This window comes from Leucoraja erinacea, chromosome 13 (genome assembly GCF_028641065.1).
Source record: "Leucoraja erinacea ecotype New England chromosome 13, Leri_hhj_1, whole genome shotgun sequence".
Classification (NCBI taxonomy): Eukaryota; Metazoa; Chordata; class Chondrichthyes; order Rajiformes; family Rajidae; genus Leucoraja; species Leucoraja erinaceus.
The window spans coordinates 38,813,509-38,957,687 of record NC_073389.1 but is presented as its reverse complement, the minus strand read 5'-3'; the positions used below and the strand labels follow the sequence as shown (position 1 = coordinate 38,957,687).

Genomic DNA, 144,179 nt, shown 5'->3' with positions numbered 1-144,179 from the left:
CCCTGGTTCTGGACTCCCCCAACATCGGGAACATGTTTCCTGCCTCTAGCGTGTCCAAGCCCTTAACAATCTTATATGTTTCAATGAGATCCCCTCCCATCCTTCTAAACTCCAGAGTGTACAAGCCCAGCTGCGCCATTCTCTCAGACTCCAGGTGTGGTCTCACTAGAGCTCTGTACAACTGCAGAAGGACCTCTTTGCTCATATATTCGATTCCTCTTGTTATAAAAACCAACATGCCATTCGCTTTCTTCACTGCCTGCTGTACCTGCATTCTTACTTTAAGATGTTTCCACTGGTCATAAACAAGTGGACAGCTACAAAATAAGAGCGGGTCATTTAAAACCAAGGTGTGTGTGGATGTTTCTACTTTTAGTTTAGTTGAGAGATACAGCACGGAAACAGACCCTTTGGTTCACCGAGACCATGCCGACCAACGATCACCGCACACACGAGCACTATCCTGCACACTAGGGACAATTTTCAATTTTCAGCCATTTAACCTACAAACCTGTACATCTTTGGAATGTGGGAGGAAACCGGCTCACCCGGAGAAAGTTCATGCGGTTACAGGGAGAAGGTACAAACTGTACAGACAGCACAATCAAGATTGAACCCTGGTCTCTAGCATTGTAAGGCAGCAACTCTACCACTGCGCCACAGTGCTGTGCCGACTTTCAGGGGGTAACAAATCTCTGGAATTCTCCACATCAAGTCAAGTCAAGTTTATTTGTCACATACACATACGAGATGTGCAGTGAAATGAAAGTGGCAATGCTCGCGGACTTTTGTACAAAAGACAACCAACAAAACAACCAAACAAATTATAAACACAATCATAACACACATATTCTTTTACATAATAAATAATGGAAGGAAAAACGTTCAGTAGAGTTAGTCCCTGGTGAGATAGGCGTTTACAGTCCGAATTGCCTCTGGGAAGAAACTCCTTCTCAACCTCTCCGTTCTCACCGCATGGCAACGGAGGCGTTTGCCTGACCGTAGCAGCTGGAACAGTCCGTTGCAGGGGTGGAAGGGGTCTCCCATGATTTTATTTGCTCTGGAGTTGCACCTCCTGTTGTATAGTTCCTGCAGGGGGGGCGAGTGAAGTTCCCATAGTGCGTTCGGACGAACGCACTACTCTCTGCAGAGCTGCAGAGCCTTCTTGTCCTTGGCAGAGCAATTCCCAAACCAGATGGTAATGTTCCCGGACAAGATGCTTTCCACCGCTGCTGCGTAGAAGCACTGGAGGATCCTCGGAGACACTCTGAATTTCCTCAATTGCCTGAGGTGGTAAAGGCGCTGCCTTGCCTTACTCACGAGTGCTGAGGCGTGTGAAGCCCATGTCATATCCTCGGAGATGTGGACTCCCAGATATTTAAAACAGTTCACCCTATCCACAGGATCCCCATTTATCCTCAATGGAGTGTACGTCCTCGGATTATGTGCCCTCCTAAAGTCCATGATCAGCTCCTTCGTTTTTTTGATGTTCAAGAGGAGGCTGTTATCCTGGCACCAGAGTGCTAGATCAGACATCTCCTCCCGGTAGGCCTTCTCATCGTTGTCTGAGATCAGGCCCACCAACACAGTGTCATCAGCAAACTTAATTATTGAATTGGAGCTGAACCTAGCCACACAGTCATGTGTGTACAGGGAGTACAATAGGGGGCTGAGGACGCAACCCTGGGGCGATCCTGTGCTCAGGGTGAGGGACTCCGATGTATTCCCTCCCATCTTGACTACCTGGGGCCTGGCGGTGAGAAAGTCCAGGACCCAGGCACACAGGGAGGTGTTGAACCCCAATTCCATTAGCTTCCCGGCCAGTCTGGTGGGAACTATTGTGTTGAAGGCTGAACTGTAGTCTATGAACAGCATCCTCACGTAGCCCCCCTTCTGGCTGTCCAAATGGGAGAGAGCGGTGTGCAAGACCTGGGAGACCGCATCGTCCGTGGACCTGTTCGGACGATATGCGAACTGCAACGGGTCCATGTTCCGAGGGAGGAAGGCGCAGATGTGATTCTTCACCAGCCTCTCAAAGCATTTCATGACTACCGAGGTAAGGGCCACCGGACGGTAGTCATTCAGGCAGGCTGGGGAGGCATTTTTTGGTACCGGTACAATGATGGATTTTTTGAAGCGGGCAGGGACCACAGACTTGTCCAGGTGTCATCAGAGCGTGTTTGAGACCAGGTCATGAGATATATTTAGTTATATCTTAGTTTTACAGAAATAGCATGGAAACCAGTCCTTCCACCCACCGAGTCCACACCGACTAGCGCATTAGTTCTGTTATCTTACTTTCACATCCATTCCATGCACACTAGGGACAATTTACAGAGGCCAATTAACCTACTTAGCTGTACATGTTTGGGATGTAGGAAGAAGATGGAGCTAGAGGAAACACCACATGAAGAACGTGCAAACTCCACACTGACAGCACCCGCAATCAGGATCAAATCTGGGTCTCTGGTGCTATAGGTGGCAGCTAATATATTTGTCTAATATATCTGGGCCCATAGAGTGACAGTCTTCCGTGTGTATTTTCACATAGTCAGATTTGAAGATATCTAAAAAAAATACTAATTTTCAAATGATATTTCACCTGTAATTCTTGAAACGAGAGGAAAATCCCCTTCTCATAAAGATCTTCTAGCGTTTTATTTCCTAGATTTTCCCATTGTGCAAACGCCTTATCTAAACGAGGGATTGTTGGGGATTGGTAAGAGGAGAGAGAAATTTCTCAATTTAAGGGTTGATTTCAACTGTTTCCAAATTCGTAGGGTGCTATGAATTATCGGATTTTTCTCATACATTGATTTATTCAGATGTATTGGAGAAAGAAGAATTGCACCTATATTGAAAGGCAAAAAACTTCCCTCTCCATTTTTAACCAGTTTACTTGTTGACGTGTATCATCCTTCCAGTAGATTAAATTTTTAATATTAGTTGCCCAGTAATCGAAAAGAAAATTGGGGAGAGCCAGTCCACTGATTTCTTTAGGTTTACATAAATGTTGTTTATGAATTCTATGAGTTTTATAATCCCAGATAAAGTTTGTAATCACAGTCAAGTTTTTTTTAAAAGCTTTTAGGGAGGTAAATTGGTGTTGATTGAAATAGGTAAAGGAGATGTGGAAGGAAAATCATCTTTATAGCATTTACTCTACCTATAAGGGAGATCGGAAGTGATTGCAGTACCTCTTGCTTTAGAAAGAAAAGTAGAGTGGTATAATTGACCAACCCAGTTAGCCTTCAGCATGTTATGAGCTCCATCTTTAAGATGCATCTCTTGTAAAAATATTATATCAGTATTAATAGATTTTAGATGGGCTAAAACCTTACCCCTTTTAATTGGCTCATTAATGCCTCTGACATTCCACCTACAAAAAGTAATTCCTCCAGTTTTCCTAGAGGGATCGTCTTGCATTAAAGCTTACATGGTTTCCCTTGTTTCAAATGGAGTAACACAATATTTAAAATAAAACTTTTAATTGCTGGGTGGGTGAGCCCTATTACAATCTCTTGCAGGTATCTCCCAGCAAAAATTACCTTAAGAAAGGTAGATGGAGAATCCAGTAAAAAAGCTAAAAAGTGAAAAAGAAAAACACCAGAAATTACAGCATATAGACATGGTGGAATGGTTCTTGTAAACTTCCGTAGATGTTGATATCAATTAGCTCCGTTCCTTAAAGAATAAAAAAAAAGACTGAACAGAACAGAATAAATAAAAAAGGGCAGTATATAAATTCGTCTGGAAAGTCAGATTTCCAAAAGATTAGGTATCATTTTATACAGTGAATAACTAGGTGAATATTTGGTATTTAGATTAATGTATTATTAAATAGCTTACTGAAATTGATGTCAAATAAATAGCTGATTCAAAGTCGGTAAACTTAAAGCGATTTGTTACTACCACCAGCAGTTGCGTAGACAGAGCGAGTACTCTCTCTCCTTCCCTCTCAAACACCCTTAAGCTCCCCGGCAGCTTCCCCACATGTTCCAATACAATCTCTAGACTGCCCCACATCTTGCCACAACTTACTCAATACCTGTCGACACTTACTCAACCCCTCTCTCTCTATTAACCTCTGCCCTCTCCCTGGGCCTCTCACCTTCTCCCATCACTGCTTAACTCCCCTAACTTTCCGAGACTTCCCTACCTAATTCTCACTAATTCTCATTTTCAATGACACTCTATAACTCTCCCCGGCTCACTCTTCATGCCTCTACTGCTAACTCTTCTACACTGGCCCTACCCCACACTTTCTCTACCATATTCCCTCTCGCTCTGTCATGCAATCTTTCAGGAGATCTAAGCGGCTTTATATCGGGCGGTTTATAATCGCCTTCTGAATATGAGCAGACTATATGAACATGACATGAATTTGGTAACTCTCATAATTAAATGTTAGATGTTCAGTTAAAATACGCAACTTAATGCTCGACTTGTTTCTATTAGTATGTTAGTATTTTAGATAGGCTTTTAAAAACTTCAGATTGTTGATAGAGCTGCGGTGTACAGAGAGAGAGTAATCTCTCTCTCTCCCTCCCTCCCCCTCAGATGTGATGAGAATGGGTTCTAACTTGCTGCTGGTATCCGTTTCGATCCTTTTGATTTCCTCCTTCAGGGAGGAATTCACCTCCTCTATGTGAACTTGTACCGTGCCAATCTTATCACAATCTGATCACCGTTGGTTCCCATGTTCACAAGGGAGGGCTGGTCCCCCGACGCAATATTCCACCTCTCCACCAATTCCAATATTGGTGGCTAGTGGGGGGGCTTTCTGGAGTGCTGGTATGGGTTCTTGGGGTGGCAGCTCAGTCCCTCAAGCCTGATGTGCTTGCAGCTCACTCACGGCTGATAGGCTGGCAGTTGACATGGCTATTCCTTGAAATTTCATTTAAAGCGGGGTGCAAGGCCACCGAATTCAAGTGCAGTTTCTTACCACTTCGAGCAGGGTGCAAGGCCACCGAATTCAAGTGCAGTTTCCAACCACTTCAAGCAGGGTGCAAGGCCACCGAATTCAAGTACAGTTTTAAACCACTTCAAGCTGGATCCAAGGCAACAAAATTCAAGTGCAGTTTCATACCACTTTCAGCAGGGTGCAAGGCCACCAAATTCAAATGCAGCTTCACACCATTTCATGCAGGGTGCAATGCCACCACATTCGAATGCAGTTTCATACCATTTCAAGTAGGGTGAAACCACCATAAAACCACACAAAACACCAAACTCACAGTTCAGTAGACATTCAGTGTGTTCAGTTGATTCACAGTTCAGGCAGAGCCGTGACCTCTCCCTCCTCCATCATGCAGAGACTGAGCCACACCCACACTTCTGGGTTTTTATAACCCCTCCCCCTCCCACCGGAAAAGGTGTGGCCTTCATGGCGTGATTGACAGGAGAGAGATTCTCAACATTTTTTAAACACTAATAACACTTTTTTTTTCATTGATGGGAAGAATTCTCTGCACCTGCTGAGCGGAGGGGGACTGAGTAAGATGGTCAAAAATCACAGCCATAAGCCATTTGCAGGAGTGCCTTTTAACTTCAAGCCAAAGCACCCAAAGCACCATTTGCAGGAGTGACTTTTAACTTCAAGCCAAAGCACCCAAACGACCATTTGCAGGAGTGCCTTTTTACTTCAAACCAACCATATTTTCATTTTCAAACCACATTAAGGGGACTCACAGTTGAGTAGACATGTATTCAGTGTTATTCAGAGCACAGAGAGACGTGACCCTCTGGCTTCCTCAATCTTGCAGAGACTGAGTGAGGCACACCACTTCCTGGTTTTATAGTCCCTCCCCCTCCCTCCAGCAGGGGCAGCAGAGAGAATGGTGAATTTCTTAAAAACATTAACATCTCTCTGATTTTTAATCGATGGGAAAAATCCTCTGGTCCAGGAAGGTGGACTGGGCTCTGAGCAAGGTGGCCAAAAATGACAGCTGTAGGTGGCGCCGTTCTCTTGGAAATCGCTCCACAGTGGGCCAAAAGCTGTAAAAATCAGACTTTTAGTAACATTGATTTCTGATCTACCAGCAGCAATGTTCAGCTTTACAGCAGTAAGTTGCTCACCCAGTTTCGTGTCCAGCTTTTCGAGCTTTTCAGCCAGTAAATCTTTGATATCTTGCACCAAAGCGTGTCTTAATGTTTGCTGTTGTTCTTGTTCCATAGTCAGAGTAGAGACTTCTTCCTCAGAGACTTGAGAAACTTCCTCACCTTCCCCTTATAGTATTATCCCTCGTGTGGTTTTGGGTCTTCTCGGAGGTGGCATGGGAAGATTCCTTTTTGGCTACCATCTACTCATTTAAAATACCGGAGTCGAGCCGATTTCTGCTGACGTCACTTACGCGAAAGCGGGTATCTGCCGGTAAACGTTTTCTTCAGTCCGTTTTATATTTTCGGCCTTTTTTGAAAGTTTTGCGGAGCAGAGCTAGGCGCACATTTCAGCTCGCCATAGCGCCACCGGATATTCACCCATTCCTTTTCTACAGAGATGCTGCCTGTCCTGCTGAGTTACTCCAACTTTTTGTGGCTATCTTCTGTGTATGGTATGGCGTCATTACCTAAAAAAAATGATAAGGGTTTGCATAGCAGGCTGCCCAGATACAGAAATGGCATCATGGAAAGAAGCATAGCGTGTGGTGGAAGGTTTTTTTTTCGGCCTGGATGCCTGTGATTAGTGGTGTGCCTCAGGGATCAGTGCTGCGCCCATTGCTGTTTTGTGATTCATATCAACGATTTAGGTGTGATTACTAAGATTGTAGATGACCCTAAAGAAGGTGGTATCGTAGATGAGTTACACGTGTACCAATTAAGATACAGAGATATGCGAATTACCGTACAGCCATACTAAAAAAAGACACACTTTTACCACCTCAGGCAATTGAGGAAATTCAGAGTGTCTCCAAGGATCCTCCAGTGCTTCTACTCAGCGGCTGTGGAAAGCATTTTGTCCGGAAATATTACAATCTGGTTTGGGAATTGCTCTGTCCAGGACATGAAGGCTCGGCAGAGAGTAGTGCGTTCGGCTGAACGCACTATGGGAACTTCACTCGCCCCCCTGCAGGAACTATACATCAGGAGGTGCAACTCCAGAGCCAATAAAATCATGGGAGACCCCTTCCACCCCTGCATGGTCTGTTCCAGCTGCTATGGTCAGGCAAACGCCTCCGTTGCCATGCTGTGAGAATGGAGAGGTTGAGAAGGAGTTTCTTCCCAGAGGCCATTAGGACTGTAAACTCCTATCTCACCAGGGACTAACTTTTACTGTACCACTCTACTGATTTTTTTTAAATTGCTGTTTTTTTCTCTTTTTCCTTCTGCCCACAACATTTAATATTTAAAATAATATGCGATTCTGTTCCATTCTGTTTGTAGTTTGTTTGGTTGTTTGTTTGTTTGTCTTTTTGCACATTCCTCACTGTGATGGAAGGCAATAAAGTCCAATCTTCTTCCTCTATTCTCCGACGGTCGGGGCAGTTGAACCATCCATCAGGGTGATCGAAGCTCCTGCAACCGATGGTCGAAACCCCAGTCAGGGCGAAGCTGCCATGTCAGGGCGGTCAAAACTCGTGCGTTGGGGTGATCGAAGCTCCGACGTCGTGGCGGTCGAAGCTCCTGTGGCTTGGAGCTCCTGAAGTCGGCCTCTAACCAGAGACCGTGAGCTCCATGATGTTAAGTCCGCAGGTTCCCGTGGTTGGAGCTCAGAGGTCGATCCCTGGCAAAAGGATCGCGAGCTCCGCGATGATAAGTTCGCAGGCTCCCGTGGTTGGAGCTCCTGACGTTGGTCTCCAGCAAAGGCCGCCATCTCCTCGATGTTAGGCCACAGTGCGGATGGAGATGGGATAATCACATCTCTGTCGAGGAAGAGACTGACAGACTGTTGGCGAGGCAGCCATTGCTTGTGCCACCTGGTGATTTCTAGGGAAAATGGTTGTCAAAAATTATAGCAGGGTGTGTGAGCTAAAAAAATGGCTAATGGAGTTTAATGCAGATAAGTGTGAGGTGTTGCATTTAGGGAAGTCAAAACAGGGCAGAACCTTCACAGTGAATGGTAGAACACTGTGGAGTGTTGTAGAGTCCCTGAAAGTGGCATCACAGATGGATAATGTGCTAAAGAAGGCTTTTGGTATATTGGCCTTCATGCTTCAGGGAATTGAGCACAGTAGTTTGAACGTCATGTTACAGTTGTAGAAGATGTTGATGAGGCCGCATTTCAAGTACTTTGATCACTTTTGGTCATCATGCTATAGGAAGGATGTCATTAAGTTGGAAAAGGGTGCAGTGAAGATTTTGATTATATTGCCAGGAATTGAGGGCCTGAGCAAAAGGGAGTGATTGGGCAAGCTAGGACTTTATTGCATGGAGCAGAGGAATCTAAGGGGTGTTTTTATTGAGGTGTACAAAAAATCTTTGACCCAGGGTAGAGGAATCAAAAACCAGAAGACATAGGTTTAAGGCTAAAGGGGAAAGATTTAATAGGAAACGGTGGGGCACTCTCACTGAGAGGGCGATGGGCATTTGGAATGAGTTGTGAGAGGAAGTATGTGTTGGAGGGAACTGCAGATGCTGGTTTAACCTGAAGATAGGAACAAAATGCTCAGCATCCAGACAGCATCTCTGGAGAGAAGGAATGGGTGATCTTTAGGGTTGAGATCCTTCTTCAGATGGAAAGTCACAGGAAAGGGGAACGAGAGATATAGATGATGCAGCCAGAGAACAAACGAATGAAAGATATGCAAAAAATTAACAATGATAAATAGAAAGATTAAACGAGAACTTACCAGTTTGAAGTTTGATCTTTATTTTATGAGAAGTTGTGATGAGGGATTACGTAAAGGAGCCCGCCAGCCCGCATTTGCGTCAACCTTCAAAGCAGCGGTGTGAAATCACAGAAACAAATGCTGAACTGATTATAGGAAGATTCGAGAACTAGAACTACCACATGATCTTTTTGAGAAGAGGGTTGGGAGTGGAGGGCACGTAATCCCTCATTGCAACTTCTCATAAAATAAAGATCAAACTTCAAACTGATAAGTTCTTGTTTAATCTCACTATTTTACTTCGAAGTCACGTGAGTGACTACGTGAAGACTTTAAAGCTCTGTAATTTCATGCCGCGAACTCGAGTCCATGCAACACATAGAAACATAGAAACATAGAAACATAGAAATTAGGTGCAGGAGTAGGCCATTCGGCCCTTCGAGCCTGCACCGCCATTCAATATGATCATGGCTGATCATCCAACTCAGTATCCCGTACCTGCCTTCTCTCCATACCCCCTGATCCCCTTAGCCACAAGGGCCACATCTAACTCACTCTTAAATATAGCCAATGAACTGGCCTCAACTACCCTCTGTGGCAGAGAGTTCCAGAGATTCACCACTCTCTGTGTGAAAAAAGTTCTTCTCATCTCAGTTTTAAAGGATTTCCCCTTTATCCTTAAGCTGTGACCCCTCATTGCAACACACTGCATTAGTTGACCAGAAATGATTGAAAGGACAATGCATTCAGACATGACATAGATTTAAAGCATGCTGATGGTTTTAATAAACAAATGATAATAATAATAATAGTGATCCCTTACATCCGGGAAAGCAAATTATTGAACAGAACTTAAAATTGAGTTGGCAAACGAACCCACCTGGCAATTTTATAAAAGGTTTGGAAAGTCCGCTCATTCGACCATCCTGCTGTCGCTAGGATGTGGCCCAGCGGAACCTCCATGAACCTCGCTGCTGATGTTGTTGCAGCCCTGGTGGAGTGAGATTTAAATGCATCAGTGTCCACTCCTGCACAAGCCAATACATGTCTTAACCATCTGGAGATGGTCTGCACTTATACCCTCTTGTGTGTTTTTTTGTGGCTAACGAACATTGCCAGCTCAGTGCATCTAAGGTTCTTTGTAGCTTTAAAATATTGTTGAATATGTGTGACAACACACAATCTATGGTCCATAGGATATGCCAAAAATTCCAGCTTTAGACCTAACAGTCTGCTTTGTTTAATTAGCTCATTTACATAGAACGTTATTTTGTTGGTAGATATAACCATTCTGTCCAGCCGTAGCTTATGCAATGACTGGACGCGTTGCGCTGAAACTAGCGCCATGAGCAAAACTACCTTATATGTGAGCCAGACCAAAGATAAGGATGTAGCTGGAGCCCACCGGTGAAGCAGTGTTAACACAATGTTAACGTCCCATACCTCCGTGTACCTTGGCCTGGGAGGATTTGTGTTAAAGATACCCTTCATAAATTTGGATATCAGAGGGTGAGACCCGACAGAGTGGTGTCCCAATCCCAGCAGCAAGTATGATGACAAGGCAATTATGGCACAGTTAATGGCACTACAACTTAATCTTCCGTCAAAGAACAATTTTGAAAGAAACTCTAAGACATCAGTTATCTGGGCAGTATTATACGTTATATTAGAATTTAAACAAAACACTTCCCATCTCTTGATGTAGGAAATGTACAGCTTCCTGGTGCTATCCCTCCAAGCTGCAATGATCACGTCCACGGTTCGGTCTGACAATCCGAGCCGCAGAAAAGGTCTTCTTAAACTCTGCAAATCAATAAATTGATTCTATCATGCAGAGGGTGGGATTCCCGAGTCACGGGATGAATCAGCAAATCTTTGTGTTTAGAAATAACCATATAAGGTTCTATTATCATTCCCAACATCAGCGGGAACCATGGCTGCGTAGGCCAGTCAGGCACTACCAAAATGCCTAAAGTGGAATCTTGCTGGATTTTTTGCAAGCACTGACTGATGAGGCAAAATGGAGGAAAGGCATAAAAGAACATTCCTCCCCAGTGTAGCGAGAATGCATCTGTCGCCGCTGCCCCTGGGTCTGGCTCCCATACAACATATTTTGGCAACTGGTGATTGAGCCTAGGTGAAAACAAATCGATATCCAGTGTTCCATACCGAGCAACAATGTCGTCAAATATTTTGTGATCCAACATCCATTCTGTGTTGTCATTAAATCTACGTGACCTAGTGCCCGCCACCATGTTAAACCTACCTGGCAAATAGGTAGCTGAAATCCAAATGCTTTTTTTGATACACCAGTGCAAAATGAGGTTAGCTAAACTATCACAGGATACTGACTTGATTCCACCCATGTGATTAATATATGCCACCGCTGTAGTGTTGTCAATTTGTAGTTAAACATGCAGATTATGCATATTCCCACAATAAGCCTTTAACCCATAGAATGCCCCCAGCATCTCCAGGTAGTTGATCCCATATAACTGAAGAATTGGTAACTCATGCACATCCCATCTGCCACCACAACTAGAGATGGCAATAATAGGACCCCATCCTTGAGCACTCGCATCAGTTTGTAATATAACTGAAGGTTTACTGACCAAAATGTTATTGGAGCAATGCTGAATATTGGTCATCCACCATTGTAATTCTGATATAGCTTCAGCTGGTAATAGCATAGGTCTGTTAAAATGACCTAAATGGTACTTGAGTGTTTGTTCCTTTGCACGCTGTAAATTCTGATAATGCAAAGGCCCAAATTGTGCAGCTGGAAAAACAGCCACTATTTTGCCAATTACACTAGCCACCTGGTGAATAGATGGCTGCTCCAGAACAACAAGGTTGTTACAGGCTTCTATTAATTCTAATCTCTTGCCCCAGGGCAGAGTCACAGACATATTAATAGAGTTAATGGTAAATCCCAAATAATTAATAACTCTAGTTGGTATCAACCTGGATGGATGAGAAACCCCAATTTCTCAAATATGAGTTTCATGGCTGAAACAGCTAATTTAGTCAAATACAGCGTTTCCCTATAATTAGAATATCATCCAGATAGGCCAGAACAATGTGTTTTTTAGCTATGAGCAGACCAAACACCGGCTTTAGTAATTTGGTAAATAACCTGGGAGCTGGTTAACTCATTAGGCAACGCTTTAAATTGCCATAGTTGCCCCATCCAGCTAAATTTCAAATATCTCCGGTGATCCCTGTGAATGGGAACTGAGTAGTATGCTTCTTTGAGATCGAACATGCCATAAAGCATCCTTTGGTAATCAGTTGTTTGGCAGTAACAAAGTTTTCCATTTTTAAAGGTCTATACTGCACATGTGAGTTAAGTTGTAGATGATCCGACATCCTCCATCTTTCTTTTGCCTAGAGAATATATTGGAAACGAATTGATGATGTTCATGACTTGACCTTGATTACCCCTTCTGTGTGTAATGTATGAATTTCTGCTTGTATATCCAAACCTTCTTGTTTGGAATGAATAAATACATGACTTGATGTATGTTGTGTGGGTGGCAATGAGTTAGGAAGAAATTCAATTTTGAACCCTTGTATACCGTGCAGTATAAACGGATCTGATGTTATCCACTGCCATTCGTGCAAAAACAAGTGCAATCTACCACCAACTTGTAACTGGTCCACACACCCCATGTTCCGGAAAGAACCAGACCCCACCTACCTCCATGGTTACCGGTGGTCTAATAGTAGGCCTAACGTCCCCTAATATGGGTTCTATTTCTGTCCTCAAGGTTTGGAGGGTAGGACTGCTAGGGTGCGAGGAATGCGCATTTTCCATGCCAGCCGGCCTGGGCCTTGGCCTAAAAAAGACCTCTGCCCAGAAAAATCAACTTTCAAGCTGCCACCAGCTTCAGCTAACCGCTTATTGCTGATGGAGGCGTAGGGGTGTTGTAGTCGAAACAGTGAAGCTTTGCTTGTCATGGGTGCTTTGATTAACCCAACAGCTTTGGCTTCCTCATCCAGGTCTTTTACTTGTTTGGGTAGGTCTTCCACGAACAGAAGATTAGGCGGCTGGACATTGCTGGACTTACTTACCTAGGCCTGCAAATATTGGATTTAAGGCAGGTTTGATGGCGTTCTTTCGGACGCAGTTCATTTCAAAGTGTGCATTACACATTAATGCCAGGGCATCCTGCTGGACATCCAATAATGGCCTGCCATCCACAGATCTGGCAAACGCCGTGATGCCTAAAGCCAGTAATTTTTAAATTCGCTAGAGCTTCATTTCCTGGGCCTTGATGCCCCCTCCAATGTATCCCCAGATAGAACTATTGACTGCCGGCACTTTTAGGGATGCACAATTTACAAGAGTGTGGTATTTTGCAGCCGTTTCAACCATAACCTGGTCTTGTAACTGATGTGATGTGAGGTAGTTGATGCTGGAAGCCTGCTCTTCTTGAAGCGGCTCCCCTGTTTGCGAGGGTATCACAAATCTCGACGTCATGACAGGCGCCTCCCGCATCTCATGCATCCCAGTATGTTCCACCGACATACCTCCGAATTCAGAGTCTGTCATATATTGACCCCTGACACTCCTCTCCTCAGAGTGGGAGGCATTAAGCAGCCCTGGACCAGGCGCTGCCGCAGGCACGCAAGGAGACCTGCGCTGATATGTCTCCGTGTCACGGAGCATATTATGATGGAGCATCCTCTCCATGAGGTGCTCCATCTGGGATAAACGCCTGAAGACGTTATCCATGCTTGTAGGAGGGGAATCCTCCTGGCTTGACTCGTCAGAGTACACAGGCCTCTCAGACTTGCGTTTGGCTTTGCCCCCTTTCGGGGTTGCCAAAGTGCTTTGGGCAAGCACCAAGTCTGAACTCACTGTCAGCGACTCTGATGGCGAAACAGACAGCCGCCGGCTACCCGCACTCCCATGGTCCTCCGTAGCCGGTTTCCCCGTGGCCTGTCTGGATTTCGCCCTGGACTTATCCATCCTACGTCAGCAAACACTGTAAAGCCAAGATTTCCAACAGAAAACACGACCTCAGAATAAGTTTGAAACTTACCTGTAAGGTTTTTAACTTACTGCTTCCCAGCCAGTCATGCGCCATGCGTTAGACGTATTGATGCGCATGCAGGCTGGCTTTATCCTTGGAAACCTTGCTATTGCTATTGATGTAGTGAGGAAGCAGCCACGATCCCAGCGTCCTCGCTGCCTGGCGATCATAAAACAAAGCGCGGGATTGGCCAATTTGTGTCTGACCTCAATGTCAAACCTGCATTGATTGGGCAATTACTACTCAGAAAATTTGAGGTTTTTCTCATATATCTAAAAATGTGCAGGTTTTGGTCTTGACGAGTTTCAGGTATGATTTTTTTTTTTTTTTTTTAATATTTTATTTTATTAGAAGTAAGTACAGTCATATGGCACCAAAGTGCCTAATATATATTTTCATAATACATTTTATTTACAACTTCTTTTTTTTTTTTTGTTACATTGAAAAAAGATGAGAATAAGAAAAAGAAGTTAGGTAGTAAAGGATAGAAAGATGTGAAATATATAGTGTGTGAAGAAAGAGAACGAGTAAATGAAGAAAGTTGAGAGAGAAAATAGTGAAAATAAAATAAAATAAAAAGAAAAGGAGATCATTATTTATAATCTTGACCAACCCTCGTCCAGTCCTGAAACAGTTATTTTTTACAATTGTGTTGCACCATATGATTCCAAAAAAACGACAAATGGAGACCAACTCGTTATGAATTGGTCTGATTTATCCATTAGGAGGAATCGCATTTCCTCAAGATGAGCGGTGTCCAACATACTTGCAATCCACATTTTAAGCGTTGGTATTGATGTACCCTTCCAAAATTTAAGTATTCATTTTTTTGCTATTATTAAACCATAGTTAAGGAATAGATTTTGAGATGTGTTCAATTTATTCCCATCTTCCATTACACCAAATATAATCATTTCAGTATTAGGTTCCATTCTTGTCTTGAATAATTTTGTAAGTATTTCAAAAATATCATTCCAAAATCTATAAAGTTTTATGCAGGAAACTAAGGAGTGTGTTATAGTTGCCTTTTGGGCTAGACATTTATCATAAGTGGCGGATATATTTGGATAAAATTTGTTCAATCTTGTTTTTGAATAATATAATCTATTTACAATTTTAAATTGAATTAGATTATGTCTTACATTAATTGAACATTTGTGAATATATATCAGGTATTTTTCCCATTTAACCTTCGTAATTTTTATCATTAGTTCCCGTTCCCACTCTTCTCTAAGTACCTCTGTCGATGGTAGGTCTATATTTAGAATACTATTATATAAATATGATATTAATTTTTGTGAGTCAGATTCAATATTCATTGCTTCTTCCAATAAGTCAGGAGTTACTTTTTGATATCCTTGTATATATTTTTTCACAAAGTCGCAAATCTGAAGATATTTAAAATATTGGTTGTTTTTCCATTTAAATTTTAATTGTAGTTGTTGGAATGATAGCAGGTTTTCCATTTCGTACATATCCCTGATCCTTCTAATTCCGAGACTTTCCCATTGGTTATATGTCTTATCAATAAGAGATGGTTTAAATAAAGTGTTGTTCGCGATTGGCATTAACAGTGATAGATTTCTTAATTTTAAAGATAATTTTATTTGTTTCCAAATTCTTATTGTACCATATATAATTGGGTTCTTCTTATATATTGTGTTATTCAGTTTTTTGGGGGAAAAGAGGATCGTTCCTATATTACAAGGATGGCAATCCTCCTTCTCCATTTTTATCCATTCTGTCTGTTGGGTTGAACTGCCTTCTCTCCATACCCTCTGATCCCCTTGGCCACAAGGGCCACATCTAACTCCCTCTTAAATATAGCCAATGAACTGGCCTCAACTACCCTCTGTGGCAGAGAGTTCCAGAGATTCACCACTCTCTGTGTGAAAAAAGTTCTCCTCATCTCGGTTCTAAAGGATTTCCCCCTTATCCTTAAGCTGTGACCCCTTGTCCTGGACTTCCCCAACATTGGGAACAATCTTCCTGCATCTAGCCTGTCCAACCCCTTAAGAATTTTGTAAGTTTCTATAAGATCCCCTCTCAATCTCCTAAATTCTAGAGAGTATAAACCAAGTCTATCCAGTCTTTCTTCATAAGACAGTCCTGACATCCCAGGAATCAGTCTGGTGAACCGTCTCTGCACTCCCTCTATGGCAATAATGTCCTTCCTCAGATTTGGAGACCAAAACTGCATGCAATACTCCAGGTGTGGTCTCACCAAGACCCTGTACAACTGCAGTAGAACCTCCCTGCTCCTATACTCAAATCCTCTTGCTATGAAAGCCAACATACCATTTGCTTTCTTTACTGCCTGCTGCACCTGCATGCCTACCTTCAATGACTGGTGTACCATGACACCCAGGTCTCGCTGTATCTCCCCCTTTCCCAATCGGCCACCATTTAGATAATAATCTGCTTTCCCGTTTTTGCCACCAAAATGGATAACCTCACATTTATCCACATTATACTGCATCTGCCAAACATTTGCCCACTCACCCAGCCTATCCAAGTCACCTTGCAGTCTCCTAGCATCCTCCTCACACCTAACACTGCCCCCCAGCTTAGTGTCATCCGCAAACTTGGAGATATTGCCTTCAATTCCCTCATCCAGATCATTAATATATATTGTAAATAGCTGGGGTCCCAGTACTGAGCCTTGCGGTCCAAATCATTAATATATAAAGCAAGGACTACAAAGCAAGGCTACAAAGTTATAGAAGTCAAAGTTCATACCGCCTGGGTATGAATCAGAGAGCATCTGTGGAGGGATTGGAACATTTCGGGTCGGGACCCTTCTTTAGATTCATGTCATATTCAGAGTGGGGCTGGGGAATCCTTGTGGCCCAGGATCATATATTTAAACCACTGCCAACATCCCACAGAAATCCAGATTATTTGAACTATAAACCCATTTGGCTGGATCGACTTTCCACTTAACCTGGCTGCCTGCAGTGTTCCTCCTCTGTTGCAGAGGACAAAAACAAACTAGGTCCCTCTACCCGGTGTGCTTCTGGCCAGATAGAGCAGATTCTGTGGTACGACTGGGCTTCAGGTAGCTGGTCCAGCACCCGTGATCCCAGAACTCACTGACACAAAGTCCTGGAGTAACTCAGCGGGTCAGGCAGCATCCCTGGAGAACATGGATTGGTGAAATTTTGGATCAAGATCCTCCATTAGACATTAGCGGGGGAGGGGGGGAGGTAGATAGGATAAAGACCGGCATGTGATCACAGATGAGGGGGGTTTTGAAAGTGTGAGAATAAAAGATTGAAGTGTTCCTAATTGTGACGATTAGGAAGGAATATGGATGGAGGGGAGAAATAGGTACAAGTCCAAGGAAAGACATGTGTGGGGGAGAAAGGGGAGGGGGTACGGGATCAATAAAGTTTTAAATATTTCTTAACAGATTTTAAATCTTGTGAAATTCGAAAGAATTTGAAACAATTTTTTTTAAAAATATATTTGAAAAACTAAAAGCAAGAAAATAATACATTTAACCAAAAACAATAATATACTAACAATGCATTGAAGCCTCTGCCACTGGGCTTGTTGGATGGTCAGTCTAATGGATGCTTAGCGCCAGCCCCATTTGGTGTGAAACAAAGAGCTCAGTGCAAAGGGCACCAAGATCTTCCCTGTGGTGAGTCACTGCTTCGTTGCTGGGTTTCAGGGTGAAAGTTTTAAACGGGCTCTAATTTTCTACGCAATTCAGATTTCTGCATTGTCTGCATTGTCTGCATTTTGTAAGACTTCCTGAGGCATTGTCAGTGATTACAGATCTACTCTGTTAAGGTTTGCTTGGTTCCTTGCGTATAGATCAGTTCCCCAAACATCTTACGTCAACAAGTACAAAAGAGAAGGATTCCTGGGGCAACTTGCGTATCCCATTTTGCACAAAAAAGTGTCCCTAGTCCAATTCATGCCAATGAACAACTGAAAATCTACCATTTGCAACATCCTCACCCCTTCCCTCTCACATATTCCATCAGAAACCCAGCCTTCTCTGGATGAAAAACATCACAGAAATCTAATCTATAACCGTGGACTTGGTGGGCTGAAGGACCTGTTTCCATTGTCTGCTGTAGGACCTTTAGTGGCCCACACCCTGGTCACCTCAACCCGTGACGTGCTCTCCCTTGTCTCCCACTGCCACTCACTGCACCCGGCCGTCCCCCCCATAGTTGATCTCAAAACCCATGGACCGCTTCCGAGGCGAGCCCAGGGTCTCTCACATGCATCCATCTTCTCTCCTGTCCAGCGCTGCCGCCATCTTGATCTAGACAATGAAGAATTTGAAGACTTAAACAAACTTCTCAATGCCACATTGTCAAAAACAATACCTGCTACAGTGCCCTAAGGCCATATCTTTAACAAATCGAATGAAAGATACTGCATGGAAACAGGCCCTCAGCCCATCGGATCTATGCTAATCATCCATTATCTGGTCCCACTAGTCCAATGGTCTGAAGAAGGGACTCGGCCCGAAATGTTGCCTATTTCCTTCGCTCCATAGATGGTGCTGCACCCGCTGAGTTTCTCCAGCACTTTTGCCTAGTCCAATGTTATCCCACTTTCGTATCCGTTCCTTACACACTAGGGGCAATTTACAGAAGCCAATTAACCTACAAGCTCACATGTCTTTGGGACATGGTAGGAAACCAGAGCACTCTGAGGAAATCCACATGATCTCAGGGAGAATGTGCAAACCCATTGCAGCCACCACCCAAGGTCAGGATTGAACCCAAGTCTCCGGCACTGAGAGGCAGCATCTATTAATGATTGAAAGATGCGGCAAAAACAGGCCCTTTGATCCACCAAGTCCACTTCGACCGTTGACCACCCATTCACATTAGATCTATGTTATCCCACATTCCCATCCACACCCTACACACTAGGGGCAATTTAGGCAAATTAATCTACAAATCTGCACATCTAAATTCTATTGGCTTTGATCCTCCAGTTCCACCTTTGCTGATATTTGCTGGTGTCCCTATGCAATTTTCTCAAATTGCTTTTGGCTGTAGACCAGTAGTTTATCATAAACAGAAATAAAATTGTTTGATGTAATATTAACTGACTACATTACTTTCATGAGATCTGTAAAATATGGTCAGAGATTTCTCTTTGACACGTTTGAATGGAACTCTCAGGTTCCAGTGACTTGGCGATTTAAATTTTTGAAGCTTTTTAATTTCAGATTTATTGAGCTGAAGTGGGAGCGCGGGGGCCCTTCCAGTATGGACGACCAAAATACAAAAAAAACTGTTCTTCACTTCCGCGTTCAACGCCTTTTTGTCATGTTTCTGGTATTGCTGCCAATACTGATGCTGATCCTAAACTTACATCTCGTCAAGGTGTGTTGAACGGTAAAACCAAAGCTCTAAGAAAAAATTATGAAGTAAACTAGGGTTGAAAAGCGGGACAGTTTATTTCTTATGGAGCACCTGTTTCTGAAGGAAAGGATCAGACCCATTGCTGCCTTTTAACCAAGAGCTGGGTTTCTCCCTGTTTGGCTCGTCTGGGTTGTGTACACTCCACATGTGGCCCACAGCTCTACATATTTGACCATTAGCTGGGAGATGCACAACACATGTCTAGCGAGGTTATCTTGTCCTTTTCCCCTATCCAATTCCTTATTATCCTTCTACAAGTAGTCTTGATTATTGATACCACCACCACAAAGTCACTTTGGGATTTGGGCAGAGCAGACTCATTTTTATTTATGGTCCCTGTGTCCTTAAAAGCATGTAAGATAATTTTAATGTATTAAGATTATACAATTTAAGAAAGTTTTAAATGTACATTTTTTTTCCTGACATCTTTGTCTACCATTGCCTCCAGCAATACCTATCAAAGAACTGAGGTGATGGTAACATTTCAGCACACAGATCATCAGTTGGTTGGTCTATCTTCTATTCTCATGCACAATTGTGCTATTACTAATCAGTGACAGACTAGGTTTTGGTGCTCTTGGACATTTCAGACTGAAAATATCTTGGTGTTGATACAACACGAAGCAGCACAATGGTGCAGCGGTAGAGATGCTGCCTTACAGCGCCAGAGACCCAGGTTCGAACCTGACTACGGGTGCTGTTTGTTTGGAGTTTGTATTTCCTCACTGTGTATAATTTAGTTTAGAGATACAGCGCGGAAACAGGCCCTTCGGCCCACCGAGTCCGCACTGACTAGCGATCCCTGCACATTAACACTATCCTAGTACTAGGGACAATTTACGCATACACCAAGCCAATTTACCTACATTACTGTGGAGTGTGAGAGGAAACCGAAGATTTCAGAGAAAACCCATGTGGTCACAGGGAGAACGTACAAACTCCATACAGACGGCACCCGGGATCGAACCTGGGTCTCCGGCGCTGCAAGTGCTATAAGGCAGCAACTCTACCGCTGTGCCACCATGCCTGCCCCGTGACCATGTGGGTTTTCTCCACATGTTCTGGTTTCCTCCCACATTCCAAACACCGGCAGGTTTGTAGGTTAATTGACTTCTGTATACCACCCCCTAGTATGTAGGATGGGAAACTGGGATAACATAGAACTAGTGTACAGGCGATCGTTGATCGGCAGGGGCTCAGTGGGTCGAAAGGCCTGTTTCCACACTGTATCGCTAAACGTGGAATATTCAAGATTATGAATGAAGTAAGAAAACTAATTTTGACAGAGGACAGCTCTGTAGCTGCCCCGTGGTTTCTGGCATATTGACTAGATTATTTTCCACAGTTTAACCTTGGCCATGATTGTAAACAAAACACCTGACCCTGTATTAGAACATTATGGTGAAGCTTCATCTCTTTCATTCCTTTCACTGCCCAACAGGATACATTGGACCATGATCAGGTGGGCCAACCAGGCAACTGTTAGGCAACTGACTTGGCAACTGCTTTTCCCCTCATCAACTTGGGAATACTGGGTTTGCCTTTATGCAGACTGGAATTCCCCTCTTGGGGACTTCCTTGGGCTGGAAAGCTTCAGGCTCCCTTTTTTCTCAATTGCCAGAGTGAATATTGAATTGAGATGGGTGCTTCTTACCGATGCTAAAAACACTCAAAGGAAGGCTCACTAACACTTCATTAACCCTTCTCTGCTCAAATCTCAACGGTGCTTCACAAAAGAGGCAGCAGAAATCAAATATCTGGATAAATTCCGTGCTGTCAGGATGTTAACAGTTAGAATTTCAAGGAACATACTTTTCTTGTCTAGGATACCTCCATAAAATATATAATGTTGAATTTCTTTCCACAGTTCAATACGTATTCAATTTCTGAATCGGGCTCCCAAAGGAGCAGATATCCACCTCCGAAGAATCATTCCACAATAGGACAAGACATGCAAATGTTGAAAAATGATTGGGCACATAAGCTGGTGGGGTATGGCTACCAGAATCACTGCTTCACCCCTCAAGAAAGGTCAGAGGGCACAGTCCTGATCAAAATGCTTAAATGGCCAACACCTCCCAAATCTGCCGTGCCTTATCAGAAGAGCAGCGACCCATCGCGTGTTCGCTTTGTTATTTTGGATTCCGGGAAGACTTTCTATGTCGGCGATCAATTGCAAGTGATGCTGCGTATGTTTGATTTTGAAGGAAATCCGAAACAATATGGGGGCGATTATCTCCAAGCGCGGATCCACACCCCAGAGTTAAACGCCGGCTCAGCAGGAACAGTCATAGATAACCAAAATGGATTGTATTACATAAATTTTATTTTACTCTGGCCGGGGAAAGTCCAAGTGTCTGTCACCTTGGTTCATTCTATTGAAGGGGTCCAGGTGCTTCAGAGAATGCGAGAAGAACAGCCATTTAGAGTGTTTTTGAAAAGTACCTTCAAATACGGGGCCATTGCAGATGCCACGGTGTGCAATCTCTTTTTACCTCAGACTAAACCACTTTGTAATTTTACTGATCTTAAGACTGGGGAGCCCTGGTTCTGTTACAAACCTAAAAAGCTTCCTTGCTCTGCTCGTGTGAATTATGACAGAGGAGGATATATGAAGCCCCTATTAATTCATGATGAACTCAAGTTTTTCCAAAGGTATGTTGCTAGATTGAACAATGAAAAATTATGGTTAGAAATGAATGAATATTCATTTCTAACCATAATTTTTCATTGTTCAATCTAGCAGGGCTGTTGTATGTATACGAGGTATGGAAGAGTATAGTGTTGCAGGTTTTGCATGTTGTAGTTTACAATCATTTCATGTTTTAGTGCCCAAATATTTTTCGGCATTTGCATGCCTTGCTCTATTATGGAAATATTGTTTGGAGATAGATATCTGCTCCATTGGGAGTCTACTGCAGAAATTAAAGATGTATTTGCCAAAAGGAGAAAATAAAAGCAATGTTTAATACTGTATATTTGATGGTGGTATCTCAGACTGTAAGAATACTGTAAGTACGTTCCTGTAAATTTCATCTGTTAATTCCCACAGAGCTCAGGAAATTATCCAACACTGGAATGTCAATTGCGAAGTACAATATGAAAAACCTTCAGTTTTTGGCACATTGACGAAGTCAATATTGGTGCAATAGTTTTCTGTTGCTTCAAAATACAGGATGGGAATTAGTGCTTGCATGCACCTCGATAATTTGTCTCATGTCGTTTGTTTGGTTTGGTTTCTCATTCCAGGCTGGTGTGTGCTATAAGGAGAGTTTTTTTTTTTTCCTTTTTATTTTATTAGAAGTAAGTACACTCATATGGCACCAAAGTGCCTAATATATATTTTCATAATACATTTTATGTACAACTTCTTTTTTTTTTTTTGTTACATTGAAAAAAGATTAGAATAAGAAAAAGAAGTTAGATAGTAAAGGATAGAAAGATGTGAAATATATAGTGTGTGAAGAAAGAAAACGAGTAAATGAAGAAAGTTGAGAGAGAAAATAGAGAAAAGAAAATAAAATAAAAAAGAAAAGGAGATCATTATTTATAATCTTGACCAACCCTCGTCCAGTCCTGAAACAGTTCTTTTACAATTGTGTTGCACCATATGATTCCAAAAAAACGACGAATGGAGACCAACTCGTTATGAATTGGTCTGATTGATCCATTAGGAGGAATCGCATTTCCTCAAGATGAGCTGTGTCCAACATACTTGCAATCCACATTTTAAGCGTTGGTATTGATGTACCCTTATAAAATTTAAGTATTAATTTTTTTGCTATTATTAAACCATAGTTAAGGAATAGATTTTGAGATGTGTTCAATTTATTCCCATCTTCCATTACACCAAATATAATCATTTCAGTATTAGGTTCCATTAGAAGGAAATCCGAAACAATATGGGGGCGATTATCTCCAAGCGCGGATCCACACCCCAGAGTTAAACGCCGGCTCAGCAGGAACAGTCATAGATAACCAAAATGGATTGTATTACATAAATTTTATTTTACTCTGGCCGGGGAAAGTCCAAGTGTCTGTCACCTTGGTTCATTCTAGTGAAGGGGTCCAGGTGCTTCAGAGAATGCGAGAAGAACAGCCATTTAGAGTGTTTTTGAAAAGTACCTTCAAATACGGGGCCATTGCAGATGCCACGGTGTGCAATCTCTTTTTACCTCAGACTAAACCACTTTGTAATTTTACTGATCTTAAGACTGGGGAGCCCTGGTTCTGTTACAAACCTAAAAAGCTTCCTTGCTCTGCTCGTGTGAATTATGACAGAGGAGGATATATGAAGCCCCTATTAATTGATGATGAACTCAAGTTTTTCCAAAGGTATGTTGCTTACATTCATTCATTTCTAACCATAATTTTTCATTGTTCAATCTAGCAGGGCTGTTGTATGTATACGAGGTATGGAAGAGTATAGTGTTGCAGGTTTTGCATGTTGTAGTTTACAATCATTTCATGTTTTAGTGCCCAAATATTTTTCGGCATTTGCATGCCTTGCTCTATTATGGAAATATTGTTTAGAGATAGATATCTGCTCCATTGGGAGTCTACTGCAGAAATTAAAGATGTATTTGCCAAAAGGAGAAAATAAAAGCAATGTTTAATACTGTATATTTGATGGTGGTATCTCAGACTGTAAGAATACTGTAAGTACGTTCCTGTAAATTTCATCTGTTAATTCCCACAGAGCTCAGGAAATTATCCAACACTGGAATGTCAATTGCGAAGTACAATATGAAAAACCTTCAGTTTTTGGCACATTGACTTGAAGTCAATATTGGTGCAATAGTTTTCTGTTGCTTCAAAATACAGGATGGGAATTAGTGCTTGCATGCACCTCGATAATTTGTCTCCTGTCGTTTGTTTGGTTTGGTTTCTCATTCCAGGCTGGTGTGTGCTATAAGGAGAGTTTTTTTTTTTTTCTTTTTATTTTATTAGAAGTAAGTACACTCATATGGCACCAAAGTGCCTAATATATATTTTCATAATACATTTTATGTACAACTTCTTTTTTTTTTGTTACATTGAAAAAAGATTAGAATAAGAAAAAGAAGTTAGATAGTAAAGGATAGAAAGATGTGAAATATATAGTGTGTGAAGAAAGAAAACGAGTAAATGAAGAAAGTTGAGAGAGAAAATAGAGAAAAGAAAATAAAATAAAAAAGGAAAGGAGATCATTATTTATAATCTTGACCAACCCTCGTCCAGTCCTGAAACAGTTCTTTTACAATTGTGTTGCACCATATGATTCCAAAAAAACGACGAATGGAGACCAACTCGTTATGAATTGGTCTGATTGATCCATTAGGAGGAATCGCATTTCCTCAAGATGAGCTGTCAACTCTGTCTATCGCTCTCATCATTTTAAAAACCTCTATCAAGTCCCCCCTTAACCTTCTGCGCTCCAAAGAATAAAGCCCTAACTTGTTCAACCTTTCTCTGTAACTTAGTTGCTGAAACCCAGGCAACATTCTAGTAAATCTCCTCTGTACTCTCTCTATTTTGTTGACATCCTTCCTATAATTAGGCGACCAAAATTGTACACCATACTCCAGAATTGGCCTCACCAATGCCTTGTACAATTTTAACATTACATCCCAACTTCTATACTTAATGCTCTGATTTATAAAGGCCAGCACACCAAAAGCTTTCTTTACCACCCTATCTACATGAGATTCCACTTTCAGGGAACTGTGCACAGTTATTCCCAGATCCCTCTGTTCACCTACATTCTTCAATTCCCTACCATTTACCATGTACGTCCTATTTTGATTTGTCCTGCCAAGATGTAGCACCTCACACTTATCAGCATTAAACTCCATCTGCCATCTTTCAGCCCACTCTTCCAACTGGCATAAATCTCTCTGTAGACTTTGAAACTCTACTTCATTACCCGCAACCCCACCTATCTTAGTATCATCTGCATACTTACTAATCCAATTTACCACACCATCATCCAGATCATAAGGGTATTGATGTACCCTTATAAAATTTAAGTATTAATTTTTTTGCTATTAATAAACCATAGTTAAGGAATAGAGTTTGAGATGTGTTCAATTTATTCCCATCTTCCATTACACCAAATATAATCATTTCAGTATTACGTTCCATTCTTGTCTTGAATAATTTTGTAAATATTTCAAAAATATCATTCCAAAATCTATAAAGTTTTATGCAGGAAACTAAGGAGTGTGTTATAGTTGCCTTTTGGGCTAGACATTTATCACAAGTGGCGGATATATTTGGATAAAATTTGTTCAATCTTGTTTTTGAATAATATAATCTATGTACAATTTTAAATTGAATTAGATTATATCTTACATTAATTGAACATTTGTGAATATACATCAGGTATTTTTCCCATTTAACCTTCGTAATTTTTATCATTAGTTCCCGTTCCCACTCTTCTCTAAGTACCTCTGTCGATGGTAGGTCTATATTTAGAATACTATTATATAAATATGATATTCATTTTTGTGTCAGCTTAAGTATTCATTGCTTCTTCGAATAAGTCAGGAGTTACTTTTTGATATCCTTGTATATATTTTTTCATGAAATCACAAATCTGAAGATATTTAAAATATTGGTTGTTTTTCCATTTAAATTTTAATTGTAATTGTTGGAATGATAGTAGGTTTTCCATTTCGTATATATCCCCGGTCCTTCTAATTCCGAGACTTTCCCATTGGTTATATGTCTTATCAATAAGAGATGGTTTAAATAAAGGGTTATTCGCTATTGGCATTAACAGTGATAGATTTCGTAATTTTAAAGATAATTTTATTTGTTTCCAAATTCTTATTGTACCATATATAATTGGGTTCTTCTTATATATTGTGTTATTCAGTTTTTTTGGGGAGAAGAGGATCGTTCCTATATTACAAGGATGGCAATCCTCCTTCTCCATTTTTATCCATTCTGTCTGTTGGGTTGAACTATCCAACCAATAAATCATATTCTTAATATGCACTGCCCAGTAATAATACATAAAATTCGAAAGTGAAAGTCCCCCGACCTCTTTTGGTTTACATAAGTGTTTTTTTGTGATTCTATGTGGTCTATAGTCCCAAATATAATTAGTAATATTAGAGTCTAATTTTCTTTTAAAATATTTTGGTATATATTCCGAAATATATTTTATTTATTTATTTATTTTATTTATTTATTCCGAACTAGTAAAGAAATTAAAGACATTAATAGTAACAAAATCGAAATTATCAAACAATTGGACATTACAATCAATATTTACAAGCAATGAAAAGAACAAAAAGCAAATTTCCAATGTCCAACTCTGTGTCTGTGTCTGTACAAGCTCGAAAAGGAGTGAGAAGAAGAATAACTTATTAAATCTCACACCTTTTCCCCAACTTCTACCATATTTAAAAATCAATTAATTAATAATAATAATACTACCCCAGGCAATTTCCCAAAATAAATAAGGGGTCGTTATCTCCTGAATTTTTTAATAAAATTCATTATTAAAACCATCTGGTCCCGGTGTCTTACCATTTTTCAGCGATTTTATTGTTTCACCTATTTCTTTGATTGTAATTTGAGCTCCTAGTTCCTCTTGTTCCAAAAGGTCCAGTATTGGAAGATTACAGTTATCTAGAATTTTTTTTATTTTACTATCTTCTATTTTAATTTTAGATGTATATAAGCTTTGGTAAAATTGGGCAAATCTATTGTTAATATCTTTAGGTAGTATTAGTAATTCGCCTTTCTCTGATTTAATTTTGGTTATAGTATTTTCCCTTTCTTGTTTTTTCAATTGGCGAGCTAAACGTTTATGTGGTTTGTCACCAAACTCAAAATGTTCCTGTTTTGTAATTTGGAATAGTCTTATTATTCTTGCCGATAAAATTCGATTAAGTTTAAATTTCAGTAATACTATCTTATTGTGTTTATCTGTCGTGGAATCTTTGGCATTATCGAACTCTAACTGTCTGATTTCTTGTTCTAACAACAATTGTTCTGTCTTATTCTTTTTATTTTGAAAACTTTGATATGAAATTATAATTCCTCTCATAAATGCCTTAAAAGTTTCCCATAATAAAGAAGGCGAAGTACCTGGTATATCATTTGTATCGAAAAAAAGTTTCATTTGTTGTTTTAAATATTGATAGCCTTGCACGTCATTTAAAATATGTGTATTAAACCTCCCAAAAATTTTTTTACCCGGCATTCCCTCAAATTTTACTGAGAATGTCAATGGAGAGTGATCTGAGATACTACTAATGTGGTATGTTGGGTTGTTTGTATAAGGCATTAATTTCATGTCCACTAAAAAATAATCAATTCTTGAATAAGTTTTATGCACCGGAGAGTAAAACGAGTATTCCCTTCCAACTGGATTAGCAGATCTCCATACATCTATTATATTAGTATTTTTTATATATGTATTTAGAAGTTCGCTAGTTTTAGATTTTAAATTACTCTTCTTTTGTTTTGATGATTTATCTAGATATGAATCTAAAGCACAATTAAAGTCCCCCCCTATTATCACATTTTGGTAATTAAACTCTGATATTATGTCAATAATTTTATCAAAAAATTGGGGGTTATCAAAATTCGGAGCATAAATATTTATCAAAGTTAGTGGGGTTGAATAAATTTCACCCGAGACTATAATATACCTTCCCTCTTTATCTGATATAGTATTCTTTAATTTAAAAGGAATACCTTTCCTAATAAGAATAGCTGTACCCCTAGATTTAGAAGTAAATGAGGAGTAGTATGTTTGGCCTATCCAATTCGCCTTTAATCTTATTTGTGTTTGTTGTTTCATGTGTGTCTCTTGCAAAAACATTATGTCGCTTTTCAACGATTTTAGTTGGGCAAAAATTTTACCCCTCTTAATTGGTTCGTTGGCACCCCTTATATTCCAACTACAAAATGTAATTCCTCCATTCTTTATTTGTCTATCGTCTTGCATTGTAATCAGGGTAATATTCCTGAATCATATGGTGCAACCAAATACCTCAGAATTTTAGGACTTGGGTGGTCATCCCGGTTTATTAGATTTATATTGCATCTCCTTCTTGTAAAGTGCCTTAGAAAAAGAAAAAAAGAATGTGATATACAATTACTTTCAAAAAAATTAAACAGATAAAAATCTTGATTGTGCTTTAAAAAAAAAAGGTGCTATTAAGGTATCTAAGGGAAGATACCTTAAGGACGAATAGCCATCAATGATGGCAAAAAATGTATCGACCTCCGTGATGTTGTTATACATTGAGCTCCTCCCCCTTGGTGAATCCTCATAAAAAGTTACATACCGTTTCATATTTTGTCTTTTCTTATATGAGTTTATCAAACCAGTGCGTGACAGCCGAGAGAAAAAATAAAAAATAAAAAAAATAAAAATTATCAGGAAGAGACATAAGGAGTAAAAAAAAAACCCAAAACAAATATAGAACACAACATATACACGATTATATAAGTATATATGTCCTTCCAATTATCCAATCTTAATCTAATCTAAACTTTCCAATATATATCCCCCCAGGATTCTTACATAATATCCCATTCTATAACTACCATACATCATACAGGCCGGTACCAAAGGGTTAACTACCGTACAAGCAGGTGCCAAGGGGTTAAACTTTGAGCTTTTCATCCAAGGTTGAATATAACCAAGCTCTCTGAATAACACATTCCAACGAGATAAGCTTTTTAATTGTCTGGTTAGCTCGGCCATTTTAATCAGTTCAAAGCTCTGTAAAAAGTTCAATCTTCTTCTTTGTCGGCAGCTTGCCCCGATGTTTTCTTAACGATGTCCTCTGCATACTTTAAAGCTTTTCCGGGCTCTGCAAATGAGCGTTCAACGCCGTTATAAGATACCTTCATTTTTCCGGGAAAGTAAATTCCATATCTTACTCCCGGGACATCCCTCAAAGTGTGTCTTGCCGGTGTAAACAATCTCATTTTCTGGACTACCTCAGGAGAGTAATCGCGAAATATTCGCACATTATCCCCACGGTATGTTAGCTTCTTGCCATGAGTGATCTTTTTCAATATAAATTCCACTGAAGAGATGTCACGGAATTTCACGATTATCTGTCTTGAATAATTTTTTCCTCTTGCAACATACCCAACTCGGTTAGCGACGTCTATTCTTGGTTCTTCTGACAGTTCAAAGACATCTTTGAGCAAATCAGTAACGAAAGTACATGCTTGAGATTCATGTCCTTCTCGTCCTTCCTTTACTCCGAGAATCCTCAGGTTATATCTCCGAGTTCTTGATTCCAGGTCCAGACATTTATCAGTCATTCTTCCAAGTTTTTCCTCTGCAGTTTTCTGTGATTGTTTCAAACTATGATTTATATATTTTTACACAATATGTTAAAAATTCAAGTAGTTCTGTGAGTTGGCCCACACCTAAAAGGAAACATGCCCTGCTAGAGGAGGTAGTTGGGGCAGGAACAACAACAACATTTAAAAGACACTTGGACAGATAGATAGGAAAGATTTAGAGGGCTTTGGGCCCAATGCAGACAAATTAATCTAGCTTAGATGGGACATTTTGGTCTGTCAACTACCCACTCTGTCAAGACTCTCAGGATCCTGTATTGGGGGGTTGCACGTTAGGTCATCGGGTCAAAGGGCATGAAGCACAGAGCAGCTCAATCCTTCTGGAGGACGTGGCAGCCTCCGGCATAAACTGCTAACACACGAAACGCGTACTTTCTTACCTGTTAAAAACGGCCAAAATGTTCAATTTTTGCGGTGTAAATAATTGTGGAGGGTGACTGAGCACTCTGAACAAATGCTCTAGTATCTTTGCTCTGAACCTAAGCACCCAGGTGTAAGCGGCCGATGGAGCGCATCCATTCTCCATCTGGGGTAATCGCTGTCTGACCACGGTCTCCCCCTGTGCGGCTGCACTGTCACAAGCTGTAGGTTGGCGGGGAGCCGAGTAGAGCTGGGCCGTTGTTCTGGGCAGTGGACACATGAGGACGAAAACCTGGCAACGTCCCTGTGAGCTGCAGCAGATTTGGGGACAGTCTGGTCCCTCCGCCCACCCAGAGTCACTGACCGCGTTGCACCGGCACAGTTGAGACATGGACAGAAGATCGGCCCGCTGTGCTGGAAGCCATGGTAAGTGTTTACCTGCAGTTCACCACGTGTACTCCAGAAGGCGTTGCGTGGTACCAATACGTAGGTATGTTACAAAACTTACCTTCAGCGGCGCTGCAATTCTGCCACTGGCTGTGTGCGCGATTTTGGCGCGTTTGGGGGGGTGCGGGGTTATAACAGGGTTTTTTCCCGACCTGGTCCTGAATTATATTTGTTGGTGTGTAAGTTTTTGCTAAAGAATCATTCCTACGGCCGTTCTGTGTTTTTTTTTAAATCACCCGACAAGTTAATCACTGGAATGATTTTAAAATCACCTTCTAAAGCCGCTAATGCCGACAACAGGGACGGATTTTATGGAGGACCAGGTAAAATAAAGTAGTTTCTTTTCATTTATAAAAGTGTTTCTTAAGATGTATTTAATTCACATTTTAAGTTGCGAAACGGTGATTTTTTCCCCCGAAGAACCGGCAGTGTGTTTGCTGCAGATATGGGGACTAAAAACACGGCAACCTCAACGTTCTAAATGGTCCCGTTCCAGGGAGGGGCGCCTCCTGCAGGCACTGGAGATGTTTCCCCATTCCCTCTCCTCTCGGTTCACCGGGAGCTTCCCTTCACACAGTAATAAGCAAAGATCTTATAGCGGAGCAAGATAGGCTACTCCTGCTAAATACAATTGGCTGACGTGTAGTACGTTACGGAGGGGGATCCTGGGCATTTTTCCCTGCCCATTTTAGTAACCGGAGCCTACCTGACCCGACCCGACTCGCAGTGTAATCAATGAACAGTTTGTGTGTGTGATATAGGGTTAGATTCATCATTCATCACCTGCCCCGGGCCCCACACTCCCTCTCCCTCTCCCAGGGCCGCGCACTCCTTCCCCCCGGGCCGCGCACTCCTTCACCCCGGGCCGCGCACTACCTCCCCCTCTCCCCACAACTTCACACACACTAGGCCTTATCCCCGGGCCCCACACTCCCTCCCCCTCTCCCCAGTACGGAAACAAAGATCCGATCTTTGACCAGAAGCAAGATGGCGGAACAAGATGGCGGGGGCTGGTTGCTAAAATGGGTCATATAATCACCCATGAATCCGCCCATGAGCTTACTACACGTTTGCGTGAGAGTAATAAGCTGCCGTTCGACTTTTCCGAGCCAACATCAAGGAAGATGCACCCTTCCTCTGCTGATTCGCATACTCCTATTTAAATGTGAATGTCTTAATAATAAATCAGATGATAACGCGTCGCTATATTATTTCTCCACACTTGCAAAATTGAATACTGGTTGCATGCATTTGTTCTTGCCTTGTATCTACGCTTTTTAGTACACGCTGCCCTCTAGAAGGTCGCTACCATTATTTCCATTTCCTATCTGCCTGGTTTAAATACACCACACTCTTCAATATGCTTGAGAGGTAGAGACGAAAGAAGGAGATGTCAGGCAAGCTGATTCAGTGCGATGCTTGCAGTATGTGGGAGGTCAAGGACACTGCTGGTGCCTCTGGCTGCTATAAATGCGAGAAGTGCATCCAGGTAGAGCTCCTGAAGGGCCATGTTAGGGAACTGGAGAAGCAAGTGGATGACCTCTGGTTTGTCCGAGAAACGGAGTCGTTCCTCGACAAGTCCTACAGTACGATTGTTACACCTAAGGTACTGGAAGAGAGAAGGTGGGAGACAGTGAGAAAGGGAGGGAAGCATGGAATGCCAACGTCCCCGGGTGGTGTACCTCTTGTGAACAGGTTCACCTGCTTGGAAGCTGTTGGGACAGAAGACGTGTTTACACTGAGCGGCTGACTGGCTTTGCGATGCAAATAGGTCTGTTGAGCCAAAACCAAAAAGGCCTAAGGCAGGCAACGCCATTGTAGTGGGAGACTCCATTGTGAGAGGTATGGACAGGGGTTTCTGCGGCAACAGACGGGATGCGAGGATGGTGTGCTGCCTTCCCGGTGCCAGGATCCAGGATGTCATGGACAGAGTGCAGATAAACATTGAGTGTTGTTTTACTAACAATTTCCATAGAACAATAACAAATTGGATTTCCAGACACCATCCCTCAAGTTAATAATGACGTTAGTTCAAAAGGAATGTGTATTATCTTGACCAAAACAATCCTAGGTCGGACATCTGGATTTCTCCAGGCAAAATGGAAAAGCACTTCATTGACTCTCTTCCAAGCCAGCAGAACTAGCTTCATTTAACCTTACAGAAGCCGTTCAATATTCCAGCTTCAATTCAAAAGGAATAAGTCAATTTCTTTTTTTTTTTTCACTTTGGTCTTTATTGCTTTTTTACATACACAAATAAAACACAAATATAACAACGAAACATACAACAATGCAATGAAATGTACAACAGTGCAGCGGAGGGTTCAGTTCACAATTAATGATGCAGTATTCAGAACTATTTTCTTATTAAAACATTTTCCAATAACTTACATTATTGTCAATAAAATTATAGTGTTGATGTCTTTATTTCTATACTTAATCCATTATTCCCATTTTCTGTTAAACGCGTCTTCTTTCACACTTAGAGAATGTCATTTTCTCCATGACAAATATTTCCTGTACTATGTCTAACCATTGTCTAAGCATGGGTGTGTCCGCTGCAAGCCAGTCTCCTGTAATGGCCTTTCTGCCAGCTGTGAGTAGGATTTTAACCAAGTAATGATCTTCCTTCAGCACCACTGTATTTACGTTACCCAGATATTAAATGGAACATTTTTTGGAGACTATATATACTAATACCTCCTTTAATTCTGAATTCACTCTGTCCCAAAATGGTTCTATTTTTGGGCAACTCCAGAAGATATGTGCATGATTTGCATCTGTTTGGCCACATTGCCTCCAGCATGTTTGCTGCCTTAGAATTTGCTTGCTTATTATGTTAGGCGTAATAAAGAAGCTATTCAAAATTTTCCAATTAAATTCTCTCCATTTTTGTGAATTAGTGGATGTCTGCAGTGTTACACACATATGATGTCATTCTTCTTCTGAGATTGTGATGTTCAATTCCTTTTCCCACTTAAATGTTCGATAAAATGTAGTTTCAGCTTGACATTCCATTCAACTACGATAAAGTTTAGAAATAATCCTTAATGTTTTTTGATGATACACATTAACTATCACTTCTATCACTGGATTATTTTCTTCTAGTGCCTCCCTTTTTACTTTTTTATTGTAATAATCTCTCAGTCGGAGGTAACGTCTTGGTTCCGAAGTGCAAATCTATCCTTCAAATCTTGAAAACTTCTTAGGTCTCCATTTTCAGTAATAGTACAAAATGCAGTCATTCCTTTCTTCATCCACTCTTTAAATGTTGAGTCATACATCCCTGGTTTAAATTCATTATCCAAAGCTATCCATCTTAAAACTTTGTGTTGTTTATTCAGTTTAAGTTGTCTGGTAAGAGTGAACCAGGTTTCTAAAGTAAATATCGTTATTGGATCGATTATACTCCTGATATGTCCAGGAAGCGCTTTTTCTCCCAAGAGTGTTTTGATGTGGAAGTCAGGTATATATATGTCTCAATCTCTCTCCAACTAGCTATATAGCTGTCCTCACACCAATTAATTAGTGGTTGAAATTGGGCTGCATAGAAATATATCCACAAATTTGGAAGTGCCATCCCACCTTTGTCATTTGGCAACTGGAGTGTGGTGTATCGAATTCTGGCAATTTCTACTCATGGTATCGTGATAATGTCTTCAATCTTCAGATCTCCGCTGCCCTTCCCTGGGACAATCCGACCACCTCTCACTGTTTCTACTGCCAGTATACAAACCCCTCATCCGCAAGACCAAACCTGCAATAAGGACGGTCAAAATATGGCCCGAGGACGCCACCCTACAACTCCAGGACTGCTTTGATCGCACCGACTGGGACCTGTTTGCACAACAGGCTACCAGTGGTACAGAGGTAGACTTGGAGGAGTACACATCCACTGTGCTCTCCTACATCAACTGCTGTGTGGAGACTGTCACAGTGGACAAGCAAATAAAGATGTTCCCAAACCGGAAACCCTGGATGAACAAAGAGGTTCAGAATCTGCTAAGGGCACGCAACAATGCCTTTAAATCCAGGGACACTTCTGCCTACAGTGCTGCCAGGTCGAAACTGAACAAAGGTATAAAAAAGGCCAAAGACATCCACAGGCAAAGGGTAGAAGAACACTTCAATGCCGCGGACACCAGAAGCATGTGGCAGGGTGTCGGGTACATCACTGACTACAAGAGCAGCCCAGCCTGCCCCCACAGTGATATCACACTGGCCAACACACTAAACACCTTCTTTGCCCGCTTCGAAACTGGCAACACCACCAGGAGTGGAATAACCCCGGCCATTTGGAATATTTTGGAGGACCAAGAAACCAAGAACCAAGAACGGTCCCCAAGTGCCTGAAGACAGCTACCATAGTGCCGGTGCCGAAAAAGTCTAAAGTCGCCAACCTGAATGACTACCGCCCAGATGCCCTTACTCCAATACCAATGAAATGCTTCAAAAGGCTGGTCCTCTCCCACATCAAATCCAGCATCCCTGCCTCACTGGACTCTCATCAATTTGCATACAGGGCAAATAGATCAACAGAGGATGCCATCTCTCTGGCTCTTCACACTGTCCTGACTCACCTGGATAGACAGGGCACATACGTGAGGATGCTCTTCATAGACTATAGCTCTGCATTCAATACGGTAATCCCAACCAAGCTCACCATCAAACTCCACCAGCTAGGCCTCCGCTCACCGATATGCGATTGGATCCTGAATTTTCTGACGAAGCAACCGCAGGCAGTGAGACTGGGCCCGCACCTGTCCTCCACTATCATCCTGAGCACCGGCACACCACAGGGTTGTGTACTGAGCCCCATGCTCTACTCCCTCTTCAGTCACGACTGTGTTCCTGCATTCGACGCCAACACCATCGTAAAGTTTGCAGACGACACAACAGCGATTGGGCTGATCACCAACGGTGATGAAACAAAATACAGAGCGGAGGTGCAGAACCTGGTGGACTGGTGCACACATAACAACTTGTCACTAAACACCTCCAAGACCAAGGAGCTGATTATTGACTTCATGAGGTCCCATAATGGAGAATACGCCCCAATCTCCATCTACGGGGAAAGTGTGGAGAGAGTGTCCAGCTTTAAGTTTCTGGGCACTCACATTTCAGAGGACCTCACATGGTCCACCAACACCGCTACGCTGGTCAAGAAGGCACAGAAACGGTTGTTCTTCCTGATGACATTAAAAAAGACTGGTCTGCCCCAACAGTTGCTGACAACCTTGTACCGCTTCACCACTAAGAGCATATTAACGTATGGCATCTCTGTGTGGTATCTCAGCTGCACGGAGGCGGAGAGGAGAACTCTTCAGCTCGTCGTCCACAGAGCGCAGAGGATTATTGGGACACAGTAACAGCCTTGGAGGGCATCTACCACACACGGTGCCTCAGGAAGGCCGTCAGCATCCATAAAGACTGCTCACACCCTTGTAATGGACTGTTCGAACTACTTCCCTCCGGCAGACGTTACAAGGCCTTCTACGCCCGAACCTCCAGACTCAGGAACAGCTTAATTCCCAGAGCTATAGTGGCTCTGAACCGGCCCTGCTGAGTGCCCCCCACCCCCCCTGGACTGTCTCCCTCGGATTGTCACGTCGCACAGACACATCTGCACTTTAGTCTGTTGAACTGTTTTGTCTGTTTCACTGTTCTTTTTACAAACCATGTTCTCGGGGTATCTAAATCCAAATTTTATTAGTTATTTATGTTATGACATCGATTGGAAGCTGCATACCAAATCTCATTGCACTTATGTGCAATGACAATGAAATATATTATTATTATTATTATAAGTCATGTAGATAAACCTCTAGACCATCTCTGGCCGAGATCTATTGTCTTCAGTTCCTCGTCTGGAACCGGTCTTCTGGACAAAACTTCTGTCCCTCAGGACGCAGCTCTCACCTCTTGTCAGACGTAACCTTCGACTTTATGTAGCGGCATATTTTTATATTGTTCAAGGGATTACTCCCTCTAGCCACTTAAGAGACTACATGGCTTTAGGAGAATGTCGTAATATACATGTGAGCCCTCCGTGAGACCATCAGAGCTTCTCAACAGATAAATCTTCATAACACAGTCTTTTGATTAATATTTTATTTATTGTTAAAGAAAAACAATAAGATATTCATCTGAAATTCTTCTCTGGCTCGTGAACTTCTTCTCTGGCTCATCAAACTCCAGCATATCACTTTTAAACGTTAGAAAACTCCTTGTGTCTCGGCAAAACTCCACATGGTCGATGAGTGTTCCTTCACCTTGTAGCTCAGAGCTAAACTAAAACTAAGCTTCTGCGCAAGAAACAGAGTAGCAAACATGCCCCTTACTACGTAATAAATCCCACCCACAAATTTACGGGCAGTCTAAAATTTAAAGACAAATGCCATAATTAATGACACACAAAATAAGCCAAATGGCCACTACACCAGGAATGAATAAAAACACACTTGCTTCCACCATCTCTCTTAATGGGTGACATCTCAGAAATTATATGGCAGCCACAATTGGCTACTATAAATTGTCCCTATTGGTGGGTGATTGGTGAAATAGGTCAAGATGTGGGGCGAATAAAAGGAAAATGGGATTAATGCAGGATTAGTGTAAATGGATGCTTGATGGACATTGTGGACTTTGTGGGCTGAACGGCCTTTTATCAAGCTGTATCTCTGTCTGACTCAGTAATACACAGCACCAGCCCTGTGAAACTTCACATCATGATCTCACTGCCCTTCCCCCTGCTTTTAAACGTCAACTCTGCCTACAAGCGATGGAGCAGAGTGCGATGAACCTGGGATCGTGGCGTGTGTATACAGCTTGATACACCTACAGCTGTTGCTTCTTCCCACATTAAGCTGTCGTCCATGCCATAACTCCTGCTCTAGAAGTGTTTTCATACTTTTGTACAATGGCTTCTAGCTCTGGTTGATTTAATGGTCAACTCCTAGTTAAAATCCGGTGTCATTTCATTCAACACTGTCAGTTTCCACAGGATCACAATATACATTGAATTAAAACCACTCAACGCGCGCTGACAGAGACACATAAAAGATCTATAGTTCAAATGCAAATACACTCTTTCAGAAAATACACATTGTACCATTGGGAAACAAGTGCAGGTCCCTATGAAGTATCGCTTCAGTACAGAGTTTTATGGGCTAATCCGTTTTCAACTATAGCCTCTGAGTGTGTTTTATTGGTTTATCCCATTTTAGATACCCCTTATAAGGGTACAGTTTCACTTTATACAACAGATTCTTATTTGTACTATTATATACTTCTGTGGTGTATTTTAAATTTGTTTGTCATGAATTAACATTTCCCTGGGAATATCCTGGTCAGATCATCAGTTCTGTTATAAAACTGATGTGGCATCTCAAATGTAAGCAGCATGATGTCATTAATATGTGGGTAGATTTAAATGACCTTGGATTCCTCTCACATACACTGGTGAGGGCATTTGGCGGTTCTAGGGTTAAATGTTATATCTTTGGTAATTGCCCAGGAAAAACAAAATGCGCCTCAAATAATCATTCCAGTTGAAGCAGCGATTCTCTTGCACTTCATTCAATCAGGTGCGGTGCATCCGGTGTTCACAATGTGGTGTTCTTTGCTTTGGACAAATGAAACGTAGATTGAGTGATCTCTTTGCTGGGCTCCTGTGCTCAGTGGGCAAGAGTGACCTGAGTTTCCTGTAACCTGCCATATCAATTCTCAATTTCACTCCCACCACCACTTGCCTGTCTGCACATCCTCCACTCCCTCGCCCAACAATGAACTAAAATAACAACATCTAGGTAACCTCAGGCACTTTGTAACCCTCTGGAATGAAGACTGAATCCCCAACTTCAGCTAAACATCCCGGTTATTTCCATTGCCATGCTTGTGTCCCTTATTCAACACTGTCTTATATTATATTTCTTATGATATGTACCCATGCTCCTTATCATCTGATCATCGGAATATCGTTTTGTCTTACAGATCATTTTTTGCTCTACTTTAAAACTGTAAACACTCTGCACACCCCCAACCTGCAGCATAGAAAAGATTAGCTGACCAAAACTGTTGACACAAATCTCCCCACCAAACCTGCTGGACTGGATGACTTCTGGCATTCCTGTTTTGCAAAAACACCCTCTCTTAGTCTGTGACCGGGAACGTTTCATCCTCATGTAAAACGTGAAAATTGTGCTTTACTATGTATGACTGTAATTAATGTTTCAAAGGTACTTTATTGTCACATGTACCGAGGTACAGTGAAATTTCTTCTTTGCGTACAGTTCAGTAAAAATATTATTATACATAAGAAAAATCATAGTAAAATACATGTGTATAGGAATAGTACACTGAGACAGCAAACAAGAAGTACATGGAGACAGTATACCCGTTTGTTTTGATGAATGATATTGTTATTCTGTGTCCACCTAATGAACTTTATCCATGTAAAAATGCTGTGTTTGTTTCTCAAAATCACAAATGTAAAATAACGTATGATGTATGATTGTGTTTATAATTTGTTTGGTTGTTTTGTTGTTTGTCTTTTGCACAAAAGTCCACGAGCATTGCCACTTTCATTTCACTGCACATCTCGTATGTGTATGTGACAAATAAACTTGACTTGACTTGACTTGACATAAATTGACACAAAAACATAAGTCTATGTGTGGCTCGTGCATCAGGTTCATGAGCCACACTCGATCCCACAAGACATGACATTGTGCAACTATGCTATCGTCCCACCGTTCGCTGGTTGGTGTGGACTTGGTGGGCCGAAGTTTCCACGCTGTTTCTCTAAACTAAATTAAACTATTTCTGGTCAATGTAATTTTAATATTAGTTTAAGAACAAACAAAATAAGAACAGAAGTACACCACTCGATCCTCAAATTCACTGTACCACTTAACAAGTTCCCACCTGATCTAATTGTAAACTTCATTCCTGTCCAAGTAATCACTCAGAGCTTGGCTTCTCAACATCTGTAATATCTTTTCATTCCTCAATATTGAAAGATTCAGCTACCTCTCCTCTCGCAGGAAGGGAGTTCCAAAGACGGATCATGTTCAATGCATTCTCGATCTGAACTGACGACAAATGTGTGATCTCAGCAGCTGCTTTCTGACATTTCTTTATCTGTGGGTTGCTAAGGGAGAATATTTTAAATGTGGTTGCTTTGTTATGCAAGCATTCTAAGTTGTAAAACAGATGATGAATAGACAGGGTGCAGCAGACAGCAATTCACTGACGTCTGTCACTGACGTGGCTTTTTCAGCTTGATGTTAAGATACTCAGTGGGTGCAGCAGCATCTATGGAGCGAAGGAAATAGGCAATGTTTCGGACCGAAACCCTTCTTCAGGCCAGGACAAATGTTAGACAAGTATTTTAATAGCATCATGATGGACTCTATTTTAAAAAGTCCTCACCTGAACATTTATCTTGCTTTACTGGGCGTTTTGCCATTCTCTCTGTGGTAGCTAGCCGCATACAGCAGTTTCCAACTTCTGCCACAATGCAGCAGGTCCAGAAATTCACTACCGCGGGGAAAAGGGAACGATCAAAAAGTATTGACCTTGTCAAAATGCTCAACATCCATCCCCATGAACGATTAAAGAGAACCTCACTTCCACCAGATTCCTCCCACATTTCCAAGAAATCTTCTTCTTCTTCTTCTTGCACAGCCTAAAGTTGTAGATCAAGGGTAGACATGCATGCCACGACAGCATCAGTTACTGGGTGAATGGCTTTGATGCCGCCAGGGAAAAGCCTCTGTGTGCAGTCATTCACGATGTGTGGGATTGTCTGGGCTGGATGTCTGCAGTCGCAAGTTGGGCTGTCTGTCATCCCCCACATGCAGGTGATGATGGGCTGTTCTTGCATGGAGGGTGTGGATTCTGTTCAGGGTTAGCCATTGCTTGTGATGGAAGTCAAAACCCGATGGTTTCACTGTGGGGTCTGTGGTGACCTCTCCGTTGTTGGTGTTGGCATCTTTCCAGGCTCTGCACAACTCAGTCTTGGAGTCAAAGTCTTCCAGGGTTTTAACAGAATACCAGAAGGGTTTGCGAGACTTCAAGCGCATGTTGGGCAGATTGTTCAAGTCAACGTGGATGGGAAGGTCAAGGTTAGCCTCGAAGGTGCACCAATCTTTCAACATGCTCACCCTTCTGCCTATGCTAGGAGGGGCAATATGAGACATGACAGGGAGCCACTGCAAAGGTGTTGACTTAAGTGTCTCTGCGATGACACGCATTGCATAGTTAAGGACAGTGTCAACTCGTTTGGTGTGGCAGCTATTAGCCCACGCTGTTGAGCAAAACTCAGTTGTTGAGTAGACTAGGGTTAAGCTTGTGGTACGGACGGTGTGTGCATTGGATCCCCAGCTGTTGCCTGCAAGTTTCCCGATGATGATGACCCTTGCTTTCAGTTTATCAGCCACCCTCTTCAGGTGTTCACGATAGGTGAAGGTGCGATCCAGGGTGACTCCGAGGAACTTGGGGAATTATTCACTGGCTTACCACAAAAGGACACTTGGAGCTTTGCATTGGCGCACCGATTACTGAGGTGAAAGGCAGTGACAGTTGTCTTAGATGGGTTAGGGCAAAATCGGCAGAAGGTGTAGTACTCCTCCATCCCCTTCAAGCCTTGGGTTAGCAGTCAGCAGCCACGTAAATCCAAGAAATGCAAGTTCGTGATTTACGTGCCTCTAGTGGGTAGGTGAGTGGTGACATAGATCAGAATGTGGGGTGATTAGTGTAGATGGATGCTTGCTTCACATTGTCGACTTGATTGGCTGAGGGTCTGTTTTCGTGCTGCATCTCTCTGTGAGCTAGGAGTACATGGCACCTGGCCTGTGACATCACACACCACATTGCTCTGAAGAAGGGTCTCGACCCAAAGCATTATCTATTCCTTCTCTCCAGAGATGCTGCCTGGCTTGCTAAGTTACTCCAGCATTTTGTGTCTACCACATTGATCTCTTCCCAACCAAGAGACAAGAGTTTAATCGTCATATGTACCAAAAACAGAACAATGAAATTCTTACTTGTAGCTGCATAATAGGTCTATAAACACAGAACTCATAGATAACATGCAGAACAAAACAAAAAGTTCATCAATTTATTAAAAAATTGTATTTGTACAAAACAAATGCTCATAGTCCATAATGCAATGAAGGGAGTTTGAGGTTCATAGTTTTGTTGTCGTTTGTAGTATTCAGAAGCCTATTGGTTATTGGGAAGAAACGGTTCGTGAACATGAAGATCACGATTTTCAGACTCCAATGCCTTCTTCCTGATGGCAGAAGTGAAATGAGATTGTGGCCACAATGGTGTGGGTACTTGATGATGCTGGCTGCTATTTTGAGCCAGCTCCTCCTCTAGATCCATTTGATGGTGGGGAGGTCAGTAACCATGATGGACTGAGCAGTGTCCACCACTTCTTGTAATTTTCCTCATTCCTGGGTTTTGGAGATGCTGAACCAGGCTATCATGCAACCAGTCAATATGCTCTCTACCATACACCCGTTGGAAATCAGGAGAGTATTCTTTCACATACTGAATATCCTCAATCTTCTATGGAAGTAGAGGCATCGATGGACTTTCTTTATGACTGCATCAACGAGCTGAGTCCAGGACAGATCTTCAGAGATATACATGCCCAGAACATGACATTGTGCACACTCTCCACCACCAACCCCTTGATGAAGAAAAGTTTGTGAATCCTCGGCCTATCTCTTCTAAAGATAACAATCGGCTCTTAGTCTTACTGACTATGGGAGCTAAGTTGTTCTGGCACCCTCCTGCATTCTGTCATTGTTACCTATGATTCGTCCAACAACAGCAGTGTCTTTACGAATTTAAAGATGAAGTTGGAACTGTGTCCAGCCGCACAGCATGGGTAAAAAGTGAGTGGAACAGTGGACTGAGCATTAATTGTTATTGAGGAGGAAGTGTTGTTGCCAATTCGTACCCATTGTGTTGTGAGAAATTCGAGGATCCACTTGCAAAACGATGCGCAGAGACCTGGTTCCTTGAACCTAGTACCATGCTTGGAGGAAATGATGGTGTTGATCACTGAGTTGATGGATAACAGCCTGACGTAAGTGTTCTTATTGATGCGTAGTTTAGAGCAGGGTGGAGAACCAATCAGTGAAGAACAGCCTCATCCCCAGTGTTATTAGACTCCTACAGCAATTACCTCTTTCACACTCTTTTCCTGAGGTGCTGTGATGTATATTTATTCTCAACATGGTCTCATATGGTTATTTCATTATTACATTTCCAGAATATATTTTGCTCCACCAAAGGTTGTACAGAAATCTTTGCACTATTCTGCTGTTTTACATGTCTTGTATATATTGATGTACTAATCATTGCTAAATACTGTTCACTTTGTGAGCTTCATGTGAACAAGGAACTTAATTGCACCCTGGTATATAAACAATAAACTAATCTGAATTTGACCAACTGACATTTGCTCCATAAAATTACACAACCTCTGTACCCTTAAAGCATTACACAACTTTAACTCCTAATGCAAACTATATCGTAAAGCCTGAATCTGATCCCAGCAATCAGTTGAAAGAGGTTGTGGCCATCTTTAAGGATGATCAATCCAATCTGCAGCCCCTTTCAAGATGCCCTGAGCTTAGTTCCAAGCAGAACTTTTAATAGAAAAATTCCTACCTCTGACAATTGTTGCAGCTACCTCTCTCTCAATGGTATCATTTATGTTTACATAAACTCATACACTCACATAAATTATTTTATTTATTTGGTTTTCATCAATTTTCACAAGGTTTCTTTAATGGGGATGAACTGAATTCCTAACAGGTTCTTAATCTGTTGAATACTTATCTGTTGATGTGCAGTTATGAGAATGAAGGTGAGTGTGAATTTGTTTACATTTATTTGGGAAAATATTCTGGTTGATAAACAATATTAAAAGTCTCTTCGGAGAACCTCCTACTGTTGCTTGTGGCGTGCTGGGGCAGAAGGACAACTTTTGGTCAATGTTGTTTAAATATTGGTTTAAGAACAGGAGTATACCACTCGATCCTCCAATTCACTGTGTACTTAGTAAGATCATGGCTGATCTAATTGCAACCTAAAGACTGCATTCCTGTCTAGGTTGTCTTTCACCACTTGACTTCTCAAAGATGTATCTCTCAGGAAAAAGGGTATCATCAATAAATACTGACCTTGTTGAAATGTCCAACAACCATCCCCGGGGAATGAACAAAGAGAAACTAATTTCCACTGAGTGACACCAATCTGATATTGCCACCTCTCCTGTTGGTAATCATGTCAGAAATAATCTTCACGACAACCAAGCTAGTCAGCATGTACTACATCCAAACAAGACTGTGACAATAACTTCAGTGACCATATTTAGAAAGGCATGACCATATGATTATAATCATGGGAGAAGTCTAGTAAGGAGCTGTTTGGTCTCTCTATGTCCTGTTACAAGCAAATGCTAATGGTATAAGAGGAGAAGGTACAAGAGGTATGATGTGACGAATAGGATTGGAGTCACATTATCACTTCAATCTTCTCTGATCCACAAGTAGTTTTTGGTTCCATGGTAGGCAAGTCTACAATTGTCAACATCATCTTCTCCAATCAACCAAGATGAAGATGGGTCAGCTCAATTTTACTGTTACAAGCAGGTGTTCCAAGCAACCTTCTTCTCTGAGACTATTATTAATGGCTTTCAAATTGTAAATAAAACAGCTCTAGATGTTAAATAATGCAGATGTCGGTAAGACTTAGGATCAATTCCTGAGTGCATGATCAGTGTTAAGAGTGCCATTTTGGTTGTGAATCTGTATAGGTGGGATATTATCAGGATGGCATAGTGACACAGCTAGTGTTCGGTGTGGAGTTTCCGCACAAAAGTGGGATAACATTGGGATCTGGTGTTCGGCAATCAATGGTCGGTGTTGACACAATGGGCTGAAGGGCCTGTTTATATGCTGTATCTTCCCTGATATAAAATTATTTATAGTGCAAATGCACACACACACTTTTTCACAAAGTACACAATGAACCATCGGGTAACAAGTGCAGCTTCCTATGAACTTTCACTTCAGTACAGAGTTTTATGTGGTATTCCTTTTCCAACTCTGCACCTCTGAGTGTGCTGTATTGAAGGTGAAATCCCATTTTAGTTAGCCGTTACTATAAGAGTACAGTTTCACTTTATACAACAGATTTGTAATTGGACTATTACTTCTGCGGTGTATTTTAAATTTGTTTGTAATTAATTAATATTTCTCAGGGAATATACTGGTAGATAAACATATGTTAATATATAGGTTAACATGTGATGAGCATTTGTCGACACATCGCCTGTACTTGCTGGAGTTTAGACGAATGATGGGGAACCTTAATGAAACGTCTGGAATAGTGAAAGGCTTGGATAGAATGGATGCAGAGAGGATATTTCCTATAGTTGGAGAGTCTAGGACTAGAGGTCATAGCCTCAGAATTAAAGGACGTTCTGATAAGGAGATAAGGAGAAATGTATTTAGTCAGCGGGTAGTGAAACTATGGAATTCTTTGCCACAGAAGTCTGTGGAGGCCAAGTCAGTGGATATTTTAAAGTCAGAGATAGATAGATTCTTGATTAGTACGGGTGTCAGATGTTATGGGGAGATGGCAGGAGAATGGGATTTGGAGCGACAGATGGATCAGCCATGACTGAATGGCTAAGTAGACTTGATGGGCCGAATGGCCTAATTCCGCTATCACTTATGACCTTATAATCAGATCATCAGTTCTGTTATAAAACTGATGTGGCATCTCAACATGACGTATTTAATATGTGGGTAGATTTAAATGAACTTGGATTCCTCTCACATACACTGACGAGCACATTTGGCGGTTCTGGGGTTAAATGTTACATTTTTGGTAGTCGCCCAGGAAAAACAAAACATGCCTCAAATAATCATTCCAGATGAAGCTGCGATTGACTTAAGGGCCGGTCCTACTTACGAGTCCTCGGCACGCAAATTACGCGACCTCGTCGTCACATTGAGGCGCACGGGCATCGTATGGCCGTGCGGGGCCGGTCCCACTGAGAATCGTAGAGGGGTATGGAGTTGTGCGCGACATCGCACGGCGCTCCAAAATTTTTGTAGCGAACGAAATCTTTGCGCGGCAACGGCCTGTCGCATAACTGGCGGCCAAAGTGGGACAGGCCCAAGACCCTGGCGCGACGCAACGTCTCAACTCCAATAGCAGCAGAAGCAGGCAAACGATCGCCGAACTCGGCCTGGGGCTCACGGCCGTTGGGGTCTGGATCCGCCTCCACTTCTACTCCCAGAGCGGGGCCAAGTCTCCGACTCAGGGCCCTGCGGAGGTACGTCTACTCGGACTACCCTCCTAAATGGCACATGCTGGCGACGTACTTTTTCTGCCAGGAGGGCTCACGGCTCCCGGTAGCTGGCATGAGTCGACGCGCTAGGCGGGATAGGCGGGAGTTGCCTGGCTTTTACCGTGACCTCCTGAAGGCCAGGAATTTGGTGGAGGGGGGTGTCGTAGCTGTGACGGTGGGTGTTAAGGAGAGGCGTGTGCATGGAGCGATTCCGGACGAGCTTACCCCCGCTCAGTCGGAATTGTTCATAGGGCCCACGGCCCGGGTCCCTCCCCGAGAGCCGGCCCCATGCAACATGAGTCGCATTTCCGAGATGCCCAGTGTGCCGTTCTGTGACGCGGAGAGGCGTGTACTGTACAGGCTGCTCTTGCACACTCTTCACTTCCTCGCCCTCATCTTCCGTCCAGACACACCCTGGCGGTCCGTGCTACCACCTGATGAGGGGAGCGGTCCTCAGTGGAGATCTCTCTACAAGGGAGTCCTCCCCCTTTACATCGGGGACCTGGGGTATAAAGCCGTGGCCCGTAATAGGTATTTGAGCCGGTTCACGGACTCTTCCCCTGCTTGTCATTTCTGCGGTGAGGAAGAGACCATGTTCCATGTGTACATAGAGTGTGAGAGGTTGCAACCCCTGTTCGAGTATCTGAAGGGGCTGCTCCTCAAGTTTTGGCTACATTTTAATCCAACGCTATTGATTTATGGGCATCCGGTACAGAGGGGGGAGGGTCGGGAGGGAGGCGGGGGTCTCCCTGTCGGTCTGCTCCTGGGCCTGGCCAAGATGGCCATTCGCGGGTCCAGGCAGCGGGCAGTCGATGGCCGCACAGCGGTTAACTGCCTACCCCTTTTCCGGGGTTACGTCCGTGCCCACGTGTCCCTAGAACGGGAACACGCGGTGTCCATGGGGACTGTGGAGGCCTTCTGTAAACGCTGGTCACCACAGGAGGTTCAATATATTATAGATAAAAATGTTAATATTTTAATTTGATAATTTTGTTGAAGTGTTTTTTAAATTGTTTGAACTTTCTACCTTCCCTTGTAAATTGTACATTTGTTTGAAAATCTAATAAAAAACATTTACGGAAAAAGAGCGGGGCCAAGAAAATTGAAGATAGACACAAAATGCTGGAGTAACTCAGCGGGACCGGCAGCATCTCTGGAGAGAAGCAATGGGTGACGTTTCAGGTCAAGACCCTTCTTTCAGACTGAAGAAGAGTCTCGACACGAAACGTCATCCATTCCTTCCCTCCAGAGACGTCATTCATTCCTTCCCTCCAGAGACCTTCAAGGAACCATGCAACCATCAACCATTCCTCTGCCCACCTGGCTAATTGATCGAGATCCTGCTGCAATCTTTCAAAACCATCTTCACTATCTGCAAAACTACTCACTTCTGTATCATCAGCAAATTTGCTAATCTTGCCCTGTTCTGTGACGTTTCACAGAGTGCTGGAGTAACTCAGCGGGTCAGGCTGAGTATAGAGGTTGGGAGATCATGTTGCAGTTGCATAAGAAGTTGGTGAGGCCGCATTCAGAGTATTATATTCAGTTCTGGGCACCATGTTATAGGAAAGATGTCATCAACCTGGAAAGGGTACAGTGAAGATTTATGAGGATGTTGCCAGGACTAGAGGGCCAGAGCTATAGGGAGAGGTTGAGTAGGCTGGGACTCTATTTCATGGAGCACAGGAGGATGAGGGATGATCTAATAGTGGTGTATAAAATCATGGTTTGAATAGATATGGTTGAGTCTTTTGCCCAGAGTAGGTGAATCGAGGAGCAGAGGACATAAGTTTAAGGTGAAGGGCAAAAGATTTAATAGGAATCTGAGGGGTATGTTTTTTACACAAAGGGTGGTAGGTGTATGGAACAAGCTGCCAGAGGAGGTAGTTGTGGCAGGGACTATTGCAACATTTAAGAAACAGTTAGACAAATACATGGATAGGACAGGTTCGGAGGGATATGGATCAAACGTGGGCAGGTGGGACTAGTGCAGATGGGACATGCTGGGCCGAAGGGCCTGTTTCCACACTGTATCACTCTATGACTATCTCTCTTTCCCTCTCAAACCCATTCTCCTGCCTTCTCCCCATTTCCTCTGACACCCCTATCAATCAAGAATCTATCAATCTCCTCCTGAAAAATGTCCATTTACTTGACCTCCACAGCTGTCTGTGGCAATGAATTCCACAGTTCACCACCCTCTGACTTAAGAAATTCCTGCTCATCTCCTTCCTAAAGGAATGTATTTTAATTCCGAGGCTGTGGCCACTGGGCCTTGACTCTCCCACTAGTGGAAACATCCTCTCCACATCCACTCCATCCAGGTTTTTACCAGGCTGGGACAGACGGCAACAGCTTCACACTGTGTCCCAAAGCTTGTGTCCTGTCCTGCATCACCCAAGGCAGCAGAGACGTTATAGGAGAGGGCAAGCACTGTAACAAAGTAGCTCACGATGGTTTGGGTAACATTCAGGAATGTCTATGCATGTCACATCATGAATATTACTGAAGAACGGTCTTGACCCGAAATATAATCTATACCTTTTTTCCAGAGATGCTGCCTGACTCACTGAGTTACTCCAGCACTCTGTGACATGTCACCTATCCATGTTCTCCAGAGATGCTGCATGACCCGCTGAGTTACTTCAACATTTTGTGAAACGTTGCCTATTAATATTCTCCACAGATGCTGCCTGACCCACTGAGTTACTCCAGCACTTTGTGTCTATTTTCATAGAAACACAGAAAATAGGTGCAGGAATGGGCCATTCGGCTCTTCGAGCCAGCACCGCCATTCATTGTGATTATGGCTGATCGTCCCCAATCAATAACCCGTGCCTGCCTTCTCCCCATATCCCTTGACTCCACTAACCCCTAGAGCTCTATCTAATTCTCTCTTAAATCCATCCAGTGATTTGGCCTCCACTGCCCTCTGTGGCAGGGAATTCCATAAATTCACAACTCTCTGGGAGAAAAAGTTTTTTCTCACCTCAGTCTTAAATGACCTCCCCTTTATTTTAAGACTGTGGCCCCTGGTTCTGGACTCGCCCAACATAGGGAACATTTTTCCTGCATCTAGCTTGTCCAGTCCATTTATAATTTTATATGTTTCTATAAGAATCTCCCTCATTCTTCTAAACTCCAGTGAATACAAGCCTAGTCTTTTCAATCTTTCCTCATATGACAGTCCCAGGGATCAATCTCGTGAACCTACGCTGCACTGCCTCAATCACAAGGATGTCCTTCCTCAAATTAGGACCAAAACTGTACACAATACTCCAGATGTGGTCTCACCAGAGCCCTATACAACTGCAGAAGAACCTCTCTACTCCTACACTGAAATCCTCTTGTTATGAAGGCCAACATTCCATTAGCTTTCTTCACTGCCTGCTGTTTTTCCCTTCACCCATCTGCCCAAGCCGACTCTCCCCCCTCCTTTTCTATGTTCCTTTCCACCCATAAACCTCTCTCTGCCTTTACATTTAACTCCTCTTTCAAATCTGCTCTACTTATCTACATGCATTTTTATCCTTAACTTTTTAGTCATAGAATGATGCAGTGTGGAAACAGGCCCTTCAGCCCAACTTGCCCACACCGCCCAACATGCCCCATCTAAACTAGTCCCACTCACACGCGTTTGGCCCATATCCATCTAAACGTGTCCAAATGTCTCTTAAACATTAGGATAGTCCCAGCCTTAACTACCTCCTCTGGCAGCTCGTTCCATACACCCAGCACCCTTTGTGTGAAAAAGCTACCTCTCAGATTCCTGTTAATTACTGAAATATTGGTCATAAATTTGGTGCAAAAATGCTCCATAATAAGGCTTGGAACGCATCAGAGAGCATCTAAACCCTGGCATCGTGGGACTTCACGCTTCGCGCTCGTGATGTGCGCAGCGCGCACATTATTTCACATTAAATATTCTGTAATCCTGTCATGCTACCCCCCTTTTTGGAAGCTTCGTTCAGGCCTGGACAAAGCCCCATCATTTATTTATTTGCCTCTGTTCTCCACAATATGAGGTTTGTAATAGAAAAAAGCATTTTCCCTGCAGCCCTTCTTGAAAAGAGGTACAACATTTGCCACCCTCCAGTCTCCCGGCACCTCTCCTGTATTTAAGGACGACTCGTAAATTTCAACCAGGGCTCCTGCAATCTCCTCTCTAGTTTCCCACAATGTCCTCGGATATAGCAGATCAGGCCCTGGAGATTTGTCTATCTTCAAACACAACAGTACCATCAGTACTTCTTTGACAGTAATCCAGACTGCTCTCACAACACTTCCAATGACTGATCCAATTTCCTCTGTCCTGTCTTTCTCCTTGGTAAATACCAAGGAGAAATACTCATTTAGGACCTTGCCCATTTCCTGCGGCTCCACACAGAGGTGACCGATTTGATTCCTGAGTGGTCCCACTCTCCCTCTAGTTATCCTTTTCCCCTTATGTATTTATAAAATCATTTGGGATTGTCCTTAATGCTACCTGCCAGAGCTATCTCATGGCCCATTTTTGCCCTTCTGATTTCCTTTTTTAGTTTACTCCTTAGCTCCCAAAACGCCTTCAAGGATGCACTTGATCTCAACTGCCTAAACCGGTCCCGTGCATCCTTCTTGTTTTTGACTAATGTCTAATTTTCACGTCAGCTAAGCTTTCTTACGTTTGCCTGCTTTGCCTTCACTCTAACGGGGACGTACACATCCAGAGCTTTCTTCAGTACACTTTTATAAACATCCCACTTGGCCGATGGTCCTTTACCATTTAATGACCTGCTCCAATCAACTTGAGCAAGACCCTCTCTCATACCCTCAAAGTTAGCCTTACTCCAGTTGTGCATTTTAACACATAGACCCTCTCCGTTCCGATCCATAACTATCTTAACTAATCAAACTGTGGTCATTGGTCCCAAAGGGCTCCTCCACACACATTTCATTAACTTGCCCTTTCCAATTTCCCAATACTAGATCCAGCGTTGCCCTCTCACATGTGGGGGCCTCCACATACTGCTTAAAAAAACTCTCCTGATCACTTTTGAGGAATTGCACCCCATCTGAACCCTTCACACTATGATTTTCCCAGTCTATATAGGGAAAGTTAAAATCCCCTACTACAATAACCTTATTTGAGCTGTCTACAATCTCCCGGCACATTTGTTTTTCTAATTCCCATTGACTATTCCGGGCTCCGACCTAAAACGAGAACAGGGCCTTGCAAGAAGAGAGTCCAATTCCACCTATAAAGGCAGGACAAGTGTGTAGAAAGGAACTGCAGATGCTGGTTTACACTGAAAAGTCACAAAAAGCTGGAATAACTCAGCGGGTCAGGCAACATGTATAGAAAAGGGAATAGGTGACATTTTGGATTGAGACCCATCTTCAGACCGAGAGTCAGGGGAAAGGGAAATGGGAGATATAAAGGTTATGCACTGTAGCAGCGAGAGAGGAGAACTTCTTTAATGTAGGCATACCTTGAGGAGATTTCTCAGTGAAGCAGACAAAATATGTAGGAAGGAACAGCGTGGGTTTTCTCCACGTGCTCACATACACTGGTGACGGCATTTGGAGGTACTGTGGTTAAATGTTTGGTACATCTTTGGTAGTCACCTAGGAAAAACAAAATGCGCCTCAAATAATAATTCTAGATGAAACTGTGATTCACTTGCACTTCATTCAATCAGATGCAGTGCATTCGATGTTCACAGTTTGGTGTAGTTTACACTGGAGAAATGAAACGCAAATTGAGTGGTCGTTTTGCTGTGCACTTGCTCTCTGAATTTCCTTCATTTATTCTCAATTTCACTCCCTTCACCACTTGTCTGTCTACACGTCCTCCACTGCAACATTGTGACCTGAAAATAAACTAGAATTTTACTTCGGAGTCACGTGAGTGACTACGTGAAGAGCCCGCCTCAGCACGCATGTGCGGCATTACGTTTCAGCAGGCAACAGCGGAGGCGGGAGTCAGGGCTCCCGCTACAACCTGAAAAACGAAGCTTTAGGTAAGTACTTACCTTTATTCTAACAGCCCCTCGCGTCTGTTTGTTCCCCGCAGGACTGCGGTCCACGGAGCAAGCGGCCCCTTTGGACTCCGGGGAAGGAGTGTTCCGTCCGCGGAAGGGGGTGAAAGACGCCACCAGGACCGCACACGCTGCGGTCCACGGACAGGGAGCTGTGCCGGTGCCGGAGCCACTCCACACAGGGGCGGCAACGGTAAGAGAGAGACCTGTCCCCGCTCGAGCCCATTCTCGCGGGGGCAGCAACGAGGGAGACCTATCCCCGCAAGACTCACCGTTATCCAGGGGGCAACAACGGTGCAGTCCTGCCCCCGCGGAAGACCGTTCCACCGCGGGGGCAGCATCACCGCGGCAGGACCGCTAACCAGCGCTCCGCTCCCGACACTGCGCCAAGCCCATCCCGTCAGCACTTCAGCAGCGGGCTGGGAAGAACGCCACGGAGGCGTCGGGCCGGTGGTTCCGACTGGAAGGACGGGATGTTTTTTCCACCACAGGTAGAGAGACAGCCGCCTGCACCTGCCCGCTCGACCACGGAGGAGCGTCTCATTGCGGGGACAGCAACAGGCGGTAGGACCGCTTAGCGGGCGGTCCGCTACCCCGACACCGCGACCGAGCCCAGCCCCGCTAGCGCCTGAGCAGCGGGCTGGATGTATGCAAGAACCGGCCGGTGGTTCCGACATCGGATGGGGACGTCTCTCCACCCAGGAGGGGGAGAGACAGCCGCCTGAGCTGCAGGAGCGGCTCTTGGGCATTGGATAACAGAGGTGAGTTGCAGTTGTGTTTTGCAGGCTTTCAGGAAACATGTCACAACGCAGAAAACTCTCAAAGAGAAACTGCCCCGCTCCAACTCTACCAGCGGGGCAGCAACCGGCGGCAGCGTCGCTCTCAGAGCGGTTCGCTATCCCCGAGACCGAGCCAAGCCCAGTCTCGCCAGAGCCTGCACGGCGGACTGGGAAAGCGGCCAGGAAGACCAATCGGCCGGTCGTCTCCGATTCGTCGGAGGGGGACATGTCTCCACCAAAGCAGAAGAGAGACAGCCGCCTGAGCTGCATTCAGCAGCTCTTGGAGGAGATGGTCCACCGGGAACAGCAGCGCTCCCGGGGAGACAGGACAGGTACCTCCTCCATAGTGTCGTGTCAGGCACTGCCCTTTGCTACCTCATACCACGGGCTGGAGCAGGAGGCTAGCATTGGTGACCAGGGCAGGGCTGGTCGGGAAATGGGGCAGGCGGACAAAATCGGGAGTATGCATGGGGTGCAGGAACAGGAACAGCTGTTGGGTGTGGTGGACCGCTTCGTAGCAACCCCACGGGCTGGAGCACCGCTGGAGCCAAAAATGGCAGCCAGTATTAATCACCTATCCAACAAACCTCTACTGGAGAAGGTGCTCGCCGAGGTGCTGGAAGAACATACAGCACCAGAGAACTGTGAGGCCCTTAAGGTAAAAAGCCTCAACAGCCAAATCTGGGGAAATGTGGGGGCCCCTATTCGGGCACAAGAACTCAAGCTACAGCGGATCCTAAGGCTCCTGACGTCAGCTATCACAGCCTTTGCTCGTTCTGTGGAGACAACGGAGATGAATACATACCAGCAGGATGTGCTGGCATTAATGTGTACCACACAATTCGAACTAAACAATCTCCGGAGGGAAAATATAAGACCTGCCCTCAATCCTAAATTTGCAGGCTTGTGTAAAGCCCCAGCTGCGGAGGCAGACTCACTGCTATTTGGGAGAGATCTGAACAAAAAGCTGAAGGAGATGGAAGAGGCATCAAAAACCTTCGGCCTCATGAGGGCAGGCCCTCCAATACCCAAGCGGCAGCACCCCACGGCATCCACCAGTCGACGTCTAGAATATGGGACTGGTGAACGCTTGGGGCATTATCCCCAAAGATCTTTTTTAGATCAGGGCCCACCGCGGACCCTCTGGAAAATGCGCCTCCCCCCAACATCGCCAGCACGTCGTCAGAACAAAGCACTCAGAAAACAGAAAAGACAAAACCGCCAATAACCATGGAGGTAGGTGGGTCTGGTTCCTACCAGCATATAGAGCTCTTTCTTGGACTATCTTGGGCTTCATAATTAATTCAGTCTACGTGACTATAATGTTGCCAAGAGACAACATAGTTGAATTGGCACAAACATGCAACAAATTAATGGACAACAAACTACCAACTACTCGACAAGTAACAGAGTAATTGGAAAATGGTAGCATTTCTGTCTACATAATTTGGACCTTAGTATCAAAAACGACATATAGGTTGTCATTGAGCGTCTCATGAAGTTACCCACTAAAGTAATATCAGAAAGACAGTGGTGGGGTTACCACTTATACTGGGCATTAATTATCTAAAAATGTTTGGGTGAATTTTATGGATTTTAAGCACTTGCATGTACCGTTATAAATAGACTATACTACGGTGGTGGCCTACATTAACCATATGGGCGGCATAAAGTCGGTATCATGCGACAAGTTGGTCAACACAATTTGGCAATGGTGTGTCCAAAGATGTATTTGACTATCAGCAACTTACCTGCCAGGTAAGCTAAATACAGTGACAGACACCAGGTCACATAAATTTAATGACAACATCGATTAGATGGTTTTATAAAAAAGTTTCAATAAAACTATCAAGCTATATGACACGCCAGATATCGATTATTTGCATCAACACTAAATCATCAGGTGTTTGGGTGATGTCCTATGTATGTCGCTTGGGAACCAGACCCTGGGCAGCAAATGCGTTCGCGCTGGATTGGTGAAATTATTTTCTATGTATTCTTCCCTTCTGCCTCATCAGTCAGGGACTACGCACAGTACAAAAGGACTCTGCTTCAGGTATTTTGATAGTACCCGATTGACCTACGCAGCCATGGTTTCCCAATACTCCATGACATGGTTGTTGAAACTTCGATGGTATTCCCCAGTGACCCAGAATTATTAACACTCGGAGTCGGGCACAAGTCATCCGTGCCATGGGAAATTCAAGCTCCTGGGTTGCAGATTCTGCACAAGCCACTTCTGGGACTGGGATTATTATAACGAACCGTCGACACCATGTCAGCATCCCTCTGAACATCCACTGGACTACAGCACTTGTCCAGCATCAAGAGAAGTACTGCATGGATACAGGGATAACCTACTCAACCGATACAGTTACTACGTACTGGAATTCCTGGTGAACCTTCACCATGATGAAGGATTCGGCTACAGTACCATCAACACAGCTAGAATTGCCCTGCCTGTCTTTTCAAAACAGCTACAGGACAACAGGCCATGGGGTCACACTGGCTGGTGGTAAATCTATGAAGGGTATTACAACTCTAAACCCCTAGACCAGGTACACCCATATATGGGATGTCACAGTGGTACTGCCATACCTCAGGGGATGCCCACGAGCCAGATCCCTCAACCTGAACCATCTATTCTCTAAACACATATGTTGAGGGCACTTGGAGCGGCACAGAGGGTCCAGTCACTACTCCTATTGCAACTGGACACCATGCTCACAGCTCCAGACCAGATCTCTATCATTGTCCAGGGAATGGTCAAACCAGATCAGGAACACCTAATCCAGTCATAGAATCCGGGCTTACCCGCCAGAAAACACGGTAATGTGCCATGACCCTATTACCCTACATAGACACAACCTAAATATTCGAGGGAGATGAAAAGCCTTGTGGGTTAGTCACAAAAAACCTTGTGGTCAGGTAACGAGCCATTTCGGGATGGCTCAAGCAGGTACTAAAGCTGCTGGGATAAAACTAACATGTACAAAGTTTCATTCCACAGGACAAGCTTCCACGTCAACGGCAAAAAGAATGGACGTGCCTATAAACCACATCCTGGCTACAGCAGAATGGTGGGGGTAAAACGTTCAGAGAAAAAAATTATTATAAGCTGTTGACAAAACCTGTTTTTTATTTGCAGGAAAGATTCCAGTCTGCAAATATTTAAATTAGCCCAGGGGAGCATTTTAAATGCTTCATTGTTATTGTAAAAATACCATTATGTTTTTCTATAAACAGATTCATTGGTTGAATACGATAACACACTTCCTCCCTCAAAGACTTCGGCAGTGGTGTAATAATAGCTGTTACACGGTTTGAAATCACAGAGCTTTGAAATCTTCACGTAGTCACTCACGTGACTCCAAAGTAAAATAGTAAGATTAAACGAGAACTTACCAGTTTGAAGTTTGATCTGTATTTTATGAGGAGTTACGATGAGGGATTACGTGCCCTCCGCTCCCACCCTCATTATATGGATCAAACTGATAAATTGATGTCTCTTTTTTCTTTACTATGTTACTTCAAATACTTGTGTCTATCTGTGATTCCACACCGCTGCTTTGAAGTATGCCGCACATGCGTGCTGAGGCGGGCTCTTCACGTAATCCCTCATCGTAACTCCTCATAAAATACAGATCAAACTTCAAACTGGTAAGTTCTCGTTTAATCTTACTATTATAACACATCAGCAAAGTCCCCAACTTAGTATCACATTACCATGGTTGCACCAACTTGTGTTCTTGTGTATGACAGTAATCTTGATGAGTTTGCCAATTATTTTTGCTTTAATGAATTATATTGTTATCCTGTGTCCAGCTAATGAACTTTGTCCATGTTAAAATGCTGTGTTTGTTTCTTTCTCCAAATCACAAACTTGAAAGAAAATAAACACACAAAAATATTAGTCCGTAGATATTACTGGTTCATTGGAGCAAAGCAATGCAGATGCTGAAGATCTGAAGCAAAATAAAAACGGTGGATTTGTTCGACAGGACAAGCAGCATCTACTCTAACTTCTTAAACTGATTTGTACAACCCTAATACTAAATCAGCATGGAATACTGTACAAGGACCAATCCCTGCACTACTATGGATTTAATTTTCCTGATTGTGTTTTATACTGAAATCTTGCCTAATGTTTTTTCATCTAGCCCTCAACATCAGAAAGACCAAAAAGGTGTTTGTTAACTCAAGGAGTGAGAGGATGAACACAATCTGTACTCATCAATGGAATGGGAACAGATAGATCATCAATTTTTAATGTTGTGTCTTATCTTTATTTGTGTGCTGCATGGCAAGTCAAATTTCACTACACCAATTGGTGTATGTGATAATAAGTGCCCATTGTATCCTTTGTATCTGCTGTTGACTGCCTGAACCTGCAGAGAGTGGAGAATACAGCCCAGCCCACCACAGGCTCATCATTCCTTTCATCCAGTTCATATACAGTGTGTTGCACCTGGAAGGCTGGAAGTATTCTCAAGGATGCCTACCATCCTGGCGAACCGCTACTCCCCAGACCAAGAATGCCTCACAGTGAAATGCCATTCCTACTACCTGCCATAAAAATGCTGATGATAATCTTGCACGCCGTCACCATTAGTCTTGAAGCAAAGTGCCCTGAGGCCTTGTTCATAATAGCTGAGGAATTCAATCTGGCCAAACTCAAGAGCTTGACTTCAAAATGCTATCAGCACATCTCGTGTCCAACCCGTTGAAATCCAATTTTGTAGTCAAATGAGTCAAACAATCCCAAAAGCTACAAGAAAACTATCTAGCAATTTTGCAAAGACATTAAGGATGCCAAGAGGGAATTCCAGACCAGGCTGGAGTCCCTAGGCAATAACACACTCACCCGTGGATTGTGGCGAGGTTTACATGCTATAAAAGGCTACAAAGTGAAGTCAGATTGTATCGCTGGTAAATATGGGCCCCTCCCCAATGAGCTCAATTCTAGGCCCGCTTTGATCAAAAGGTCAGTGGAAGAATGTCACCCACCCCATCAGTCTCAGGTATGGCTGAACCAATGTTTACTGTGGCTGACACTGTAAGATAAGCCCACTGGCCTGGATGAAGTCTCCAGTCATGTTGTTAGGGCCTCCATCGACCAGCTTCCACTACTTTCACTACTCCATTCTGAAATCCCCACCTGCTTTTACAAGAGATACAAAGAATTTATTAGCCAAGTATGTAAGAACATACAAGGAATTTGATTTGTCATACAGTCATACCAAAAAAGGAGCAAGACACACAACTACATGAAAATTAACATAAACATCCAACACAGCGCACTGTGATGGAAGGCAATAACGTATTATCTTTTTCCCTCCATTTTTCCCGCAGTCGGGACAGTCGAACCATCCGCAGTTGGGTCGATCGAAGCTCCCGCGTCGGGGCTTTTAGAAAAGCAAGGTAGTGTGCCTCAATAACTATCATCCAGTGGCTTTGACATCCACCATCATGAAGTGCTTAGAGATGTCGGTGGTAACGCACATTAACACCAGCCAACAGCCTTGATTCACTGCAGTTTGTTTACATGGCAGCACAGCAGACACCATCTCCCTAGCCCAAAGCTCATCTCCGGAACACCTGGACAACATAACCTCCATCACCTATAGATCCGCCTTCACCACCATAATCCCACCTAAACTGGTTACTGGGGCAGATGTAAGTTCGGCCTTCCTGAGAGTGATTCGGCAGAATGCCACTGGCCCGTGTCCTCATCTCCAAAATCTGGACCAAAGACTCAGCATACTTCCCTGCTCCTGGATCCTCAACCTTCTGATCCATAGACCACAATAAGTGAGGATAGTCAACAACACATTCTCCACAATAATCATCAACACTGGTGCTCCTCAAGGATGTGCTCTCAGTCCCTTACTATACTCTCCACGCACTCACGACTACAGTGTAGGGAAACTCTACTCTAACTCCAACTACAAGTTTGCAGATGAATGAATGAATGAATATGTTTATTGGCCAAGTATTCACATACAAGGAATTTGCCTTGGTGCTCCGCCCACAAGTGACAACATGCCATACACTGACAGTTACGAATGATACATAAAACACTAAACATCAATAATAAAACACCTTTGATCAAGCAAGTGAACCAAACAAAGTACCAGAGCAAAAGGAGGCTACAGATTTTTGGTTATTGAGTAGAGCTGCCACTCGTGGAAAAAAGCTGTTTTATGTCTGGCTGTGGCAGTTTTGACAGTCCGGAGTCGCCTTCCAGATGGAAGTGATTCAAAGAGTTTGTGGCCAGGGTGAGAGGGGTCAGAGATGATCTTACCCGCTCGCTTCCTGGCCCTTGCAGTGGAATGGAGGGAAGGTTGCAGCCAATAACCTTCTCAGCTGATCGGACAATTCGCTGTAGCCCCTAGGTGTCGTGCTTGGTGGCTATCCCAAACCAGACCATGATGGAGAAGGTGAGGACAGATTCTATGATAGTCGTATAGAATTGGACCATCATTGCCTGTACCAGATTGTGCTTCCTCAGCTGCCGTAGGAAGTACATCCTCTGTTGTAGGCTCCAAGCACAGGCAGACTTTACTCAGACCTGCTGTAGATTTGGGAGCAACAGCAGGAGGAGATTAGCAAGAGATACGACTGATTGGCTCTAGCCCGAGTGGGAGGAGAGAAGTGAGCCAGTGCTGGGAAAACAGTTGAAAACTGAGGAATTTGGTTTGTAAATTGGTGAATCAGGCAAATTATCAGTCAATTTAAGCAAGTGCTCTTAAACCCCCTTTTCACGGGGCGACTTGACGCAAGAGGTAACCAGAGTTTAACATCGTGGGAACCTCGTGCGATAACAGTATGGCATTCGTGGACCACCGTGGCGCTAACGGCAGGTAATCGTGTAACTCGGGTACTCGGGAGAAAATTCAAACATGTTTGAATTTGTCCAAGAGTGATTTGTACACTTGTGGTTGAGCATTGCAACATTTTATGAACGTAGTGGCCAGTGCGATATCCGTCGTAACTCTTGCGGTTACCGTGGGAACTCCTGCAAACGGTGAACCCGGAAGTTGGATAGAGTGAATCCAGCCAGTTTGCTATTTACATACAAATCTAATAAAACTAGTTAACAAGCATTTCATTAATGTCAGTGTGTCTCTTTTTGTCTGAAAGCAGTTTCTAACTGGAGGAACTCCGCGGGCCAGGCAGCATCTACGGAGGGACATTGACAGGCGAGCCTTTCCTCAGGCTGCCTTATCTCTCTACCCCCCCAACTCCCACCCACACACACAAATGCTGGAGAAACTCAGCGGGTGCAGCAGCATCTATGGAACGAAGGAAATAGGCAATGTTTCGGCCCGAAAAGTTGCTTATTTCTTGTGTATGTGTCAGAAGGAACAGCAGATGCTGGTTTAAAGAGAATGCGTTCGACGGCAGGCAGCATCTTTGGAGAGAAGGAATGGGTGACATTTCGGGTCGAGACCCTTCTGATATGCTGCTTGTCCCGCTGAGCTACATGTTGTGTCTATCTTCGTTTTAATCCAGCATCTGCAGTTCCTTCCTGGCCGAACCCGATTGAAAGATGAGAGGCTGGGCGATAGAAATCATTAATTGAATTAAATAACTAGATACCTGTCTAATCGTATCTGCAGGATTGTACAGGCTAGATGGAGGAAGAATGTTCCCGATGTTGGGGGAGTCCAGAACCAGGGTCCCAGTTTTACAGTCTACCGTGGGAACTCTTTAATTACAGCGGGAAACCTTCAGTTTCCCAGGGGGTCGGGACGGGACTGGAGTTGGGAGGGAAAGGTGGGGGAGTCGAGAGAGAGGAGGGGGAGACATATGGAGGTGTCTTCATTTACTGGCGGTGGGTGTCTGTCACTGAAACAGGCAGGTGAGATTTCGCATCCACCTTGTGTGTGCCTCTCTCTCTCTCTCTCTCTCTCTCTCCCTCCCTCACTCTCACACAGGCATGAATGGAGGAACTCCGCGGGCCAGGCAGCATTTATGGAGGGAAATGGACAGGCGACCCATTCTTCAGGCTGCCTTATGTCTCTCTCTCCCCCCCCCCCCCCCCCCCAACTCCACCTACACACACGAATGCTGGAGAAACTCAGCAGGTGCAGCGGGGCCAAAACGTTGTCTATTTCCTTCGTTCCATAGATGCTGCTGCACCAGCGGAACCTCCAGTCGGTCCTCGAAGAAAGGGGAACTAAATCCCCATCCATAAAAGAGAAGGTGAGGGTACATTGCGCGGGAGGGTTAATAATTGACAATATGCTGCTACCTGCCTGCTGAGTTAAAAAGTTCCCACGGTAGACACGATACACAGTTTATCGTGAGTCTAGCGTGGGAACTTTTTAACTCAGCGTGCAGGCAGCAGCAGATTGTAGCTCCCTTCAGTTTCACGCCACCTACACCCCTCTGCTCCCCGGCCATGTGTGTGACCCCATCCCTCCCCTCTCCAGCTCCCCGCTCATTGCACCGGCGCGGGGGCTTTGCACTGTCTTCAAGTCGGCGATGGCTGCAGGTCAGTGCAGTCACCGGAGACGTCAGGACCAATTGGACGTCGACCACCAGGCCCACCGCAAGCACGGAGAACCCAGAGACCCACAGCCAATAGCAGCCCAGCCCAGCCCCGCTCCAACTACAGAGGAACCTGGGTTGCGGATGACGGGGCGCAGCTCGGGGCGTCGTAGGGGTCCATCGGGGAGCGGGTTCCTGTTGGTCCTGACGTCTCCGGCCACCTGCTATCCTCCGGGAACTATACCGCGCTTGCAGGAGAGTAGGGTTGTTTGCAGTTGCAGAGGGAGGGGGCAAGGGCGGTACAGTTCCCAGTCTCAGCTCCAGTCCAGGGGGGTGGCCGGAGACGTCAGGACCAACGGGACAGCGACCCCCAGGCCCACTGCAAGCACGGAGATCCCAGAGACCCACAGCCAGCAGCAACTCCAGCCCAGCCCCGCTCCAACTGCAGAGGAACACGTAGGGGCAGAAGCTGATGGTGTGCAAGGTGTTCTTGGGGTGGCGCAGCTCGGGCTGTGGGCAAACTGCCACTTGTCGCCATAGCGGCCCATCGGGGAGCGGATTCCTCTGGAGTTGGAGGGGGAGGGGGGTATTGTGCTGTTTGATCGCCCCCTGCTATCCCAGGGACACAGCGGATTTTAGACTGGTGGGCAATCACTTCCAAAGTTCTGCCCACACAGTCAGTACACCTCCCCTACACTGCATTTCATACAAACATTTATTCTGCAAGAAAAAACGACATTGAAGACTCAAACTCGTGACCGAGTAACTGCCTGGATCAAGGCGCAAACTCGCGACCTTGCGGATATGAGCCGAACACTCTACCACTGAGCCAGCCATTAAAATCTACGCTAAAAAATTTCCATTCCGAAGACCGACAAATTCTGAATTACGTAAAGTGTCTGGTCCCAAGGCTTTCGGATAAAAGGTTGTGCACCTGTAGTAGTGAAGTTGGAGATGGTATCAAACAGGAAATTAGAAATGCGTGTGACAAAGGCAAAGCAGTTATAATGGGTGACTTCAATCTACATATAGATTGGGTGAATCAAATTGGCAGGGATGCTGAGGAAGAGGATTTCTTGGAATGTATGCGGGATAGTTATCTAAATCAACATGTAGAGGAACCAACGAGAGAGCAGGCTATTTTAGACTGGGTATTGAGTAACGAGGAAGGGTTAGTTAGCAGTCTTGTTGTACGTGCCCCCTTGTGCAAGAGTGACCATAATATGGTTGAGTTCTTCATTAGGATGGAGAGTGACATTGTTAATTCAGAAACAATGGTTCTGAACTTAAAGAAAAGTAACTTTGAGGGTATGAGACGTGAATTGGCCAAGATTGACTGGCAATTAATTCTAAAAGGGTTGACGGTGGGTATACAATGGAAGACATTTAAAGACTGCATGGATGAACTACAAAAATTGTTCATCCCAGTTTGGCAAAATAATAAATCAGGGAAGATAGTAAAGCGAAGGATGATGCGTACAAATTAGCCAGAAAAAGCAGCATACCGGAGAACTGGGAGAAATTCAGAGACCAGCAGAGGAGGACAAAGGGCTTAATTAGGAAAGGAAAAATAGATTATGAAAGAAAACTGGCAGGGAACATAAAAACTGACTGCAAAAGTTTTTATAGATATGTGAAAAGAGATTAGTTAAAACAAATGTAGGTCCCTTGCAGTCAGAAACAGGTGAGTTGATCATGGGGAACAAGGATATGGCGGACCAATTGAATGACTACTTTGGTTCCGTCTTCACTAAGGAAGACATAAATAATCTGCCGGAAATAGCAGGGGACCGCGGGTCAAAGGAGTTGGAGGAATTGAGTGAAATCCAGGTTAGTCAGGAAGTGGTGTTGGGTAAATTGAATGGATTAAAGGCCGATAAATCCCCAGGGCCAGATAGGCTGCACCCCAGAGTACTTAAGGAAGTAGCCCCAGAAATAGTGGATGCATTAGTAATAACCTTTCAAAACTCTTTAGATTCTGGAGTAGTTCCTGAGGATTGGCGGGTAGCAAACGTAACCCTACTTTTTAAGAAGGGAGGGAGAGAGAAAACGGGGAATTACAGACCAGTTAGCCTAACGTCGGTAATGGGGAAACTTCTAGAGTCAGTTATTAAAGATGGGATAGCATCACATTTGGAAAGTGGTGAAATCATCGGACAACGTTAGCATGGATTTACGAAAGGTAAATCATGTCTGACGAATCTTATAGAATTTTTCGAGGATGTAACTAGTAGCGTGGATAGGGGAGAACCAGTGGATGTGGTGTATCTGGACTTGCAGAAGGCTTTCGACAAGGTCCCGCATAAGAGATTAGTATACAAACTTAAAGCACACGGCATTGGAGGTTCAGTATTGATGTGGATAGAGAACTGGTTGGCAAACAGGAAGCAAAGAGTAGGAGTAAACGGGTCCTTTTCACAATGGCAGGCAGTGACTAGTGGGGTACCGCAAGGCTCAGTGCTGGGACCACAGCTATTTACAATATATATTAATGATCTGGATGAGGGAATTGAAGGCAATATCTCCAAGTTTGCGGATGACACTAAGCTGGGGGGCAGTGTTAGCTGTGAGGAGGATGCTAGGAGACTGCAAGGTGACTTGGATAGGCTGGGTGAGTGGGCAAATGTTTGGCAGATGCAGTATAATGTGGATAAATGTGAGGTTATCCATTTTGGTGGCAAAAAAGGAAAGCAGACTATTATCTAAATGGTGGCCGACTAGGAAAAGGGGAGATGCAGCGAGACCTGGGTGTCATAGTACACAAGTCATTGAAAGTAGGCATGCAGGTGCAGCAGGCAGTGAAGAAAGCGAATGGTATGTTAGCTTTCATAGCAAAAGGAATTGAGTATAGGAGCAGGGAGGTTCTACTGCAGTTGTACAGGGTCTTGGTAAGACCACACCTGGAGTATTGCGTACAGTTTTGGTCTCCAAATCTGAGGAAGGGCATTATTGCCATAGAAGGAGTGCAGAGAAGGTTCACCAGACTGATTCCTGGGATGTCAGGACTGTCTTATGAAGAAAGACTGGATAGACTTGGTTTATACTCTCTAGAATTTAGGAGATTGAGAGGGGATTTTGTAGAAACTTACAAAATTCTTAAGGGGTTGGACAGGCTAGATGCAGGAAGATTGTTCCCGATGTTTGGGAAGTCCAGGACAAGGGGTCACAGCTTAAGGATAAGGGGGAAATCCTTTAAAACCGAGATGAGAAGAACTTTTTTCCACACAGAGTGGTGAATCTCTGGAACTCTCTGCCACAGAGGGTAGTCGAGGCCAGTTCATTGGCTATATTTAAGAGGGAGTTAGATGTGGCCCTTGTGGCTAAGGGGATCAGCGGGTATGGAGAGAAGGCAGGTACGGGATACTGAGTTGGATGATCAGCCATGATCATATTGAATGGCGGTGCAGGCTCGAAGGGCCGAATGGCCTACTCCTGCACCTAATTTCTATGTTTCAACACTGCATTCCTTGTACTCAAGTCAAAGTCATTTAATAATACGGTACAATAATCAGTTACAGAAGCAGAGAAAGACGATTCAACGTAGGCTATTGCGGTTATAGAAAAATTACAAGGAGAACTGGTAATTTGGCACTTAGCGATGAACATAGGGCAATGCAAGTTCCTTTACTATTAATAAATACTCCTAAAAAACTTCTCTGAAGATTGCAATCTTCGCGTTTTTCGACTGCGGATGCGCAGATGCCGATTGCGCTTTAAGGCCGCATGACAATATCGGCATTTTGCTGCAGAAACCTGCAAATTGCGGGGGGGGGGGGGGTTGAATTATACTCCTCGCCTTCGTAGCAATGAAAGGTAGCAATCGCGAAAGCGGTTCAAACCCCCCCCCCCGACGATTAAAGACGGCTGGTTTAGATTGGTTGGGGGGTTTCTTCGCAGTCGAATAATTCCTAACATCTGAAGGGATTTGAGAAAGAAGCAGCTTTCCCTTGCCCGCCGTGTAGAGGCAGAGCGGGGGCGATAGGATCTCTCCCCCTGCAATCAGGTCGGTCATAGGCAGCGGCTCTGCCAATGTTCCGGGTGAGAGGAGGCCATGCCTCCAAACCCTGCTATTGGAGTGACACCACCAACGATAGCTCCTCTAGTATCTTTGGACATCAGGCTCACTCCGCCTTCATTGATAAGGGGTTAGAGCAGTTTTGCAACGGTATAAAGCAAAGATCTGTGGTATAAAGTACTGTCAGCCAAAGATCCTATAGGATCTTTGCTGTCAGCTGCGAAGCACTGCGGCGCGGATGTGAGGTCGGAGCTCATCCGTGTGACACAAGCCACACTAGCTCGCCGTTACATTCTGGTAAATCCCGCTGCCTTTTTGCACGATGTTGTTTCCTGCGTGAAATACTGGAATCTGTGGCGCAAAACGAACCGACCCCCCCACCCTAAAGTGTAGGTCGAGGTGTGTGGAGATTGGGGCTGGATGTGCTATTTGCAAATACAAAAAACCCGAGCTGAATTTCTGGTGTACATTGAACGTGTTTGGACTCCTCACCTCGAATCTGCATTGTTGATGACTTCGAGTCTTTCAAATCTGCAAACGTTTGTTAATGCACCTGCAAGACTTGTGCATTGTTGGTTTTAAAAGTAAGTAGTATTTTGTTTGTAAATAAGACAATATTTAAGTGTAGGGTTGTTAATTGATTTCTGCGTGCAGACGGGAAGGTCCCTCTAACTTTCCTTCAGCGGTATTAGGCATTCTGTTATTGCTCAGTGCATCTTTTATCAATGCATCTCAATGTAACTTTTATCACCGCCTGTTCTAGATCAGCCTACCTTTTCATAAAATAAACTTGTATTGGTGCGACGAGCGTGTTTCGTTCTTAGGTGCCTCGAAACGGAACAATGAAATTCTTGCTTGCAGCAGCAGCACAACGGGTTTGTACGGAAGAGTAGTCATAGAAAAATAGAAAATATGTGCAGGAGTAGGCCACTCGTCGACCCTTCGAACCAGCACCGCCACTCAATGTGATCATGGCTGATCATCCACAATCAGTACCCCGTTCCTGTCTTCTCCCCATATCCATTGATTCCTCTAGCCATAAGAGCTCTATCTGACTCTCTTTTGAATTCCACAAATTCACAACAACTCTCTGGGTGAAAACGTTTCTCTTCATCTCAGTTCTTAATGGCCCACCTCTTATTCATAAACAGTGGCCCGTGGTTCTGGACTGCCCAACATCGGTAACATGTTTCCTGCGTCTAGCTTGTCCAATCCCTTAATAATTTTATGTTTCTATAAGGTTCCCTCTCATTCTTCTAAATTCCAGTGAATACAAGCCCAGTCATTCCATTCTTTCATCGTATGACAGTCCCGCCATCTTGGGAATTAACCTCCTGAATTTACGCTACACTCTCTCAATAGCAAGGATGTCCTTCCTCAAATTAGGAGACCAAAACTGCCCACAATACTCCAGGTGTGGTCTCACCAGGGTCCTGTACAACTGCTCCTATACTCCTCTTTGCTCCTATGCTTAAATCATCTTGTTATGCCAATAGCTTTCTTCATTGCCTGCTGTACCTGCATGCTTACTTTCAGTGACTGATGTACAAGGACACCCAGGTTTCGTTGCACTTTCCCTTTTCCTAATCTGACACCATTCAGATAATAATCTGCCTTCTTTTTCTTGCCACCAAAGTGAATAACATCACATTTATCCACATTATACTGCATATCCCCACTCTCCCTACCTATCCAAGTCACCCTGCATCTCCATAGCATCCTCTTCACAGTTCACACTGCCACCCAGCTTTGTGTCATCTGCAAATTTGCTAATGTTACTTTTAATTCTTTCATCTAAATCATTAAATATATTGTAAATAGCTGCTGTCCCAGCACCGAGTCTTGCGGTGCCCCATTAGTCACTGCCTGCTATTCTGAAAGGGACCCGTTAATTCCTACTCTTTGTTTCCTGTCTGCCAACCAATTTTCTATCCATGTCAATACCCTACCGCTCTAATTTTGCCCACTAATCTCCTGTGTGGGACCTTATCAAAGGCAGCAAAATGAAAGCATGGCCCTGATGGTATGGTTCTTTGATGACCTTCACTGCTTTCTTGAGGTAGTCCTGTAGACCAAATCAATGGTATGGGGCCAGTACCAATGAAGGACCGGACATTGTTCACCAATTTTTGCAGCCTCCTTTGTTTTTGGACGTTCATGTTACCAAACCAGGTCATGTTGCAGCCAGTTGATATGTTTTCCACAGTGCACTCGTAGAAGTTTGATAGAAGATGATATGCTGAATCTCCTCGTTGCTAGGTGTAATTAACTCCATGGACACCCAATGCACTATAATGCTGAGAACTATATTTTACACTCTGTATCTTCCCCTTTGCTCTATCTACTGTATTTGAGTTTGAACTGATGCATCTATCTATGTATGGTATATCTGATCAGTTTCACTAGGAGCCAAAAGAAAGCTTTTCACTGAACATGTGGCAATAATAAATCTAAACCTAAAGGTGGTGTTCTTAAACCAGGTGTGAGTCTTGGATTGGAGCAAGGAGAAGTTAAAGATGTCTGTAAATCCACTTGTCAGCTGGTCTGGGCTGGGGCTCAATATGGGCCAGTTGCTTTCTGCGGGATCACTCTCGGCAAGGCTGATCTGTTGTCTACGGCAAGTCCACCCAGAGCTGTTGAAGCTTGTAATGTCGTTCCACTGACCCGCTGCTAAAATATGAGCATAGAATGCGTTGTGCTTGTCGTGGAGGGATGCATTGCAGCCAGCAATTCTACGTGACTTAATGTGGCCAATGCAAGGCTTGTCGAAAAGGACTTCAGCTTGGTGTGGAATTTTCTCTTGGCATCCTTGATGACGAGGTGAAGGTCATCACACTAGAGGCAGGAAACATGTTCCCGATGTTGGGGGAGCCCAGAACCAGGGGCCACAGTTTAAGAATATGGAGTAAACCATTTAGAACCGAGACGAGGAAACACTTTTTCTCACAGAGAGTGGTGAGTCTGTGGAATTCTCTGCCTCAGAGGGCGGTGAGGGAGGTTCTCTGGATGCTTTCAAGAGAGAGCTAGATAGGGCTCTTAAAAATAGCAGACAGTGGATATGGGGAGAAGGCAGGAACGGGGTACTGCTTTGGGATGATCAGCCATGATCACATTGAACTGCGGTGCTGGCTCGAAGGGCCAAATGGCCTACTCCTGCACCTATTGTCTATTGTCATGCCTAGAATTCCTGTACATTTTGGGATTGCCTGTCTTGAACACCACAGTTTTTTTACTTCAGGGCATGGATCTCAACCATGGTTTTCAGTTGGGATTCTCTTCTTGGGCATTATATTGGCAAGACTTCTTTAGGTATGTGAAGAAGAAAAAAATAGCTAAGGCCAAAGTTCAACCCTTGTAGACTGAAAAGAGTAAATTTATTATGGGGAACAAGGAAATAGCAAATGAGTTGAACAGGTACTTTGGATCCGTCTTCACTAAGGAAGACACAAACACTCTCCCAGATGTACTAGTGGCCAGAGGATCTAGTGTGATGGATGAACAGAAGGAGATTCACATTAGGCAGGAAATGGTGTTGGGTAGACTGATGGGACTGAAGGCTAATAAATCTCCAGGGCCCGATGGCCTGCATTTACTCAGAGCTCCCATGGATTTTGAAGCAACAGCAACAAAGAGAAGCGGGAGAAAACACCGATTGGCTCTAGCCCGAGTGGGAGGAGTTAAAAGTGAGTCAGAGGGGGAAAACAGTTGAAAAGGAGAGGCAAAGCACAGGCAGAATTTACTCAGAGTGCTCGTGGATTTTGAAGCAACTGCAACAAAGAGAAGCAGGAGAAAACACTGATTAGGTCTAGCCCGAGTGGGAGGAGAGTTAGAAGTGAGTCAGAGGGGGAAAACAGTTGAAAATTGAGAAATTTGGTTTGTAAATTGGTAAATTAGGCAATTTATCAGTCAATATAAGCAAGACGGCTTAAGGAGCGGCAGTGAGGGAAGTGCCTTGTGATAAAAGTGCGAGTCTTTGGCTCGAGAGTCTTTGGCGAGGAGGCTGAGGAGAGAAGGCTACGCAAAATGCTGGAGAGGGAGAGACGAAAGAGGGAGATATCAAGCAAGCTGATTCAGTATGATGCTTGCAGTATGTGGGAGGTCAAGGACACTGCTGGTGCCACTGGCTGCTACAAATGTGAGAAGTGCATCCAGGTACAGCACCTGAAGGGCCGTGTTGGGGAACTGGAGAAGCAAGTGGATGACCTCGGGTTCGTCTGAGAAACTGAGTCGTTCCTCGACAAATCCTACAGTAAGATTGTTACACCTAAGGTACTGGAAGAGAGTAGATGGGTGACGATGAGAAAGGGAGGGAAACGTGGAATGCAAACTTAACCCCGGGTGTTGTTCCTCTTGTGAACAGGTTCACCCACTTAGGAACTGTTGGGCCAAAAGACATTAATGCACTGAGCGGCGGACTGGCTTGCGAAGCAAAAAGGGCTGTTGAGCCAAAAACAAAGAGGCCAACATCAGGCAACACCATTGTAGTTGGAGACTGCCTTGTGAGATACAAGATACAATTTAATTGTCATTTGGACCCCTTGAGGTCCAAATGAATGCCGTTTCTGCAGCCATACATTAAAAACAAATAGACCCAAGACACACAAATAATTTACATAAACATCCATCACATCGCTGTGATGGGAAGGCCAGAAAAACTCTTATCTCTCCACTGCACTCCGTGCCCCACCGACCCCCCCCCCCCCCCCCCGATGTCAGAGTCAAAGTCAAAGCCCCCGGCTGGCGATGGCAATTGTCCCGCGGCCATTAAAGCCACGCCGGGTGGATGCGAGGTCGCACACCGGGTCTTGATGTTAGAGCCCCCGGCGTGCGCTCGCAGAGTCCCGCGGCCATTCCAAGCCGCGCGGGGCGGTGATGTCAGGCCCCGCTCCAGGAGCTCTTCGACCCCGCAACTCGGGCGGGAGAATTCGCCGTTGCGAGAGCCCTGAAAAGCGGTCTCCCTCCAGGGACCCGCGGGCTCCCGGTGCCGCCGTCCGCCAGACCCGCAGTTGCAGCCTCCGAATCTCCGGAGGTCGGGCCGCAGCAGCAGCAGCAGCGCTCCTCCACCGCTCCACCCGCACCGCTCCACTCAGCCAGCCCCGCGACGGTGACGTTGAGTCGTCGGCACCAGAGTCCCCGGTCTCTTCCTGTTGGAGGCCGCTCCTCGTTGCAGCCCCCGATAACAGAGACCCGACCCAAGCAAAAGGTCGGGGTCTCCCGTTGCAGGGAGAGATTCCCCCTCCCACCCCACCCCCACCCCCCCCCCCCCCCCCATCTCCACACACACAGCGCACTCCACACACACACACACACCCTCACCACCCCCACACACACACACCACACACACACACACACCCACACACACCCACACACACACACACACACACACACACCCCCCCACACACACACACCACACCCCAACAAAAAATAACAACAACTACATAAAAACATAGACAGAAAATAATAAAAACGCGGACGGGCTGCAGAGGCCGCTGCTGACGAGAGTCGCGCCGCCTACCTACCTTGTGAGAGGTACGGACAGGGGTTTCTGCGGCAACAGACGGCATTCGACGATGGTGTGCTGCCTTCCTCGTGCCAGGATCCAGGTTGTCACGGACAGAGAGCCGAAAATCTTCAAGGGCGAAGGTGAACAGCTGGAAGTGGTAGTGCATGTCGGCACAAATGATGTCGGAAAGAAGGGGATGAATATTCTGCAGCGTGATTTTTGAGAGCTCGGAAAAATGCTGAAAAGCAGGACCTCCAGGGTTGTTATCTCTGGTTTGCTTCCAGTTCCTCGTGCTGGCGAGAGCAGGAACAGGGAGATACGGGACCTGAATGTGTGGCTGATGAACTGGTGCAGGGGGGAAGGATTTAGATTCTTAGATCACTGGCATCTGTTTTGGAGTAAGGGGGAACTGTACAAAAGGGATGGATTGCATCTTAACAAGTGGGGGACCAGCATTCTGGCAGGCAGGTTTGCCACTGCTACACGGGTGATTTTAAACTGAATAAGGCGGGTGGGGTGTCAAATATGATAGTTGAGGATGGAGTTAAAGGGAAAGAGTAAAGGGATGGTTAATGACCCCAGAATTAACGGGAAAAGAAGCTCACAAAGGGATAGGAGAGTATGGCCAAGTGTAATCGGGATCGATGTGAAAGGTGAGATGCGTAGGGAATTAAAAGTATTGTATATGAATGCACAAAGTATAAGAAGTAAAGTAGATGAGGTTGAGGCTCAGTTAGAGGTTGGTAGATATGACATTGTGGGGATTACTGAGACGTGGTTGCAGGAGGATCGTGCCTGGGAACTTAATATTCAGGGTTATACATCCTATATAAGGGGCAGGCAGGTGGGCAGAGGAGGGGGGGGTAACTCTGCTGGTGAGGAATGGAATTCAATCCTTTGCGAGGGAAGACATAGGGACTGACGAGATAGAGTCATTGTGGATTGAGTTGAGGAATTGTAAAGGCAAGAAGACACTAATTGGTGTTATTTACAAACCCCCAAATAGTAGCCCGGATGTAGGGTATAAGTTTCAGCAGGAGTTAAAACTGGCAAGTAACAAAAGTAATGCCACTGTGGTGATGGGGGATTTCAATATGCAGGTAGACTGGGAAAATCAGGTTGGTTCAGGACCCCAAGAAAGAGAGTTTGTAGAATGCCTCCGAGATGGATTCTTAGAGCAGCTTGTAATGGAGCCGACCAGAGAAAAGGCAATTCTGGATTTAGTGTTGTCCAATGAACCAGATATGATAAGAGAACTCGAGGTAAAGGAACCGCTTGGAGGTAGTGATCATAATATGATTAGTTTTAATCTGCAATTTGAGAAGGAGAACGTTAAATTGGAAGTGGCAGTGATGCAGTTGAACAAAGGGGATTATGAAGGCATGAGAGGGGAGCTGACCAAAGTAGACTGGAAAGGGATCCAAGCAGGAATGACGGTGTAACAGCAATGGCAGGAATTTCTGGGCATAATCCAGGAGACGCAGGATCATTTCATTCCAAAAAGGAAGAAAAATTCTAAGGGGAGTAGGAGGCAACCGTGGCTGACAAGAGAAGTTAGGGATAGAATAAAACTAAAAGAAAAGATGTATAACACAGCAAAGAGTAGCCAGAAGCCACAGGATTGGGAAACTTTCATAGGACAACAGAAGGAAACAAAACGGACAATATGGGCTGAAAAGATGAAGTACGAGGGGATCCTGCCAGGAATATGTAACAGCTTCTTTAGATATGTTAAGGGAAAAAGAGTAGCAAATTCAAATGTGGGTCCATTGAAGGCAGACACGGGTGAAATTATTATGGGCAACAAGAAAATGGCAGAAGAGTTGAATAGGTACTTCGGATCTGTCTTCACTAAGGAAGACACAAACAATCTCCCAGATGTACTGGAGGACAGAGGATCTAAGGGGGTAGAGGAACTGTAAGAAATTTTCATTAGGCGAGAAATAGTATTGGGTAGGCTAATGGGACTGAAGGATGATAAATCCCCTTGGCCTGATGGTATGCATCCCAGGGTCCTCAGGGAGGTGGCTCCAGAAATAGTGGATGCATTGGTGATCATTTTCCAATGTTCAATAGATTCAGGATCAGTTCCTGTGGCTTGGAGGATAGCTAATATTATCCCACTTTTCAAGAAAGGAGCGAGAGAGAAAACAGGGAATTACAGAACAGTTAGCCTGACTTTGGTGGTGGGAAAGATGCCACTGTGGCACAGCCAATTATTAAAGAAGGTAATAATGGGGCATTTGGATAGCAGTAAAAGGATTCTTCCAAGTCAGCATGGATTTATGAAAGGGAAATTATGCTTGACTAATCTTGTGGAATATTTTGAAGATGTGACAAGTAAAATGGATGAAGGGGTGCCAGTGGATGTAGTGTATCTAGACTTTCAGAAAGTCTTTGATAAGGTCCCGCACGGGAGACTGGTGACTAAAATTAGAGCACATGGTATTGGGGGTAGTGTGTTGACATGGATAGAAAATTGGTTGGCAGATCGGAAGCAAAGAGTAGAAGTGAACGGGTCCTTTTCAGAATGGCAGGCAGTGGCGAGTGGGGTGCCGCAAGGCACGGTGTTGGGGCCGCAACTGTTTACCATATATATTAGTGATTTGGAAGAGGGAATTAGGTGCAACACTAGCAAGTTTGCGGATGACACAAAGCTGGGTGACAGTGTGAACTGTGAAGAGGATGCTATGGAGACGCAGGGTGAGTTGGTTAGGTTGGGAGAGTGGGGAGATGCAGTATATGTGGATAAATGTGAGGTTATCCACTTTGGTGGCAAGAACAAGAAGGCAGATTATTATCTGAATGGTGTCTGATTAGGAAAAGGGGAAGTGCAACGAGACCTGGGTGTCCTTGTACATCAGTCACTGAAAGTAAGCATGTTGGTAATAATAATAATAATAAATTTTATTTATGGGCGCCTTTCAAAAGTCTCAAGGACACCTTACAGAATTTAACAAGAGTAAAAAACATATAATCGGAGTAAAATAAATAATAAAGACATCACCAATGCACAAATTAAAGACAGAATTCGATCCAAAGACAAAAAAAATCAAAAACACAATGTGAAGAGAGAGCAGCGGCAGCTAAACCGCGTTAGCGTACACTCTTCCTTCCGACAGCCATCTTGGACACAAACTAAAATAATCACTTACACACAAAAATCATCCCCCCACAATGGTTACCACTGTGGGGGAAGGCACAATGTCCAGTCCCCATCGCTAGTTCTCCCAAAGTCAGGCCTATTGAGGCCTCCGCTATTGCCTCTACGGAGGTCCGATGTTCCTGGACGTTCTCGCCGAGTGCTGTTGCCCCGGCATCGGGAGAGTCCTCTCAGCGGCTGGGCCACCTGGAACGGCCGCTTCCTTACCGGAGACCGCGGCTTCCGAAGCCGACAAGGCTGCGCCGGTTTGGAGCTCCCAGGCTCCCGATGTTGAAGTCGGCGCCGCCCACTCCGCAGATCCGCAGCAGGGAGGTGTTGAACTCGGCGGTCACAGCTCACCGGAGCTTCAGCGCGTCGATCCAGCGCGGCAACCCAGGCAAAGCATCGCCCGCTCCACTCCGCGATAGCGTTCCAGCGCTGGGCCGCCACCGAAGCCGAGGAGCTGGGCGGTCCCTGCCAGGAAACGCCCGCTGGTAGGCCACGAGGACGGGTCGACGGGGCAGCCCGGAGAAAAAACTGCGTCACCGACCAGGTAGGGACCTAGAAATATGGTTACCCCCTTCCCCCCACATTAAAAAGTCTATTTCTCCCACAAACAAAACACAGGACTCACTAGAACTACAAAACAAAGTGAGTTAGCTGGTTAGCAGCCATTCCCCAAGATGGCTCCTCCTCCTCCTGAGGAGGTACAGCAGGCAATAACGAGAGGATTTGAGTATAGGAGCAAAGAGGTTCTTCTGTAGTTGTACAGGACCCTGGTGAGACCACACCTGGAGTATTGTGTGCAGTTTTGGTCTTCTAATTTGAGGAAGGATATTCTTGCTATTGAGAGAGTGTGGCGTAAGTTCAGGAGGTTAATTACCGAGATGGCGGGACTGTCATATGATGAAAGAATGGAATGACTGGGCTTGTATTCACTGGAATTTAGAAGGATGAGAGGGGATCTTGAAGGATGAGAGGGGATCTTGAAGGATGAGAGGGAATCTTATAGAAACATAAAATTATTAAGGGATTGGACAAGCTAGACGCAGGAAACATGTTACCGATGTGGAATTTTCAGCCTCGGAGGGCGGTGGAGGCTAGTTCTCTGGATGCTTTCAAGAGAGATAGATAGAGCTCTTAGGGATAGCGGACTTAAGGGATATGGAGAGAAGGCAGGAATGGGGTACTGATTGTGGATGATCAGCCATGATTACATTGAATTGCGGTGCTTGCTCAAAGGGCCCGAATGGCCTACTCCTGCACCTATTGTCTATTGACTGAAATAGCAATCTTCAATTATCTGGACAGTGACTTTCTCCTTTAGCAAGGTGGGATAAAACTATTTGCTGTTTATGCTTTTCCACCAATCTAAAATTGTTAGATTTATACTATTTCAGCCCATCTGCTGAACTTCGCATGCGGCATTTTGTTGCCTCGACACTCCAGACTCCAGTTTGATTCTCTGTTACACTTGAAATGACATAAAGCTCCATGACTTTACTTGCACTGTCCTGCTTTCCTATCAACATGCCAATGCTTGCTCCGGGTAAAACCATGCCTTGGTGTTTATAAAAACCACGGCATGGATGTTAGAAATGGGAGCAGGAGAAGATCGCTCTACCCCTTGAGCCCAGACATTCTCTGTTTTCATAAAAGGAGCAAACGGCATAGCTCCAGTTGAGTTCACTTGTGTTCCTCCTGCAGTTTGTTTTGACTCCAGAGGCCAGTAACTATTGTCTCTTGTGTCAATGTTATTTCCTGATTGCTATATAGTCTAGAAATCTATCCATCTGAGCTTTGAATGTATATTATGAGAGTCTCCATGACTCCTTGGAGTAAACAATTCCAGACGTTCACCATTCTCTTGAGTGAATGAAATTATTTGCATTGGTATCAGCTGCCTCCTACTTATTCAAGTCAAGTCAAGTCAAGTCAAGTTTATTTGTCACATACACATACGAGATGTGCAGTGAAATGAAAGTGGCAATGCTCGCGGAACAACAAAACAACCAAACAAATTATAAACACAATCATAACACACATATTATTTTACATAATAAATAATAGAAGGAAAAACGTTCTGTACAGTTAGTCCCTGGTGAGAAAGGCGTTTACAGTCCGAATTGCCTCTGGGAAGAAACTCCTTCTCAACCTCTCCGTTCTCACTGCATGGCAACGGAGGCGTTTGCCTGACCGTAGCGGCTGAAACTCTGATCCCTGGTTCTACTCATCTGTTCAGAATAACTATGTTTCCCCGTGTCTCATTTGTCAGGACCTTTTAAAGAATTTTAACATTGCAAAGAGTTCTCCTTTAAATTTTCAAAACTCCAGAGAATGCAGTTGAATGCACCCTATCGCTCCAAAAACTCTCGGTTGTATTCCCTTTTGTGGCAAGTAAATCCTCTGTCCTCTGAGATCAAAACTGTACAAAATTCTCCAGTTGTGGTCAAATCAAGCTCCAATGCAAACGTAATAAAATGTAGTTTAGAGATACAGCGCGGAAACAGATCCTTCGTCCCACTGAGTCTGCACCGACGTGTGATCCCCACACACTTACACCATCCTATATACACTAGGGCCAATTTTACTTTCATGTCAAGCCAATTAACCTACAAACCTGTATGTCTTTGGAGTGTGGGAGAAAACTGAAGATATCGGAGAAAACCCACGCAGGTCACGGGGAGAAAGTGCAAAATCCGTACAGACAGCACCCATAGTCAGGATCGAATCTGGGTATCTGGCTACTGTAAGGCAGTAGCTCTACTGCAGTGTCACAGGTTTATTCCTGTATACAAATCCTCTTTTAATAAAATTAACCATTTAATTTGCCCACCTAATTGTTTATCTATTTGCATTCACTGCGGACTCTTTTGAATGCTCTCAATCGCTGATCTCCACCAAAAACAAATACTGTGCTCTTCTGTTATGTGACTTAAAGTGGATACCCTCTCATTTTCCCACACTGTTCTGCCTACTTACCATGTTTATGTCGCCTTGAAGCATCTTTACATACTTTGAACTCACAACCCACCTCATTTTAATATTGTTAGCAAACATGAAAGTGTAACATTTTGCCCCCTTGATCAAGTTATTGATGTAGATTGTAAAAAGTTGGATACCAATTGCTGCGTTACCCCTCTAGTCACAGCCTGTCATTCTGAGAACAATGTGTTATTTCTTTTCAAGATTTCTGTCTGATGACCAGTTTCTTGCCTGAAGACCAGAATCTTGCCTCCAATTTGGAGTCATAGTCATGGAGTCGTACAGGTCGGTCGGCCCAACTCATCTGCACCGACCAAAATTCCCTCCCATCTAAACAAGTTCCATTTGGTCCATATCCCTCCTACTCTAAGTCTGAAGAAGGGCCTCGAACCGAAACGTCACCTATTCTCTCCAGAGATGCTGCCTGTCCTGCTGAGTTACTCCAGTATTTTTGTGTCCCAACAAACCTTTCCATTCCAATCTCTGTACCTGATCATTATTTCTAATCTTGTTGACCGACCTTTATATGTGGGAATTATCTAATGCCTTCTTAAAATCTAAGAACACGCCTTCACGTTTTTTTCCTCCTTTTTCTATTCTCAAAGAGCCATGTCAGATAAATAAAATGTGATTTTCATTTCACAAAGCCAAGCTGGTGTGGATCAATCATAATTTTAAGTGTAGCAATAAATAATTGACATGGCATGTGAGTGACAGTAAACTTCTTCTTTATTTGCAATACCTTGTCAGACAAGAACAGGTAAGCAAGAATCTGTTCTACAGACACAAAGCATGCAGCTTTTTTGTACTATTTATGATGAACAAAATGTGGGATTAGTAACGTACACTTGTTCTCACGGTTAACTATTGTGATCCAGCATTCTGTCATTTTTCCCTTGGTAAAATGGCTCTTTCACTTAAAAACAAGACATGCAGGTGTTCAAGTTGTTGACTTTGTAGGTCAGTGTGACCAGAGATGTTTAGCCTAGTACAGAGTGTCGCCCATTTTCATGACAAGATGGAACAGCTCCGTTCTTTCCACAATCCTGCCTCTTAATACAACAACAGAAAAGGCATTGGTAAATATCATTATACAGAGAGATAGTGAGCTGCAGAAAGACAAGATTTTTAGTGATCAGCAATATATTGAAACGTGATGTGGTGGGGATCGGCATCGAGACGGGAGTGTGCTGTTTTGATAAGCAGAGAGCTACCATGATGTAGAGTGGTAACTGACACTGCCAGTGAGCAAAATAATAGTAGCATACTTAAATTGTCTTGGAGTCATCCAGCTCCGCTCCCTGTGTCAGGGAGCTATGCCTACCAGTTAAAGGGCTCTACCTCTGCGATCTTGTGCAAGGTGCTGCATTCTCCTGAATAAACCTTGCACCAGTCTCAATTTGTTTATCTTGGTTGGAGAACAAGCAGCAGGATTCATTGAGAGCTTCAAACTCTTTCCCCCCCCTCCACCCACGCCACTGAGAGTAAGTCTAGAGCCATCCGATTGCCTTCTCTAGCACGTTTACTCCTAGGCCAGATATCAGGATGTGGAGACATTTGTGGAACTCTGCATTGCAGACCACAGGTTGGTCTTCAACGCGTTTCCTTTGCCGAAACTTCCCTGGGGATTCCTGAACATGATTCCTGATCAAGTGAGGCTGAATGTCTTTAAGGATTTATAGGCATTGTCACCACAAATTCAAATTATTGCATACTGAATAATCGTAGAGTTTCACTCAGTCGGTTCTGGCAAATGAAATCTAGATTCCAGCTGGATGTATGTATGTGTACCTTGGAACATTCCACACACACTCCAACCATAGTGCACTAAGGGCTGAGAGTTTCCCAGTTGTACTTTTAGTGGCATTGTGCTGCTTAACAAAAGTGCGAGCGATCCCATCAATATGAAGTGCCAACGTGAGTAATATTGTAAAATATCTGACAGTAGCAGGTGGAATTAATGACACAAAGGTACGTCAAGTTATTGCCTATAGTGTTCAAGAAGGAACTGCAGATGTAAGCCCAAACGGAAAGAACCACAAACCACTGCTACTTCTGTGTGTAGCTCACCTGTGTTTCTTCACAAACTTCCCATACAATCCATTCTATTGGCTGCTAATGAACCAGCCCCCCCCCCCCCCCCGGTAGTGAGACTTGAATTTATTTGAATTCACTCCCGCTATTAGCCACTTACACACTATTCATGTTGAGATAGTCTGCACCAGCAATTTCTTGTGAAACTATTGAATAACAACGGAGAAAACTATCCTTCATCTCATAGGTACTAGTAAGCTCAGTGTACCTGTATATTTAATAAACACCCCCAATTTCCGATCTGGTAGGTATGCTGTCAACTCCAAATTGTACTAAGCTGTGCCCGTTTAGCTTTATGAGATCATTCCCATAACATGCTACCCTCATGTCATATATGACCCAGTGATGCAGCCGGAGATTGAGTAAAGTCTGTGTTCTTTCTGCTGAAATCAGTTGCTAACAGCATAATTAACTTAAAAGATACTGCTCCACTTTAGGAATATAGTAGATGAATATCTGCATACTATTTTTTACATACATATTCCACACTATTATGAGTTTAGGCTTTAGAGTGTTCATATAAAAGACACCTTGCATAACGTTAGTCAATAGTGGGTGAATAACCAATCATTTATTGTCCCACTTTTCTTCAACCTTGAGAAAATATTAGAAATATACCTCTCTTCTTGGGCAGACTGCTCATCCTTTGTGAGATGTCTCTGTTTCCACTTGGATAGCCATAGTTTCCTCTATTGCCCGTAAGGACGGAAATTTTTGGCTTCTCTTGCCGCGGAGGAATAATCAACCAGAAACTGAATCTAATAATCGGTTGTGATTTGTAAACGAAAAGTTTCCAGAGGATATCTGCCCCCACCTGTTTGTAGAACCCCGACTTGAATATCGACAGCAGCTCTCATAATGTAATAACATTTGCATGCTCAAACCACCTCTAGCCCATTGTTGCTTTGCTGTCCATGACAAGACAGACGATGACTGAAGATGAGATCAAGGTGCTTTCTGAGAAAGCACTTGCTATAAATCCACCAAGAAGATTCTTGGCCTCAGACAGAAGACTAACAGTCAGCTTATCCTAGACTTTGCTCTGTCCCTTTGCACAGATATCATCACACGCTGGGGACGGTACTGAGCATGAAGAGAGCACAGCAACCATGGTGAGGGGTATCTGCCACTCACTAGGGTAGAGCTGAAAAGTATGCAGGGAAACGGAAGTTTACCCTGAAAAGGTGTATTATTGGATAGGCTTCAGGCCTATACAATCTTAACAGAATTGAGTTTAGACTGTATAACACAGAAGACCCTCTACTGACCTTGTAAAGGCGAATCCTTCCCTGAGAAATCTCAAAACTTTCTGGGGTTAAAGCCTTTCGACTTTGATTTTGGACCAGGAGGGAACTGGAGATGCCGGGCGCGAGGAGCATGGGCCGGTAGGCGGGTGAACGTGGTTAATGGCTTCTGAGCCTCTAAGGTCAGCTGCAGGAGGCACCCCCCTGGGACACAGAGATTGCCGACTGGACTTTGAACTTTCAATAATGGCACCAAAAATGGCGGCGCCCATATGTGTATTATATGCAAAATGAATTTCACTGTGTAGTTGCATATGTGACAACTAAAGCATTATTGACTATTCTCATTAAAGGGGCAACTAAACCGAAACCGAGAATGTGTAATGTTATAGTCAGCTAGATAGTACACAACTGCAACACAATGTCCTAAACTCTATACTGGGTTCTTTGACGGATGAAGGGCAATGTGCCAAAAACCACCTTCCCTATTCCATCTACAATGCCCTCCATAATGTTTGGGACAAAGACCCATCATTTATTTATTTGCTTCTGCACTCCACAATTTGAGATTTGTAATAGAAAAAAAAATGACATGTGGTTAAAGTCTACATTGTCAGATTTTAATAAAGGTCATTTTTATACATTTTGGTTTCACCATGTAGAAATTACAGCTGCATTTATACATTGTCCCCCCACATTTCAGGGCACCATAATGCTTGGGACACAGCAATGTCATGTAAATGAAAGTAGTCATGTTTAGTATTTTGTTGCATATCCTTTGCATGCAATGACTGAAGTCTGTGATTCATGGACATCACCAGTTGCTGGGTGTCTTCTCTGGTGATGTTCTGCCAGGCCTGTATTGCAGCCATCTTTAGCCTATGCTTGTTTTGGGGACTAGTCCCCTTCAGTTTTCTCTTCAGCATATAAAAGGCATTCCCAATCGGGTTCAGATCGGGTGATTGACTTGGCCACTCAAGAACTGACCATTTTTTAGCTTTGAAAAACTACTTTGTTGCTTTAGCAGTATGTTTGGGATCATTGTCTTGCTGTGGAATGAACCAACAGCTAATGCGTTTTGAGGCATTTGTTTGAAGATGAGCAGATAGGATGTGTCTATACACTTCAGAATTCATTATGCCACTACCATCAGCAGTTGTATCATCAATGAAGATATGTGAGCCAGTACCTTCAGCAGCCATACATGCCCAAGCCATAACACCCCCTCCCCCATGTTTCACAGAAGAGGTGGTATGCTTTGGATCTTGGGCAGTTCCTTCTCTCCTCCATACTTTGCTCTTGCCATCATTCTGATCGAAGTTAATCTTCTGTTCACAAGACCTTTTTCCCGAACTGAGGTTGCTCTTTTAAGTACTTCTTGGCAAACTGTAACCTGGCCATCCTATTTTTGTGTCTAACCAGTGATTTGCATCTTGCAGTGTAGCCTCTGTATTTCTGTTCATGAAGGCTTCTGCGGACTGTGGTCATTGACAAATCCACATCTGACTCCTGAAGAATGTTTCTGATCTGCCAGACAGCTGTTTGGATTTTTTTTTCTATTATAGAGAGAATTCTGCCATCTGCTGTGGAGGTCTTCCTTGGCTTGGCAGTCCCTTTGCGATTAGTAAGCTCACTAGTGCTTCCTTTCTTCTTAATGATGTTCCAAACAGTTGATTTTGGTAAACCTAAGGTTTGGCTGATGTCTAACAGTTTTATTCTTGTTTCTCAGTCTCAAAATGGCTTCTTTGACTCTCATTGGCACAACTTTGGTCCTCGTGTTGTTAAACAGCAATAAAAGTTTCCAAAGGTGATGAAATGACTGGAGGAAAGACTAGGTGCTGAGAACTCTCTTATACCTGCATTAAGGAGGCAAACCTGACCAGTTACAAACCCTGTGAAGCCATGTGTCCCAAACATTATGGTGCCCTGAAATGGGGGGGACTATGTATAAGCACAGCTATAATTTCTACATGGTGAAATCAAAATGTATAAAAATGGCCTTTATTAAAATCTGCACTTTAACCACATGTGATTTTTTCTCTTTACTGGAACATTTTACTGGAACTTGTTGGATTCCTTTGATCATCAATACTCCCCAACGCTCTGACATCACTATAAAAGACCTGCCTACGACTTCCCAAAAGTCTCACACTTAACCGAGTTATCTTCCTGAACCATTCCTTGGCCCACTTGTCCAGCTGATCAAGATCCTGTTGTAATTCTTGATAACCAGCCTCACTATATACGATGCCACCTATTTTAGTCATCTGAAGCATGCCTTATACATCCTCTTCCAAATTATTGATGTAGATGGCAAAGGACAATGGGCCCATCACTGATACCTGGAGCACACTGCTAATCAGAGGATTCCATTCCAAACAACAACCTTCCACCAATACCCTCTGCTTCCTAACTTGAAGCCAATTCTGTATCCATTTAGCTAAATCTTCCTGAATCCCATGCAATCTAACCTTCCAGATTAGCCAACAATACAGAAGCTAATCAAAGGCTGTGCTTGTCCATGTAGGCTACATCCACGATCCTGCCTGCATCAATCTTGGTTACTTCAAAACACTCAATTCAATTTGTGAGCCATGACCTCCCACATACCAAGCCATGCTGATTATCCCTAATCAACCCCTGTCTGTCCAAATGCATTTTTATATTATAAAGGTAGACACAAAATGCCGGAGTAACAGAAGAACTGGTGGCATCTCTGGAGATCTCTTATTACTCAGAATCCTTTCTGGTAACTTTCCTAATGGAGATACTTGGCTTACTGACCCGTTGCAGTTTGCATACCGTCCGAACAGGTCCACGGACGATGCGGTCTCCCAGGTCTTGCACACCGCTCTCTCCCATCTGGACAGCCAGAAGGGGGGCTACGTGAGGATGCTGTTCATAGACTACAGTTCAGCCTTCAACACGATAGTCCCCACCAGACTGGCCGGGAAGCTACTGGAATTGGGGCTCAACACCTCCCTCTGTGCCTGGGTCCTGGACTTTCTCACCGCCAGGCCCCAGGTAGTCAAGATGGGAGGGAATACATCAAAGTCCCTCACCCTGAGCACAGGATCGCCCCAGGGTTGCGTCCTCAGCCCCCTATTGTACTCCCTGTACACACATGACTGTGTGGCTAGGTTCAGCTCCAATTCAATAATTAAGTTTGCTGATGACACTGTGGTGGTGGGCCTGATCTCAGACAATGATGAGAGGGCCTACCGGGAGGAGGTGGCTGATCTAGCACTCTGGTGCCAGGAGAACAGCATCCTCTTGAACATCAAAAAAACGAAGGAGCTGATCATGGACTTTAGGAGGGCACATCATCCGAGGACGTACACTCCATTGAGTATAAATGGGGATCCTGTGGATAGGGTGAACTGTTTTAAATATCTGGGAGTCCACATCTCTGAGGATATGACATGGTCATCACACGCCTCAGCACTGGTGAGTAAGGCAAGGCAGCGCCTTTACCACCTCAGGCAATTGAGGAAATTCAGAGTGTCTCCGAGGATCCTACAGTGCTTCTACGCAGCGGCGGTGGAAAGCATCTTGTCCAGGAACATTACCATCTGGTTCGGGAATTGCTCTGCCAAGGACAAGAAGGCTCTGCAGAGAGTAGTGCGTTCGGCCGAACGCACTATGGGAACTTCACTCACCCCCCTGCAGGAACTATACAACAGGAGGTGCAACTCCAGAGCAAACAAAATCATGAGAGACCTCTTCCACCCCTGCAACGGACTGTTCCAGCCGCTACGGTCAGGCAAACGCCTCCGTTGCCATGCAGTGAGAACGGAGAGGTTGAGAAGGAGTTTCTTCCCAGAGGCAATTCGGACTGTAAACGCCTTTCTCACCAGGGACTAACTGTACAGAACGTTTTTCCTACTATTATTTATTATGTAAAATAATATGTGTGTTATGATTGTGTTTATAATTTGTTTGGTTGTTTTGTTGTTCCGCGAGCATTGCCACTTTCATTTCACTGCACATCTCGTATGTGTATGTGACAAATAAACTTGACTTGACTTGACTACTGGTCTATAGTTTTGAGTTTTTCCTCTGTAGCCCTACTTAAATAGAGATAATATATTAACCACTTTGCAGTTTTCCGCCACCTCTCATGTTCAATAATGATTCATGTATCTCAGCCAGGACCTGTGCCATCTCTTCTCTTGCACAGTCGTCTTGGATTTATCTAATCAGGTCTGGGAGATTTATCTAATTTCATACGTCTTAGGACATCCAGCAACTCCATAACTGTATTATGGACTGTCTTCGTGACATCTCCATTAACTGTTTTCATGTTCCCTTGTCTTGTTTCTCCCCATCTTAACAATAAGAGATAGACACAAAGTGCTGGAGTAACTCGGTGTGTCAGGCAGCACCTCTGGAGATGGGGGACGTTTCATGTCGGGACCCTTCTTCAGACAGAAAGTAGAGGGAAGGGAACTGGAGGTAAGAAAATGCCAGAACAAAGCAGGTCTGGTAACAGATGATCAAGGAAGGGTGGAGCCCATTGTGGCCTGTTGTTGGCTGGGGAAGATGAGATAACTAAGAGATACAATGATGCGAACAGTGGAACTAGTAGGACAACTTGGACAGTGGGGGGTGGGGGTGGGGTGGTGGTGGTGGGGAGGGAAAGAAATGCAAGGGTGACTTGATTTGGAGAAATTAATGTCCATACCATTACATTGTAAGCTGTCCAAGCAAAATATGAAGTGCTGGTCCTTATTAAAAATGACACATAGTGATTGGGGGCCTTGCACATAAATGTTTCCACAAAAGTTGACCACTTTGGTTTCTGATGGGGCCCAATGCTCTCTCTAATTACCCTAGTTATCTCATGCCTCCTATTTGCTCTCCTGGTGTTCTTAAGTTTGCTCATCAAACCACTATGTTCCAGGGAGATGCTTGATCCCATCTGCCTATTACCTGTCTTGCTTGTTTTTTTATTCCTGACCAGAGCCTCAATTTCTCTTGCCATCCAGGGTCCCTTACTCCTACCTGCCTTTCCCTTCACTCTAGCTGTGACATGCATATCTTGAACTCTTGCTGTTACACTTTCTAAAAGCATCTTGCCTGCAAATGACCTACTTTTGTAAGTTCCCATTTAATACCATCAAAGTTGATTTTACCCCAATTTAAAACTTTAATGTGGGCCAGCCTGTCCTTATCCATATCAATTATAAAGTTAATAGAGTTGGTTGTTGGTCCCAAAAGACACTTGCCCTTCCCAATTCCCTAAAAGTAGGTTAAGCCCTAAAAATTCATAAATTCTGGGAGCAGAATTAGGCCAGTCAGCCCATTAAGTCTACGCCGCCATTCAATGATGGCTGATCTATCTTTTCCTCTCAACTCCATTTCCTCTCAACTCCTGCCTTCTTCCCATAACGCCTGACACCCTTGCTAAGCAAGAATCTGTCAACATGTGCTTTTAAAAATATCCATTGACTTGGCCTCCACAGCCATCTGTTGCAATGAATTCCACAGATTTGCCACCCCCTGACTAAAGACATTTATTCTCATCTCCTTTCGAAAGGTCCTTTTACTCTGAGGCAATGGCCTCTGGTCCTCTAGACTCTCACACCTGATCAGATCCAAAAACTTGCTTCAAATTGGATCACAGTTTATGCAAAATTGATCTGTACACGTGCATATCAAAAACTTAAATTAACTTTATCATCCTGTTGTTGTACAGAACTCCTTGGATTTAAAGGACCTTTGTGTGCAAATGCTTTCCTCGTTATTTTTGATCTTCTGTTCCTTTGTGCTTATACTTGGGGAATCTTGTGGGCTTTGCATTATGAGCAAGTACATCCTGGATATATTAAATTAATTATGTATACCTTTCTGTTTTCCAATTACTGTGAGACATGTACACCACATAGGTCTCTTCCAGCTCTAACTTCATACTGGGATCTCATATCTATGTTTATTGTGTTGATTTGTTTATCATAAAACAATGCTTGATGTACTTAGAACTTTAGAAGGGCATTTCAGATCAAGATCTTCCTTCAGATTGATTACTGAATGCTTTTGTTTCACACTCAGCCTCCAGGTATCTATTGCTCAATTGTTTTACTTTTAGCCACATAGGTTTTGTTTGTCTGTGAAAACTTGCAGCTTAAAGGGCCTGTCCCACCAGCATGTGATTGCATGCATCTAGCGCGATCAAACGTGGTGGCTTGAGGCGTACGGCCTCGTGGGGCCAGTCACACTTCCAACCGCGGAGCCGTCTGGAGTTGTGTGGGGCTGGTCCCGACATCATACTCACCAATCAGCTGGGCAGGAGGTGGGCCGACTGGATTACGGCGTCGGGCGGCTACGTCATCGCGCAACGGCACGCCGGGCGGTGACGTCATAGCGCGACGCCACACGCTAGGCGTACGCTGTCAAGACGCTGTGTACGGCGTCGAGACGGTGCGTATGGCGTCGAGATGGTATGTACACACGTCGAGGCGCTGCGTACGGCCTCAATGTGGACTGCGGGCCAACAGGCCGTTGCCGTGCGGAATTTTTGGACAGTGTCAGTTTTTCGGAGCCCCGGGCGATGTCGGGACCAGATCCGCACAACTCCATACGGCTCCGGCGATCGAAGTGGGACCGGCCCCGCGAGGCCGTACGGCTCAAGCAACCACATGCTGGTGGGACAGGCCCTTAAGTTTGTATCTAAGGAATATTATTTGACTGTTCTGATAAGATTACTTCGTAATTTTCTTTAGATTTGAAATTGCACAATTCATTGCACTTTTTAGGAATGAGATGACTGGGAGGAGAAGAAAAGACACAAGTGAATCATTGATCAGTTAAGATAGACACAAAATGCTGGAGTAACTCAGCGGGTCAGGCAACTGGAGAAAAGGATTTGGTGACTTTTCGGGTCAAGACCCGCCTTCAGATTGAGAGTCGGGGCGAGGGAAACTAGAGATATGAAATGGTACAGAACAAATCTGAGCCAGTACTGATGGCCAAGGAGCCCACAATGGTCCACTGTTGGCTGTGGTTTATAAATTATAGGAGCAGAATTAGGCCATTTGCCCCATTTCCACTCCGCCATGCAATTGTGGCTAATCTATCTTTCTCTCTCAACCCCATTCTCGTGCTTTCTTCCCATAACCCCTGACGCGCTTACTAATCTCGAATCTGTCAATCTCCAACGAAGGGACATGAACAGTGAAACTAGCAGGACAAGTAGGGTGGGGGAGGGATGGCGACAGAGAGGGAATACATGGGTTACTTAAAATGAGAGATATTGGTATTCATACCGCTGGGTTGTAAGCTGCTTAAGCTAAATATGAGATCAGGCAATTTAATTCCCGCTGTTGGGAGATTACCAGAGTCTGTGGTTAAGAAAAATCCCCCTTCCTATGCCCCTCTTTCTAATTCCATCTAGCTATTTAAGACACATTTCACCCACAGGTTTCCACTGCCCTGAGCATCCCAGGTGTTACTTTGCCCGCAAAGAACCTACTCCAATCGACCGTAGCAAACTATTGTCTAATAGCTTCAAAGTTAGCCTTGCCCCAATTCAGAATGTTAGCTTGTGGGCCCACCTTTCCTCAATCTATATTTATCATATCCGTTTCCCTCTGCATATTATGTTCAATTGATTCTGCTCCTTAACTGAAAATAAATAACCGGAGCAGCAGCAATCTGCAACTGAACTTTTAAATCCACAGTGAGAAACCTGATGGAAGGAACAGATAGAGGCAGCTTATTTATCTAATAGACGTCAGTATAATAGGAATGGGTATGCCAATTGTGTAGAAAGGGGGAAGGGCAGCTGTGCTAAAACAACAAACTGCTGGAGAAACTCAGTGGGTCCAGCAGCCGTTGTGGAAGCAAAGGAATAGTCAATGTTTCAGGTTGAGACCCTGCACCAGGACTGAGTGTAGAAGAGGTAGGAGGGAGGAGTGAGATGGGAACTGGAAGGTACCAGGTGAAGGGGGAGAGGAAGGGTGCACCTACAGCGCCCTCCAGAGGGCAGCAGGTCGAACAGTCCAAACGCAGGATGGGAGCTGTCTTTGATGATATTCTTTGCCCTGATGGATATCAGGTAGATATCCATCAGGGAGGGGAGAGGGCAACCGATATACCTCTCTTGTTCTTGGACAGACTACTCATCCTTTGTGAGATGTCTCTGTTTCCATTTGGATAGCCATAGTTTCCTCTATTGCCCGTAAGGACGGAAATTTTTGGCTTCTCTTGCCGCGGAAGAATAATCAACCAGAAACTGAATCTAATAATCGGTTGTGATTTGTAAACGAAAAGTTTCCGGAGGATATCTGCCCCCACCTGTTTGTAGAACCCCAACTTGAATATCGACAGCAGCTCCCATAATGTAATAACATTTGCATGCTCAAACCACCTCTAGCCCATTGTTGCTTTGCTGTCCATAACAAGACAGACGATGACTGAAGATGAGATCAAGGTACTTTCTGAGAAAGCACTTGCTATAAATCCACCAAGAAGATTCTGTTAGTCAGCTTATCCTAGACTTTGCTCTGTCCCATTGCACAGATATCATCATACGCTGGGGACGGTAGTGAGCATGAAGAGAGCACAGCAACCATGGTGAGCGCTGACCCTGCAGATAAAAAGCCCTTTGGCTTTGATAGAAGAGTAGGCCTGTTGCTCCAACCAGCCTCCGTGGAGGGGTATCTGCCACTCACTAGGGTAGAGCTGAAAAGTATGCAGGGAAACGGAAGTTTACCCTGAAAAGGTGTATTATTGGATAGGCTTCAGGCCTATACAATCTTAACAGAATTGAGTTTAGACTGTATAACACAGAAGATCCTCTACTGACCTTGTAAAGGCGAATCCTTCCCTGAGAAATCTCATAACTTTCTGGGGTTAAAGCCTTTCGACTTTGATTTTGCCTCAACCGATGGCATTAACCTACAACCTCCAGTGTCTGACCGCATCAGAACATACATCAGCTCCTTATGCGACTAGAATTGAAGCATAGCATCCGCTTGGTGTGGGAATACGAGTTTCCTGTCAACTCCTCACAGTCAGAATCACCCTCAGGGTGGAAAATATCATTATGCAACCCTGAACCAGGAATTTCTGCCACAGTCCTCTGGCTGGAAAACCTATCTCAGTTGCCAGTGAGCACAACACATTCTCTTCACCACAGTGAGCGCGATGGCCCTGGGCCTAACAAAGGCTTCTGGCTAGGTCTGCATTTAGTAGGCTTGGTGTTCCAACCAACCTCAGAGCAGCGATTCTAGCTGTTAGTTTACATATATAGAGGTGATATGCCCGCCCGGATACTGGAACCCTACCCACATAGGTTGGTTCCACCACCCCCGCAGCCGCCTAAATTTCTCCGTGCAAGTCTTAAACTTGCTAACATAAGTCCTCTCCGAAGAGATACATTGCAGGCTGCATGTTACTGGCCCTGCATAAATGAGCAATTTTGGGGGGAATTACCTCAGGCCTTAAAGCATTTTACGAACGCAATTTAGCTTCAACTGTGTATTACATAGAAGTGCTAAAGCATCTTCTGCACTATCAAAAGCTGAACCCATCTACTGCCCTTGCAAAGGCTGAAATGGCATCAGTTAATAGAAACATAGAAAATGGGTGCGGGAGTAGGCCATTCGGCCCTTCGAACCTGCACCGCCATTCAATATGATCATGGCTGATCATCCAACTCATTTCTTTGGATACGCTGAAATTTTAATTCTTGCCCACGTATCACCACTGAGATATCCCAAATGGTGAGATTGACTTTTGGAACATCCAAAGTCTGGCAGTTCATTTGGACTGGTGTATTTCCCAGCCATATCCACCACATACCTCTCTTAGTTGATGAGAAGCTAAATCACTCGTGCTCTTAGCCAGATCTCCTCCAGTGGATCTCCTATCCCCAAAGGGATGGCAAATTGTGTGACAAGAGCCGGAACTCCTTCATATGATTAAACTGAAACATATCCCCCATAAGTTCAGGGGATTCGAATTCCTTGTCGATATCCCCATAGTCAGAGTTAGTTACATGTAATAATCTCCAGTACTCCCCTCTACTGAGCGGGAGATAAAAGAATGCAACCCTGAACTAGTTGTTGCTTCCCCTCATTTGAGCGGGAGATATTGTAACGCAAACCTGAGCCAGGTATTGCTTCCCCTCTGCTGAGCGGGAGATACATAACGCAATCCTGAGCCAGGTGTTGCTTCCACAGGCAGGAGCACAATTCTATTATACTATATACTCACTGGACAGGTTGCGCCTGCTAATGACTCCGAGTCCGGGCTTGCTCCCTTCTGGAGCCTCAACGGAATCTAGAGGGGAGGAATGGTGAAAGTACACAAAGATCTATGCCATGTGGCCAGGCCTTCCTCAGCTCACACCAGCAGACTGCTCACAAGGCAGGGTCGACGAAGAAGAGAGAGAATCCTGGGAAACTCTGGTATTTAACCTTCAGATGAGTCACCCGTCACCTGACGCTGCTTGGCCAATCGGGTACAGGAGCCTTTTAAACCCTTGATTCCAGACTCACAGCCACAAGGCCTGTACTCGGGAGAGAAAGGTAAATACATAGCATTCACCAGAGAGGGGGAGCCTAACAGTCGTGCAGTGAAAATGGCAGTTAGGGCTTTGGTATGTTCCTGCAGAATGCAGGGAGTCAGAGAGACCTCCAGTGTCCCTGAGCATCTCGCACGTGGGAGGTGCGTCCAGTTGCAGCTCCTTACTAACCGCGAGAGGGAAGTGAAAGCATGAGGGAAGAATGAGAGTTATAGTCAGGTGGTCTTACCTGAGATGCAGGTAGTATGCAGATGGGAGTACTCAAAGAATGCAGGAATCCCCTGTGGCCATTCCCTTTCCAAACAGGTATATCTTTTTGGATATTGTTGGGGAGGGGGTGACTGTTTATGGGAGAGCACCAGCAGCAGTCAGTCTGTGGCAACAGGCCTAACTGAGGCACAGCAGGGAAGGTGAAGTACTAGGTATTAGAGGGACAGACGGGAGATTCTATGGCTGCAAACGGGACTCTAGGATGGAGTGTTGTCACCCTGATGCCAGGTGTCCAGGATGTCATGGAGTGGCTGCACAACATTCTCAAAGGGAGAGGGTGGGCAGCCCGAGTCATCGCGCACGTGGCCACAAATGGCATGGGTATGAAAAGGTATGAGGTCCTACAGAGTGAATATAGGGGATTAGGCAAAAGGTGATGAAGCAGGACCTTGAGGTGCTACATGCAAGTGAGGATAGGAATGGGAAGATAGGGTAGACAAATGAGTGGCTAAAGATTTGGTGCAGGAGGCAGGGATACAGATTTTTGGACCATTGGCATCTCTTCTGGGCAGAGGTGATCTGTACAAGGGAGACGGGTTGCACCTGAACTGGTGGGGAACCCACATCCTTGCAGGAGGTTCTGCTAGTGCTACTTGGGAGGGTTTAAACTAGAGAGGCAGAGACAGGGAAGTGGTACCAGAGCAGTATGTCAAAAATTGGAAAGAATGTATGAAGCTGGAGGTTATGACCAGTAAGTCTCAAAGGAAGGTCAGGCAGAGAGTGGACAAGGAACATGGTGAAACTGATGGTCTGCAGTGTGTTTATTTCAACACGAGGAGTATTGTGGCTAAAGCAGATGAACTACAGTGCTTCTTAAACTGGTGAATGGTTCACCCAAGGGTGAATTAAATTATTTTGGGGAGAATTAATTAATTCATGTTTTTTTGCTCATGTGACAAAATAAATTATATATAAAATTATACACAAGGGAGATTATGACGAAAATTACCAAAAAACATAAGGAAATTTAGTCGAGGGTGAATTAAATTTTGTGATAAAGACTCAAGGGTGAATGACACTGAAATAGTTTAAGAGGCACTGAACTAGGATCCTGGATCAGTGCTGGGAACACTGGTGTTGTGGCTGTTTTGGAGACTTGGTTGCGAGACGGACACAACAGGGTCATCATTGCACGGTTTTGATGTTTCGAATTTGATAGAGGGAGGTAAAAGAGGTGGTGGATTTACTCAACTAATCGGGGAGAATAACACTTAGAGAAGACCTTCAGGAAGACAATCTGGGTAAAGCTGAAAAATTGGAAAGGTACAGTCACTCTCGTGGGATTGTACGATGCGCCTCCCATGTATATCTCTTGTCTTTGTGGTCAGGACGGATATGGATAATGTGCAGGAGGAGGAGATGAGCTAAATTTGGCAACATGTTTGGCATGCACATTGTGTGCTGAACGGCCTGTTATTGTACTGTTCTATGTTCCGGAATGAATAATCAATTAATTTAATGGTTGCAAGTGACTAGATGTAATAAGAGTTGTGTGTGCTGGACCATGGAAGGAATGATTTGTATATAAATGAGCTTGTGGACACTGCAGATACTTGAAGTTTGCTTAGAGTGCTGGAGTAACTCAGCGGGTCGGGTACCAACTCTGAAGGGCATGAATAGGCGATGCTTTGGGTCAGGACTCTTTAGGCTAAATGAGCTTCGTTAGCTGCCAAACCATTGATCAGTGTGAAGAAGTGTCCCAAACCAAAGTGTCACCTATACCTGTTCTCCACAGATGCTGCCTGACTCGCTGAATTACTCCAGTACTTGGTGTCTTTCTTTGTAAACCAGCATTTTCAGTTCCTACTACCAGCTACGTTCAAAATCCCCAGTGAAATGAACGTGGCAATTGAACACCATTGCCAATCACTTAATGCAATTCCTGGATGAAATAGTGTATTTGAGTGACCCAGGAGTATAAATCTGAGATTTAATGATCACGGTATGTTCCCTTTCTGTTGTTTCAAGTCTTCATACTCTGCTTCTTATTAATATGGTAAGTGATTATTGACTTGGTGCCAAAATCCCAGTCGATTACCTGTGGAAAATTTAAGCATGCTTGAAATATCACACCCAAAGGTTCAAGTCCCTGACCTACATTAAGGAAATCCTGTAAGTCAGAGGAAGGCAAAAATGCGGTGCCAATTGCTTGCTAACAGTTTAAATTGACTGTGAACACAATTGGAATTTGAGTGTCCGCAGTGACAAGAACTTCTTGTTCTGATAAGGTTGAGAAGCTCCTTAATCTCTGGATGCATAAAATGACTGATGTGGGTAGCACAGTGGCACAGCGGTAGAGTTGCTGCCTTGGCGTCAGAGACCAGTGTTGATCCTGACTACGGGAGGTGTGTGTACGGAGTTTGTACGCTCTCCCTGTGACTGCGTTGGGTTTTCTCTGGATCTGACATTGGCCTTGATATGTGAGATTAATGTCGTCTGAGACTATGGGGCCCCACGAGAAGGCACATCGATGTTCTCTCTTGCGAAGCAAGCTTAAAAAGCATTGAGCTACTACTTGGTTTCACCCTGCAGGAAGCAAGGGCTTTTTCAAAACCAGCCTTGTTGAAATCTCAGGCTGTGATGAGAAAGGTGTTGGGATGCACCGTACTGTGTTTGTTGACCAGGATGTGCTGCTCTTCCAGTGCTAACCGGAAGCCAGAAAGGGGGAATTATGTTGACTGCAGTCATGGCTCGTTTTCACGGGGCGACTTGACGCAAGATGTAGCCAGAGTGGAGTGGTCGTGGTCTAGCACGATATCACACGATATAACGGGGGTAGAGTAAAGAGTTCCCACGGTACTCGGCAATTATGTCATTTGTGCGAGTGACTTGTCCGTCTCCCGATCTTTCCCGAATGAACATCGTGGACTGTAGTGTAGTTAATCACGTGGCACAAATGATGTTATTGTTGTCATACACTATATTCTTTTTTTTCACCCGAGCTCTTTAATGAGCTGAAGAATAATCTGTGTTTTTTTAGACAAATGTTGTTTGGTGTGATGCACCTTCTCTCAATATGTGCAAGAAGTCGTCTTTTTATTTTGTCAAATATGAATAAACACTGTATCTCACATTGACCGTGATTATTTTGTTATTTTATGATCTACTGAGAGGTGAAACTTTCAGTCTGAAGAAACTTTCAGCCCGAAACGCCACCCGTTCCTTCTCTCCAGAGATGCTGCCTGTCTCGCTGAGTTGCTCCAAGCAACTGGTGTCTATCTTCAAAGGACTGACCAGGACTGCCTCTCTCTCTCTCTCCCCCTCCCTCTCTCTCACACAGGCATGAATGGATGAACTCCGCGGGCCAGGCAGCATTTACGGAGGGAAATGGATAGGTGACCCATTCTTCAGGCTGCCTTATGTCTCTTCCCCCCCCCTCACCCCAACTCCCACCCACATACACGAATGCTGGAGAAACTCAGCGGGTGCAGCGGGGCCGAAACGTTGTCTATTTCCTTCGCTCCATAGATGCTGCTGCACCCGCTGAGTTTCTCCAGCATTCGCGTGTGTGGGTGGAAGTTGGGTGGGAGAGAGACATAAGGCAGCCTGAAGAATGGGTCGCCTGTCCATTTCCCTCCGTAAATGCTGCCTGGCCCGCGGAGTTCCTCCATTCATGCCTGTGTGAGAGAGAGGGAGGAGAGAGAGAGAGAGAGAGAGGCACACACAAGGTGGATGCGAAATCTTACCTGCCTGTTTCAGTGACAGACACCCACCGCCAGTAAATGAAGACACCCCCATCTGTCTCCCCCTCCTCTCCCTCGACTCCCCCACCTTTCCCTCCCAACTCCAGTCCTGTCCCGACCCCCTGGGAAACTGAAGGTTTCCCGCTGTAATTAAAGAGTTCACACGGTAGACTGTAAAACTGGGACCCTGGTTCTGGACTCCCCCAACATCGGGAACATTCTTCCTCCATCTAGCCTGTTCAATCCCGTAGATACGATTAGACAGGTATCTAGTTATTTAATTCATTTAATGATTTCTATCGCCCAGCCTCTCATCTTTCAATCGGGTTCGGCCAGGAAGGAACTGCAGATGCTGGATTAAAACGAAGATAGACACAACATGTAGCTCAGCGGGACAAGCAGCATATCAGAAGGGTCTCGACCCGAAATGTCACCCATTCCATCTCCCCAAAGATGCTGCCTGCCGTCAAACTCATTCTCTTTAAACCGGCATCTGCTGTTCCTTCCGAAACATACACAAGAAATAAGCAACTTTTCGGGCCGAAACGTTGCCTATTTCCTTCGTTCCATAGATGCTGCTGCACCCGCTGAGTTTCTCCAGCATTTGTGTGTGTGGGTGGGAGTTGGGGGGGTAGAGAGATAAGGCAGCCTGAGGGAAGGCTCGCCTGTCAATTTCCCTCCGTAGATGCTGCCTGGCCCGCGGAGTTCCTCCAGTTAGACACTGCTTTCAGACAAAAAGAGACACACTGACATTAATGAAATGTTTGTTAGCTAGTTTTATTAGATTTGTATGTAAATAGCAAACTGGCTGGATTCACTCTATCCAACTTCCGGGTTCACCGTTCGCAGGAGTTCCCACGGTGACCGCAAGAGTTACTATGGATATCGCACGGGACACTTCGTTCATAAAATGTTGCAATGCTCAGCCACAAGTGCACAAGACACTCTTGGACAAATTCAAACATGTTTGAATTTTCTCCCGAGTACCCAAGTTACACGATTACCTACCGTTAGCGCCACGGTGGTCCACGAATGCCGTACTGTTACCGCACGAGGTTCCCACAATGTCAAACTCTGGTTACCTCTTGCGTCAAGTCGCACCGTGAAAAGGGGGTTTAAGGATGATGGAGTTGAATTCCCCAGGGAAGTAGATAGGGCAGCACTTCATAGCTAAATGCTCCAAGCGCAGTCAGCTTGAGTTGGACAAGACTGCTATGTTCGAGCACTGCAAGGCTTTCCCATGAGTCAGATGCAGCTGCCTCTCCAACTGCAATATGGCAAGCAGTATGCTGCCTTTTATTCCAAGAGTTCGGTACAAGTGTAAAGCCATCTCATTGGAATGTATGACATTCTTGTAGGGTATGACAGAGTAGATTCCCCTCTGGCTGTGGAGTTTAGAAACTCACAGTTCACAGTCTTGAAACAATGGGGTATATTATTCGAGATGGCATTTCTTCAGCTAGCAGATGGTAAATTTTTAGCATTACCTATGGGAGAGATGTGGAATTAAAATACAATGTTCAGGACTGTGTGTTTAATGGGTGTATGTGTTTAAGAATATGTTCAAAGTGCATTTAAGCGAATCTGAGTAAAGATCAGCCATAATTTAGTTAAATAGCAGAACAGACCAAAATGTAAAACATTTCTCCTTTTAGCTCTCAGCTCCCCTTCATTTCTCCTCATAAAAGCAACAGCCACAATCTGCTTCCTTGTGTGTGAAGTGTGATTCCAAAAGATCAATCTAATTGATGGTTGATCAATGTTGTACTATCTTTTGCAATCCTTTAATAAAGAATTCATATTAACTTCAGCTGCTTTCTCTATCATCTCTGCTCTATTATTTTTGTAATTAATTTCATCAGGTTTAGTCACGTATGCGTTGTCATTGATCAACCTTGTTCCTCGTGCTCTTTAATCAGACAATATTTTTCTACTGCTGAATTGCGACTGACTAGTCCTGAATGACGTCCTATTCCCACGTCCCCACCCTTACTGGTTCTGAGACAGAGCCTGGCATTAATATTGTTTCTCCGAATCTTTTACAGACAAGATGGTACTTGGGATTGAATTGGACGTTAGTAGATTCCCATGATTTCCTGATCCTAAGATTATTTGTTATTTTTCAATTGCAGATTTACCGGGAGAAGGATACGTGGATTGATTATGCATTGGAGCATAGCAACCTTCCAGCATGGATCAAGCTGCACGACAAATGTCTCTTGCCATCTCCCTACAGCGTCCCATCTTCATACTGCTTATGCTGGTGACAGTGTTTATGCTGTATATAAGCTTTCCAAATGTGAAGGTGTGCAAAATGAATAAATGTTTTCCGATAGTCTGAATCGCTAACTCTGCCTCCCTCTACATGAGTGCTCTGTTGATAACCATATAACCATATAACAATTACAGCATGGAAACAGGCCATCTCGACCCTTCTAGTCCGTGCCGAACACGCATTCTCCCCTAGTCCCATACACCTGCGTTAAGACCATAACCCTCCATACCTTTCCCGTCCATATAACTATCCAATTTATTTTTAAATGATAAAAACGAACCTGCCTCCACCACCTTCACTGGAAGCTCATTCTACACAGCTACCACTCTCTGAGTAAAGAAGTTCCCCCTCATGTTACCCCTAGACTTCTGTCCCTTAATTCTCAAGTCATGTCCCCTTGTTTGAACCTTCCCTACTCTCAATGGGAAAAGCTTATCCACGTCAACTCTGTCTATCCCTCTCATCATTTTAAAGACCTCTATCAAGTCCCCCCTTAACCTTCTGTGCTCCAAAGAATAAAGCCCTAACTTGTTCAACCTTTCTCTGTAACTTAGTTGCTGAAACCCAGGCAACATTCTAGTAAATCTCCTCTGTACTCTCTCTATTTTGTTGACATCCTTCCTATAACTAGGCGACCAAAATTGTACACCATACTCCAAAATTGGCCTCACCAATGCCTTGTACGATTTTAACATTACATCCCAACTTCTATACTCAATGCTCTGATTTATAAAGGCCAGCACACCAAAAGCTTTCTTTACCACCCTATCTACATGAGATTCCACTTTCAGGGAACTGTGCACAGTTATTCCCAGATCCCTCTGTTCACCTGCATTCTTCAATTCCCTACCATTTACCATGTACGTCCTATTTTGATTTGTCCTGCCAAGATGTAGCACCTCACACTTATCAGCATTAAACTCCATCTGCCATCTTTCAGCCCACTCTTCCAACTGGCATAAATCTCTCTGTAGACTTTGAAAATCTACTTCATTATCCACAACCCCACCTATCTTAGTATCATCTGCATACTTACTAATCCAATTTACAACACCATCATCCAGATCATTGATGTACATGACAAACAACAGTGGACCCAACACAGATCCCTGTGGCACCCCACTAGTCACTGGCCTCCAACCTGACAAACAACCATCCACCATTACTCTCTGGCATCTCCCATTCAGCCACTGTTGAATCCATCTTGCTACTCCTCCATTTATCCCCAACCATTGAACCTTCTTAACCAACCTTCCGTGAGGAACCTTGTCAAAGGCCTTACTGAAGTCCATGTATACAACATCCACTGCTTTACCTTCATCAATTTCCCGAGTAACCTCTTCAAAAAATTCAAGATTAGTCAAACATGACCTTCCAGGCACAAATCCATGTTGACTGTTCCTAATCAGACCCTATTTATCCAGATGCTTATATATATTATCTCTAAGTATCCTTTCCATTAATTTGCCCATTACTGACGTCAAACTAACAGGTCTATAATTGCTAGGTTTACTCTTAGACCCCTTTTTAAACAATGGAACAACATGCGCAATACGCCAATCCTCCGGCACTATTCCCGTTTCTAATGACATTTGAAATATTTCTGTCATAGCCCCTGCTATTTCTACACTAACCTCCCTCAATGTCCTAGGGAATATCCTGTCTGGACCTGGAGACTTATCCACTTTTATATTTCTCAAAAGTGTCAGTACTTCCTCTTCTTTGATCCTCATAGTTTCCATAGCTACTCTACTTGTTTCCCTTACCTCACATAATTCAATATCCTTCTCCTTGGTGAATACTGAAGAAAATAAATTGTTCAATATCTCCCCCATCTCTTTTGGCTCTGCAGATAGCTGTTCACTCTGACTCTCTAATGGACCAACTTTATACCTCGTTATCCTTTTGCTATTAATATAGCTGTAGAAACCCTTTGGATTTACTTTCCCCTTACTTGCCAAAGCAACCTCATATCTTCTTTTAGCTTTTCTAATTTCTTTCTTGAGATTCTTTTTACATTCTTTATACTCCTCAAGCACCTCCTTTACTCCATGCTGCCTATAATTATTGTAGATCTCTCTCTTTTTCCGAACCAAGTGTCCAATTTCCCTTGAAAACCATAGCTCTTTCCAATTTTTACTATTTCCTTTCAACCGAACAGGGACATAAAGATTCTGTACTCTTAAAATTTCACCTTTAAATGTACTCCATTTCTCTTCCACACCTTTCCCATAAAACAAACTGTCCCAATTTACTCCTTTTAAATCCTTTCGCATCTCATCAAAGTTAGCCTTTCTCCAATCAAAAATCTCAACCCTAGGTCCAGTTTTGACCCTCTGCATAATTATATTGAAACTAATGGTATTGTGATCACTGGTCCCGAACTGTTCCCCAACGCATACCTTTGCCACCTGACCCGTCTCATTTCCTAACAGGAGGTCCAGCACTGCCCCTTCTCGAGTAGGTACTTCTATGTATTGCTGCAAAAAACTATCCTGCACACATTTTACAAACTCCAACCCATCCAGCCCATTTACAGAATATGTTTCCCAGTCTATGTGTGGAAAATTGAAATCTCCCACAATCACTACCTTGTGCTTACTACTAATATCTGCAATCTCCTTACATATTTGCTCTTCCAATTCTCGCTCCCCATTTGGCGGTCTATAATACACCCCTATAAATGTTTCTAACCCTTTCCGTTCCACCCAAATAGCCTCCCTAGACAAGCCCTCTAATCTATCCTGCCAAAGCACTGCTGTAATATCTTCCCTGATAACCAATGCAACACCTCCTCCTCTTGCCCCTCCAATTCTATCACACCTGAAGCAACGAAATCCTGGAATATTTAGTTTCCAATCACAGCCCTCCTGCAACCATGTTTCACTGAACGCCACAACATCATACTTCCAGGTGTCAATCCAGGCTCTAAGCTCATCCACCTTTCTTACAATGCTCCTAGCATTAAAATATACACATTTAAGAAACGCACCATCTCTTATTCTCTGTTTATTTTCTTTTTCTTCTCTCTCCCCTACATTTTGGGTCAGAGTGCTACCATTCTCTGCCTCCTGCCTTACACACTGACTGCTAGCTTTCCCAATTTGAGTCCCTCCCCCCAACCATACTAGTTTAAAGTCTCTACCAGTAGCCTTTGCAAATCTCCCCGCCAGGATATTGGTCCCCCTCAAGTGCAACCCGTCCTTTCTGTACAGGTCGCACCTTCCCCAAAAGAGGTCCCAATGATCCAGAAACTTGAATCCATACCCACTGCACCAGTCCCTCATCCACACATTTATTCTCCACCTCGCTCCATTCCTACTCTCACTGTTGCGTGGCACAGGCAGTAATCCTGACTTTGTTACCTTTGCAGTCCTTCTCCTTAACTCTCTACCTAACTCCCTAAATTCTTCTTTCAGGACCTCTTCTCTTTTTTTACCTATGTCATTGGTACCTATATGTACCACAACCTCAGGCTCCTCTCCCTCCCATTTCAGGATTTCTTGGACACGTTCAGACACATCCCTGACCCTGGCACCAGGGAGGCAAACTACCATCCGGGTCTCCTGTCTACGTCCACAGAATCGCCTATCTGACCCCCTGACTATAGAGTCCCCTATTACAATTGCCCTCCTCTTCTTTTCCTCGCCCTTCTGAGCAACAGGACCGGTCTTTGTGCCAGAGGCCCGGCCGCTGTCGCTGCCCCCAGGTAGGCTGTCTCCCCCACCCTTACTCAAACATGAGTACTTATTTTCAAGGTGTACAGCCCCCGGGGTACTCACCAGTCCCTGCCTCTGCCCATTGCCCTTCCTAACTGTGACCCAGTTTTCTGTCTCCCGCTTTTAAGCTTTTTCTAAGCTTTTATTTGATATTTTAATTTGCAACAGATGGTCTGTTTTAACAAAATAAAATAACTTTCTAAAACCTTGGAGTGGTCCACTCCCCCCCCCACCATTCTTTTAAAATTTAATATATTTTGTTTTGTGATCTAGGCATTGTGGGCAAGACCAACATTTATTGCCCATCCCTTATTATCCTTGAGGGAAGTTGGTAGTGAGCCTCTGCCATGGACCACTGCAGTCATTAGATTCATAGCCTGATACAGTGTGGAAATAAGCCCTTCGACCCAACGTGCCCACACTGGCCAACATGTCCCATCTCCACTAGTCCCACTGCTGGCGTTTGGTCCATATCCCCCAAACCTGTCCTATCCGTTCTGATGAAAATATTTCCGCAATGATATTGGGTCAAGAGTTCCAGGATTTTGATCTGGCAATAATGATATTTCCAAGTCGGGATGTTCTGCTTGGTGAGGAATGGTTATTCACTATGACCCTTGTCCTTGGTCATAGAGGTGAGATTGGATGATGTTGCTGCAGTCACCCAGGCAAGTACGTGCAGTGGGTTTTATAGATTGGTACACGATGCAGTGTCAAACTTTACAGAATCAAGCTAAAGTAGGGATGGAATAATAGGCATTTTGATGATGGAGAAGCTGTAGTTGAGAGTATTTGACCATCTGGTGCTGTAGGAAATGTGCTGGTGATAGTTTGGCAGTGACTTCTTCAAACTAACTTTGTTAAAAGATATTTGGACCAGTACATGGATAAGAAAGGTTTAGAGGAATATGGGTCAACCACAGGACATGGGGACTAGCGTAGCTGGGGCTTCTTGGTCAGCATGGCAAGTTGGGCCAAAGGGCCTGTTTCTGTGTTGTGTGACTTTATGAAACATTGGTTTTTATGAATTATTGACTTCAATAATGTAGATGACATGTGCATGTGCCTTTAATATAGTGACCTCACCATTATTAACCACTCCCCATATCAGAAGTATAATTGCAACCTCCCCACCCATTGATCTCTCTCTAGCTTCTGTGACAGACCACATACAGCTAGAGCAGCCACGGTTGTGTATTATCAATAAATAGTAGTAAAGACACAGTGTGTTCAAGGCTCCTCTTTACATGGTGTCAGAAGTGGGATCGCTCACCTCTTTCAGGATGCCCATGGTGACCATGTTGAGCAGCGTAGACTCCACCTTGTCCGAAGGAGAAGGAGACGTGGTGCAGCGGGCGGATCACAGGTTCAACACTGGGGTCGACAGTAATCTTGTAGCAGCTGGGCAGCTTGCCCAGCTTATCGTCAAAACGGTCGGGGTATTCCCGCAGGGGGTCCATGAGGGTCCGCACCTGGTGGATATCACGGTGAAAGGAGACCAAACCGAGGTCTTGGCACGCCTGGGCACCCAGCAAGGTAACGTTGTCAGAGTCTGGCAGGTAGAAAGTGAGGGGCCGAGAGGCCTTCAGGACCTTGCAGTGCAGGGTTGCCTTTCCCACAGGAACGAGCACGCCTCCCCCGTAGGCATGCAGGCGGGAGTTGTCAACAGTCACTATTTCATTAGCTCTTATCTTTTTGAAAAGGCTTGTTGACATTACATTGGTTACGGCCCCCGTGTCGAGCTTCGCGGAGAAGGTCGAACCATTGACAGTAACCCGAACCGAAGGGTCCGTTATGAAGGCATGTGCATCCAAGAGTGAAAAAATGCTGGTCTCCCCCTGGGATGAACTGGTGTCAGACAAAGGGAGTTCGTCAAGCTGGTGCTGGGAACCAAGCTCGCTACCAGCTTGAGCAAGGTTGTTTAACATTCTCCGTGGAGCGGGGACCGGATTCCCACGGGAGCGGCAAGCTGCAGAGAAATGGTTTAACTTCCTGCAAAAATTACGTCTTGCCCAAGGCAGGGCACACATTAAACTGATGGGAGGCAAAATTGCAGTTGGGGCAACGTCGTGGGCTGCCGCCCGCGGGTGCAGGGAAACCCCGTTGCCGTGGCGGGCCAGCGTTCCGCCGGCGGCCAGCAGCACTGGCAAAGTTAATCTCATGATCAGCAGGCGACGGTGCCGAGGCGACAGCCTCAGCCATGCGGGAGGCGTGCAGAGCCTCATCCAGAGACAGGTTCAGCCCTCAGCTTTACATCTAGAAGGCCATATACCGTATTCGCAATAAGGTGGATGAGTTGAACGTGCAGATAGCCATTAATGATTATGATATAGTTGGGATCACGGAGACATGGCTCCAGGGTGACCAAGGCTGGGAGCTGAACATCCAGGGATATTCAATATTCAGGAGGGATAGAGAGAAAGGAAAAGGAGGTGGGGTAGCGTTGCTGGTTAGAGAGGAGATTAACCCAATGGAAAGGAAGGACATTAGTTTGGAGGATGTGGAATTGGTATGGGTAGAGCTGCAAAACACTAAGGGGCAGGAAACGCTGGTGGGTGTTGTGTACAGGCCACCTAACAGTAGTAGTGAAGTTGGAGATGGTATCAAACAGGAAATTAGAAATGCGTGCCACAAAGGCAAAGCAGTTATAATGGGTGACTTCAATCTACATATAGATTGGGTGAATCAAATTGGCAGGGGTGCTGAGGAAGAGGATTTCTTGGAATGTATGCGGGATAGTTATCTAAATCAACATGTAGAGGAACCAACGAGAGAGCTGGCTATTTTAGACTGGGTATTGAGTAATGAGGAAGGGTTAGTTAGTAGTCTTGTTGTGCGTGGCCCCTTGGGCAAGAGTGACCATAATATGGTTGAGTTCTTCATTACGATGGAGAGTGACATTGTTAATTCAGAAACAATGGTTTTGAACTTAAAGAAAGGTAACTTTGAGGGTATGAGACGTGAATTGGCCAAGATTGACTGGCAATTAATTCTGAAAGGGTTGACGGTGGATATACAATGGAAGACATTTAAAGACTGCATGGATGAACTACAAAAATTGTTCATCCCAGTTTGGCAAAAGAATAAATCAGGGAAGGTAGTGCATCCGTGGATAACAAGGGAAATCAGGGATAGTATCAAAGCAAAGGATGATGCGTACAAACTAGCCAGAAAAAAAGCAGCATACCAGAGGACTGGGAGAAATTCAGAGACCAGCAGAGGAGGACAAAGGGCTTAATTAGGAAAGGAAAAATGGATTATGAAAGAAAACTGGCAGGGAACATAAAAACTGACTGCAAAAGTTTTTATAGATATGTGAAAAGAAAGAGATTAGTTAAAACAAATGCAGGTCCCTTGCAGTCAGAAACAGGTGAGTTGATCATGGGGAACCAGGATATGGCGGACCAATTGAATAACTACTTTGGTTCCGTCTTCACAAAGGAAGACATAAATAATCTGCCGGAAATAGCAGGGGCCCGCGGGTCAAAGGAGTTGGAGGAATTGAGTGAAATCCAGATTAGTCGGGAAGTGGTGTTGGGTAAATTGAATGGATTAAAGGCCGATAAATCCCCAGGGTCAGATAGGCTGCATCCCAGAGTACTTAAGGAAGTAGCTCCCAAAATAGTGGATGCATTAGTAATAATCTTTCAAAACGCTTTAGATTCTGGAGTAGTTCCAGAGGATTGGCGGGTAGCAAACGTAACCCCACTTTTTAAGAAGGGAGGGAGAGAGAAAATGGGGAATTACAGACCAGTTAGTCTAACATCGGAAGTGGGGAAACTGCTAGAGTCAGTTATTAAAGATGGGATAGCAGCACATTTGGAAAGTGGTGAAATCATTGGACAAAGTCAGCATGGATTTACGAAAGGTAAATCATGTCTGACGAATCTTATAGAATTTTTCGAGGATGTAACTAATAGCGTGGATAGGGGAGAACCAGTGGATGTGGTGTATCTGGACTTTCAGAAGGCTTTCGACAAGGTCGCACATAAGAGATTAGTATACAAACTTAAAGCACACGGCATTGGGGGTTCAGTATTGATGTGGATAGAGAACTGGCTGGCAAACAGGAAGCAAAGAGTAGGAGTAAACGGGTCCTTTTCACAATGGCAGGCAGTGACTAGTGGGGTACCGCAAAGCTCAGTGCTGGGACCCCAGCTATTTACAATATATATTAATGATCTGGATGAGGGAATTGAAGGCAATATCTCCAAGTTTGCGGATGACACTAAGCTGGGGGGCAGTGTTAGCTGTGAGGAGGATGCTAGGAGACTGCAAAGTGACTTGGATAGGCTGGGTGAGTGGGCAAATGTTTGGCAGATGCAGTATAATGTGGATACTTGTGAGGTTATCCATTTTGGTGGCAAAAACAGGAAAGCAGACTATTATCTAAATGGTGGCCGATTGGGAAAGGGGGAGATGCAGCGAGACCTGGGTGTCATGGTACACCAGTCATTGAAGATAGGCAAGTGCAGAGAAGGTTCACCAGACTGATTCCTGGGATGTCAGGACTGTCTTATGAAGAAAGACTGGATAGACTTGGTTTATACTCTCTAGAATTCAGGAGATTGAGAGGGGATCTTATAGAAACTTACAAAATTCTTAAGGGGTTGGACAGGCTAGATGCAGGAAGATTGTTCCCGATGTTGGGGAAGTCCAGGACAAGGGGTCACAGCTTAAGGATAAGGGGGGAATCCTTTAAAACCGAGATGAGGAGAACTTTTTTCACACAGAGAGTGGTGAATCTCTGGAACTCTCTGCCACAGAGGGTAGTTGAGGCCAGTTCATTGGCTATATTTAAAAGGGAGCTAGATGTGGCCCTTGTGGCCAAGGGGATCAGAGGGTATGGAGAGAAGGCAGGTACGGGACACTGAGTTGGATGATCAGCCATGATCATATTGAATGGCGGTGCAGGCTCGAAGGGCTGAATGGCCTACTCCTGCACCTAATTTCTATGTTTCTATTTTTCTATACTAGGATGTCCCGGGTCACCTGATCGGGGGTCAGAGCATCCAGGCGACAACGCCTGGCCATGTGTCGCAAGGCGGCGATATAGTTGTTGATTGACTCTCCAGGGATCTGACGCCGGCTGAACATACAATACAATACAATACAATACAAATTTATTGTCATTTGAGCCCCAGTGAGACTCAAACGAAATGTTGTTTCCACAGCCATACAAACAAAGACAATGTCCTACAGACATACACACAATTAAATTCACACAAACATCCATCACAGTGAAGCCAGTGTGATGGAAGGCAAAGTCTTTTCTCTCCCCTGTTCTCAATTTCTCTCCCGATGTCCAAGCCCCCAGGCGGGTGATGATAAGTCCTACAGCCATTTTAGGCCGCGCGGAGCGATTTACTGCCCCGCTCCCGGTCTGAAAGTACAAGGTTGGAACCCCCACGGGCGATGGTGAGTCCCACGGCCATAAAGCCGCGCCAGGTGATGTACGGTCCCGGTCCGGGTCGTTCCAACCCCGCGACACGGGCTGGAGAAGTCGCGTTGTGGGAGCTCCGGGAAGCGGTCTCTCCCCCCGGACCCGCGAGCTCCCGATGTCCCAGTTCACCGGACCTGCGGCTGCGTTGCTGGAGCCTCCGAGCCCCAGGAGTCGCGTTGCAGCAGCGAGTCACCACCGCTCCCCACGCTCCGAGGCCGGTCAGCCCCACGATGGTGAGTCCGCAGATCCGCAGCTCCGCAGTCTCCCGAGCCCCCGGGTCGTTCAAGTTGGAGGCTGCTCCACGGTGCTAGGCCCCAACGACAACCGAGACCCGACAGGGAAAAGGTCGGGTCTCCCGGACAGGGAAGAGATTTAAACAGTTTCCCCCTCCCACCCCCGCCCCCCCACATGTACACATTTAAAAACAGTATTAAAAAAACACCAACACTACATTTAACTAGACAAAAAATAAAAAAAAGACAGGCAGGCTGTAGGGGCCGCTGCAACGGGTGAGTCGCGCCGCCAACTAGAACATTTTAAAATGCTCTAAAATGCAGTTAGTGGGGATGTCGCACATCACGGTAAACTTAGCCATAAGACATACCGGGTCTCGAGCATCTTCACCCACACCATATACAAACGACTCGGATCGCTCCAGGGCATCGCTCCAGGGCACTTGGTGCCGCCTGCCTGCAGCTCCACGATGGCCTGCAGCTGCCCGTTCCCTATGCGTCACGCACCATGACCCCGGCCGAGCAGCGCTACGCTCAGATTGAGAAAGAACTGCTTGCCGTGGTATTTGCTTGCTCTAAGTTCAAGGACTACATTCTGGGCAACAACTCGATCGAGACCGACCACCATCCGTTGGTCACCGCTTCCGACACTACACCAGCGGTCCAGAGTACCCGCAAAGCAATGGCCTGGCGGGGCGCGCTGTCTGCAGTGCTAAGGACTTGCTGGAGCATTGCAGACTGTCTGAATCCGACTTTTACCTGGCCCTCCTCAATCTTCGAAACATCTCCCGCGACCCTTCCTTGGGCTCGCCAGCACAGCGGCTGATGGCTCGCACCACGAGACCTCCACTCCCTGTGACCCAGCAGTCCCTCGTGCCCTCAGTTCTCCAGCCTGCTGCTGTCCAGGAGCGCATTGCCCACAAGCACGCAGTGCAAAAGCGCTCCCACGACCAGTCCTGCCGTCCCCTACCGCGTCTGTTCCCCGGCCAAGTCGTCCGGATGCAGTCCTCCTCCATTCACTCCTAAGCTTGCCACCGTCGTCGGTGATGCTGGTTCGCCGCGTTCTTACCTGGTCGACCACGACGGTACCATCTACCGCCGGTCCCGCCAACATCTGCGGCTTGTCAACGAGCCCCCACCACCGCCTGCCGACCCTTTCTCCCCTTCGTTGTCCGCCACACTGCCTGCCGCCCCACGCATGCCTCGGTCCCTGCCATCTCAGCTCTTCCAGCCCCGCTCTCCGCCTGGCAGCCCTCGTTCCCCTGCCCGTCCACCCGCTGCTGCGCCTGCATCCCCTCCCTCTGCCTCCGCCTACTCTTTCTCCTCCAGGATCCCCGGTTCGGTCACCCGCTCCCGCTCCGCTCCTGCTCTTCCTGCAGAGGGGGGAGATGGCGGGCTGCGTACCCGGTCCGGCCGGCTGGTTAAGCCGCCTGTCCGCTATGGTGAATTTGCTTAGCTGTTTGCTCATCTGTTTGTTCAACTGTTTGCTTACCTGCTCGTAGCGCATGAGACTTGGTCGTCCCGTCACTACTGTATTTTGTTTCCAAGGGGAAGGATGTAGATGGCATGTGCATGTACCTTTAATATAGTGACCGCACCACTACTAACCACTTCCCATATCAGAAGTATAATTGCAACCTCCCCACCCATTGATCTCTCTCTAGCTTCTGTGACAGACCACGCACAGCTAGAGCAGCCACGGTTGTGTATTATCAATAAATAGTAGTAAAGACACAGTGTGTTCAAGACTCCTCTTTACAAATAAGGAATTTACAAAGTGACCTGGTTGTGTTTATGCACATGTTTATTACACTATTACAATCCAAGTTCTCGGGATATCAATATCTAAACCCAAATTGTATTAGTTATTTATGTTATGACATCGGTTGTGCATACCAAATCTCGTAGTGCTTATGTGCAATGACAATAAAATATATTATTATATTATCATTATTATGGAGGCAAACCGCCTAGTGCCGCCGGAAAATGTTATGTTAACTTTTAGAACAATATATTTGATTACAGAGGTAAAGAGATCATAGTGCAATTGTTTAACACCCACAGATTGCACCTGAATAAGGTAAAATTACTGGACACATACTTTATGTAGATGGGTTGGTTAGTAAGTTGGCAACCGACACCAACATTGTAACATGCGGACAATGAGGAGGGGTGTCAAAGTACACAGTGGGAAATAGATCTGCTTCAGAAATTGCAGATGGAGTTTAATATGAGCAAGTGTGAGATATTCCACTTTGTGAGAAAGTATATAGTTAATGGCAAGACATTTAACAGCATTGATGTACAGAGGGATCTTGGGGTCCCGGTCTATAGCTCCCTGAAAGTAATATCACAAGTAGATACAATGGTAAAGAGGATGTATGGTATTTAGTCAATAGACAATAGGTGCACGAGTAGGCCATTCGGCCCTTTGAGCCAGCACCGTCGTTCAATGTGAACATGGCTGATAATAGCCATTAGACAATAGGTGCAGGAGTAGGCCATTTGGCCCTTCGTGCCAGCACTGCCATTCAATGTGATCATGGCTGATCATCCCCAGTCAGTACCCCATTTCTCCCCATATACCCCGACTCCGCAATCTTTAAGAGCCCTATCTAGCTCTCTTGAAAGTATCCAGAGAACCGGCCTCCACCGCCCTCAGAGAATTCCACAGACTCACAACTCTCTGTGAGAAAAAGTGTTTCCTCGTCTCCGTTCTAAATGGCTTCTCCCTTATTCTTAAACTGTGGCCCCTGGTTCTGGATTCCCCCAACATCGGGAACATGTTTCCTGCCTCTAGCGTGTCCAAACCCTTAATATTCTTATATGTTTCAATAAGATAACCTCTCATCCTTCTAAGTATACAAGCCCAGCCGCTCCATTCTCTCAGCATATGACAGTCCCGCCTTCCCGGGAATTAACCTTGTAAACCTACACTGCACTCCCTCAATAGCAAGAATGTCCTTCCTCAAATTAGGGGACCAAAACTGCACACAATACTCCAGGTGTAGTCTCACTAGGGCCCTAAACAACTGCAGGAGGACCTCTTTGCTCCTATACTCAAATCCTCTTGTTATAAAGGCCAACATGCCATTCTCTTTCTTCACTGCCTGCTGTACCTGCATGCTTACTTTAATTGACTGAAGGACAAGGACCCCCAGATCCCGTTGTACTTCCCCTTTTCCCAACGACACCATTTAGATGGTACTCTGCCTTCCTGTTTTTGCTACCAAAGTGGATAACCTCACATTTATCCACATTAAACTGCATCCGCCATGCATCTGCCCACTCACCCAACCTGTCCAAGTCGCCCTGCATTCTCATAGCATCCTCCTCACAGTTCACACTGCCACCCAGCTTTGTGTCATTTGCAAATATTGCCCGCTGAATAATGAGGGTCTAAAGGAGTGGAAACTTGCCACATTCAAGAGTAGCTAGATGAGTACTTGAAGAGCCACAACCTGCGAGTCCATGCCCATGAGCTGGTGGGATTAACCCAAGTTGTTGCTGGCAAGGGGTTGACAGGGCAATGGCCTTGCTGAGCTCAAAATGACTATGATACTATGAAAGGAGTCTTTGGATGATGTCCAGGAATGGGAACCCTGACTGGTGATCCAATCTCTCCTTTACTAACTTGAGCGTGAGAAGATAAACATAGGGACTTTGCAGGTCTGGTAGTCTTGAGAGGTTGTCTCAAACTCATTGAGTTCACTGGAACTTATTGGGCAGGTGTTCTATGGGCTTATTTCTTCTCCTTTTAGTCCACAGTAGTAACACAGCTAGTGTTTTGATGAGAAGAGGTTTTTTTTTTTGGGGGGGGGGGGGGGGGGGGGGGGGGGGGGGAGGGGGGGGCATGTGAATGTAATGGGTACAAACAAATCTGTTCATTACAATTGTTCTTTCTGCAGTTCAATATAAATCTAATTTCTGGATCAGACTCCCACTGGATCAGATATCCGACTCCAAAGGTTTATTCCACAATGCAGCTAGCTGGTCAGAAGACTGATTGGATGCACAAACTGGTACAATTTGGCTATCTGAATCACAGTTTCAGCCCTGAGGAGAGATCGGAGGGAACAATGCTGATGAATATGATTGGGTGGCCAAGGCCTCCCATTTCCAAGGTGCCCCTTTTGAAGAGCAGCGATCCATCGGGTGTTCACTTTGTTATTTTAGATTCCGGGAAGACTTTCTATGTCGGCGATCAAATGCAAGTGATGCTGCGTATGTTTGATTTTGAAGGAAATCCGAAACAATATGGGGGCGATTATCTCCAAGCGCGGATCCACACGCCAGAGTTAAAGGCCGGCTCAGCAGGAACGGTCATAGATAACCAAAATGGATTTTATTATATAAATTTTACTTTACTTTGGCCGGGGAAAGTCAAAGTGTCGGTTACCTTGGTTCATCCCAGTGAAGGGGTCCAAGTGCTTCACAGACTACGGGAGGAGCGGCCAGATAGAGTGAACTTTAAAAGTGCCTTCAAATTCGGGTCTATCTCGGAGACCACCATGTGCAATCTTTACTTGTCTCCCACAAAGCCACTCTGCAACTTTACAGATCTCAGGACTGGGGAGCCCTGGTTCTGTTACAAACCAGAGAAACTTCCCTGCACTTCTCGTATCAACCATGCGAAAGGAGCATATGTGAAAGGCCTTTTAAATGGAGATGAGATTAGTTTATTCAGAAGGTTTGTGACCTCTTTTATTCATATTTTGTCTCTTTCATATTCTGAGCAAAGTTCTGACGACCAAGCAATGGCAACTGAACTATCAGCACTGGGATATGGTTAAACAACGACCATGCAATATTCAAAACGACACAAAGTGCAGGAGTAACTCAGTGGGTCAGGCAGCATCTCTGAAGAACATGGATCTCCAGATTTGCATTTTGGTTTTCGCTGATTACTCCTGCACTTTGTGTCTTTTTGTGTATTAACCAGCATCTGCAATTGTTTGTTTCTATATCTAGACCATGTAATCTTTCCTGGAGTATGATGGTATTTTACAATATTGAAAGTCTGTTTAACATCAGGTCATAAGGGATAGGAGTAGAATTATGCCATTCGGCCCATCATGGCTGATCTATCTCTCCCTCCTAACCACATTCTCCTGCCTTCTCCCCATAAACCTTGACACATGTACTCATCAAGAATCTATCTATCTCTGCTTTAAAAATATTCACGGACTTGGCCTCCATGTCCTTCTGTGGCAAAGAATTCCACAGATTCACCATCCTCTGACTAAAGAAATTTTTCCTCAGCTCCTTCCTAAAAGAACGGCCATAGTAAAAAAATTCCTTTGGGTTTTATAGAAGTATTAACCTACAAAACTGAACTCCAAGCCTTGTAAGGACATAATGGAGCAGATGAACAAAAGGGCTGTTTTAAGAAACATGTTACACTTTATGAGTCAAGATAGCTGGAGTAAATCAGTGGATCAGGCAGCATCTCTGGAGAAAAGGGATACGTGACATTTTGGGTTGCGACACTTCTTCAGAGTCGAAGAGAGTCAAGGTTTGGTGAAAGAATTCCAGGACCTGCAGGTGTAGCTAAAAACAGCAGCAAGATTGGGAGGAGAGGAGAGATCCACAAGGTCAAAACTTGAGTTAAGCAGAAAACTAAGGGTTACATGATGGGGAGGAATGATGCGATGGAAAGATTTAAAAGCCTTCTCTACATTGATTTTGGTTCTTATTTCTTTGAATAATTTCAGTTGCTTTCCCAGTGAAGAATGTAGAATTACAAAGCAATGAACTACTGTTTTGGTGTGTGTTATTATTGTCACATGCACTGAGGTTCAGTGAAAATCTTTGTTTTGCTTGCTGTCCCAACAGATCATATAATAACCTACGGAAATATAATCATCAAACTTCAGTACAATAGGTTAAACAAAGCGCAAGATACACAATGCAGAATATAGTTGAATCAGTGAATCTGTGGAAATCTTTGTCACATTAGGCAGTGGAGGCAAAGTCAGTGGATATATTTAAAGCAGAAGTAGATAGATTCATAATTAGCACAGGTAGAGGTTATGGGGGAGAAGGCAGGAGTATAAAGTTAGGAGGGAGAGATAGATCAGCCATGATTGAATGGCGGAGTAGACTTGATGGGTCTACTCCTACCACTTACGATCTTATGCATCAGTTTCATAGAAAAAGGCCAATGGCTGCAATGGGGTAATCAGCCAGTACCCTTACCTTATGGAAGTCTGTTAATGGAGGGGAAGAGGATGTACCTAAGTCTGGTGCATGCTTTAAAGGTTCTGTATCATCTGCACGATGGGAGCTGGGGAAAGGTGGAATGACTGGAATGGGACGTCTTTAATTATGTTGGCTGCTTTTCTGAGATGCTCAAATTGTGAGGTTAATTGGGACAGACTTCCCATGTGATTCTTAGATGAGATATTGCCATAGACAGTTATCCCATGGATACAGCTGTGGTAGAAGTTTAGGCCACTGGGTACGGTTCTGGTCTCCTTTTTGTAGGAAGGGTGTCATTAAACTTGAACGAGTGCAAAAAAGATTTACAATCCTGGCCTTCTTTCCCCCTGTTATCAGCTTCTGGGCCCTTCCATGACCCAGGGTACTGTCCGATTCACCTCTACCCCTTGAAAACATTACACTTGATCTATGGAACTGATGTGCTACAATGCTGAAAGCTATATTCTTCACTGTTTCTTCCCCTTTACTCTCTCTATTGTACATGAGTTTGACGATTGTATTTATATAAGGCATACCTGGTCTGTTTGGATAGAATGCAAAACAAAGCTTTTCACTGTACCTCGGTACATGTGACATTAATAAATCCAAATCTAAACGTATGACTATTAAATGTTTTTGACTCTCATTGTGGGCCAGGGCTAACTGGGTGGGTTCCCTTCTGGCCCATTATAATTATTACACTCTGTACTCAACTCCAGACTTTAGGACTCTCCTGATCCCAGGGCCTACTCTCCCCACTCTTTTTGTGTCTTGACTTCCCCGACCATTATTCTTTCTCTTTCCTCCACCACATTCTGCTTCCCATTCTTCTACCCAACTATGAGTGTGGCTATCCATTGACACGGATGACTGATAAGTTCAAAGATTTCTGAAATAACACAAATGGTGCTCTGCAGTTAATATCCACAGTTTCCCTGGTGAAACTCCTCCCTATCCGTCCCATAATAATAACTGGCACTTGCATGATTTTAACTTATCTTTGGGATAATACTTATCTTTGGGATAATATTGACTTAAGTAGACATTAAGTTACTTTGAGGGAATGGACTGGATTCAGGAAATATTATGTATCTATGATAAGTTTTTAATTGTACTAGCAGTGGTTAAAAGTTCACCACGTTTTTCTTTCAGGGGATCCAACCTCAAGCAACCTATGTTACCCAATAGCTTAGGTTATATAACAGTAGAGCCTTCACCTCATGCAGGTAAGTTAGGATGTAAATTATTGACTATTATTGGAGCTGTCATATGTTCTTCCAAATTTGTGTTTTTAATTGAACTTTAGGGTAGCACAATGGCTATGCAATTAGAGCTTTGGTCTTTTGGTCCAGGTTCAATAATGACCTCTGGTGTTGTGTGTGTGACGTTTGTACTGAGTTGTTTTGGAAATGTAACCAAGAGGTTGAATGGGGAAGAGTTGTAGGAGTGGTATATATAAACTTGAGCCTTTATGGTTCTTCATGGTAGGTTGCTCTGACAAGTTAGATCACATGGGATCCAGAGGGAGCTAGCAAACTATACATACTTGCCTCCATGGTAGCCTCACCACAAGCAGAGACTGGTGGGGGAAGTTTGTTTTGGCCTGTGACTAGACGTGTACTTTGGGTATTGGCCGCGGCGTTTGCTGTTTGTCATCCACGGGAATGTGCAAGGCATGATTAGCAACTTTGCAGTTGACCCTATAGTAGGTGGTATCTTAGTCAGTGAAGTTTGGCTATCAAGACTTACAGCAAGATCTTGAACTGTGTGTTCAATCCAGATAAGTCTGAATTTGCATTTTGGGAAGTCAAACCAAGACAGAACTTTCAAAGTGAACATTGAGCAGAGGGATTTTGGAGTACAAGTACACAGTGCCCTAAATTAGCATCGGAGCTAGAAATTGTAAAGAAAGCTTTCGAGATGTTGACTTTCATCAGTCAGTTTATTGCACATAGAAATTGAGACAATATTGCAGTTGTTCAAGATGCTGGTGGGGCTGCACTTGGTGTATTGTGTTCAGTTTTGGTCACCCTGTGATAGGAAGGATGCCATTAATTTGGAAACCATGCCGAGATTTATGAGGATGTTACCAGGATTTGAGGGCCTGAGCTATAGGGAGAGGTTGGACAGGCTAAGACTTTATTACTTGGAGCGCAGCAGGCTGACAGGTGATCATATAGAGGTGTTTAAAATCGAGGGAATTAGATTGGGTGAATGCACTGTCTTTTTCCCAGGGTAAGAAAAGCACGAACTAAAGGGCATAGGTTTAAGGTGAGATGGGAAAGATTTAGTAGAAACTGGAGGGGCAACTTTTTCACTGACGGTGATGGGTATATGGTACAAGCTGCTAGAGGAAGTTGTGGAGGCAACAATTGAGAGAAATGTAAATGTGCACATGTATAGGAAAGGTTTTGAGGTATATGGACCAAATTCAGGTAAACGGGACTAGCTTGGATCTTGGCATCTTGATTGTCATGGATGAGTTGGGCTGAAGAGCTTGTTCCATGTTATATAATTCTATGAATCTATCACTACCCCTAATGTAAATGGGTGATAGGGGTTGATGGGCATATGAGAATGTGGTACTGGAAAATAAGCAGGCAAATGGGACATTGCTTTTGTTACAAAGCGACCAGGCAGTGAATAGGTGCTCAGTGTGGTGTCAAGATTACATAAGCACAGTTGGATGCTTGTTTGTGAACTCATATATAGGGAATCCATTTGTAGTTGGTGCTATAAGCAGAAAAATGTATGCTTTTCAAAAATTGGAGCTGACAGTTTCCTAGTCATTCATATCTAAGTTACGTAAATGGATAACGTCTCTCATTTCTTGCATGATCAGATTTTTATTTTTTGCAGTTGGAGTTTCCAAAGAATGTGTCCGAGGAATGCCATTGCTGTCACCATCTGGCTATTATTACAAGGACCTGTGGAATCCAATTACCTGCAATATTCGTCGCTTTGAGACCTCAAAAAAAATTACAGACTGTCTTCGTGGGAAAAAGATTTATTTATTTGGAGACTCGACTATACGTCAGTGGTTTGAATATTTGACAATGTTTGTGCCAGGTTAGATTTAACTGCTTTTCTGTGTCTTTTTATTGTAACTGCCTGTATTTATTGCCGTTTATATGTATTGATTGCACTGTTAAAGAGGTGGGTGACTTTTTAAAGTGCTTTGGGGATTTAAAATTAATATAGGGATTAATTTGAACTGGAAACATCAGATAGAAAATTGTAGACGTGAGATCTCTCAGGAGAAGCATGAAGGAGAAACATCTCTCATGAAGTATTCTGTCTTGGATGTGGAAATGTATGAATTGGGAGCAGGACCTGGCTGTTCGGCCCTTCAAGTTACTCCTGCATTCAGTAAGATCAGTGCTAATCTATCCTCTGAATTCTGAATTTCTGATTACATGTGATAACCTTTCAACCCCTTGCTAATCATGAATCAATCCTTAAATTCCCTTAAATCTCTGTTTCCACCATTTTTATGGAAGGAGGGTTCCAAGAGTTAGATATTGTTAGCAAAAAAAAATTGTCTTGCTGCATGGCTGAGAATTTAGTGGCAGCAGTTTTAACGACCTATTTGATGTCATTCTTATGACCATCTAGGGCAGCACAGTGGCCCAGCGGTAGAATTGCTGCCTTAAAGCACCAGAAACACAGCTTTGATCCTGACTATGGGTGCTGTCTATATGGAGTTTTTACGTTCTCCCCGTGACCTGCGTGGGTTTTCTCTGGTTTCCTCCCATACTCCAAAGACTCCGACTCTGGTTTGTAGGTTCATTGACATGGTATGATTGCAAATGTTCCCTAGTGTGTGTAGGATAGTGTTAATGTGGGGGAACCGCCTGTCGGCGCGGACTCGGTGGACTGAACGGCCTGTATTTTGGGTGTTGCGCAGTAGAACCATAAATCTTCCAGTGAACCTGGAAAGTTTGAAGGCAGTGCAAGAACCAGTTCCCAGAGTGTTAGTCATAGTCATACAATGCAGAAAATAGCCCTTCAGCCTACTTCATCCGTGCCGATCAAGATGCCCCATCTAAGTTGACCCCATATTCCTTTGAACATTTCCCATCCATGTACCTGTCCAAATGTCTTTTAAATGCTGTTATAGTACCTGCCTCAACTACCTCCTCTGGCTACTTGTTCCATACACCCACTATGTGGAAAATGTTGCTTCTCAGGTTTATGTTAAATTTTGCATGAAGAATTAAAACAATGAATGGCCTTACTTGAAGGATGTCAAGATATCTGAAATAAATTCTAATGTTGATCTACTTATCGGAATGAATGTTTTGAAGGCTTTGGAACCTATACAGATTGTTAGGAGCCAAGGTGAAGGACTGTATGCTACGAAAACCTGACTTGGATGGGTTATCTATAGCTCCTTGAAAAGGAACCACGAATTTCTCACAATTTTGTTAGCCCTTGCTGTCTCCTCCCCTTCCTACCTCTCTCTCAGCCCTCGGGCTCCTCCTCCTCCTTTTTCCTTTCTTCTCCCCGCCTCCCCCCCACCCCCCATGAGTCCGAAGAAGGGTTTCGGCCCGAAACGTTGCCTATTTCCTTCACCCCATAGATGCTGCTGCACCCGCTGAGTTTCCACAGCATTTTTGTGTACCTATTGTGTATCATGTTGTCACATGCGGGCAGAGCACCAAGGGAAATTCCTTGTATGTGAATATGCTTGGCCAATAAACATATTCATTCATTCATTTTCATCTTGAGTTCCTCAATGAGTGCACCGACGACATGACTTTGCATTGCGGCAAATACCGATAAGGTCCTTTTCTGGTGCTTGTGTCAGCTGGGGAGAGTGTAATGATGGATAAAGAGAAGGAAAAGGAAGACCACAAGTGGTATACCCTTTCTGAACTTTGCCAGTCTGTACTTACTGCTGTGCTCCACTGTGCAATTTCTGTCTTTTAACTCTTCGTTAGATTAGCCGGCTGCTATTTCTCTGACTTTGTGGCGTTGCTGAAGTGAACCTCCCCAGTTTCAAGTCTGCTATCATCAGCAAGGTTATGACTAACTAAATCCAATAATGTCTTTTTTTTTTTCTTTTTTTTCAGGTCTCAGGAAATTGGATCTTGGCAACTTGGAGAAGATTGGCCCTCACCTGGCAGTGGACACGGAAAACAACATCATTGTGAAATACTGTCCCCATGGCCCACCCATCCGATTCACCACCATATCGAGCCCGGACCTGCGCTACATTGCAAATGAGCTGGATGGAATTAAAGGAGGAAAAGACACCGTTGTAGGCATCACCTTATGGTCCCATTTCAGTACCTTCCCCATTGAAGTGTATATTCGAAGATTGCAGAATATCCGGAGATCCATTTTGCAACTGCTGGGCAGGAATTCGGATACGGTGGTTGTGCTGAGGACTGCTAACCCCCAGGCCCTTCCAGGAGAAGTTAGTCTCTACAACAGCGACTGGTTCTCCTATCAGCATGACACCGTGATGAGGAAAATGTTCACGGGCATCAACGTGGCATTTGTGGATGCATGGGAAATGACAGTAGCCCACTACCTGCCTCACGAGCTGCACCCCAAAACTGTTATTATAAAGAATCAAATGGATGTGTTTCTTTCACATGTCTGTCCTGCTAGAAATAAATAATTTTTTGCACTTGGGTTAAGCCAAGAAGTCATATGATCCCGCCACCAGTCACACTTTCTGCCTTCTGCAGAGACCGCTCTCTTTGTAACTCCCTGGTCTGCTCATCCCCTCCCCTCCATGTTCCCTTCAACTTCCATGTTCCGTTTACTTTCCCTTCCAACCGTAAGGAGGTGTAAGATCTGACCCTTGAAGTCCTCCCCCTCCCCATCCAGGGACCTAATAAGCCCTTCCAAGTGAGATGGGTATTCACCTGGAACTCATCCAATACACTACTACATGTGCTGCTCATGCTGTGGCTTTGTCTACATCGGAGAACCCAAGCGTGGTCTATTGTGACCAATTCGTGGAGCATCTGTCCCCTCTCCTTCTCCCTCTCCCTCTCCCTCTCCCGATATTTAATCTCTTATTTCCACTCTCACACTATCCTGCCAGTCCTAGCACTTTAGAAGAAAAATATCTCCTGCCGCTTACAACCCAATGGTATAAACATTATAATTTTCGGTAACCCACACTTCCTACATATGCTGACCCATCCATCTAGCTTTCTTATCCCTTTTTCCACCTGTCCCCTGCTGTGTACGATAAATCATCGGATTCAGGCAACAGAGTTTGTAATAACAAGGTGTTTTATTACACTACCAAACAAGGCACATACACTCACGTTTACGCGTACACAATAAAGCTCTTCCCTGGGTGGTAACCTGGTGACGATCTCCTGGCACCGTTTGTGACACGCTCCAGGGCCAGGGTTCTCTCCTCCTGAGATATGATATTATAAAACCTTATTTACCCCAGGAGGGAAGTTGATCTGCCAACAGTCATAAAACACAAGAAACATGAAATTAAAGTGACGAGTGGATAGGATTGGGGAGGGGTGGAGAGGGGAGTCAGCCTACCCCACGACAGAAGGGGGAGGAGTTGTATAGTTTGATAGCCTGACACGGTCCTTTTTGCGTTTCACGTCCATTCAGACCGTGCAAGCAAACCCAGACATTCCCAGACTTGTTTGGGAACATCTTTGCAAACATCTACTTGTTTTTGAAGGGTTTGGAATGCTGTGCTGCTAATTTAGCTGACATTTTAGCGAACATGGTCTATTTGACCCTTGCAATACATCCCCAATCTCCCACCCCCCATCTAGTTCTATCTACACATCATCTCCCATCCGCACACCCTCATTTGCTGCACCATCACCAACCAGCCTGTGTATCATTCCTCTGTCAGACTGCTATGTGCTGGCAATCTTTCCTCTTCCCTTTCAATCCTGATGCAGGATTTTGCCTGAATCAGTGACTTCATCTCATTCTACTAGACCCGCTGAGTTCTTCCATCTTTCTGTTTTTCTTTTGGCTCCTAATTGCAGTACCTGCTGTCACATTTTCCGTACAGATTATTTTTTAGATTTTGAATTATCTGGTGAATTAATTATAGCACAATAAATTAAAGGAATCATGATAAATTAAATGGATCATAATTTAAAGGAAAACTAGATTTGGCAATTTCTAAATGCTGGGTATATTTTTTAAATGATAATGTTCAACTGGCATTATTTATTGTGATTGCAGTCAAATGCACTTTTGCATGCTGGAGTGTACAAATGCATTTTTTATTAAAACAAGTACTGTACCATATTGTGGAGGAACTTTCCTCTCTTGTAGGACACGGCATTACCTTTGTGCATCATCTGAGGGTTCTTGTGTCAGTTTTCACAGGTCATTGAATGGAAGCTCAGAGTCTTGTCATGCTCTCAGCCTGCGGCCTTTTGAGCTTGTAATGAGATTTGTAATGAGTTTGTGACCATGTAATGAGAGGCCACGAATGCAAGATGGTCATCAAGAAATACAGGAGAGTTTTGCTCGGAAACTTCTCGCCCAATGAGCTGTGAGAATGTGACATCTATTATCAGAAGCTGAAATGCGGTATTGCATTTAAAGAGGCGCTGCGAATGGGAAGTGAATAGACTGATAGGTAGGTCAATAAGGAATAGCTGAATTAGCCCATTTGGCCCATCCAGTCTACTATGCCATCCAATCATGGCTGATATATCTCCCCTTCCTAACCCCGTTCTCCTGCCTTCTCCCTATAATCACCGACACCTGTACAAATCAAGAAACATGTGGGAAGGTGCTTGTGTGAGGCATAATAAATAGCATGGACAGGGGAGGCTGTCCTGTAAATTGGTCTGACTCTTGCTGAATGGCCTTCTCTACGCTGTGCGAAGCTGGTCATCCTCAAAGACCATAGAGCGTAGCAAGATACTTCACTCCTACGTAATCCAACGCACTGAGATGTAGTACGTAACCGAGCGTCACGGCCGCCATTTTTCAATGCCACACGCGGCTTCCGCTATGCCTCTCGCAGTGTAATCTATCATCTTTGGTGTAATCAGTGTTGTAGGGGAACACTTGCGTGATATAGTTCATCTATCACTTCACATATTTTAGTTAATTTTATTGTACATTTTTTCCCTTGCCCATTTCCCTCCCATCCTTCCTCCCATGCCCCCTCCTTTGCGCAGTTTCCCTTGCATTGTATTGTGCAGTTTCCCTTGTATAGCTTTAACACACACGGTGCACAAAATTAAATTTAACATATATATATATATATATATATATATATATATATATATGTGTGTGTGTGTGTATATATATATGTGTGTGTGTGTGTATATATATATATATATATAATTTAATTTTGTGCACAATGTGTGTTTGTGTGTGTGCCTGTGTGTGACAGGCAAGTTAGAGATAAATAACCTCATGGATCAGAAGCAACTTTGATTTAAAGCATCACTATTACTCTCTTTATCTTATTTGTCAGGTGATGTACATAAATCATAAAGGCAATTATATTTATAATATAAATATATGCATATATATATAATTATATTAATTCACATACACTCACACACACACACACACACATATATGTGTTATAAAGACGCATACAAAAATATGACATATGGGGTCAAATTTCAAATTCCTTGATAAGCACTTTATTGGGTTCATGACTAACATAGTATCAGCAACAAATATAAGAAAAGATAGCACATTGATGGCAAGTTTCCGAAAAGGCATCATCATACACAAATACATTTTGTGTAACGGTCATCAGGTGGTGTCCACCAGTGACCTGGTTGGCACAGTAAGTGCACGCATTTCTTATTCCTTTCTATGTTGATGAATACCACATGGAACAACAAACACCATTTCCACTTAATTCACCTGATCATGTAGTAGAATACTGCATCCATCTGAGTGGATACCACATGTGATCTAAACGGCACATTACCTTATGGATCTCAGTGACATAGATGGCCGATGAGACAATGTGTTACCAAATTGAAGATTGGCTCTGTTTCTTAGTTTTGATGACCAATTTATGTAAAAAATATGCTTTCTGGAGCGCTATCATGGGTGTTGTGAGCCGAAGGGACTGGTTTCCAGAGGGCTAGTGTGGACATTGTAGGCACACACACACACACTCTCACATACACACATTCACACATACACACGTGCACACACACACACTCTCACTCACACACACACCCACACACATTTGCACACACATACCCTCTCACAAATGCACTCACAAACACACACACAACACACACACACACATACAATCACAAACACACACACACAAACACAAGAATTGAGGAAATTCAGCGTGTCTCCGAGGATCCACCAGTGCTTCTATGCAGCGGCGGTGGAAAGCATCTTGTCCGTGAATTCCTCTGCCAAGGACAAGAAGGCTCAGCAGAGAGTAGTGCGTTCGGCCGAACGCAATATGGGAACTTCACTTGTCCCGCTGCAGGAACGATACATCAGGAGGTGCAACTCCAGAGACAACAATATCATGAGAGACCCCTTCCACCCCTGTTCCAGCTGCTACGGTCAGGCAAACGCCTCCATTGCCATGCGGTGAGAACGGAGAGGTTGAGAAGGAGTTTCTTCCCAGAGGCCATTCGGACTGTAAACGCATATCTCACCAGGGACTAACTCCACTGAACGTTTTTCCTTCCATTATTTATTATGTAAAAGAATATGTGTGTTATGATTGTGTTTATAGTTTGTTTGGTTGTTTGGTTGTTTGTCTTTTGCACAAAAGTCCGCGAGCATTGCCACTTTCATTTCACTGCACATCTCGTATGTGTATGTGACAAATAAACTTGATTTGACTTGACTTGACGTGACATACACTCACAAACGCACACATACACACTCACACACACGTACCTCATAAACATACACAGACACACACACACGCAGGCACACACACACACACACACACACACGCACACACACACACACATTCACAAAGACACACACACACACACACTCACTGACTCACACCATATATATAGCAGTAAACTTTCTTGAATACTCGCATGGCTGGGCGCGGCCTCTCCACTTTGGGGCTTACGCAGTCAGCGGCACTTCCGCAATCAGCGCGACCTCTGCACTCACCAGAAATTACGCAATCAGCATGACCTCTGCACTCACTGGAAATTACGCAACGGCGCGACCTGTCCACTAAGCGGAAGTCACAAAATGAGAGGGACTTTTGAACCAAACCCAGTCGGACCTAATAAAGCATTTATTCCTTCCAAACACAGTCGGACCTAATAAAGCATTGCAGTTTCAAGCACAGGCAGGGTAGCAGACCACACAACTCATGGCATTGTCATTAAGGGCTAACAAATCATTTATTGCAAGTACATTGCAGACTCACAGTTCAGTTGATTCATAGCTTAGAATGCGAATCGTGGCCTCTCCCTTGCGATCTTGCAGAGTAACTGAGTCATGTCCAGGTATCCGGGGTTTTATAGTCCTGACCCCCCACCCCCGGAAGGGGCGTTAACTTCCTCACGGTGAGAGGATCTCAAGGTTTTTAAACACTCATAACCTTTTTATTTTTCATCGATGGGAGAAATCCTCGGGGCCTACTCAGTGGAGGGGGGCTGTGAGTAAGATGGCCAAAAATCATAGCGATATATGGTAGTGTTTTTTCTAAAATCAATATACCGCGCAGACAGGAAGTGGTCAAGATGAGACTTTTAATTTTATATATATACTAGACTAAGTGGGACCCGTTGGGTCCCAGCATCACACAGGAGGGCTGGTCATCCAATGTTTTATCTAAAATCAATATAGAGTGCAAACAGGAAGTAAGTGCATTTACAGTAGTGCCTTTTAACTTCAAGCCAAAGCACCCAAGCCACCATTTGCAGTAAGTAGTGCCTTTCAACTTCAAGCCAATGCACCCACGCCACCATTTGCTGTAAGTAGTGCCTTTCAACTTCATGCCACCATTTGCAGTAAGTGGTGCCTTTCAACTTCAAGCCAATGCACCCAAGCCATCATTTGCAGTAAGTAGTGCCTTTTAACTTCAAGCCATTGCATCCAAGCAACCATTTGTAGTAAGTAGTGCCTTTCAACTTCAAGCCAAAGCAACCAAGCCATAATTTGCAGTAAGTAGTGTCTTTCAACTTCAAGCCAATGCACCCACGCCCCCATTTGCAGTAAGTAATGTATTTTAACTTCAACCCATTGCACCCAAGCCACCATCTGCAGTAAGCAGTGCCTTTCAAGTTCAAGCCACACCCAAGCCACCATTTGCAGTAAGTAGTGTCTTTCAACTTCAAGCCACACCCGCCACCATTTGCAGTCAGTAGTGCCTTTCAACTTCAAGCCAAAGCAACTGCTACCATTTGCAGTAAGTCGTGCCTTTCAACTTCAAACCAAAGCTCCCAAGCCACCATTTGCAGTAAGTAGTGCATTCAACTTCAAGCCAAAGGACCCAAGCCACCATCTGCAGGAAGTAGTGCCTTTCAACTTCAAGCCAATGCACCAACGCCACCATTTGCAGTAAGTAGTGCCTTTCAACTTCAAGCCAAAGCAACCAAGCCATAATTTGCAGTAAGTAGTGCCTTTCAACTTCAAGTCAATGCACCCACGCCCCCATTTGCAGTGAGTAATGTATTTTAACTTCAACCCATTGCACCCAAGCCACCATCTGCAGTGTGGTGTCTTTCAACTTCAAGCCACACCCAAGCCACCATTTGCAGTCAGTATTGCCTTTCAACTTCAAGCCAAAGCAACTGCCACCATTTGCAGTAAGTAGTGCCTTTCAACTTCAAACCAAAGCTCCCAAGCCACCATTTGCAGTAAGTAGTGCATTCAACTTCAAGCCAAAGCACCCAAGCCACCATCTGCAGGAAGTAGTGCCTTTCAACTTAAAGTGCTTTTCCAAGCCAAAGCTCCCAAGCCACCATTTGCAGTAAGTTGTGCCTTTCAACTTCATGCCACCATTTGCAGTAAGTGGTGTCTATCAACTTCAAGCCACACCCAAGCCATCATTTGCAGTAAGTGGTGTATTTCAACTTCAAGCCACACCCAAGCCACTATTTGCAGTAAGTAGTGCCTTTCAACTTCAAGCCAAAGCAACCAAGCCACCATTTGCAGTAAGTAGTGCCTTTTAACTTCAAGCCAAAGCAACCAAGCGACCATTTGCAGTAATAGTGCCTTTCAATTTCAAGCCACAATTTGCAGTAAGTAGTGCCTTTCAACTTCAAGTCAATGCACCCACGCCCCCATTTGCAGTAAGTAATGCATTTTAACTTCAAGCCATTGCACCCAAGCCACCATCTGCAGTAAGTAGTGCCTTTCAACTTCAAGCCACACCCAAGCTTTAGAACCAATAGTAATTTTTTTGCAAGCTTTAGAACAAATAGATACATTTTTGCAAGCTTTAGAACCAATAGACATATTTTTGCAAGCTTTAGAACCAATAGACATATTTTTGCAAGCTTTAGAACCAATAGAGACATTTTTTGCAAGCTTTAGAACCAATAGAGACACATTTTGCAAGCTTTAGAACCAATAGACATTTTTTGCAAGCTTTAGAACCAATAGATATATTTTTTGCAAGCTTTAGAACCAATAGACATTTTTTGCCAGCTTTAGAACCAATAGACATATTTTTGCAAGCTTTAGAACCAATAGACATATTTTTGCCAGCTTTAGAACCAATAGACATATTTTTTGCAAGCTTTAGAACCAATAGACATTTTTTTACAAGCTTTAGAACCAATAGACATTTTTTTTGCAAGCTTTAGAACCAATAGACATGTTTTGCAATAGACATGTTTTGCAAGCTTTAGAACCAATAGAGACACTTTTTGCAAGCTTTAGAACCAATAGACATTTTCTGCTTTAGAACCAATAGACATTTTTTTTGCAAGCTTTAGAACCAATAGACATTTTTTGCAAGCTTTAGAACCAATAGACATTTTCTTGCAAGCTTTAGAACCAATAGACACATTCTGCAAGCATTGTAGAACCAAAAGAGACACTTTTTGCAAATATTTTAGAACCAATAGACAATTTTTGCAAACATTTTAGAACCAATAGACACTTTTTGCAAACATTTTAGAACCAATAGACACATTCTGCAAGCATTTTAGAACCACTAAGGACACTTACATTTGAGTAGACATGTGTTCAGTGTTATTCACCGCTCAGAGAAACGTGACCCTCTGCCTTCCTCCATCTTGAAGAGACTGTGTGACACACCACTTCCTGGTTTTATAGCCCCTCCTCCCTGCCGCCAGCGGGGGCAGCAGAGAGAATGTGGAATTTTGTAAAAACATTAATATCTCTGTCATTTTTAATCGACGGAAAAGATCCTCGGCACATATGCGGCGGAGGGGGGCTCTGAGCAAGGTGGCCAAAAATGACGGCTGTAGGTGGCGGCGTTATCTCGGAAATCGCAGCACAGATGGCCAAAACCGGTCAAGAACAGACTTTTAGTAATATAGATGAAATCATAATATTGTGAATAAAATATCCATGAACACAATGTCAAAATATTTTTCCATTCTTTCATTCTATGTTAGCGTAATACAATGTAGTGCATACATATCTATATAAATTCAGCTGTTATGTTGATCAAATAACATGGGGACCTTCTTGCTTGTTTTTGAGACATGGATTTTTAAAATGTGAATGTCTCCTAACGACACATTTGTGGGTCAGCAGTATATTGCACCAAGCCCCCACAATTTCAAATAATTCTAAATTGAACTGAATAAACAAGGAAATGGAACAAACTATGGTGAAAGTAAAATGTATGAAAATACCCTTTAATAAAATCTGACAATGTGCACTTTAACCATATGTGATTTTTTTTTCTATTACAAATCTCAAATTGTGGAGTACAAAGGCAAATAAATAAATTATAGGTCTTTGTCCCAAACATTATGGAGGGCACTGTAGCTGCAACATGACTTGCCAACTTTTGTTCTCCATGCCATGACCGATGGATGCAAGAATGCCATATACCTGCCTTATGGCACTGAGTCCCGGGTTCGATCCTGGCTTTGGGTGCTGCCTGCATGGAATTTGGGTGTTCTCCCCGTGACCGCGTGGGTTTTCTCCAAGAACTTCAGTTTCCTCCCACACTTCAAAGGTTTGTAGGTTCATTGGCTTGGTATAAATATAAAAATTGTCCCAAGTGTCGGATAGTGTTAAATTGCGAGGATTTCTAGTCAGAGCGAACTCATTGTCCGAAGGGCCTGTTTCCGCGCTGTCTTCTTCTTCTTAAGCCTTTTGGTCCTCTAGGGAGCATAGGCCATTGACGTCCTCCACCTCACCTGGATGTTGGCAGTTCTTTCGAGATCTCCCCAGTTGAGTCCACGCTCAGGCATTTTTGTCTGGACATCTCTTCAGCTTCGATCTATTTTCCTTTTTCCTTGGGGTTTCCATTTCAGGGCTTACTGGGTGATGTTTGTGGCAGGTTTACTGAGGGTGTGTCCAATCGTAATCCATTTTGTTCTTTGACTTTGTAAGTCAATTGGCTCCTGGCTAGTTCTTTTCCACAGGTCCACATTGCTTACTTTGTTTCTCCACCAGATGTTAAGTATTCTCCTAAGCCTTTCTAGCGTCCTTCGTCATCATGATGGCCACTTCCTCTGTATGCTTCGCTCCCTCCTCTTCCTGTCCGGAGCAGATAATGAACCAATTTGATCTCCCCTGACTGTGTCCATCTTGTTTCAGCCAAGCCTAGGACTAAGAGATGGTAGCACACCATTTAGTTGGCAATTGTGGAAGCCTTGTCAGCCTGGACCATGGTTCGGATGCTCCATGTCCACACAAGGATGGATTTCTTTGGCGTCAGAAGGTGTGTCAGCTTCCCAGCGCCCTTGCTGGTTTGGCTGGGAAGCGTCATGTACTCCATCGCTGGGGCATCTTCTCCAACCAAATGTGTAATTTGCTTTTCATTCGTCAAAGTTTCTGTAACTCACACTTTTTTCCAGGGTGGGGTAGTTAACCCCACGCCCAACCCCCAACCTGGAGGACCAGGGACTGCTTTATCTGCCTCCTCACCTGAGACCTGTCCAGTTTGGTTGAACCTGCCAGGGATATGAAACCCCATCCGGCCTAGCTCTCAGGATCACTGGAGTACACAAGCCTCTCCTCCACGTCAAGGTTGCAGTCCAGGAGAGGATTTCCGCGCTGTATCTCTAGACTGAACTAAGTTAACGGCCATGCGCACAAAGTTTCTTTGCTTGGCTCTGAGGTTCTGGTCATGATGACGCTTCACCATGTGAGGCTTCACACTCTTTCATATAACCATATAACAATTACAGCACGGAAATAGGCCATCTCGGCCCTTCTAGTCCGTGCCGAACACTTACTTTCACCTAGTCACATCTACCTGCACTCAGACAATAACCCTCCATTCATTTCCCGTCCATATAGCTATCCGATTTATTTTTAAATGATAAAAATGGACCTGCCTCCACCACTTCCACTGGAAGCTCATTCCACACAGCTACCACTCTCTGAGTAAAGAAGCTCCCCCTCATGTTGCCCCTAAACATTTGTCCCTTCATTCTCAAATCATGTCCTCTTGTTTGAATCTTCCCTACTCTCAATGGAAAAAGCTTATCCACATCAACTCTGTCTATCCCTCTCATCATTTTAGAGACCTCTATCAAGTCCCCCCTTAACCTTCTGCGCTCCAAAGAATAAAGACCTAACTTGTTCAACCTTTCATAGAAACATAGAAATTAGGTGCAGGAGTAGGCCATTCGGCCCTTCGAGCCTGCACCGCCATTCAATATGATCATGGCTGATCATCCAACTCAGTATCCCGTACCTGCCTTCTCTCCATACCCCCTGATCCCCTTAGCCACAAGGGCCACATCTAACTCCCTCTTAAATATAGCCAATGAACTGGCTTCGACTACCCTCTGTGGCAGAGAGTTCCAGAGATTCACTACTCTCTGTGTGAAAAAAGTTCTTCTCTGTAACTTAGGTGCTGAAACCCAGGCAACATTCTAGTAAATCTCCTCTGCACTCTCTCTATTTTGTTGACATCTTTCCGAAGATTTGGCGACCAGAATTGTATACCATATTCCAGAATTGGCCTCACCAATGCCTTGTACAATTTTAACATTACATCCCAACTTCTATACTCAATGCTCTGATTTATAAAGGCCAGTACACTCTTTCAGTAGGAAACAAAACCAAATGTATGTGGTGAGACAGCTGACAAACCAATTTTCTTGCACATATTCAGTGCCAGAGACAGACTTATCCCTGGTACAGCCTTTTATACTGTAGTTCAACTGAATGATGCTGGGCATCCAATGAATACATTACGAGTACATGGAGCAACACGGTGGCATAGCTGGTACTGTTGCCGCCTCACAACACTGGAGAGTGGGATTCAATTGGGTGCTGTCTGGAGTTTGCACATTCTCCCTGTGAATGTGTGGGTTTCCTCTGGGTGCTCTGGTTTCCTCTGACATCTCAAAGATATGTGGATTTGTAAGTTAATTCATCTTTGTCACATTACCCCTCGTATGGAAGCAGTAGAGGAGAAATGTTGATAACAAACAGGTGATTAATGTTTGGTGTGGGATGAATTGAATTGAATACATTTTATTCGCCAAGTATATGTACATGCAAGGAATTTGCCTTGGTGCTTTGCTCGCAAGTAACAACACGATATACAGTCGACAATTAAAAATAAAACATTATAATTTAAACGTGAAGAATGACATTAAATACCAGAGCACAAGGAGGCTACAGACTTTTGGCTGTTGAGTAAAGGTACTGCTCATGGAATAAGGCTGATTTTATGTCTGGCTGTTGCGGCTTTGACAGTTCGTTGTCACCTTCCTGAGGGAAGTGCTTCAAAGAGTGCTCTCTTCCTGGCCCTTGCCGTGTACAGTTTGTCGATGGGGGGGGGCAAGGTTGCAGCACACGACCTTCTCGGCTGATCGGATGATGCGCTGTAGCCTCCGGATGTCATGCTTGGTGGCTGAGACAAACCAGACCATGACGGAGAACGTGTGGACAGACTCTATTCCTCCACTCAGCAGTATTGATTCCTTCAGTTGCTGTTTCCGTAACATATGTGTTTTATGAGACAGGGTTGTTAGCCCTGTGCTCAACCTCCAACCTGGAGGACCAGTGGACCGCTCTTCATCTTGCCTCTACCCTTCAACCTGTCCAGCATGGGAGATCCTAACAGGATACTAATCTCCTGCTGGCAGAGCTCTAGGGTTCACTGAGACACACAAGCTCCCCGACCCCAACAAGTTTGCAATCCAACGGGGAGACAGACAGACTCTATGATGGCAGTATAAAACAGGACCATCATTGCCTGTAGCCGTTTGTGTTTTCTCAGCTGCCGCAAGATGTACGTCCTCCTTTGGGCCTTTTTGACTGTGGAAACTATGGTGGCTTCCCTTTATATGTAAAAGAATATGTGTGTTATGATTGTGTTTATAATTTGTTTGGTTGGTTTGTTGTTTGTCTTTTGAACGAGCATTGCCACTTTCATTTCACTGCACATCTCGTATGTGTATGTGACAATTAAACTTGACTTGACTTGACTTGACTTGACTTGACTTGACTTTAAGGTCCCTGGAGATGATTGTTCCATGGAACTTAAATTACTCCACAGATGTGACTGTGGTGTTGTTGATGGTGAGTGGGGTGAGGGGAGGGGGAGCTCCCTTAAAGTCTACAATCAATTCCACCATCTTAAGAGCATTGAGCTCCTGGTTGTTGCGATGGCACCAGGACGCCAGCTCAATACAATACAATACAATACAATACAATACAATACAATACAATACAATACAATACGGTTTATTTGTCACATTACACATAAAGTGCAAGTGAAATGAATTGGATAGGTATATGGACGGGAAATGAATGGAGGGTTATTGTGACACTTCCTGTCTGTGGGCAGATTCCCCCCCATCCTTGATCAGTCAATCAGGGTTGTGTCGTCCGCAAACTTGAGAAGCTTGACAGAGGAGACTGCGGAGATGCAGTCGTGGGTGTAGAGAAAGTAAAGGAGAGGGGATATTACACAGCCTTGCAGTGCTCCTATGCTGCGGGTCAGCGGGTCCGAAGGGCTTGTTTCTACTATCTCTTTGGTCTCCTCAGGCACTTCCCCCTTGCAACTGTAGGAGATTCACACTTTTCCCAACACCCTCCGCACCTGGAACCACCAATCTCCCACACTTCTCCATTTTCACACATTTTATTCCCTCTAGCTCAGGATCTAGCAGTGCAAGTACATAGTTTGTTGAAAGCAGTGTCACTGGTTGATAAGCATGGTCGTCGGCTTTTGGCACTGGCCTTCATCAGTCAAGGTACTGAGTACAGAACTTGGGACGTTATAATGCAGTTGTACAAGATGTTGGTGAGGCCACAGATATTGTTGTAAAAGTTTGTTTATTTACAGGTACGGAATGACAGTGTAAACACTACTCTAAAGAGTCATCTATCTAAAATGAACAATAAACATATACGTATCAAACCAAAATGTTGTTACTGTAGCAGCGCCTGCTGGCGCGCGCAGGTATCGAACCCGGCGTTCGGAAGCCGCGGTCACGTGACTCGGGAAGGGCTGCTGTTTTCGCGCGGTTTCGCTTTCGCGCGGCAGTTGTGTGCTGGCCAACGTTGTAGCCAGACGTGTTTGTAAGGACCTGTGAATCAAGAAGTTATTTTCAAAATAATTAAGTTAATAAAACTTGGTTGTCGTTCTTGCAACCGCCAAATTACTTTCATTTAAGAATCGCTCAACCACCCCCTGCTGTGCCAAGTGGCCATGGTGCCCGTTGACACAATATGCTTCCTCTTTAGGGACACCCCAATGTTCTCAATGGTTTCTTCATTGTCATGTGCACCAAGGAACAGCGAAACACTTTTTTTTTGCATACAAATCAGCAAGGCGATCACCATGCATAATACACAGTCCCCTGGTTAGTACATATGTACAAAACAGTATGCAAGAGTCGCCATTTTACAGTCCCAATAGCAGCTGATCACAAAGGCTTGTTGCAGCATCCTCCATTCCGGTTGTCCCACGAACTGCCATCTTCTTCTTCTTGCATGTGGCATGCACAGCCGATAGTTGTAGGACAACTTGTTCTATTTGATCTTACTTGATTGTGCATGCCGGGATGATTGCATTAGTCGAAACAGTGATGGTTGCAATCTCCCACCCCACGAACTGTCGGATGCAATCTCCCACCCCACAGCCGACCTTGAGGGTGTGGAAGGCAATACTATCCAGTGATTCTTACCAGACCATTCATCTTCTGGAGATAGACGCAAAATGCTGGAGTAACTCAGCGAAACAGGCAGCATCTCTGGAGATAAGGAATGGGTGACATTTCGGGTCAAAACCCTTCTTCAGACTGGTAGACAAAAGTGCTGGAGAAACTCAGCGGGTGCAGCAGCAACTATGGATAAAATTGGATATGGATGAGAAGGGAATGGAGGGTTATGGTATGAGTGCAGGCAGGTGGGACTAAGGGGAAATAATTCTTCGGCACGGACTTGTAGGGCCGAGATGGCCTGTTTCCGTGCTGTAATTGTTATATGGTTATATGGTTATATGGTACAGATAGCACCCGTAGTCAGGATCGGACCCATGTCCCTGTGCTGCTCTGGCCAACATGCAGCCCAATGTAGAGCGTGCGGGATTGCCTTCTTTGTCTCAATACCCAACAGACAGCATTAGCAGCTGATATGATTTCCAGGTGACATTTGATAAGAAGCAACAATACAACATCAAAGATTATTGTGTAAATGTTACTGGAAGGAAACTGGGAGCAAGAGAAAATCAGGACAAATCAGATCCAGCAACAGATAACCTCTGATATGCCAACTGTCATAAAGTCATATGGAATAGAAATAGAAATAGGCCATTCAACCCATCAAGTCTACTCCACCATTCAATCATGACTGATTAATGTGTCCCTCCTAATTCTCCTGCCTTCTCCCCATAACCTCTGACACCTGCACTAATCAAGAAACAATTGGCTAGAGATGGAATGATACATTATTGCAAATTGTGGAACTGGTTAACCGATATTTGGTGGTGGAAGGGGAACGGAAAAAGAGAAGGGAGGTGAGAAGGGGGATGTTTATAGAGGTTACCTAAAATTAGATGATTTTTGTGGAAGTTACCTAAAATTAGAGAATTAGAAAAAAAACCCAGCATCTGCAGTGCCTTTTACTTGCACCATTACTGCGCATGTTTCAGTTTTACAAAGGCTTCATCACAAGTCATGTCCCAGTTTCCATCCCCTTTCCGAGCAATCCCAACAAAAATGCCTGAACTCCCAGAGGTAGCTTGTCTGTTTTAGAGCCACTACAACCTTGTTTTAGAAAGCTCCTGTACAGCCCGTTGCTTAACATACTGTCGGACAGGTTTCATAATCTTTTTCTTCTTATCTGCACCTGGTTTTAGTTTAGTTTAGTTAAATTTAAAGATACAGCATGGAAACAGGGCCTTCTGCTCACCGAGTCCGCACCGACCAATGAACCCCGTACATTAACACTATCCCACACACAAACTAGGGACATTTACAATTTTTCCAAGCCAATTAACATATAAACCTGTATGTCTGGAGTGTAGGAGGAAACAAGTGCACCTGGAGAAAAAACACACAGGTCACAGGGAGAATGTACAAACTCTGTATGGACAGCACCCGTAGTCAGGATCGAACCCAGGGTTTCTGGCGCTATAAGGTAGCAAATCTACCGCTGCGCCACTGTGCCGCAATTTAATTATTAATTCCATGATACCAACAGTTCCATAAGGAGCTTCAATCTTCTATATTGTTATCTGTGAACTATGAGATATCATCCTCGTGTTGCCAGAGTTGCTGCGACTGACTGACCCTGGGAGACAGTCCCTAGCATACTGGTGAAAGATGGCTTCTGTGAAACCCCTGTACATTCCCTCTCTCTCCTTCTCCTCGTCCCCCACACTCTAGCCGTCCTGCTAGTTTCACTGTTTGTATCCCTTTGTTATCACCTCTTCCACAGCCAACAATGGACCAATGTGAGCTCCATCTTTCCTTGGTCATCGGTGCCGGCTTTGATTTATTCTGTACATTTTTATACCTCTAGTTTCCCTCTTTCCTGACTCTCAGTCTGAAGAAGGGTCTCGATCGAAACATTACGTGTTCCTTCTCTCCAGAGGTGCTGCCTGACTTACTGAGTTACTCCAGCATTTTGTGTCTATCTATAAGTGTTGCTATCTATTTCAGTGTCCCTTGATTTACCATGACTTAACTGCCCTTTTCCAAATTACATTCTGCTTTTCCAGGGAATAAATATTGTCTGGAACCTTTACTCATCCTATTCCCTTGCATCCTAACTTCTACAGAGAAGATTTGCACACAGATATAATTGTGCGTGGTGAATGCCCCGGGAATTCCCTTTATCAGTGTTTGCTATCAGCGATCTGTACTGTGACCATTGAATTCCCCCATTCTAGGTTCTCTCATACACATCACCCGCGCCTCTCCAATTCCATACTGACAATCGATCACATCTGCAGTTCTTTCCTGCACACTATTTCACACTAGTTCTACACTAATCCATTTCGCATCCACCCCTACACACTAGGGGCAATATGTAGGCTCCAATTAACCTGCAAATCTTTGGGACGTGGGAGGAAATCGAAGCATCCGAAGGAAAACTTGTCGGTCACAGGGAAAATGTGCAAGCTCCACACAGACAGCACCTTACGGATCTAACCTGGGTCTCTGGTGATGTGAAGCAGCAGTTCTAACAGCTGCGCCACTGTGCCGGCCGATATACAGTGGACAACTTGATTTTGCGTGGTATCCAGGTAAATTATATCATGCAGTGCAAAATTAAAAAATAGCATTTCAAGTATAGTGCTGCAAAAAGTGTAGATAAAAATCCCTTTCAAGAGCTGCAACGAGGTAAACGGGAAGATTAGAAATTCATCCTTAGCATATAAGATCCGTTTATGAGTCTGATAAAAGCAAGGAAGTAGAATCTTGAGTATGGTGGTACTTTCTTACAAGCATTTACAGTATATCTGTCTGACAGGAGATGGGAGGAGAGAAAATGACGGGGATGTGAACAGTCCTTGATTATGTTAGGAGGTTTCCCGAAGCAGTATAAATGATATCAATTGAGGTTTGGGGGGGAGGAGGAAGTGGACACTGATCTGTGCAATGGATTGCACTGCATTCACAATGTTCCCTAATTTCTTGTGGTCTTGGACAGATCAGTTACAAGCCGTGACATATATGGGATAGGATGCCTTATATGGCAGAGTTGCTGCTTTACAGCACCAAAGAACCCGGGTTCCATCCTGATTACGGGTGCTGTCTGTACGGAGTTAGTCCGTTCTCCCTGTAACCGCATGGGTTTTTCCAGGTGCTCGAGTTTCCTCCCACATTCCAAAGATGTATAGGTTTGTAGGATAATTGGCTTCTGTAAATTGTTCCTAGTGTGTGGGATAGAACATGTGTACTTGTGATTGCTGGTTGGCATTGACGCATTGGGCAAAGGGCCTGTTTCCACACTGTATCTCCAAACTAAACTAAACATCCATAGAAAACACTACACAACACTAATCTTAACTATTAACTGCTATGGACTGTTTAAACACAATGAACTTTCTTGCATTAGCATTGTGGTTATTAATTTATTGATTAAAAAAAAACTTACCTCTGTATTGCGTTTACAAGCCTGTTATGCTGCTGCAAGTAAAGAATGTAATTGTTTCATTGTTAGTACATACCACAATTAAACACTCTTGACCCCTGACTCTTGTGTTCAGCCTCCATTCATAACTGGTTTGGTGGCAACTTGGATTCCCCTGAGGGGAATGGTGAGACCAGTCCTGTGTTTTATTGCCCATTGCAGAAAGTCTTTATGGCCAGTAGCTCCAAACTTTGCCAGTTACAAGAATATTAATGTCACAAGCAAATCTCCTCCACTTTTTAATTTGCTTTGTGGGATCTGGGAGTCGGTGACAAGGCTACTATTTACTGCTTATCCTTATCAGAGACATGGCCTGCTGCAATTTCCTGTAGTTTTATAAGTTTTTTATTTTAGTTTTAGAGATACAGCGCGGAAACAGGCTCTTCAGCCCACCGAGTCCGCACTGACCAGCAATCCCCGCTAATTAACACTATCCTACACACACTCGGGACAATTTACACATATACCATTTCACCTTTTTTATACACTCATCCCCATGTCCCCCATTTCTCTTTCATCTCTCTTCTTAACCATTTCCTCTGTCAGCCACACAGAACCCTCCCTCTGGCTTCACATTTCACTCCTCTTCTTATTTGACACTCTTTTGTTTCTTTCTCACCTCTGGACTTTGACCTCCATCTATCTGCCCACTGAAGCCGGAGACTTGATGTCAATTTTCTCGACTAACGAGAGCGAGAGAGAGCGAGAGAGAGCGAGGGAGAGAGAAATGCTGGGACAAGGAGATCAAAGAAGCACCGTGAAAATGATCACGTGATTGTCATCTGGTGAGAGCAGAGCTGAAGGTAACCATGGCTTTGCAGTGCGGCTTTGAGAAGATAAGGTATCTGGGGATGGCCATTTTGCAAAGGAACTGTCTGATGATAATGAAAATTTGAACAGGCAACATAATTAAGACCTCTCTAGTCTGATGAGGAACGGAGATCTGTTTTGTGTATTCAGAATTGTGAGCTTTGGGTTAGAACGAAGGCTTCCTCTAGGAAATTGAAGAAAACATTTGTATAAAAGAAGATGAGTGTGAGACATCGGCAGTGACAACGAGGGAACACCCCTCGAAAGATGAAGAGACCTGAGTTTGAAGCTCAGAGAAGACTACCCTCTACCAACAGAGTGAATCTGACCAATTCTGTCACCAGCATCTGCAGATCCTTCCTCCACAATTTAGGGAAGCAATTGGTTTAGCGGTAGGCAGTCTGACTATGCTGGTAAGGCAAGAGTGAGTCTGGAGTTCACAAATATAGCTGCTCCAAGAATGACGGATCAAGTTCCTTGCTCTCCGCCAAGTGGAACATTGTGTGGTGAGCGACATGGTCCCGCACAGCTGTGATGTGGAAGATAATCAAGATTACAATGGTAGGTAACCAAGTGCAAAAATGTGCCCAATTGATTTTCCCATGAAGAGAAAGATGATCTACAAATGGTTGTTGTGAAAATCAGCTTGCATTTCAAATCTATAACATCATTTATCGACTTACTACAAGTATAAGGTGCAACAGTACTTTAAAAACGAAATGGTGTCAGGATCTGGTAAGGGTGGGGGATGAAAAATACGGTTGGTATATCACTTTTTGTGCGGTTTTCATAATAGAGCTTGTGTTTCTTTTTCTTTCTTTCTTTTCCATGCCATATTTCTTAACTTTTTTCTCCAATTCTTTGTTAAATGGGTTTTTCTTTTTGATCACTCAACACGACTCTCTCTCACTTTATCTACTTTCTTTATTTCTATCTTTCCTTAAAGCTTAAAAAATGAAGGGGTACAATAAATGTAATAAGATATATGTGGCTTGTACTACTGTAACTTACTGTACTTCCAGCACCCGCCGGGGGCTCCAACTTCGTGACATTTAGACCGGGAGCGGGGCCGTACATTGCCCCGCGCGGCCTAAAATGGCCGTGGGACTTATCATCGCCCGCCTGGAGCTTGGACATCGGGAGAGAAATGAGAACAGGGGAGAGAAAAGACTTTGCCTTCCATCACAGTGGGTTCACTGTGATGGATGTTTTTGTAAATTGAATTGTGTGCATGTCTGTATGATATTGTCTTGGTTTGTATGGCTGTGGAAACGCAGTTTCGTTTGAGCCTCAATGAGGTTCAAATGACATGTAATAAATATATTGATATTGATACTTCTATTAAATTAAAAAAAAAAAATCTACAACATCAAAAATCAGCAGGGTTTTGCAGTTTAATTCCAAAGGCAGCAATCTACAAACTTGCAAGCGACTACAGCTACCATGGTCTTCAAGCTGCCTGGCTATGAAGCCAGGAAACACAGAGGAGAGATTTAGAATATCATTTCATCAAAGCTCTGTGGTGGTTCAACCATGCTGATTGTCTATTCCAAGGTTATAAACTACGAAGGTAAGCTAGCCAAGAATATAAAGCAGGATAGTAAAAGCTTCTTTAGGTATGTGACGAGGAAAAAATTAGTTAAGACCAAAGTTGGACCCTTGAAGACCGAAAAAGGTGAATTTATTATGGGGATCAAGGAAATGGCAGATGAGTTGAACAGGTACTTTGGATCTGTCTTCACTAAAGAGGACACAAACAATCTTCCTGATATAGTAGTTGCCAGATGATCTGGGGTGACAGAGGAACTGAAGGAAAACCACATTAGGCAAGAAATGGTGTTGGATAGACTGATGGGACTGAAGGCCAATAAATCCACAGGGCCTGATGGTCTGCATCCCAGTGGACGTAAGGAAGTGCTTTAAAATTCGTGGATGCATTGGTGATAATTTTCCAATCTTCTATAGACTCAGGATCAGTTCCTATGGATTGGAGGGTAGCTAATGTTATTCCACTTTTTAAGAAAGGTGGGAGAGAGAAAACGGGGAATAATAGACCAGTATCGGTGGTGGGGAAGATGCTGGAGTCAATTATAAAAGATGAGATAGCCGCACATTTGGATGGCAGTAACAGGTTCGGTCCGAGTCAGCATGGATTTACGAAGGGGAAATCATGCTTGACTAATCTTCTGGAATTTTTTGAAGATGTAACTAGGAAAATAGAAACGGGAGAGTCAGTGGATGGAGAGTACCTGGACTTTCAGAAAGCATTTGATAAGGTCCCACATAGGAGATTAGTGGGCAAAATTAGAGCACATGGTATTGGGGGTAGAGTGCCTAACATGGATAGAGAAGTGGTTGGCAGACAGGAAACAGAGCAGGGATTAACAGGTCCCTTTCAGAATGGTAGAATTCAAACAAGGGGACATGACTTGAGAAATAAGGGACAGAAGTTTAGGGGTAACATGAGGGGGGACTTCTTTACTCAGAGAGTGGTGGCTGTGTGGAATGAGCTTCCAGTGAAGGTGGTGGAGGCAGGTTCATTTTTATAATTTAAAAATAAATTGGATAGTTATATGGACGGGAAAGGTATGGAGGGTTATGGTCTGAACGCAGGTGTATGGGACTAGGGGAGAATACGTGTTCGGCACGGACTAGAAGGGTCGAGATGGCCTGTTTCCGTGCTGTAATTGTTATATGGTAATATGGTTTATATGGCAGGTAGTGACTAGTGGGGTATCGCAAGGATCGGTGCTGGGGCCGCAGCTATTTACAATACACATCAATGATTTGGATGAAGGGATTCATTTAGCAAATTTGCAGATGACACAAAGCTGGGTGGCAGTGTGAACTGTGAGGTGGATGCTATGAGAATGCAGGGTGACTTGGACAGGTTGGGGGAGCGGGCAGATGCATGGCAGATGAAGTTTAATGTGGATAAATGTGAGGTTATCCACTTTGGTAGCAAAAACAGGAAGGCAGATTACTATCTAAATGGCATCAAGTTGGGAAAAGGGGAAGTACAATGGGATCTGGGGGTCCTTGTACATCAGTCTATGAAAGTAAGCATGCAGGTACAGCAGGCAGTGAAGAAAGCGAATAGCATGTTGGCCTTTGGAACAAGGGGAATTAAATATAGGAGCAAAGAGGTCCTTCTGCAGTTGTATAGAGCCCTAGTGAGACCACACCTGGAGTTTTGTGTGCAGTTTTGGCCCCCTAATTTGAGGAAGGACATTCTTGATATTGAGAGAGTGCAGCGTAGGTTTACAAGGTTAATTCCCGGGATGGCGGGACTGTCATATGCTGAGAGAATGGAGCAGCTGGGCTTGTACACTCTGGAGTTTAGAAGGATGATAGGGAATCTCATTGAAGCATATAAGATTGTTAAGGGCTTGGACACGCTGGAGGCAGGAAGCATGTTCCCGATGTTTGGAGTCCAGAACCAGGGGCCACAGTTTAAGAATAAGGAAAAAGCCATTTAGAACGGAGACGAGGAAACAATTTTTCTCACAGAGAGTGGTGAGTCTGTGGAATTCTCTGCCTCAGAGGGCGGTGGAGGCCGGTTCTCTGGATGCTTTCAAGAGAGCTAGATAGGGCTCTTAAAAATAACAGAGTCAGGGGATATGGGGAGAAGGCAGGAATGGGGTACTGATTGGGGATGATCAGCCATGATCACATTGAAATGCGGTGCTGGCTCGAAGGGCCAAATGGCCTACTCCTGCACCTATTGTTAAAAAATAAATAAATTATAAATCCATCAAAAAATATTTCATAAACAGTACTGAACACTGACACATTCTCTGTGTGATGACATGGGTTAGTCCGCGATTCAAAGATATCCTTCCATTCCCAGCACATTCATGTGCCAATCTAAAAATCTCTTAAATTCAATTACCGTATCTGCCTTCACCACCACCCCAGGCAATTTAATTCAGACACCCACCACCTTCTATGTAACAAAAAATTGTCCCATACATCTCTTAAAACCATGCCTTCTCATAGTCATAATCATACTTTATTAGCCAAGTATGTTTTGCAACATTCGTGGAATTTGATTTGCCATACAGTCATACCAATAAAAAGCAACAAAACACAGAAAATACATTTTGACATAAACATCCACCACAGTGACTCCCCACATTCATCACGGTGATGGGTGGCGAAAAAATAGTTCAATCTCTTTCCTTCTTTGTTCACCCGTGGTCGGGAGCCTCGAGCCTTCCGTTGACGGGACAGTCTTGGCTCCCGTAGCCGGAGGTCGGACCCTCTGCATTGGGGTAATCAAGCTCCCGCATCGGTGGGGTCTCAGCTCCCCGCGTTGGGCGATCGGACCCCAGGTCGGGGCTAGTTGAACCTCCTGCGACTTTGGAGCTTCCCTACATCAGTCTCTACCCGAGACTGAAAGCTCCTCGATGGTGAAATCCGCAGGCCGGGATCGCAGGCAAGGGATCGCAGGTCCCAATGGTAAGTCCATGGCCCTGTGGTGGACCCTCGAGCTCCATGTGGTGGCCTCGAGCTCCATGATGTTAGGCCGCAGAGCAACCGGAGATACGACCCGGAAAATAATCACATCCCCGGCAAGGTAAGGGATTGAAATAAAAGTTTCCCCCAAACCCCTCCCCCATCCCCCACAAAAGGAACAAAAAAGACGAAAAGACAAGCAGACCGTTGTGGAGGCTGCAATTGCTGATGGCGTCACCCAATGGTATCTAGTTTTTGACATTCCCACCATGGGAAATGTGTTCTGACTGCACACCCTATCTATGCCTCTCATAATTTTATATACTTCCATCAGGTGTCCCCTCAACTAGAGAAAGAATATAAGTTTGTCTGACTTCTTCTTATGGACGTTATCCTCTCATCCAAAGCAGCATTATGGTACATTTCTGCTGCACCCTCTCCAAACCCTCCCCATCCTTCCTGTTGTGCGGCGACCAGAACTGCACACAATATGCAAAATGTAGTCCAACCAAATTACTATAAATCTACAACGTAACTCCCCGACTCTTATACTCTATATTCGTGAAAGAGTTAAAGTAATGTTGTCAAGTAGGTGACAAAATGGACTCTGCTTGTAGTTTAGAAGTATACAAAATGGGTACCTTGCCCTTTAGCCTGAATAGTCAGCCAGGTAACAATGTACAGATGCTGAATCATCTAGGTCAGAAGCAAGACTGCTTGAATCTGCAGATAAGGAATGCTCCTTCTTTGAACAAAACCATATATGGACAATAGCTTTTCTGATATTGGAAGAGGCCGAAGAGCATTAATTTTATCATATATGGACATTGTGGAAGTTTTATACTGGAATGGTATGAAATGGTATAATTATGATGCTTGTACTTAGTATAAGTATAAAGTATAAAATATCCTTTATTGTCATTCAAACTTTTAGTTTGAACAAAATTACGTACCTTGCAGTCATGACAAAGAATAAAATAACAGAACACACAATGAACACAGTTTAACATCCGTCACATGAGTCCACTTTGAGTCTCTTTGAGTGAGGCCATGAGGAGCTGTAGAGCTTTTGTCCGCTCCCGCTTGTGTTACAATAAAGAAGTCTTTGCTTTACTGACTTGATTTGTCTGTTGGCTGTGAAGGTAAAATGAACTTTAACATTGGCATAGTCGGCAGGATCTTGCCTGGGAATTTCTCTGATGACTGAGTAAAGGGCCTGTCCCACTTAGGCGATTTTTCAGCGGACTGCCGGCAACTAGCAAGTTCGCGGCACTCGCCTGAAAAAACGGGAACTGGTACGGCGACTGTCAGACTGGAATACACACACACACACACACACACACACACACACACACACACACACACACACACACACACACACACACACACACACACACACACACACACACACACACACACACACACACACACACACACACACACACACACACACACACACACACACACACACACACACACACACACACACACACACACACACACACACACACACACACACACACACCGCCAAGGCGGAGCCAGGAAAAGCGGGGGAGCGCTGTCTGAAATCCATATGGTGCAAAGCCAAGGTGATACAGACACACACCGCGATGAACAGGAAGGCTAAGATAGCTAGCTAAGTCCTTTAAAAGAGGTGGGTGGGGAGGGGAGAAGGGGGTAGAAGGGGTGAAAAGTGGGTGAGCAAGTGGGAGAAGGAGTGGAGACCCTGTTAAGAAGCCAGAAATGTGTTAATAAGCCAGAAATACACAGCTGAGAAGTTTGACGGGCATTTAACATTACCAGTCGGTTATCCTTGGTTCTGAAAACTCGTGCTTACGGTTTTTTCCCCCAATGAGCCAATCAAAATGCCCGGTCAGCAAAGGCGATTAACTGAAACTACCTACGACTACTCATAACTACATGGCGACCCCACTACATCTGCCCTACGACTACAGGAATATCGATTTTCTCCATGGCGACTAATTTTTGGTCACAGAAAATGTTTCAACATGTTGAAAAATTTGTGGTGACCATACTGAGGATGCTACCAATTCCCAGAATGCGGGAACTCCTTGCGACCATGAAGGAGACTCACCCGAGACCACCAACGAGCATGTGGCGACCATTTGGCGACCATGAGGCGAGCGCAGAGTCTACTGCACTTGCCTAAATAGTTGCTCAAGTGGGACAGGCCTTTAAGAGGCTATGGTCTGGCCGGGACCTCGATGGAGTAAAAGGTAAAACAAACTTTAACACCCTGACTGATGAAAGCAAGCATACCATACACTTTCTGGGGGGCAGTGTTAGCTGTGAGGAGGATGCTAGGAGGCTGCAAGGAGACTTGGATAGGCTGGGCGAGTGGGCAAATGCATGGCAGATGCAGTATACTGTGGATAAATGTGAGGTTATCCACTTTGGTGGCAAAAACAGGAAAGTAGACTATTATCTGAATGGTGGCCGATTAGGAAAAGGGGAGATGCAACAAGACCTGGGTGTCATGGTACACCAGTCATTGAAAGTAGGCATGCAGGTGGAACAGGTAGTGATGAAAGAGAATGGTATGTTAGCATTTATAGCAAAAGGATTTGAGTATAGGAGCAGGGAGGTTCTACTGCAGTTGTACAGGGTCTTGGTGATACTACACCTGGAGTATTGAGTACAGTTTTGGTCTCCTAATCTGAGGAACGACATTCTTGCCATAGAGGGAGTACAGATAAGGTTCACCAGACTGATTCCTGGGATGTCAGGACTTTCATATGAAGAAAGACTGGATAGACTCGGCATGTACTCGCTAGAATTTAGAAGATTGAGGGGGGATCTTATAGAAACTTACAAAATTATTAAGGGGTAGGCTAGATGCAGGAAGATTGTTCCCGATGTCGGGGAAGTCCAGGACAAGGGGTCACAGCTTAAGGATAAGGGGGAAATCCTTTAAAACCGAGATGACAAGAACTTTTTTCACACAGAGAGTGGTGAATCTCTGGAACTCTCTGCCACAGAAGGTAGTTGAGGCCAGTTCATTGGCTATGTTTAAGAGGGAGTTAGATGTGGCCCTTGTGGCTAAGGGGATCAGAGGGTATGGAGAGAAGGCAGGTACGGGATACTGAGTTGGATGATCAGCCATAATCATATTGAATGGCGGTACAGGCTCGAAGGGCCGAATGGCCTACTCCTGCACCTAATTTCTATGTCTATGTCTATAAACAAAACCAGGTCCCTTTGTAAATCCCTTATTGCAGTCAATAATTCACAAAAGCCAGTGTTTCATAGTCATACAGCACAGAAACAGGCCCTTTGTCCAACTTGCCATGCTGACCAATGCTTCACTCATCCCCATGACCCGTGGTTGACCTGTATTCCTCTAAACCTTTCTTATCCATGTACCTGTCCAAATCTCTTTTAACAATGTTAGTTTGAAGAAATCACTGCCAAACTATCACAAGCACATTTCCTGCAACACCAGAGGGTCAGATACTCTCAACCACAGCTTCTCCATCATCAAAATGCCTATTATTCCATCCTTGCCGCGGTTTGGAAAGTGCATACACTGTATGCAGTGACTGAACAATACAGCTACAGTGTGAGGATTACACACAAGTTTTCAGGGGGAGATAGCAGGACAACTCCATGACTGCTTGGTATCGGTGGAACGGGAGACATTCAAAGACTCAACAATGGACCTGAAAGAATATGCCACGGCTGATATAAATTTTCTTAAGCAAATTTGCCGAGATAGTATTCAAACAATACTTTTGATGTTTAGTAAACTAAAAGCAACAGTTTGTAAATCTGGATCCGGTTACCTTTCACCACAAAAGAATTACAGTGAAACACTTTGTTTGCATGCTTTCCAGTCTCA

At 44.2% G+C, this 144,179-nt stretch overlaps 2 protein-coding genes across 5 annotated transcripts; both read left to right on the top strand.

Annotated features, from left to right (window-relative positions):
* Positions 1-17,338: 17,338 nt before the first annotated feature.
* On the top strand, positions 17,339-25,683 carry LOC129702891 (NXPE family member 3-like). 3 transcript variants are annotated; one of them, XM_055644967.1, is made up of 3 exons: positions 17,339-17,453; positions 19,011-19,167; positions 21,074-25,683. In XM_055644967.1, exons 2-3 carry the CDS (start codon positions 19,051-19,053, stop codon positions 21,947-21,949), a joined length of 993 nt encoding a protein of 330 aa, XP_055500942.1. In that variant the 5' UTR covers positions 17,339-17,453; positions 19,011-19,050; the 3' UTR covers positions 21,950-25,683. The 3 variants fall into 3 exon arrangements, 2 of the variants coding, with proteins under 2 accessions (XP_055500942.1, XP_055500941.1); XR_008724469.1 differs by lacking the exon at positions 17,339-17,453 and having other exon boundaries at positions 18,056-19,167; positions 21,074-23,541; positions 23,906-25,683; XM_055644966.1 differs by lacking the exon at positions 17,339-17,453 and having other exon boundaries at positions 18,056-19,167.
* A 39,169-nt stretch (positions 25,684-64,852) lies between these two features.
* LOC129702890 (NXPE family member 3-like) lies at positions 64,853-119,606 on the top strand. 2 transcript variants are annotated; one of them, XM_055644965.1, is made up of 7 exons: positions 64,853-65,615; positions 79,814-79,867; positions 96,613-96,785; positions 110,059-110,840; positions 113,504-113,577; positions 115,211-115,420; positions 117,427-119,606. In XM_055644965.1, exons 3-7 carry the CDS (start codon positions 96,672-96,674, stop codon positions 117,978-117,980), a joined length of 1,734 nt encoding a protein of 577 aa, XP_055500940.1. In that variant the 5' UTR covers positions 64,853-65,615; positions 79,814-79,867; positions 96,613-96,671; the 3' UTR covers positions 117,981-119,606. The 2 variants fall into 2 exon arrangements, with proteins under 2 accessions (XP_055500940.1, XP_055500939.1); XM_055644964.1 differs by lacking the exon at positions 79,814-79,867 and having other exon boundaries at positions 64,871-65,615.
* Positions 119,607-144,179: the final 24,573 nt, after the last annotated feature.

Coding starts and splice junctions, on each gene's coding strand:
- LOC129702891 (XM_055644966.1), top strand. CDS start 18,904: ATGAGATCTGTAAAATATGGTCAGAGATTTCTCTTTGACACGTTTGAA. Junction 19,168..21,073: donor TAAACTTACATCTCGTCAAG/GTGTGTTGAACG, acceptor TTCTTTCCACAG/TTCAATACGTATTCAATTTC.
- LOC129702890 (XM_055644965.1), top strand. CDS start 96,672: ATGGATCAAGCTGCACGACAAATGTCTCTTGCCATCTCCCTACAGCGT. Junction 96,786..110,058: donor TAAGCTTTCCAAATGTGAAG/GTGTGCAAAATG, acceptor TTCTTTCTGCAG/TTCAATATAAATCTAATTTC. Junction 110,841..113,503: donor GAGATTAGTTTATTCAGAAG/GTTTGTGACCTC, acceptor TTTTTCTTTCAG/GGGATCCAACCTCAAGCAAC.